The following is a 114203-nucleotide window of genomic DNA, read 5'->3' as shown; positions in this document are numbered from 1 at the left end:
GTGGTGGTATAAAATATAAGTCAAAGTTAGTGTGTGGGATAGATAGGGAGAGTTTCAAAAAAATGTAAACAGACCATGTGGTTGTTTTTTATTAACCTTTTGTCACACACGTCACGCAGACTCAAGTGAGTGCTGAATCCTGACAACCTGGTGGCAAGATGGGATATATTCATTTTTAAGTAATTCTGGGTTTGTGATTTTTGAGAGATCAATGCTTCAAATAGACATGCAGCAAATAGTGTCTTTCCCTTCCTTTTCTTGTTTTTCTTAGCTTTTTGATTTGGTGTTATATTGTACCAAATACTGTACTGTTGCTTCCTGATTAATCTAATAGTTCAATTGTGAATTTTGCTATGGACATTTATTTACAAACAGCTCTCAAATATTTGCAGCTTATACAACAATTTCAGGAGACAGAAGCTGCAGAGCGGCAGTGCCAGGCTGCAGAGAGACAAGCTGCCATGGATGCTGCAGAGAGACAAGCTGCCATGGATGCTGCAGAGAGACAAGCTGCCATGGAGGCTGCAGAGAGACAAGCTGCCCATGGAGGCTGCAGAGAGACAAGCTGCCATGGATGCTGCAGAGAGACAAGCTGCCATGGATGCTGCAGAGAGACAAGCTGCCATGGAGGCTGCAGAGAGACAAGCTGCCCATGGAGGCTGCAGAGAGACAAGCTGCCATGGAGGCTGCAGAGAGACAAGCTGCCATGGATGCTGCAGAGAGACAAGCTGCCATGGAGGCTGCAGAGAGACAAACTGCCCATGGAGGCTGCAGAGAGACAAGCTGCCATGGATGCTGCAGAGAGACAAGCTGCCATGGATGCTGCAGAGAGACAAGCTGCCATGGATGCTGCAGAGAGACAAGCTGCCATGGATGCTGCAGAGAGACAAGCTGCAATGGAAACTGCAGAATGCCAAGCTGAGCAGCAAGCAGAAAGAGAAGCTGCAGAACAAGAGGCAGAAAGGAGATACCAGCTGGAGCTTGCCAAACTCCAGCGCCAACCAGAAGCCAGAGAGGCTGGTATCAGCAGACCTGGTCCCAAGAATTTCCCTGCTCTGGAGAAAGATGAGGATATCGACAACTTTCTGGATTTGAAAAGACCTGCCTACAGTGTGGACTGGCCCAAGATCAGTGGGCACAGTACTTAACCTCTGGTCTGTGTGGGAAAGCCTTGGAGACCTTTGCAGACCTTCCACCTGAGATGGACAGAGATTATCAAGCTATCAAAAGTGCCCTGTTGCAGCGGTTTAACATCACCCCTGAGGCTCACAGACAAAAGTTCAGAGATATAAAACACAGTGCCTCTAAAACTTACTTGCGGCTCAACTGTTAGCTTCTTTCACACAGTGGGTTGAGAGGTTAAATATCACCACCTGTGATGCTCTGAAAGAAGATTTAAAGATACAGGAGCAGTTTTCTCACTTTGTGCTCAGCTGATGTGAAGGAATTGGTAGTGTATCATGATCCTGCATTGCCTGCGAAAAAAGCTAGAGTGGCTGACCTGTATACTGTCACTGGGGCACCTGCACCTAAAAGAGGATCTTTTGTGCCAGGGCAGTCTGCCTGGAAAGAGGGCATCCAGGAGTAGGAACATCACCCCCCTCAGCACCTTTCTCTGTTGTTCTTCTTCCTTCTCTTTTGGGAGGGTAGGGGCCAAGCCCCTTCTGGGAGACAGCCGCCTGTGTCTAGAATACTAGACCCGTCCTCTGAAGGGTTTCCTTCCCTGCATTCATCTACTGCAGTGCTGTGTGTTGCAGGACCCCAAGGGAGCAGGAAGGACAACCTGCAATAGTCACTGTTGGTGACAAGGTAACTGTGGGGTTAAGTGGCACAGGTGCTGACGTTACTCTGATGTGTTCAGAACTGGTGGGGTTAGAGGACATCACTCTGGGAAAATGTATTTCTGTGCAAGGAGTGGGTGGAATTCACCTTGGCCAAGGTCTATCTTGATTGGAGTGCTGGAAGCGGTCGAAGAGAAGTAGGGTTATTGCACAATATTCCTGCAAATATGTTACTTGGGAATGATTCTGGTAGGATTCTATCTAAATATGTCTCTAATGAGGATGTTGTTGACTCTGATGATCATAACTATGTTTTTTCCCAGGTACCACGATGTGCCAGACAAAATGTATGTTTATTGAACCTGAAATGTTAAACTCTGTATTTGAGGAGGTAGGGGATGTTCCTCCTCCCTCAGTGTCATTGGTCACACAGCAGCAGGCAGTGCAGGATAGTTCCTCAGAATTAACCCCTTAGGGGGAGAAGAGGGGGCTGCCAGCAGAAGGCAACATTAACACAAAATCTTTCCCTGAGAGGGAAGGGGGGGGGGGGTTAATGGGGCTGCCAGAATGTTACTCTGACACCGCATCTTTTTCACAACCTCCCCTTTCCTCCAGCTCCTGCAATTATAGTTGTCTGATGACAATATGGATAATTGTGCTGTTGTGCAATTTAACAGGGAGGGCAGAGGGGGTGGGGAGGTGGAGTAACCCTCCCCCCTCTGCCCTCCCTGTTGTAGTTCCTCAGGGCTCTGTTCTTGGACCTCTACGCTTTTCACTCTACATTACCTCCCTGGGTGGTCTCATCACTTCTTTCGGTCTCCAATATCACCTCTACAAGGATGACGTTCAACTCTACATCTCTTCTGATCTCTCCCCTTCGCTCCTCTCTCGTGTATCTGACTGCCTTTCCGCCATCTCCTCTTGGATGTCTTCACGTTTTCTCAAAATTATCATAGACAAAACTGAGCTCATTGTCTTCCCTCCTTCTAGATCTTCCCATCATATCATCTCTATCACTGTTAACAATATTACCATCTCATCTGTTCCCCAACTCCGCTGCCTGGGTGTCACACTTGACTCCTCCCTCTCTTTTGCCCCTCGCCACATTCAATCTCTTGCCCAATCCTGATGTTTCAAACTCCGCAATATCGCCCGCATCTAACTCTTTCTTTCTCAAGATGCCACCAAAACTATTATCCACACACTCATCATCTCCCATCTTGATTACTGCAACCTCTTCCTCACTGGCCTCCCCCTCTCCCACCTTGCCCCCCTCAGGTCTATACTTAACGCTGCTGGGAGACTCATCTTTCTCTCCAGCAGCTCCTCTGATCACGTCATCCCACTACAGAATCCAGGATTTCTCCCGGGCTGCCCTCCTCCACTGAAATGACCTCCCATGCTCCATCCCACTGTCCACTAACTTGTGCACCTTCAATCGGGCACTTAAAACTCACCTCTTCCTCAAAGCCTACCAGCTATCCAGCTAGCCTGCTCTCCATGCCTGACCTCTTCATATATCTTCCCCTACCTTGCCACTCGCTTCTCTTGTGATTCTTCCCCTCTAACTTCCCATTGTGCCTCCTGTCTGTTTCCCTCCCTTTAGGATGTAAGCTCTCACGAGCAGGGCCCTCATCCCTCCTGTCTCTCTACCTATTCTTCTGCTCCCTGCTCAATGTGTAAGCTATGTTGTGGGCTTTGAAGTCCTGGGGGTAAATGTATCAATGTCCAATTTTTTCAGCTTTTTAAAATCGCGACAAATTGCGGGTCTATTTTTATATAAGGGATTTCCCACACTTTCGTCGTAAATCCCCATAGACTATAAATAAACCTCGTGGCTGAGCTAAGTTCATTGCGTATCGGAGCTTCTACACTGTAGAAGCTGTTTTGCGCCATCTGTCCTTTTTTATTTTTTTTTAACCAAGCATGTTCCGGATATGGGGCCCTTCTGGCTGAAGATAAAAAGACTGCAATCAACAAGGGGGCCCTCCTGGCCAGAAGAACTGGAGATTTTTCCAAGCATGGATTTTGGGATACAAATTTATTTGGGACATTTACAAGCCGGGCTTTGGAATAACAGATTTATTTGGGACATGGTTTTCAAGCATTTTTGGATTAAAAGTTGCTGACGAAAGAAGAAGAAATCTTATTGGTAAGTATTTTGGGGCTTTCTTATTTTTAATAAATAGATGTGCTTTTAATGATGATGTGTATTGTTTTTATTGGGGTTTTATTATTTTTATTTAAACTATGTGGTTTGAATGAGAGTGTAGTGGTTTATTTAACATTTTGTTTTGTGGAACTACAGGTCTCAGCCAGCCATGGGTGTCAGGGCATGTTGGCACTTGTGGTTCTCAAAGTGCCAGCATGCCCTGACTGCCATGGGTACGATGGTGCTTGTAGTTATACAAGTGTCAGCATTTCCACACTGTTTATGGCATCACGGGCTTGCTGGGACTTGTAGTTCCACAAAACAAAATGGCATCCATTTGCTTTTTTAACAATCGCTGTTTATTACCCTACACCTGCTGCCCAGGAGTGTAGGAAGAGCCCTAGGGGTAAATGTATCAAGGTCCGATTTTTGCCAGTGTGTTAAAATCGCGGAAAATCGCGGGTGTTCTTCACCCAACAATGGGCCCCCCCCCGGGTGAAGAACAGAAGACTTCAATCAACAATGGGCCCCCCCCGGGCGAAAAATTGAACAGATTACAAGCCAGGACGTTTGGAAGTATAAATAACTTTGGGACAGGGGCAAGCCGGACTTTGGATAGAAATTTATTTTGGACTTGATTTACAGCCATTTTTGGATTGAAAGCTGCTGACAAAAGGTGAAAACTTCATTGGTGAGTGTCAGGGAATTTTTTTATTTTTAATAAAAATATGTGGTATCAATGTGGGTGTTTACTGTATTTATTGTGGGTTTATTATTTTTATGAAATGTTAGTGGTTGTAATGAGGGAGTGGTGGTTTATTTAACATTTTGATTTGTGGAACTACAGGTCCCAGCCAGCCATGGATGTCAGGGCATGTTGGCACTTGTGGTTCTCCAAGTGCCAACATGCACTGGCTGCCGTGGGTATGCTGGTGCTTGTAGTTTTACAAGTAGCAGCATGGCCACAATATTTTGGGCAACTGAGATACAGAGAACACATACAAAGTCTATGTGGATGTATCTGGTGATACATATGTTAACAAATGACATATAGTACATAGTTGATTATTGATAACCTTAGGATAACATCATATCATCTTTAGGTCACATAAGGGATTGAGCGCTGTGAATCCTTCCCCGTTTATCCAATTGTTTATTAGAGACTGATCATCTCTGTGATCTATTACATATTATATGCATGGGCGCTCCCTATACCTATAGATAGTTCCTGAACCAGCATGGCCCAATATTATAGAGGATAACTTGGGGTCCCACTTACCTGAGCTTAAGAGGGAGACAATGGTTTGTTCATCTAGTTCTCTACAGGTTCTGGTAAAGACAGTTGGGTGCCAACCACCATAACCCTTTGAATACTAAGGAGTAGTATTGCAGAATGATGGGGAGCAGGTTAATGGGGAGGTAGCACTAGGGGTTAGTGGGTACTGTCTCTACCAGAACTGGTGGGTTCCCCAATACCTGAGTCTAAGGGAAAGGGAAGGTGCTTTTCACTTATCCCCCAAGAGGAGACCCAGTTAAGGACAAGAGAATTGCAAGAGGTTACCTATCGCCTTAACCCCTGCCCTACAAAGGAAGGTTTAAAACAGGTATTGTGCCACAGGGACAGGAAACAGACGCATTGGGAGTCAGGCCAAAGAGATAGTATGTTGTCTCTGATTTCATCCTGGATAACAGTGGTGCCACAGAGAGCTTTCACAAGGGAACACCGGGTGTTGGAGAACTCCAGGGACCTAAAGAGAGAGGGCAAGGTAAGAACCATACTCCAATTCACCCTTCCGAGCAGGCAGACTGTGGTACAGCGCTGTGGGTGTTGCCAAAAGTGTACATGGCTGACAGACCACAGAAAGATAAACTACCCAGGTGGAGTCTGACTCTCCAGCAATATACCGTTACTGTTCAGCATAGAAAAGGGAGCAACATGGTCACACAGACAAACTGTCAGAACGAAAGCATTGTGTTCAGTGAGCAGGGAGAATCGTCATGTAGGTAACAATTACCCTGTCACCCTTTAGAATGCCAATACCAATTTATGGCACGGGTCATAAAAGCTAAAGCTCTTGAAATCTGTCTTTAAGGTTGCATCAATAGCATCAGTGATATCCAACAAACAGACCCCTCACATTCTTGGTGATTCTGTGATCTGTTCGGACATCTCAACTGGGTGAAAGAGATAAGTTTGAATGAAGAGGAATAAGAAAAAAGGAAAATGTCATAATTTCTCAAATATCATACTTAGAGGAGTCATGTTTGGTATACAAATGAAGGGAAACTTATTGTCACTCACCGGACTGTGAGTGCTACTTCTCATGTGTTTAGGAACCGTGGCCGTCCACCATCCTGAGGGTCTGCGCATGTGCAGCCCTTTCAAAACCTTCAGTACCTGTTCCTTTTAGTTAATTGGCTGATCAGGCAACACTCCCTATTTAAAGCACCTGTTGTCTATACCTCGTTGCCTGATCTTGGAGTCTCATTCCCCATGAGCCTCTGAAGGTGTTCCTGTGTTTCCTCGTGTATTCAGCTCCTGCTGATTCCTGTTGTTCGTTTGTGGTTTCCAGACCACTTCAACTCTCCTGTGTTTCATCGTGACTGCACCAGCTGATTCCTATCCGCTGCCTCCGTGCTTCTACAGTTTCCAGTCCACTTCAACTCTCCCGTGTTTCATCGTGACTGCACCAGCTGATTCCTATCCGCTGCCTCCGTGTTCTACAGTATCCTGCTCACCTCAACTCGCCCGTGTTTCATCGTGACTGCACCAGCTGATTCCTATCTGCTGCCTCCATGCTCTACAGTATCCTGCTCACTTCAACTCTCCTGTGTTCATCGTGACTGCACCAGCTGATTCCTATCCGCTGCCTCCGTGCTTCTACAGTATCCTGCTCACCTCAACTCTCCCGTGTTTCTTCGTGACTGCACCAGCTGATTCCTATCCGCTGCCTCTGGGTATCTGCAGTGCCCTACTCATCGCAACCCTCCAGTACTCCTCGTGTCTGCAGCCAGCTGATCCGCTCTCCGTGCTTCTACAGTGTTCCTGCTTGTGTCAACTCGCCTGTCTGCATTGGATCAACGCTCCGCTGCTTTCATCTCGGCTAGATCATCTCTACTCTTCAGTGTTCTCCAGGTGTCCAGTTCTATATACTACTGCTTCCTGAGTATTGTTTCCATCCTTGCTGGTCTACCTACCTGTGCGCTGCACCTACTTGGTTACCGCTTCCACCCTCCTGGGACTTCGTATCCTGTCGGCCTCCAGCCGCTCAGGTATCCCTGCACCTCTCTCTGACAGACTGCTCTCCTGAACCACGGTATGCATACTTCTCATTGACTGTGCTGGTGTATTGCATATCTTGCTGGACTGAGTTGTTCTCCTCTGGAGTTTCCTATCCACTGAGACTATTACCATCATTTGACTGTGTTACCTTTTAGCCTGGATAGTTCTAGTGACTTTGTATATTTGTGCAGTGCTGCTCAGTTATTACTATTTTGTGCATATCATCGTGGGATCAAGTTCAGTGTGCCCGTGTATACTCTGCATTGCATTTATCTCCCCGTGCTCCTCCTCACATATATATTTCAGTGGTACAACTTGCTAGAGGCAGACCACTGTTCCCTGTTTCCTGAGTCACCAGTTTCCAGTATCCTTTCACATAGCAGTGGTACAACTTGCTAACGCAGACCACTGACTACCCGGATACCTTCACCTGGATTCCATTCCCTCACCTAGACAGCGGTACAACTTGCTATACGCAGACCACTGACTCTCATCACCTCCTCGTTACTTCTGGACATTCCTCCTCACTATAGCAGTGGTACAACTTGCTATCCGCAGACCACTGACTACCCTCACGTTTCCTTGTCCATCCAGTTCCTCGTGTACAGTTATCTATTTATTACCAGTGCTGCTAGTCATAGACTTTCCACAAGCATTCTCTTACCATCTGCTGTCTCCTGTTCCGTGATCACCCCGCTACCAGAGTACCATATTACCACCTATACTGCTCTGGTAAGTCCATCATCTGGTGATACCTGGGTAAAGACTCCTAGTGCCGTGACACTTATGACCTGTTGTGTACAGGTAATATCATCTCTGTAGGATGCTCTGGTAAGAAGTTAGGCCAGTATAAATAAACCCTGAATTGAAAGATGTTTGAAAATAGGTCTTAACCAACTAACTTCCTTTACACATACTTTTGAGTTCTGATATCACAGTGGAAGGAGGGCTGTGGGCAGTACAGTGGCTTAGTGGTTAGCACTTCTGCCTCACAGCACTGAGGTCATAAGTTCGATTCCCAACCTTGGCCTTATCTGTGTGGAGATTGTATGTTCTCCCAGTGTTTGTGTGGGTTTTCTCCAATTGCTCTGGTTTCCTCCCACATTCCAAAAACATACTGGTAGGTTAATTGGCAGCTACCAAATTGACTCTAGTCTCTGTCTGTGTGTGTCTATATTAGGGAATTTAGACTGTAAGCTCCAATGGGGCAGGGACTGATGTGAGTGAGTTCTCTGTACAGCACTGCGGAATTAGTGGAGCTATATAAATGGTGATGAGGATGGGGATGTGAATACCTGAAGCAAGTCAAAATGTCCCTTTATCCCTGATTCTCACAGAAAATGGATTTGTCACCGGATATTCTTACTTTGCCACCTGGTTTGTGGGGGAAGAGGAGAAGGGATATTACACAGTTTATCTGGATCTCTTTCTCACCATCAGTAACCGACTGACAAGATGTGTTAGTCACACACAGATGAAAGACCCAATTAGCATGGTATCTGTTTTCTTCAGAAGGTACAAAAAGGAAAATTTTCTCCAACATGACACACGGCCTCAGAAATCAATACATTTCCAATACAAAAATAGGTACATTTGTAAAGATATACATTGGCGCACTGCGCAACTAATTAAAATAAATAGTTACTTCTGGGTGATCCAGCCACACTCCTCCCCCCATTGTCCAGCGGGTCATGTCCCCACTATTTGGCTCCTGGTCTCGCAGTCTCTTGGGGTGACAGTCCATCCGCATTGCTGTGGACCTTTCCTTGCTTGTGAACAATGTGAAAAGTGAATTTGAAAGTCATAAATCTGAAGGGCAAGGCTCCATAGCAACAGTCTGCCATTCTCCCCTGAGGTGTGGTGTAGCCAATTTAAAGTATTATGATCAGTCACCACAGAAAAATGTCGTCCATACAAGTAGGGTTGAAGTTTTTTTCACTGCCCACACAATGACCAAACATTCCTTCTCAATTGTGGCATACCCCACCTCCCGGGTTTAGCAGTTTTCTGCTCAAATAGGCCATAGAGTGCTCCTGCCCATCTGGCCCCACCTGGCTAAGTACTTCTCCCAGTATGTATTAGGATGTATCATTATGTACAATAAAGTCTTGTCAAAATTAGGCGCCAACAGTAGTGGAGCACGAACCAGGGCTTTGTTTAATGACTGAAATGCCAGCTCAAGTGGATGTCCAGTCTAATATTTGTAATGGGGAGTTTCTTCTTAGTGAGATCTGTCAGGGGCTTCACTACAGTACTAAAGTCTGGGACAAAACATCTGTAGGACTCTGACGTCCCTAAGACGGCCAGTAGATGTCTTTAGGTTGTGGTCCGGGGCCAGTCATGGAGTACCTCTACCTTAGCTGGTTCTGTCTTAACTCAACCTTCCCCCACACGATCCCCCAGGTACTGTACCTCTGACATTCCCATTTGACGCTTGTCTGCTTGGATGGTAAGACTGCCAACATGTTTCACAGATCCTCCCAGGATTTACTGAAAATGGCAATGTTGTCCAAGTACACCTGAGCAAACTCTTTAACCCTTCTAGTAGGAAAACAGCCACATGCTGGAAGGTGGCTGGCGCGTTCTTCATCCCAAACAGCATGGACTTAAACTTGAACAGGCCAAATGGGGTTATGAATGCCGACTGTTCTTGAGCCTCTGTAGTCAGTGGTATTTGCCAATACCCCTTACTCAAGTCAAATGTTCTCTGCGCAAAACCGTGTTGTCTTGTCCTTCTTGGGAACCAATACAGTGGAGGATGCCCAGGGACAGTGCGATGACTGGATCACACCTAGCTCAAACATCTCCTGCACCTCCTTGTATATACAGTCTTTGGGCTCTGGTGAGTGGTGGTAGTCACTTCAGCGACTACAGAAAATCCGATAACACTTTCTCCGATAGGAGAAGTGCGATTTTGAGGTTTCTTACCTTGAGCTGAGAACGACTGGTTGGTATAACTGCTGGAAACAATTCCGGCCAATGAACAGTCCCCCGTTTAAAAATAACATCACGTTGGGTTATGTCAGCGGCCCCAGGACTCGGATTAGGGGCACAAATCTGGGTTGCTTGGGTTGTGGGACAGTCCATCCTCAGGTGACTGATTTTCCCGCAGCCATAACATTTTCTCTCCAACCGGGGCTCCAGTGGTCTCTGATAACTTCCAAAGACAGTGCAGAGCGGAGTTTGGCTAGAAGCACCCACCAGTATGTCTTTGCAGTGTGGGAGGAAACTGGAGCACCAGGAGGAAACCCATACAAACTCCACACAGATAAGGACATGGTCAGGAATTGAACACATGACCCCATGAACTCATGTGCTTGTACTGACAAGAAACTAGTAAATCAGATGCACGTGTCCATTTCAGTGACTACATCAGCAATCCAACATAGTTTCTCAAAGACTGGTCCAATTATTTGTTCTGTAGGCTGTAAAGGAGACAGATTTTCCTCATTCAGATGAAATAGCTTCTGCTAGGCATTCCCTCCACTTGCCTCTTAGTACAATTTCGCTGTTGTCCACACATAAATCGAGAGATGAGAGCAACTCGAGCATAATAATGTTTTTTTATTTCCACATAGAAAACATAAAATAACACTTACACAAAAATGCACAAAATATATCAAGCTGTAAAAAACTAAACTTTGTGTCAAATAACTCTCATACCAGATGTTACAAGTAAAAGAAGTCTGTAATACACGGGGAGCGAGATCTGGGATACACTCGCCCCTCAAAGCTTCACGATTCACAAGTCACACAGTCTCAAACATCTCCCCTGTATCTCCACCGACGCGTTTCAACTTATTGAAGTCTTTCTTATGGTGATCAGTGGAAGTCTCCAAACACGCTAAATACAAAGCCAACAATTACTAATCAGTCTCACTGGTGACATCCATGTAAAGCTTATGTGTCAGTTCACCAAAATTATACAAACTAACACATCCAAACGAGAACATATTAGACCTAAAAACGTGCTATCCCTCTATGAACAACATTGTTATCAACAGTAATGATAAATGAAACGCTCATCCTCAGCTGACAGCCATACCTGACATACCGAGCGGAGCATCAGTAAACACTCCTGAGGAGCTAATTAGCACAGAAACAAGCTGAACAGTTCCTTAGGGTGAATACTTCATCCCGACATCCGTGTACACAGTTGTTTCATGTGGGTGGCAGTGTGGTGTATTATACTGTGATGTCAGAAAACAACAATTACTTGTTAATATTCTCCTAAATATGTCATATCTCTCCACAGGGTGGCAGTGTGGTGTATTATAGTGTGATACCAGAACACAGCAATTACTTGTTAATATTCTCCGAAATCTGCCATATCTCTCCACAGGGTGGCAGTGTGGTGTATTATAGTGTGATACCAGAACACAGCAATTACTTGTTAATATTCTCCTAAATCTGCCATATCTCTCCACAGGGTGGCAGTGTGGTGTATTAAATTGTGTACAGAACACAGTAGTTATTTGTTTATTACTCTCCCAAATCTGTCATATGTGATCTCTTGTACTGTGATCCAGAACACAGTAATTCATTGTTGATTACTCTCCCTAATCTGTCATATCTGATTTCTCCACATGGTGGCAGTGTACTGTATTATTATTCTGTTTTACCAGAACCCTGCAATTATTGGTTTAATGTTCTCCTAAATCTATTATATGAGCTCTGTCCACAGGGTGGCAGTGCTGTTTATTAAATTATGATACCAGAACACAATAATTACTTATTTATTATTCTCCTAAATCTGTCGATCTGATCTCTACACAGGGTGGAAGTGTGTTGTATTATACTGTGATACCAGAACAAAGTAATTACTTTTTTATTATTCTCCCAAATCTGTCATATGGGATCTCTACACAGGGTGTCAGTGTTGTGTATTAAATTGTAATACCACAACACAGTAGTTATTTGTTAATTAATCCCCCATATCTGTTATATTTGAACTCTCTCCCAAGTGACAGTGTGGTGTATTGTACTGTGAACCAGAACCCAGCAAATACTTGTTAATTATTCTCTCAGAACTGGCATATCTGATCTCTCTACAGGGTGGTAGTGTGGTGTATTATACTGCGTTACCAGAACCCTGTACGGAAGCTGATGGTTGTGCAGCAGGTGTCCTCACACAGAAACATGGTGACGCTAGCAGACCGGTAGCATACTACAGTACACAATCGGACACTGTGGCAAGATCACTCGCAACATGTCTAAGAAGTGTAGCAGCAACTGCTCTTCTGGTAAGTAAGAGCGAGGACATAGTATTAGGACATGATTCAACTGTCTATACACCTTATGCGGTATCAGCTCTGTTGAATTCAGCTCAAACCAGACATGTTTCTTCAGCTAGGTTCACAAAATGGGAACTAGCTCTGATGGCACCCTCAAACATCACCATCAAACGATGTAGCACCTTAAATACAGCTACATACCTTCCGTATGTGTCTCGAGGTTGGGAGGTGAGGAGACCCTGGGTGATGATGAGTTTTGCAAGAGTACTGATACGCATGACTGTATGAAATACCTGAACCAGACCTTTACTGCAAGGCCCGACATACGTGACGCCCCCTTAGAAAATGTAGATTTTACGTTTTATACAGACGGGAGTTGCCATAGACAGACAGAGACGGGAGAACTTTGTACTGGTTATGCTGTTGTAGATGATCAGGACGTTGTAGAAGCTGGACCCCTTGGCCCACCTCACTCAGCCCAAATGGCTGAACTAGTAGCACTAAGTAGAGCGTGTGAGTTGGCAGAGGGTAAATCAGCTAATATATATACTGACTCTAGGTGCGCCTTCGGGGTAGTGCACGATTTCAGGGCCCTTAGGCGTCTTAGAAACTTCACGACAGCAGCAGGTACGCCAATGGCACACTCACAACACATAAAAGGACTTTTGACAGTGATACAGTTACCCTAGATAGTAGCCATCATAAAATGTAAAGCCCACACTTCTGAAGAAGACCCGGGGGTAAATTTATCAAGCTGAGAGTTTTTCGGCGGGTTTGAAAAACCAATCAGATTTTAGCTATCATTTATTTAGTACATTCTACAAAATGACAGCTTGAATCTGATTGGTTGCTATAAGCAACATCTACACTTTTCAAACCCGGCAGAAAACTCTCAGCTTGATACATTTACCCCCCGGTGTCATTGGGCAACAACAGGGCCGACGAAGCTGCTAAATGGGCAGCAGGGCAACCTATGACTGTATCGACACGCAGAGATTAATTGAAATGCAAGATTTGTGTTCCCTACAGGAAAAGGTGGTCAGGAAGGCGAAGGGATGTGGACAAGAGTCCTCAGGACTCTGGAGAGATGGACAAGGTAAGCCTGTAGTTCCCAGAACATACTATCCAAGCGTGGCTGAAGCAGCACACGGCCTGACTCACCTGGGTAAGGAAGGTATGTGCAAACTAGTGAGAGAATACTGGTGTACACCTGTTTTTTCTTCTCAGGCCGGTAAGTAGGCAATGTCATGTCTTACTTGTTTGAGGAAAAACGTCTGGAAAACTATACCAACTGAGCCATCCCACATCCCTCCTACAGATGGGCCTTTTCAGGTAAAACAAATTGACTATATCCAATTACCACTGTGCAGGAATCTAAAACCTTGGATCAAGCACAGTGGCCAAAACGTACAGATCCGAGTTCAAGATCTTAATAACTCGAGGATCATTGTGAAGCGAATGAAGTACATGATCGACAAGGCCAACATAGTTTGCTGAATTGCTTGCTTTCAGCTCCTCCTTCAGTTTCTCAAGCTGCTTTTCCAATAGTCTAATTAAAGGAATGACTTGGCTCAAAATAGCAGAGTCTACACTCACCTCACACGTCACAACTTCAAATGGTTTTAGCACCTTGCACAGCACTGAAAGGATTCCCCACTGTGCAAGAGTGAAATACATCCCCCCTCCTTTCCCAATGTCATGGCTTGTGCAATATGCTTGGATGGCTTTGCGCTGTTCCTCCATCCTCTGCAGCATGTACAGGGTGGAATTCCACCTAGTTACCACCTCTTGCTTAAGTTGGTGGCAGGGCAAGTTAAACTGCTCTTGGAGCTGCTGTAATCTCCTACATGCTGTGGCTGAATGCCTGAAATGGCCTGAAATTTTACGGGCCACCGAAAGCATCTCCTGCACCTCACGGTTATTTCGTAGGAAGCTCTGCACCACCAAGTTAATGGTGTGAGCAAAACAGGGAATGTGTTGGAAATCACCCAGCTGTAATGCTCGCACTATATTGTTGGCGTTATCAGAAATGACATATCCTGGGGAGAGTCCAAGTGGTATAAGCCATGTATCAATCACATCTCTTAGTTTGCGTAACAATTTGTCAGCTGTATGCCTGTTAGTGAAGCCGGTGATACAAAGAGTGGCCTGCCTGTGACAAATGTTACGTAGTGGTGTACATGCTGCTGCTATTCCTGCTGGTGAAGGTGAATGACCAACCCAGTGGGCTGTCACAGTCATATAGTATTTGGTTTGCCCACTTCCACTCCCCACATATCTGTGGTTAAGTGGACAGTGGGCAGAATGGCATTTTTAAGCGCAATCTCTACATTTTTACACACTTTTTGGTATAGTTGTGGAATAGCTTTACGGGAGAAATGGTGTCGTGATGGAATTCTGTAACGCGAACACAAAACCTCAATTAACTGTGAAAAGCCAGCTGCGTTTATTGTGGAGATTGGACGCAGATCTAACACTAACATTGCAGCCATGGCGTCTGTGATTCGCTTGGCGACTGGGTGACTGCTGTCATATTTGCTTCCCCTAGCAAATGATTGTTTCACAGTTAATTGCTGAAATGTAGGACTGCTCATTTTATTCACCTGCCTCTGGGCTGACGATTCACCCCCAGCAGCAGCAGCAGCAGCAGTGGGACGAACGCTTTTTGCAGAGGAATCAATAATAGTGCAGGATTCATCCAGCCTTAAGTGGGATGCCGGGCTAACTCCGAGAGCGCTACTGAGGATATTGATGAGGATGGTGTGGTGGGTGTATTTTGTAGCCGTCGGTATGTCGGTGAGCGGAGGGTCTTAGCTGATGATAGAGTGCTTGTAATTTTTTGGGAAGAACTTTCAGCTTTTCCCAACACTTTGCCATGAACTCTCGTTAAATGGCGTAACATAGACGAGGTTCCAAGATGGTTAAGGTCCCTCCCTCGACTGACTGTGGCTTGACATACACTACAAATGGCTATACAATTGTTGTCTGGATTTGGGTAGAAATAATTCCACACATAAGAAGTGGATTTTATTGTTTTATGCCCAGGCATGACAATGGCCTTTTTCTTGTCACGTGCCAGAACTGCTGCCACTGGTGCAGGACTTACACTAACAACCTCATCCTCATCAACATCCTCATTAGCGCCCTCGTCGCCTACACAAATCTCCCCCTCATCCTCTTCTAATTCCAAAGTGGCATCCTCAATTTGTGTACCACCGGCTACACTCGGGCTATTAAGGCACACATCAGCAGAATGCTCACGATTAGACATCCCACTGTTGGATGGACTCTCCACAGGGATTGGTGTCATTTCTGAATCAGAGCAAACATTATCCTCTAATGCCTTACTGTTATCTTGCAGCTCGGCTTTGACGCGTAACAGTAGTTGTGCACCAATTGTAGGCTCTGTAACTTTTTGGGATCTGCCACTAATAGCCAAAGGTGAAGGCCTCATTCTCTCTTTACCACTGCGTGTGCAGAATGGCATGTTGGCAATTTTTTTTTTATTGGCACTTAACTTCTGCTCAGTAACACTTCCTTTTCGCTTCAACACAGTAAATTTTTTTTTTTGTTTTGGTTTTTTGGACTGATTTCGAAACACTGTGTAGTTTGACATCGCCATGCCCAGATGACGTACTGGGAACACTAACATCAGGACTGGTGACAGAACCTGGTTGCTCATTCTGATCATATGTGGACTGCTTTAAATCCATTCTGAGCCTAAAGCATTGTGGAGTGCTAAAATTTTTTTAGTAAGATACTACTGACAGATAGTAATTTTGACAGCCAGAAATATTTATGCACAATTATGGGGGACACCCCAAAAACACTGGGGAGTGCTAAAAATTATTTGGCAAGATACTGCTGACAGATAGTAATTTTGACAGCCAGAAATATTTATGCACAATTATGGGGGACACCCCAAAAGCACTGTGGAGTGCTAAAAATTAGTTGGTAGATACTGCTGACAGATAGTAATTTTGACAGCCAGAAATATTTAGCCAAAATAATGTGGGACACCCAAAAAGCACTGTGCAGTGCAAAAAATTATTTGGTAGATACTGCTGACAGATAGTAATTTTGACAGCCAGAAATATTTATGCACAATTATGGGGGACACCCCAACAGCACTGGGGAGTGCTAAAAATTATTTGGTAGATACTGCTGACAAATAGTAATTTTGACAGCCAGAAATATTTATGCCCAATTATGGGGGACACCCCAAAAGCACTGTGCAGTGCTAACAATTATTTGGTAGATACTGCTGACAGATAGTAATTTTGACAGCCAGAAATATTTATGCACAATTATGGGGGACACCCCAAAAGCACTGTGCAGTGCTAAAAATTATTTGGTAGATACTGCTGATAGATAGTAATTTTGACAGCCAGAAATATTTATGCACAATTATGGGGGACACCCCAAAAGAACTGTGGAGTGGTAAAAATTATTTGGTAAGATACTGCTGACAGATAGTAATTTTGACAGCCAGAAATATTTATGCACAATTATGGGGGGCACCCCAAAAGCACTGTGGAGTGCTAAAAATTATTTGGCAAGATACTGCTGACAGATAGTAATTTTGACAGCCAGAAATATTTATGCACAATTATGGGGGACACCCCAAAAGCACTGTGCAGTGCTAAAAATTATTTGGTAGATACTGCTGACAGATAGTAATTTTGACAGCCAGAAATATTTAGCCAAAATAATGTGGGACACCCAAAAAGCACTGGGGAGTGCAAAAAATTATTTGGTAGATACTGCTGACAGATAGTAATTTTGACAGCCAGAAATATTTATGCACAATTATGGGGGACACCCCAAAAACACTGGGGAGTGCTAAAAATTATTTGGCAAGATACTGCTGACAGATAGTAATTTTGACAGCCAGAAATATTTATGCACAATTATGGGGGACACCCCAACAGCACTGGGGAGTGCTAAAAATTATTTGGTAGATACTGCTGACAAATAGTAATTTTGACAGCCAGAAATATTTATGCCCAATTATGGGGGACACCCCAAAAGCACTGTGCAGTGCTAACAATTATTTGGTAGATACTGCTGACATAGTAATTTTGACAGCCAGAAATATCTATGCACAATTATGGGGGACACCCCAAAAGCACTGGGGAGTGCCAAATATTGTAAAAAAAACAAACAAACTCCTCTATCCTCCTCTCTTCTATAGCGATTCTTGTTAGCACAATTGGATTCAGAATATTGGATTCTCTGTCCCTGCTCTAATCAGCCTGTGACTACACCCTGCTCTCTCCCTCTGTCAAATGGCGATGGATTGCTGTGGAGGCGTGTATTTATAATCTTCAAGTATCGCGAGAACCGAGCCCCGAGATCCGACGACGTCACGATGACGTTCGGCCTCGATTTGGATTCCGAATGGGCGGGAGAGTACCGAGGCTACTCGGCTCGGTACTCGGATACCCAAAGTTCGGGTGGGTTCGGTTCTTGGGGAACCGAGCAGCCAATCTCTAATAGATATATATATATATATATATATATATATATATATATATATATATAGGGTCCCCGGTTCACTGCTTTGCCCGGGGACCCATAATGTTGGTAAGATAGCCCTGGAGGAAGTGTATGGGAAGGATAGGAAAATCGGAAAGAAAAGTAAATGGAGAATTAGAAAAGTTGAGGTAAAAGTAAAGCAAAAGATGGAGAAAAAGGGTGGAACAGTGAGTGAAGGGATGAGAATTGGAATTGAATGAAGCAGAAAAAGAGAGCAAAAGACAGTAAATAAGTATATTTTTCGTTATCTGAATGCAGGTCCCGTTCCACAGAAATCTTGAAGAAAAGAGGATGAACTTCACATGACCCTAAGCTTATAAAGACTTCCTAAAGACTCCACCCCGATGATCCTATTGGCGACTAAAACTCCTGAGGAAAAGCTTTAACCCTTGAAGGTAAGTGCTGTGGTGAGAATGCAAACCCACCGCTTGATAGCATTCGTCCCCATTCGAGGCCTCATTTATAATTCTTAAGTTATGAAATTAACTTTGTGTTTTGTAAAATAAGTGTCTATTTCTGCATGATGTCCCTTTATGTATTAGCTGTGTCCCTTACTATAACTGACTCTATATGTGTAATGTGAGTGACAAGCTCAGCCTCGCCCTGTGTGGAAATTGTGCAACACACACACACTGGTGTCTGAGTGTCAGAGACTTTCACTTTCATTTCTCGATTCTGCTGTCAGCGATGGCGTCTGCTGATCTGAGACAGGAGCTGGACTGTTCCGTCTGCCTGAACATTTATACAGATCCTGTAACACTGAAATGTGGACACAGCTTCTGCCGGGTCTGTATTGATCGTGTGCTGGATACACAGGAGGGGTCTGGAGCTTATACCTGTCCTGACTGCAGATCAAAGTATAAGAAACGCCCTGGACTGCAGAGGAACATAACTCTGTGTAACATAGTGAGGAGTTTCCTGTCTACTCAGCCAGATCAGGAGGAGACTGGGATCTTCTGCACTTACTGTGTGGACTCTCATGTACCTGCTGCTAAATCCTGTCTGCATTGTGAAGCTTCTCTGTGTGATAATCACCTGAGAGCGCACAAAAATTCACCAGAACACATCTTATCTGATCCCAGCACCTCCCTGGGGAACAGAAAATGCTCTGTTCATAAAGAGCTCTTCAAATATTTCTGCAGTGAGGATGCTGCCTGTATCTGTGTGTCCTGCTGTCTGATCGGGGAACACAGAGGACATCAGATGGGGTCACTAGATGAGGCCTCTAAGAAGAAGAAGGAGAAACTGAGAAATGTTCTGCAGAAACTGACCACAAAGAGAGAGGAGACTGAGAAAAGAGTCCAGAGACTGCAGGAGCGCAGGAGAGAAGATCAGGAAAAAGCAGCTGGTGTAGCAGAGACAGTCACTGCCCTGTTTAGAGACATTAGGAGACAGCTGGAAGACCTAGAGAAGAGAGTCCTGAGTGAGATCTCCAGACAGGAAGAGAGCGTTTCACTCTCAGTCTCTGATCTGATCCAGCAGCTGGAAATAAAGAAGGACGAGCTGTCCAGGAAGATGCGTCACATTGAGGAGCTGTGTAACATGTCTGATCCAGTGACTTTCTTACAGGAACCAGACACAGGTGACTTGTGTGATACTGAGGACAGAGAGAGACATGATGACCAGGTCCACGATGTAGGAGATCTGTATGTGGGTCTCATCTCAGGGAAACTACACACATTATCTGATATAATAACAGGTATAAATACAGGGATCTATGTGCAGGAGGCTACAGACATATTACTGGATGTAAACACAGCTGGAAATGATATACATATATCAGGTGACAGGAAAACTGCATCTGTGTCAGATATATACCAGAATCATCCAGAAACACCAGAGAGATTTCAGTATTATCAGGTAATAAGCACCAGGAGATTTTCCTCAGGGCGACATTACTGGGAACTGGATGTCAGTAAATCAGTGAGCTGGAGGGTAGGGATGTGTTATCCCAGTATAGACAGGAGAGGACGTCAGTCACTTATTGGAGATAATAACAAGTCCTGGTGTTTGGATAGAATTAATAATCAGTATACAGTGATACATGACAGTGATGTGATCCAGTTACCTGACAATCTCACGTCTGATAGAGTGAGGATATATCTAGATTATGAGGCTGGACAGATGTCCTTCTATTCTCTGAGTGACCCCATCAGACACTTACACACCGTCACTGCCACCTTCACTGAGCCCCTTCATGCTGCATTATGTGTATATGATGGTTGTATAAAGATATCTGGGAGACTTGGGAGAAAGGATAAATCTGCACAGAACCGGGTGACATCACAGAGAGGGCGATCTGATTGGTTGGGTTTAGCCAGCAGACTGAAGCAGTAGATGGACATACAGCGGAGCCCCTCCTGTGTTGTGTAACCAGATTTTCAGTATATCTGGAATTGTTCCTATATTGGTGTGTTAAAAACTTTGTTATAAATATAAAAATGTAGTTTTCTTTGTGATTTCTCCATATCTGAGTCACTGATAGCTGTGATTGGCTGCAGTATATGTCAATCAGTGTACACCCAGTGCTATATTTTCTCCTAGTGGCTGTGATGTATGCAGGGGGTGAAAGGGGGGCTGCGTCTGTAATGCTCCGTCTACTGGTCATTCCATCACTGCTTAGTAAATAACACAAGAAAGGTTGGACTACGACTCCCAACATGCCTCATTGCTAAGCTTTATTGGCTAGATATTTGTCAGAATTACAAACAATAATTATCATTATCTCTCTATTACAAAATGCCTGTTATAAAGTGTTTCCTCTATATACCACCTGCATTTTAACACAACATATCTAACCAAAGCCTAATGCCAAGTAAAACATTATATTATACAATTCAGAAATACACATCATGTAGTGTATAATATATCATAGTCTGTCTATGTTCCCTCCTTACCCTGTGTTGTGTCATATTGGGGGCTTCCAGTATCCTGGGGGGAAATCCCCTCTAACCCCATCATTAGACTGGTTGTCAGACTGTGACACATCATGTAGTGTATAATATATCATAGTCTGTCTATGTTCTCTCCTCACCCTGTGACATTCTGGGGGTGTGATGAGTAAATTACTGCTGTGTGTTTCTGCCTCGTCTGTACTAAATAATAAGACGCATCAATAATTTTTTTTTATCTTTCCTTTTATTCATGTCTCAGTCTCATGAGGGGTAAAGGAAAACATGGGGGGGGGGCAGGAATGTAACATGAAGTCAGTGTAATGTACACATTATATAAAGCCTGTTAGCTAGTGAGGATTCTTCTAAGTGAGGATTTTTACAAGTGTATTAACAAATGTAGTATTGTAAGAGATATACAAGAGAGGAACAGGAGGGGAATCTTCTACCTGCAAACACTGCTACATGAGGACAACATTCCACAATCAGCCCTGAGCTCTGATATCCTCCACCACCTGGATTGTTAACTGCCTGGACTCTCCCTCTTATTTTGGTCTACTGTATTTTTAATATGACTTGCTGACTCCACTTATGCTGCTTGTATTCCCACCTTTACATCGCACTGTTGCTCCACTTAACTTGGACTTTTAACTGTCTCCCTCTTGTCCTGTGGATTTACATAACCAGCACAGTGCACCTTGTATTATGTCTTATGTTATACTATTGCCTTCCAATCATACCTGATGTCACTGTCTCATATAACTGTTTTTCTTATCACACCCATCTGGTATCTCTGCTGTCCTTACTGCTTCCTACTCCCTGGCTCATACTTTACATCTCTTCTTCCTCTTTTCTCTCCTTCTACCACTGCACTCTCTCGCTTCACTCACCTTTCCTGCTCTCACCATTTCCTCACTCCACTTGTTAGCACTTACCAACCTTGATTTCTGAAATACGTTCACCTGTCTATTCCACACCTTCTCTAGCTTTATCATGATTTGCTCCTCACTTCTGTCCTCTCCCTCTATCCTCCTGCTTCCCATGTCCAACCTTTTCATATTCTTCCTCCTCCTCACTTTCCCCTCTTTCTTCCCGTCCCCCTCCCTATTTCACTCCTCTCTTCTTTTCTGTGCCCCTGATCTGACTCACTGCCCACTCAACCATCTTTCCCTCTCTCCTCCTTTCCCCACTCACACCCTTTCCCTCTTGTCCCCTTCAATGCTCTTCTTTCATCGTCAATCTGCTCCTACCAACCCCCTCCCTCTCTTTTCCCCAGGAAATCTATTCCTTCACATCACTCCTACCTTCTGCCTCTCCCATTCATAAACCCCCTTATCTGCCCCATCTCCACTCCTCCCCCACCTCTTGCTTCCCTGCCCCTCGTCTCCTGTCTGCTGACAAGTCCCCTCATATTTTTGCTTCTCGTCCAATCCCAACCCTTTCTCCCTGTCATGCCCCTCGCTCCATATCTTACTCACCCTTGCAGACAACAATCTCATCCACATCTCTCCTCTTCCCTCTCTTCCTCTATCCTGTGGTCTCTGGAATGCCAGGTCAGTTTGTAACAAATTGACCTCTATCCATGATCTCTTTATCTTTAGACCCTTCAATCTGCTTGCCATCACTGAAACCTGGCTATCCCCTGAGGACACCACCTCTTCTGCTGCTCTCTCTTTCGGGGGCTTGTCCTTCTCCCACATACCCAGACCTGGGGACCAGCAGGGTGGTGGCATCGGCATACTTCTCTCCTCCTGCTGCTCTTTTCAGGTTCTTCCCCCTGAACCCTCCCTCTCTTTTTCCTCCTTTGAGGATCACTCTATCCGCCTATTCCACCCAGTCCACCTCCTTGTTGCTGTTATCTACCATCCTCCTGGTGCTGTCTCCCAATTCCTTGATCACTTTGCCACCTAGCTCCCTCACTTTCCCTCCCTCGTCTTGGGGGACTTAATATCCCTATAGACAATCCCTCAGACCCTGCTGCCTCCAAATTTCTCTCCCTCTCCTCCTCCCTTGGTCTCTCTCAATGGACCTCCTCTCCTCCCACCACAGTGGCCACTCCCTTGATATGGTTTTTTCACACATCGGTACTGTCTCCAACCTCACTAATTCACCTTTTCCTCTCTCGGACCACCATCTCCTCTCTTTTAGCATCTCTCCCCCCCCTAACACCGTCCCCATTCCCCAAGGTTACTCTCACCATGCATATTTTTGACACAGTTGATCCTACCACTTTCTCCTCCTCCCTGGGCTCACTCCTCTCCCCCATCACCACTCTTTCTTGCTCCGATGATGCTGTCTCCTTTTACAATCGCACTCTTACCACTGCACTTCACTCTCTCGCCCCGGCTGTCACCATAAAGCTTTGTCGGTCCCCGCCGCAACCATGGCAATCAAAACTTACCCGCTATCTTCAAAAAGGCTCCCACAGTGCAGAACGGCTCTGGAGAAAGTCACACACTCATGCTGACTTCCTCCACTTCAAGTTCATACTTGCCACTTACAGTTCGGCCCTATCACTTTCTAAACAATCCTACTTTAAAGCTCTCATTTCTTCCCAATCCTCCAACCCCCATTGGCTCTTTGTTACCTTCAACTCCCTCCTCTCCCCCTCTCCCACTCTCCCCCACGGTCTCTGCTGTCGACTTTGCTACCCACTTCACTTCCAAGATTGAGTCTATACATCATGACATCTCCCAGCAGTCCCTTCTTACCCCCCCTCTCCCCCACCCTGCCCCCTCTGTCCCGTTTCCCACCCTCTTCTGCGGCTGCTATCTCTTTTCTCCCCTCCCCTCTTGCTAGCTCACCCTCCTTCTCTTCCTTCACTCCGGTATCTGCAGATGAAGTCCATACCCTTCTCTCTTCTTCAGCCCCCTCCACTTGCCCACAGGACCCAATCCTCTCCCACCTCCTCTGCTCCCTCTCTCTTGAAGCCTGCTCCCACCTTGCCCACCTCCTCAACCTCTCCCTCTCCTCTGGAATCTTCCCCTCCTCTTTTAAACATGCTCTTGTCTCCCCATACTCAAGAAAAACTGTCCCTTGATCCCGCCTCTCACTCTAATTACCGCCCTATTTTGCTTCTTCCTTTTGCCTCCAAGCACCTTGAATGGATTGTCTACAACCGTCTCACCTCTTTTCTTTCTTCTCACTCACTCCTCGACCTGCTCCAATCCGGTTTTTGCCCCCTCCACTCCACTGAAATTGCCCTCACTAAGGTTACAAATGACCTTCTCCTAGCTAAATCCAAAAGACACTACTCCCTTCTTATCCTTCTTGACCTCTCTGCTGCCTTCGATACCATCGACCACGCACTCCTTTTGCAAACTCTCCAATCTATATGCCTCTGTAACACTGTCCTCTCCTGGTTTTCCTCTTACCTCACCAACAGCTCCTTCTCAGTATCTACACATGACTCTACATCCCCCTCTTACCTTACCTGTTGGTGTTCCTCAAGTTCCGTTCTTGGCCCCCTGCTTTTCTCTCTCTACACTTCCTCCCTTGGTGTCCTCATCCGCTCCTTTGGCTTCCAGTACCACCTCTATGCTGATGATACCCAAGTTTATCTTTCATCCCCTGACCCTTCCCCTTCCCTTCTGTCTCGTGGCTCCTGCTGTCTCTCGGGCATCTCATCTTGGATGTCCCAGTGCTTCCTTAAGCTCAATATTTCCAAGACTGAACTTATAGTCTTTCCCCCTTCCAGTATTCTCCCTCCTCCCCCCTTCTATTTCTTTTAATAACAAAACCCGCGTTTCTTTCCCTCAAGTCCGATGCCTTGGGGTCATCCTTGATTCCTCCCTCTCCTTCAAGCCTCACATTCTGTCCCTCTCAAAATACTGCTACTTCCACCTTCGGAATATATCCAAGATACGCCCCTTTCTCACCACGGAAGCTACCAAAACCCTTGTTCATTTGCTTGTAATCTCTCGCCTTGACTACTGTAACCTCCTTCTCTCTGGCCTACCTGACTCTCACCTTGACCCTTTTAAGTCTATCCTCAATACTGCTGCCTGCCTCATTATTCTCTCCCGCCACTCTATCTCTGCTGTCTCCCTCTAACAGTCACTACATCGACTCCCCATGGCCTACAGAATTAAATTTAAACTCCTCACCCTCACCTTGAAAGCTCTTAATCAATCCTCCACTCCCTACATCTCCAATCTCATCTCTACCTACACTCCTAGCTGCCCCCTCCGCTCTGCCTGTGACCGCTGCCTCACTGCTTCACTGATCACCTCTTCTCACTCCCGTTTCTAGGACTTTGCCCGGGCTGCTCCTCAGATGTGGAATAATCTTCCACGTTCCATCAGGTTAGCATCTACTCTGAAAGGCTTCAGGCGTGCCCTTAAGACTCATTTCTTTATTCAAGTCTATCAGTCCTCCTCCTAACTCCCTTGTCCTGGCTCTCTCCCCCAGTTAGTACCACCCTACTTGTGTCTCCCCCTTCCCTTTAGGATGTAAGCTCTCAGGAGCAGGGCCCTCTGTCCTTATGGGCTCCTTCTAATTTTCCAACACCCTCTGTACCTCTTGGCTGCTTCCCTAAGCCCTGTTTTCTTAAGCTTTGGCCTACTTCTCGCTAATTTATACCATCACTTTCACACATTGTCCCAGAAATAATTTGATTTGCACCATGTCACCTGTTTGTATGTGTTGTTTGTTTTTGTCTTTTTGCATTTTTTGTTCTTTCTGTATCATGTTGTGTCATGGGTCACTGTTTTCTGTATATGTCATGTCCGGCGCTGCGGACCCTTTGTGGTGCCTTATAAATTAAAGATAATAATAATAATTATTACACACCATCATACATGTAACTATCTAGTAACACTAGTAATATGTGTACTCTGCTACTCTTACATTCAGTGATAAATAACATTGTTACTGCAGCTGATATTTATATATAAAGCAGGAGAATGTCCCTCAGGTCACATACAGAGATGACGGTAACAAGCCCGCTATCACCTCCTCACGGTTATAACTACTTCTCTAGTTTTAGTTATTTTCCTCTCATAAGAAGTTACAGAGGTGATAACGAATTTACCCCCATCCCTGATTTCCTATTATCACATATTGTCATACAAGATGTTTTGTGATCTATAGACAGAAACTAATTGTACATCCCTGAAAGTGTCTAACATAGAAACTTTAAAATGATCACTAATTATAATACACTATGAATGAGAAGTGAAATGGCTGATAACAGAGGACAATATCTCAGGTACAGCTGCACATAAAACAATAGATTTTTATTCTTTTTAAAACCTCCCCTGACTAAATTTATATCTATCTTTCCCAAATCTAAGTAAATACGCCGACCTCTCCACTGTCTTGATCTGTCTTATCTTGTCAGGATCTCCCAGAGGGACAATAGTGGGCAAGAATGTCTGTACTGCCTCTTTCTATTGCCTTACTATCATCATCATCATCATCATCATCATTTATTTATATAGCGCCAACATATTCCGTAGCGCTTTACGATTGAGGACAAACACAGTAAAGCAATAAAGAAACTGGGTAAAACGGACAAAGAGGTGAGAAGACCCTGCTCGCAAGCTTACAATCTATGGGACAATGGGAGTTTGATACATGAGGTTAAGTCTACATTTTGCATTTTGGCCCAGCCAGACTGCAAAGGTTAAAAGTGACTCAAAAGCTAAATGTTACTGTCACACAACAATGTTGGTCAGGGGGTAGTTGTCTTGTGTGAAATGTGTAACGGGTGGTAATAGGGTAATCTAGTGAGGTTAAGAGGGTGGTTGAGGAATATTATAAGCTTGTCTGAAGAGGTGTGTTTTCAGAGAACGCTTGAAAGTTTGTAGATCAGAGGAGAGTCTTATTGTGCGAGGGAGAGAATTCCATAGAGTGGGTGCAGCCCGAAAAAAGTCGCAGAAGCAGATCTGGTGTAGAACGGAGTTGCCGAGTTGGGAGATATTTTGAGACAAGAGAGGAGATGTATGTTGGTGCAGCTTTGTTGATGGCCTTGTAGGTTAGTAAAAGTATTTTATATTGAATTCGGTAGAAAACAGGCAGCCAGTGTAGAAATACAGAATGATTCAGCAGAGGAATAACGATTTGCATGGAAAATCAATCTTACCGCTGCGTGCAAAGTAGATTGGAGGGGTTTGAGTCTGTTTTGGGGAAAACCAGTAAGGAGGGAATTGCAATAGTCAATGCGGGAGATGATAAGTGCATGATTTAAGGTTTTTGCAGTGTCTTGTGTGAGATATGTGTGTATTCTGGAAATGTTTTTTAGATATATATAACGTGATTAAGATATAGAGTCAATGTGGGTAACAAAGGCCAGTGTACTTCAAAAGATGTGAACGTGAGTGATGGGACATTTGGTAGAACTGTGAATGTGCACTGTTGGGAGAGAAGTAGTCCAACCCCCCCTCCTTGTCTGCCTTCAGGTCTGGGGGTGTGGGTGAGATGGAGGCCACCATGTGAAAGGGCTGCAGGTGAGGCAGTGTCTGATTGCATGAGCCATGTTTCAGTTATTGCCAGTTGAGGTTCCTTGAGAGGAAGAGATCATGAATGGAGGTAAGTTTGTTACAAACAGAGCGTGCATTCCAAAGGGCACATCTAAAGGACTTGGGAAGAGAGGGGAGACAGGTTATGTGTTTGAGGTTTGCTATAGAGCGGTAGTGCTCTGATGTATGTTTGTGTAAGGAGTGAGGGGAACCTGGATTAGGTGATATATCACCAGCTAATAGAAGCAGAGTGAGAGAAGGATAGGCAAGGGGATTGTAAGATGTGTGGCCTTTTATTTTCTGGCGACAGGTGGAGGCTGTACTTGTTAGAGATAATAAATAGGACAACAGTTCATGGGTGTTGACTAGAGGTGAGTGGAGCAATGAAGGTGCAATGTGGACAGAGGTGTGTGTTGGTGGAGGGGTGAAAGATGACACAGTTGTTAGAGTGGAATTGTATGATTATTGATTTAATATCTATCATGTGCTAAGCTTTAGATGCTAATATGTTATGCTATAACTTTAAGAGAAATTAGCAGATATTATGTTCAGTTTAAAAGACAAATTATTCAAGGTTGTGAGACTACATAGCAGGATGTTCCCATCAACGGAAACAGACCAAGGACATGTAGTAACGTTCTTGATAGATAAAACCCAAGGACTAAAAGCTGCTCAGCATTATATCATACAGGTGTTGAGTATTTTCTGTTTACCAGTCGACTGAAAACAAAGAAAGATCTGACTGACATTGAAGGTGATTGATAGAAGCATTGGTGAACCCCGATACCCCAACACAGTCCTAAAGATAATGTCATGAAAAGAGACCAAGAAAAGCAAATTGATAAACATTGTGTTTCAAGAGTAAAAGTCACAAAGTTAGGGGATTTTAAAGAAATACCACTTTGCAGTGTTCTGTGTAGATAGACAAGTAATGCAGAAATAGGCTGTGGGAGATGTAACTTATTCCTGGAAGCATTTAAATGTTGTCCAATGTTTGTCCAACCGTGTCGCCTAACTCTGCGTTTTCATACACTTGTGAGAAAACTCAGTGCAGAAAACTCACCTCTCACCCCATAGACTGAGGCTAAGATGTAGTCAGGCTAATTTAGGAATACACTACAGATGTGATAATTGGTCAGCTAATCAAAGGAAAAGAAAAACATTTGTCAAATAGGCTAGAGGAGGCAGATACCGATCATAAATTAGACATCAATAAAAGACTCGGCCAACATAAGTTAGAACAGATAACTAATTCCTATTACATACTTATTAAACACACAGTTGCAGGGATGAGATACACAAATTAATGAAGTTCAGAATAGCGGAGGATGAACATAGTAGTAATGTGCCATAGTTTTGTGCTTCCATATAAGTTCAGCAAGGATTCTGTTACACAACTCGCAAATCTTGTCACAAAGACAGTAATAAGCAGTCCATTGATGCACATCTATATATTTTATATAAGCAATTGGACTCATATAAAATTATATATGGTAATGAGCATAGTAGAGGTTACACATCAGTGGCCCTGACACTGCGAGCGCCAAGCAGGGGTGTAGGTGTTAGAGGAAATTGACACCTGTGTCATGGGGGCTGTTGGCTGAAAAACTGTGGCATGGGGGGACCCCCCCTATCCAGCAGGCGGAGAGTGGGCACACTTATAACTGTGAGGAAGGGCAGGGGGGCAACTTTATTAAGTAGTTGCAAAATAATTATCCCCATTGAAATACAATGGTTGGGGACAGCATTTAAGGAGCATCCCAATTTATGCAAACTATAAGGAAGCCCAATGTAAAAAAAACCTTTTATTTTTTTAAATTTAATGGACACTTGAAGTAAATACATAAGACAGTCACAATGTCCCGTTATTGCCATGAGCTCTGTGTCCTCATAGGAGATCAAATAAATTGCGGCAAGTAGTAAAAAAAATAACAAATAAGCACATGTGCAAGAAACTGCTGCGTCACTGAACATGTCTGCGACATTCAAACAAACCAATAGTCTCCTGAAACTTAGATCGGCACTATTGAATGGAATATGACACGGTCTTAAAATATTAAGTCTAATAATTAGTAAACTATACGTCCTTAGCAGCTCCTCCTATCAAATTCTCTATGGATAAAATCCTCATCCTGCTTGGCATGGTGGGGACTATATGCAATTATTGTTTTGCTATGTCTGGGACCCACATGATCTTAAGGGGTTAAAGAAGAGCGGGGGGGGGGGGGGGAATACATTGCTAGATGATGAAAGAAAAGATTGATATCCCATAAAAATCTTAATTAGCATGCAAATTAAAACACGTTATTCCTATAACCACTGACCCAAATACCATGAGATGTCTGGCACCCTGGATTGGTGTGTGTCTGATAAAAGCACACATCACAGGGGGGGGTGCAGTGCTCTTTGACATTTATTAGCTGTAGAATTAAGGAGGGCCTAGCAGGGATTAAACTGCTTTTTTCATAATTTGCACTAATAAGTTACACCCAAACACAAAAGCTGCTTTGGGTGATATAAACAGGGAGGAAAAGAGACAGAAAAAGCCACAAAACCACAGGGATAGAAAGAGAGAACTTAACAGTTTATAGGCAAAACAATGAAACAATGCACTAGGGACAGGCAGGGGGGCACCGTATACTTATTCAATGTCCAAAACTCAAGAGGCTGCTTAACTCTCCGCCAATCCAACTTATAGACTAAGTCTGGCCCTCCCCTATGACATCAGATGGGGGTACTCCCTCTAGTTAAACTAATGACCCCAGAGTACTAACTACAGGTTAATGATCCAGCCTCAGATTTTAATATCCTTCAAGCTTAATTCAGCCCTCAGTTCTTATGCCCTGCAGTGTAACAGTGATGCCAATCTCGCCTATACAAAGCTGCGTGTTGTATCTGGCGATTTTCAATTCAAACTCAGGCGGGTTTGCAAAATCGCAGCTTCATACATTTGGCGATTTGTACAGGTAGAGTGGCAAAAAGTCGGGACTGCAATTTGTAGAGATTTTGAGGATGGCGATATTGAAAGAAACACATCTCCGGTGATTTCACATCAAATCGACGTTAAACGCCAATAACTGACATCCTCCCCACAGCACCTGAAAACCTTCTCCCTGCACCTTGTCAATTAAGCTAAATAACCAGAAATAAAGACACGGACACAGTGGTAACTTTTGGCGCCCTTGGGTCACAGTTTTAATTTGTTATAAATAAAGAAAGAAAATGGTGGCAACGAGAGCAAGAGCAGTAACAGCTACCAGTCAATACCAAACATTAACTAGGGGGGCCAGCCGGCACTGAACCCCGGCGCTACATTAAAGGCGTCAGTAAGACTCCGCCCCTTCTGGACCCAGAGCCACGCGCCCTCAAGCGATACCCCAGGCACCTACACAAATGACCCTGAAGAGACTAGAGCGAAAGATAAAGCCCTCTGCGGCCGAACATAAACCGTGCACCCATGTATTAGACCGCTGTCTGCACTGCTTTCCACCAAAGCTGACATCCTACCCAAGGACTGACAGACCCACCACCATAAGGACCCTAGAAAGAGTCAAAAACTCAAAAATCCTACCTATAAACAAGGATAAACCTGCATCATTGAGATGAACCCCATCTGATCTATAAAGGTGTGTGTGACAAAACGTAATGTCCGGACGCTGGATTGAACCTCCATTTGAAGATCTCAAGAATTTGTTCACTGCTCCATTAACCTGACGTCTGAGATTATCCATTACCAAACCTCCACGATCCCCTCTCCAGTGGAGACGCGGTACAATATCAGACCAGCAAACCTTCATTTTTTGGCCACCTGAGTGCTAAAAATTGTAAATCAGCGATAATTCTCCATATGAGGTCAACAGTTTTTCCGTTACCCAGATCATTACCCCCCAGATGGATAATAATAATATCAGGGTCTTGTTTACTGTCAATCAGACCAGAGATCATCCCTCTAACAGTGTCCCAGCACATTCCCCGCCTACCAAACCATTGTACTTGCATCAGTGTATTACTTGTAGGCGGTTCCTGAACCGCTGGATGTCTGGCCGCCCAATACACAAAAGAGTGACCGACCACCCACACTTGCAAAGGTTTCAAGGTGTAATCTGTAAACCAGATAATAATAAGCCTCTATCAATATACATGATGCCAAATCATGCATTCCTTCAATTCTATAAATACTTAACCATAAAATTATAGTCATTCAGAAAGAGGTGCATCCCTGCCCGCAAGCCCCTCTTATCATAACACATAAAGTAAGGTAAGGAGACATGAAAGAAGGGGAGGAGAGGGAAGATGAGGCAACCCAAAGAAGGTAAAAACCGTTAAAAACCTCGAAGGTGCTCCGTTCTATGAGAACCCTCATTTAGAGGAAAAATTCTGGAAATCCCTTCATGCCCTCACAGCCAAAAGTGACGGGCGGACGAATCCTGGGTTGCCCGCCGATGGGCAAATTATAATTTGGTGGGTTTAATATATTTCTTAAAAGCTGAGGATTTCCAACCCCCCAGCCTCTTGATGCTCTCCACAGAGGGCCCTTCTGCTGCCGCGGAGGTGGCCGCACCAATTCTAAAGGAATGTGTGCCAAAATCATCCTGGTTCAGACCCATTTTGGACACACATTTCTTAAATATAAATTTAAATTGATACTTTGTAAGGGACGTCCCATCAATATGTATCAGCCAGACAGTGCCCCCATGGGGCCTAACCTGTGCAAACGACCTGGCTAGAGCCACTGGACAAACTGTCCTATCAGTGTGAGCCCTCATCGTAACCCAACGCCCCCTACCAAATTGATCCGTTTTGGATTTGTGGAGCTTGCACAACAGGGATGCCTCTCGCAACACTACGTTCTTTGCTAGCAAAGCAGAATCAAAAGTTATCTTAGACACCGCCACTAACTCCCCAACTCTAAAAGCGCCAGCAAATGCAACAGCAAAAGCAGTCCTAAAAAGCAATCCTTCAAAGTCAGAATCTGTTACCTCTTGAACAACAACCATTAATTTATGCAACATGACTACGTCAATAGAGCGTCTGGTGTCGGGGGCAACAGGTTTGGTCCTCGCCCAACCCTTCAAAGCTTTCCTTACCATAAAAGTCTTAGTAAAGTCACCCCTCCCGCATAATTTAGACACAAAAGATATGCCCGATAACGTAAGTGTCATGGATGCCTTAGAGACACCGAAACTGTACTTGTGCCAAATGTAGTCAAGCAACCGACGATTTTGGTCCAATTGCTGACGCTCTGATTCGTCTGAAAACAGCTTCCAATCACGCCATGCTGCCCTGTAAGATCTTAATGTAGATGGCGCCAAGGATTGTTCCACCAGGCCTTCTATGCCGGCTTGACCATCTGCCAAACATAATGAGGACAAGGCGTGCCATCAGTGTCAGCAATTGGAGCAAGTGACCTAAACTTACCCCATTAAAATCTGGATAGGGAGTCAGCTACAAAGTTATCCGCACCTGGAACATGCCTGGCTCTAAAACGGATATGTTTAGGACAGCGTAACACAAGATGCCTGATTAACCTAATTGCTGGGCTAGAAGTCGCACTCTGTTGATTGATGGCTTGAACAACTCCTAAATTATCGCACCAAAAAAAACCCCCAAACTTTGATTCTCCAATCGAGGAGTCCATAACTCCATGGCCACAACAATAGGAAAGAGTTCAAAAACCAACAAATTACTGGTTAAACCCTACAAAATCAACTCCGTGGCCACCTTGACACACACCACGAACCATCGAGATAAGCACCAAAACCTGCACTGCCTGCAGCATCTGTGAACATTTTGACCTCAGCACTGGATTTGGGTAAACTAGGCCAAATACGAATTCCGTTAAATGTCTCTAAAAACTCTCCCAAATAACCAAATCATCCTTAATCTCTTGCGACATTCTGATCCGATAATGGGCCTCAGCAATCCCTGCTGTCGCCCTCTGCAATTTTCGGCAAAAAATTCTACCCATGGGGATAATACGGCAATTAAAATTAAAAGACCCCAGCAAAGTTTGCGCTTTCTTAAGAGGAATCTTTGAAGCACTACACACCACCCCTATGAGATATTTTAATTTATTAACCTTATCAATGGGCAGACGACAGCAGCCCATCACAGAGTCAATTTCAATGCCCAAAAAAGAAAGACAAATTGAAGGACTTTCTGTTTTCTTATGGGCAACTGGGACTCCAAAACAATGAAATAGGGCCTTAGTATCAGACAACAAATTAGCGCAAATGGGTGAGTTTGGGGGACCTACTAACAGAAAGTCGTCAAGATAGTGAGAGACTCCACCTTGCTTAGACCCTACCTCTATACACCAATGTAAAAAGGAACTAAAACATTTGAAATATGCGCTGGAAATTGAACAACCCGTGGTAAACATCTATCAACAAAAAAACCCTGTGATGTTCTAAAGCCCATAAACCTAAAGGATTCAGGATGTAATGGCAAAAGACGAAAAGCAGATTCAATGTCGACTTTTGCCATAAGGGTTCCAGAGCCAACTTTCCACACTAAACCAAGGTCAAATTCGAAATCTAAGTAAATAACCGAAGAGTGTAGGGGATCAAGGGCATCATTAACTGAGCTCCCGTCTGGATAGGAAAGGTGTTGTATGAATCTGAATTTGGCCGACACTTTTTTAGGAACAACACCAACGGGTGATATAATCAAATTATCTATGGGTAAAGACGGAAAGGGACCACAAATGCGCCCTAATTGAACCTTCTTATCTTCTCTTTAAGGATTTCTGGATGCTCATAAGCAGACTTTAAATTCCTAGAAGCTACAACTCACAGGGAACCTTCAATTGGAATTTTATACCTCTCCCTAAAACCTCTGGACAAAAATTCGGATAGAAAACGGTCCGTGTATACATTCAACCACTTAGCCATTGAATCAACTGAAACTGGGGAAGGACCTCTACTTAGTAGGACCTGATGAAGGTGCTCTAATATTGGGTTGTGCTGCAGTGGCACTGGGGCAATCCTTTGCTGGGTGGCGGCTGCCACAGCGCAGGCATGCATGTCTGAACCTGCATTGGTGCCCCTTGTTGCATTGGGAATTGTTGAAGTTGAAACATTTATTTTTCCCAAGAAAGGATGTGCCCCCTCTATTGTATGTCGTATTCCTAGCGGGCCCTTGAGGGAAGTGGTTGGACAGGCTGGACTGCTGTACTGCCAACCATATTTCAACATCCTTACAACCGAAAGGGATACTTGCCGCACCATCTAATTTCTTACGAAATTCCTCATCATATAACCTCCACAACCTATCCCCACAAGCTGTCCACATTTTGTGGATCATATGCATGTACTTCAAAATGTCCTGATGCTCAATAGGTCTGGTCACCAAATATGCAGAAGCAAAAACTAAAAAACCCGCTGTCCAGTTGTCATAAGATTTAACAGCGTCGTCAATACCCCCATCTTGTGCCAGCTTAGCCTTTCACTGATCCGTAATACTAAAAACATCCACATAAACCCCTCGATTAATCTTCTGTCGTGCACTGTCACGCAGTCCCCTTAATATAGCCGTGTTAGCACATCTGACCATGTCTTCACCTGAGGGAACACTTTGTGTCTTGTGGGTCTTCCGTCCCTTTTTACCACGTCTCAATTGTGTGTGTTCAAGCCGCATGAATTTCTTATGCTCGTGACCCGAATCCGAGGAATCTTCATCCGTGCTTAACACCTCGGATTCTGAGTTCAGGCCCACCATACTCACCACGAGCCTGCACACCAGATGTTCCTGCAACTTCCTCTGAAACTCCTGCCACCAAAGCCTGATCACCAAGAACAGCCGCCAAATCCTGCCTGCTGGAAACCGCATCATTCCCACCGACCTCTGCATCTGGAGATAAGGTAACTTTAGCATGATCGTTTTCCATCAAACCCATAACCATTGGCCTACCACTACCCGCATTAGGTTGGTCATTGATAAAAGATGAATCCCCGGACTGACACCTGTCCGTCCCCCTCTGCTCATTCCTTGTTGAGGCTAATGCAGCTATAGTAAAGGAAGCCATATTGGGAAAAGGCGGCTGTGACACGGTTTGGCCAGCCCCTGAATTACGGGGAAATTGTGGAACCATGTGCGACTGAAAGCCCGGGCCCCTTGTATAGGGTACCTGTCCCGCTTGGAAGGATGCAGGCAATGATTGTGCTGCGAAACCCGGGAACATTGTAAGGAAAAGGAGTTTGCCCCCCATACTGAAAGCTTTGAGATTGGCACATAGGCTGCATTTGGGCATAACCCTGGGGCATAAAAGGGGCAGGGGAAAAGGGGTAAAGGGCAGCAGACTTGGAAGGAAAAGACTGGTTAAACCACTGCTGCTGTGAAGGATTCTGAAATCCCTGAAATAATTGTGACTGTGGGGGAAAAGAACGCTCAGGAGGGGCCAGTGTAGGGACTGTAGAGGGAATAACATTCTGGGAAAAGAATGAAGTCTGATAAGAGACAGATGGGGCTGAAGTAGATTACTAGATTGTAAGCTTGCGAGCAGCCTTCTCACCTCTTTGTCTGTTTTACCCAGGTTGTTTATTAGTTTACTATGTTTGTCCCCAATTGTAAAGCGCTACGGAATATGTTGGCGCTATATAAATAAATGATGATGATGATTATGATGATGAAGTACTTTGTGTCATTGCTAGCGTGGTATCAGCACGAGCTGTTGGAAATATCGTGGATGTTTGTGTCAAACAGGGGACATGTCCAAATTGCGGTCTGAGTGGATCAGCGCGTGTGTCTGGGCCTGATTCACAGATCATGTGGGGTCAACATCTCGTTCCAAACTATCCCTGAGATTACCTACTGGGGAGCTACTCTGAACCCGTTCCTCAAATTGACTGGAGGGGTTAATGGCAGCTATAGCTGTGCCCATGGGTGTAACTGCTGCTGTATCACTGCCATCCACATCTGCAGGGACTGTCTATGTCATGGGTGGGGACTGAATAGGCATTGGGGTGTTAGCCATGCCATCAGCTAGTGCAGGGAGGCTGGGGGTGGGGGCTGCTCTGCTACTAACCAGCGGCACTTGGGTAAACGGTGCAGCGGGTGAACTGCAGCTAATCGCGGCTGTGGGTGTGCGCGCATGGACCTCCAGCGCATTGACTACTGGCGCCAAGGTATGCGGGGAAGCGAGGGGGTGGCCGCCATGTCTGGCAGTGGCAGAGCGTGAACGAACCCTGCCACTGCCCGGGGATGGAGGTCTGGAACGACGCATCGCACATCCCCCGCCCGGCACCATAAACCTCCTATTTGCTCATCCACGTCTAGGGCAGGCGCGGGCTGACAACATGCAGCCAGGGGGCGCACAGGCGGCCTCATCACATGACACGCGATGCGGCCGCATCATTGATGACAGCGGTCACTCTGAGCGGCCCGGGGGACCGATGCCCCCCGGCCCAGCCCGGCCCTGGTCTAGGGGCAGTAGAAACTGAAGGGAGGAGGGGGGGGATGCGTGCAGGGGGAGACTCCCGAAGCCCGGCCGGCGCAATGGCATTGCGGCGTGGACAGGGCATGGTTGATTAAGGACTGGTGACAGGGCAAAAAATAAGGGGAATAGCCAAAAGGGCAGAGGACAGAAAAAGGGAATGGGAATTAGAAAGTTTGAGGGCAAGGAAACATTGACAGGACACCACAGAAAGGAATGAATGGGGAAAAGACAATACACTGGAACTAGTTAAAGGTTTCAAGAACAGTCAAAAGTGTAAATTAAAGCATGTAATTGAATAAAACTCTCTCTGCACGGCTCTGTCCTCTGCAAAATCCTGAGAAGAAAAAAACTGTCAGTGATCTATTCTCTGTATGAGCAACAACCCCCCCCCCCCCCCTACATAACACCCCCTCCCCCCACATAACACCCCCCCCACATAACACCCCCTCCCCCCCACATAACACCACCTCCCCCCACATAACACCCCCCCCCACATAACACCCCCTCCCCCCCACATAACACCACCTCCCCCCACATAACACCCCCCCCCTACATAACACCCCCTCCCCCCACATAACACCACCTCCCCCCACATAACACCCCCCCCACATAACACCCCCTCCCCCCACATAACACCACCTCCCCCCACATAACACCCCCTCCCCCCACATAACACCCCCCCCCCCATAACACAGGCTCCTTCACATTTCAGGGAAAAGTTTAACCCTTACAGTAAAATGCTGAGGTGCAATTGCAAGTCTGACGTTTAAAAGCATTTTAACCCATTCGGGTCTTCATTTTTCCTTAATAATAATAATAATAATAATAATAATAATAATAATAATAATAATTTGATTGATTTTTAACTTGCCCGGGGAAATCTCTGGAAATGCAATATTGCACCTTGATACATTTGCCCCTGGTGTTAAGCTCTTTGCAGCTGAGTCTCAAATCTGTCAGCTGTAAGTGTGAGTATCAGACCTGTCAGCTGTAAGTGTGAGTATCAGACCTGTCAGCTGTAAGTGTGAGTATCAGACCTGCCAGCTGTAAGTGTGAGTATCAGACCTGTCAGCTGTAAGTGTGAGTATCAGACCTGCCAGCTGTAAGTGTGAGTATCAGACCTGTCAGCTGTAAGTGTGAGTATCAGACATGTCAGCTGTAAGTGTGAGTATCAGACCTGTCAGCTGTAAGTGTGAGTATCAGACATGTCAGCTGTAAGTGTGAGTATCAGACCTGTCAGCTGTAAGTGTGAGTATCAGACCTGTCAGCTGTAAGTGTGAGTATCAGACCTGCCAGCTGTAAGTGTGAGTATCAGACCTGTCAGCTGTAAGTGTGAGTATCAGACCTGCCAGCTGTAAGTGTGAGTATCAGACCTGTCAGCTGTAAGTGTGAGTATCAGACATGTCAGCTGTAAGTGTGAGTATCAGACCTGTCAGCTGTAAGTGTGAGTATCAGACATGTCAGCTGTAAGTGTGAGTATCAGACCTGTCAGCTGTAAGTGTGAGTATCAGACATGTCAGCTGTAAGTGTGAGTATCAGACATGTCAGCTGTAAGTGTATCAGACCTGTCAGCTGTAAGTGTGAGTATCAGACATGTCAGCTGTAAGTGTATCAGACCTGTCAGCTGTAAGTGTGAGTATCAGACATGTCAGCTGTAAGTGTGAGTATCAGACCTGTCAGCTGTAAGTGTGAGTATCAGACATGTCAGCTGTAAGTGTGAGTATCAGACATGTCAGCTGTAAGTGTATCAGACCTGTCAGCTGTAAGTGTGAGTATCAGACATGTCAGCTGTAAGTGTGAGTATCAGACCTGTCAGCTGTAAGTGTGAGTATCAGACATGTCAGCTGTAAGTGTGAGTATCAGACATGTCAGCTGTAAGTGTGAGTATCAGACATGTCAGCTGTAAGTGTGAGTATCAGACATGTCAGCAGCTTGCACATGTCCCATCTCTGGGTCAATGAGGTTTAACCAGAGGGTAAATCTCCTCCTTCAGGAGCGCACGCAGGATTGTCAGGGTTTCCCCCCCTGACCCCAAAAAAACCCAAAAAACCATGCGAGAGAGCTGCGCTGCAGCTCCGTTTCGGCAGCGCTGTCCTATACAGCAGCCGCGGCACTGTCAAGGAAGCGTCCGCGGCGGTGCTGTATACAATACAGCGCCGCGGCTGCTGTATAGGACAGTGCTACTGTGGTGGGCACTTAGTTAGCAGAAGGGGGGGGGGGGTTTCTGGAGCTGATGTAGACACAGACTTTATATCTAGCTGTCTGTTATAAGCTGGGCACAATGCATCCAGCAGAACAGTGTGTGGGATCAGATTTCTTTCTACAACTGGGTCTCAGAAGACACAAATTAGCCATTTCTGTAGCAATCATTCCAGACATGGTGCAGAGTCAGAGGAGAGCGTTATAGCAGTGAGTGCACACAGGATTAAGGACATAGAGGTTATGCAAATGATCCCAGGCAGCTTGCATGTAGGGAAGGGGGAGGGGGGTGGCCATTGTGCTGTGTGTATGGTGAGACTCTGGCAGCAGCAGAGCTTCCTGCAGGCCTGAGAGTGTCCAGGCGGTCTTGGAGCTTGTGACTGCATGCACCTTCCGTGCGTTATGGCACTCTAAAGAGACTGCTGTACACAGGACAGCAAAAAAGTAAATCGCTAATTGTTACATTTTTCCTGTAGTGTGTACCAGCCTTACTATTACTGAGCCCATAGCTCAGCCTCGCCCTGTGTGGAAATTGTGAAACACACCCACTGGTGTCTGAGTGTCAGAGACTTTCACTTTCATTTCTCTCTGCTGTTGTCAGCGATGGCGTCTGCTAAAGTGAGAAAGGAGCTGGACTGTTCCATCTGCCTGAACATTTATACAGATCCTGTAACACTGAGATGTGGACACAGCTTCTGCCGGGTCTGTATTGATCGTGTGCTGGATACACTGGAAGGTTCTGGAGTTTATACCTGTCCTGAATGTAGAGCAGAGTTCAAGAAACGTCCTGCACTGCAGAGGAACATAACTCTGTGTAACATAGTGGGGAACTTCCTGTCTACTCAGCCAGATCAGGAGGAGACCGGGATCTTCTGCACTTACTGTGTGGACTCTCATGTACCTGCTGCTAAATCCTGTCTGCATTGTGAAGCTTATTTGTGTGACAAACATCTGAGAGTACACAGCAAGTCAGCAGAACACATCTTATATGATCCCAACACTTCCCTGGAGAACAGAAAATGCTCCGTCCATAAGGAGATCTTCAAATATTACTGCACTGAGGACTCTGCCTGTATCTGTGTGTCCTGCTGTATGATTGGGGAGCACAGAGGACATCAGATGGAGTCACTGGATGAGGCCTCTAAGAAGAAGAAGGAGAGACTGAGAAATGTTCTGCAGAAACTGACCACAAAGAGAGAGGAGACTGAGAAAAGAGTCCAGAGACTGCAGGAGCGCAGGAGAGAAGATCAGGAAAAAGCAGCTGGTGAGAGAGAGAGAGTCACTGTCCTGTTTAGAGACATCAAGAGAGAGCTGGAAGACCTAGAGAAGAGAGTCCTGATTGAGATCTCCAGGCAGGAAGAGAGCGTTTCACTCTCAGTCTCTGATCTGATCCAGCAGCTGGAAATAAAGAAGGACGAGCTGTCCAGGAAGATGCGTCACATTGAGGAGATGTGTAATATGTCTGATCCAGTGACTGTCTTACAGGAACCAGACACAGATGACTTGTGTGACATTGAGGGCAGAAAGAGACATTATAACCAGGTCCATGGTGTAAGAGATCTGGATGTGGGTCTCATATCAGAGAAATTACACACATTATCTGATATAATAACAGGTATAAATGTATACTTCTATGTGCAGGAAGCTACAAGTATATTACTGGATGTAAACACAGCTAGTAATTATATACATATATCAGATGACAGGAAAACTGCAGCCAGGTCAGATATAGTCCAGAATCGTCCATTAACACCAGAGAGATTTCAGGTTTATCCTCAGGTAATAAGCACCAGGAGATTTTCCTCAGGGCGACATTACTGGGAAGTGGACGTCAGTAAATCAGGGTTGTGGAGGGTAGGGATGTGTTATCCCAGTACAGACAGGAGAGGAGATCAGTCAGTCATTGGACATAACAATAAGTCCTGGTGTTTGAGGAGGTTTAATAATGAGTATGCAGTGAAACATGACAATAAAGGGATCCAGTTACCTGATAATATTCCTTATGATAGACTAGGGATATGTCTAGATTATGAGGCTGGACAGCTGTCCTTCTATTCTCTGTGTGTCCCGAGCAAACACTTACACACCTTCACTGCCACCTTCACTGAGCCCCTTCATGCTGTATTATATGTACATGAAGGCTGTGTAAAGATATCTGGGTGATCAGGAGCTGGGATAAATCTGCCCAGAGACTGGTGACAACATTTAGGCAATATAATGAAGCAGTGGGTGGAGCTACATCTGAGCCCCTCCTGTATTGCCCCAGGTGTTGGGTGATTTATGTAAGTTTTCTCCAACTCTGAGTCACTGATAACTGTGATTGGCTGAAATAACTGTTTGTTTTTCAGTGTAGACCTTATTACTGTTGTCAGCGCTATCCTGGTTCCTATTGGCTGTTGTGCAGAGGATGTTGTCTCTGTAAATCCACGCCTACTTGGAAATTTCATGGCTGTTTCTTACATAACAAAAGATAACACAAGATCGGTTACAAAGCATAGTTAATATTAACCCTTTATTATAATAATACTTGTTATACAGCGTTCCCTCTTTATACCACCCCCTATATAACACCACCCACACCTACCACCAGATACTATCTCAGCAAACATAAGAGTACTTTACATTGTAGTAATGATATTATATTCCCCCTATGACACCAGCTCTGTCCTTTGATTAAGCTGCCATTATAAAGAAGGAGCATTGTACATATAGCAATCAGAGGATATTATGTGCACTGTGCTGGATGGTGTCACTATGTACATGATAGGAGACAGTAACTGGCAGAACTTAATATGGGCTTAGACTGAAAGTGACAATAGTGCCAGGTGTTGTAGGGAGAATGAGTGTGGGCCCCGTATACTCTTTTTCCCGCAGAATAAAGGGTTTACTATGGCAGCTGTGTGTAAACGGAGAGGTCATAACAGGTGTTAGATAGACTTTACTAGAGAATGTATCTAACCGACCGATAATACCAAGTAACATATAAAATATATATTTTAATCAAGTAGAGATATCTTTTCTAAGTGACAAATCAGTCTAAAGCAGGGTGTGACGATTATGTAGTATATCTAATGACTGATTGTTATTTTCTGTTGAATTCATGTATGACAATGTTTATTGTATGTAACCTTGTAATGTAATCTCAACGTGTGCTTTGCTAAATGACATGAGTCTGAAACCTATGCAAGTGTCAATAATCTATTGAAATTAGCCAGACCAAGGATAGATAAGGATCTTGGAGGAGTTTGAAGCCCCAAAGTTGTAAACCATTTAGCCACTTAAGCAAAACGAGCAGAAGTGAGAAATCGGGTCCTGTGAACACTCCAGAGCTCAGGACATCCCTAGCTTACTACGAAATCCCTGTGACATTTGGGAGATCAATTTGTCTTTATTGACAGCTAAACTCCAAAGGTGGGGGGTGAAAGCTATGTTGAAAAAAGGTTTTAAATCTTCTGCTTTAGACATCAGATTGTGCATTTTCATGAGGTGGTCTATCAAGACTGAAATGTCTCATATTTCTCAGATGTGTTCCCTCACACACCAAATGTTACCTAGTAAGTAGTACTCTGGTTTTTTTCCTATTTTATTTTCTAAAACTACTTGTGCAAATAATTGTATGTCTTGTTATTAATTTTTTGTGTAATTAAGCCTTGGAAACATCTTTCAGATTAAATACATTTTATCTAGCGTATGCTCCGTGATTCTTTGTGAATTTACGAAGCCCAGGGAGGCTCATACATATAGTCATAAACACAAACAAACAGAAGATATGGGTTGCGCTGCTAAATGAGCACAAAAGGTAGTCCTTATTCATACAGGTGTTCTCTTGAGAAATAAGGAGAGGCACTGGACAATAATATACAAAAATATTTATATAAATTCAACACCTGAATATGATATAAGCCAAAAAACACTACACAGTATTAAAACAGTGTGAAGAATCACTCTATCGCATATATACCACAAAGATATGGGATCCAGTACTGGAATTAAATACACATAGTCACCCACACAGAGATATAAATAAACCTACAAAGACAGCAACCATGTACCTGGAAAGAAAGTGGAAGTCCCTGAGACGAGCGGCTAAAACAATTGCGAGTCACTCGCGTGGCTTGGCAGCCATTCGAGTCAGACGCGTTAGGAGTGAGCTCCTGCTCCAAACCACATAAAACCCCTCAATATCCAATACAGGGGTGCGCTCACAATTCACACGTGGGCGGAATTGTTCCACGGTGCATCCAAGCGACAATCTGAGCCCTCAAACACCCGAGGCTCTGCCCTACATCTGATACCCGGGAGTGCGGCCTAACCCTCCTCGTGTCTTCTGAAGACGGATCACCACCAGCAAACCTAGCCAAGGCTTACCTCTCCGGCGGGTGTCCAGCAGCTCCGGTTTGTCGGGGGTCCAGGCGGAGTCCTTCTCGGCGGGACAGCCCTGCAGGCGCAGCTGCCGATATTTGTAAGCAGAAGGAGGGATCCTCCAGCGCTGCCCTGAAACACGGAGGTGAGGCTGTGGGTGGTCGCGGTGGCGCTGCCGGGAGTGCCAGGGTCTGTCGGTTCTTCTGATCCAGCGGGGCAAACCAAGCCATCTGCCTGCTAGCGCCTCAGCACCTGCCACAACACAGACCAGAATTTGATTCCAGATGCTGTCACTTTGGCCTCAAGGTACAAGTTAACTAATTATCTATACTGTCTGGCTGAGGGAGGTTAGTCCTCCACAGATAGCAGCTTTGAAATACAGATCCACAGAAAGAATAGATTCACCTGCAAACAGGCCTCTCTCAGTGGAAACATTTACTCTGATGTAGCAACACTGACATCTGGTGGCAGTTTTCCGTTACTACATTACCCATCCAAAATCTACAAGTACATAAATTCTTCAAGTCTGTTATATGGAAGTTAGCTCTTTGGCCAGACAGGGGCGCACTGGACACACTGTAATATTCCTTTAAACAGACTGCGGGCCGCGTTCTGCGGGATGGCTGCCTAGACCAATCATGAGGAGACGTAGATAGCGGCAATCTTACCACAACAGTATGTACTACCTGCAATGATTATTATACTTTGAACAAGTCGCTGAACACGCTTAGGATCGCCTTGATGGGCAAAGACCGAAAAAGCTCGGCCAAGAAAAACCATAAAAAACCCCAGGAGACCCCTCAACGTTCCGATCTTCGCTCATATTTACAAATTCCTGTGGCCGTGGAAGAACCAGAGATGACATCTCCTTCTGCTGCTTCTGGCTCAACATCGCCTGACACACGCCAGGATGACACAAACCGTCAGAAGGGGACTGGGGTAGCAGAACAACAGGATCTGTCACAGGTCCTACAAATGCTTAAGTCCCTCCCGACTAAGCAAGAGCTACCCTCCAAAAAATATTTTGAAGCGCTGGAAGCAAAATTGCAAGAGATTGTCCACCAAGAAGTGGCCACACTGCAAGCAGACATCGCCCACCTTGGCCATCGCCTGGTGGCCCTTGAAGAACACAAGGAAAAGGGAGATGAACGTGTTACAGCTCTAGAAAAGACAGTGGCGGAACAAGCTAAGGCTCTGCAAGGATTCCAGCAAAAGATAGATGATTTAGATAATCGGGGTCGTCGGAACAACTTACGAATACGGGGTTTGCCGGAGGATGTCCCCCCACAGGGCCTGATAGACGCTTTGACAAAGGTGTTCAATGAGGTTCTGGAATTACCATCAGACAATACAATTGTATTTGACAGAGCGCATAGGGCACTACGCCCAAGGGGGGCCCCAACGGAAAGGCCTAGAGATGTTATATGCCGACTCCATTACTACACGCAGAAGGATGAGATTGTACGCAAGCTAAGGGGTCTCCAAGGATTGGAGTTCAACGGTCAGGAAATCCACATATTCCAAGACCTCTCCTGGCAAACTCTACAATTTCGGAGGCAGCTTAAACCCCTCACGGAGGAGCTCCGGAAAAAATCAATTAAGTACAGATGGGGCTTTCCGCTCCAACTGCAAGTTACACATGAGGGAAAGTCAGCAGTCCTCAGGATTCCGCCGGACTTGCCGGACTTCTGCTCCACTTTGAGCATTCCACTAATTGCTCTAGCCGAATGGCAGGAGTCCCATCAACGTCTATACCCGGTAATGGAGGCACAACACGACGATAGATTCCAACTTTCAAGTAGATCTAAACGGTCACCGCAAAAGCGTTTGAATCAGCAGGCACAAGGGAACACTTGATTATGCACAACTGAGTGCGAATATCCACTCCTCGGAGGAAGACCTCTCCTAAGACCCTGTTGAAGGCCTTCTATTGTAGATTGTTTTCCTTGGGCGAGAATATCCTTAATATCCTTATTTTATTTTTGTCTATTTAATATTCTTCATCCCTAATGTGCTATTCTAAACTGCTGGTGTCCATTATAGATCTGTTTAGCCCATCATCATTTTTCTAAAAGTTCTCTAAAGTTTTCTACTGTTATATTGTTCAAGTATTTTTGATAAGCTATGTGTTCATGCTTAATGTTTCACCAAATTAGATTTGTTAGTACATATGTGTAGTGTAGGTTCTGCGCCTCTCTGCTGGGCAGGGGCCTGGGTTGAGATCAAGAAGGCAGAGGTTTGGCAGTGACATGTACAATCTCCTCCCAAATGTATACGTTTGTTAACATCTATGGTCCGAATTCTAATCAACCTGTATTTCTAGAAAAGCTTCTGGATAAAGTGGAACCGATAAAGAAGGGCATCACCATAACAGGCGGAGATTTCAACTGGGTTCTGCATCCACCGACGGACTCATCTTCAGGATCTGCTAGATTGGCCGGTAAGCTGTATCGAAGGGTGAGACGTACTTTGCACGAACACCAGCTGGTCGACGCATGGCGTCTTAAACATCCCACAGACCGTGACTATACTTTCTTCTCGCACCCACATAATACATATTCGAGACTGGACTATTTCTTTCTCACTCACAACCATTTGCCCCTGATATCAGAAGTAGCTATAGGCCAGATTACATGGTCTGACCATGCGCCGGTGTATCTGACGCTCTCTATTTCCAGAACAGGTAGTAGACCTTTCACCTGGAGGCTAAACGAGCTCTTAATCCAGGAAGCGCATAACAAGACAGTGATAGAAGAGGCCATTACGGACTATGTCCAGACTAATGACACCCCTGACATTTCGAAGATATCTTTATGGGAAGCTCATAAATGCGTTATACGAGGTAAACTTATCCAAATGGGTGCGATCAGAAAGCGAGAAAGAATAGCATATAGGGACTCACTCCTAGAAAAAATCAAGACACTAGAAATGCGACACAAATCTTTCTTAGATCCCTCTGTTATGACAGAATTGACAGAAACCAGGAAGACTTTGAACCAATTAATGTCAGATAAAATTAAACATGACCTACGTAGATGTCAGAACCAGTTTTATCAGTGGGGAGATAAACCAGGGAAGCTTCTGGCTCGTGCTCTGCGCAAACAGAGAGCCCAACTATATATTCCTCAGATTAAGACAGACGCAGGGTCCCCACTAGTTCACACCACTGATATTGCTGGGGCATTCCAGACCTATTACACTAAGCTTTACAATTTGTTCGACACGCTGAACACAGCTAACCACCCGACCAAACAGGCTCGCATAGCAGAATACCTTAAGCGCATAGATTTTCCCACATTAGATGAGGATGCCGTACAATTATTAGAAGAACCCTTTAAGATCGAGGAACTGGAAGAGGCGATCAAGACGACACCATCAGGGAAAAGCCCGGGGCCGGATGGTTTCACCATTCTTTACTACAAAACTTTCAAAGCACAGCTAGCCCCTCTCTTGCTACAGGCCTTTAACTCTATTTCTGCCCAGAAACACTTTTCCCCTCAAACGCTAGCTGCTCAGATTACCGTATTGCCAAAAGAAGGGAAAGATCCAGCTTCATGTGCTAGTTATAGGCCCATCTCTCTACTTAATGGGGACATTAAGCTTTACGCTAAGCTGATAGCAAATAGATTAAAACCATATTTGACCCAAATCATCCACTCTGACCAGGTGGGGTTTGTTCCAGGGAGGGAGGCGAGGGACAACACCACTAAGATAATCAATTTAGTACAATATGCGCATACTGCCAATATCCCAACAGTTTTACTATCCACAGATGCCGAAAAGGCATTTGACAGAGTAGATTGGGAATTTATGAAAGGGGTACTTAGTCACATGGGCTTAGGCCCTCGGAGTATGGCTCGAATTGCCGCCTTGTATACGCAGCCAACTGCAAGGGTCAGAGTAAATGGGGAACTATCAGAACCCATTATCATATCTAACGGTACCAGACAGGGATGCCCTCTGTCTCCTCTGATCTTTATCTTGTGTATGGAAGCATTGGCCCGCTCTATCTGGGCAAACCCTGATATCTCTGGTCTACAGATGGAGGACAAAAGCTTTAAATTGGCCCTCTTCGCGGATGACCTCCTGGCAATCCTCACTAACCCTGTGGTTTCGATCCCTAATTTACTATCAGAATTTCAGCAATATGGTGAGCTTCTGGCTTTAAAATTAACTACTCAAAATCGGTAGCTCTCAACATCTCTGCGCCCGAGGCAGTAGTTGAAGGCCTGAAGCCAGCATTCTCATTCACGTGGCATCCATCACGACTTAAATATTTGGGGGTGTTTATCAACAAAGACAACACAAAGATTTTTGAAGACAATTTTACTCCTATCACAAGCTCAATTTGTAGGGACTTGAGAAACTGGTGCCCAAAAGGCTTTTCCCTGATAGGCAGAGTCAATGTGGTTAAAATGAATGTATTACCACGGATCCTCTACTTGCTTCAAACGCTCCCCATACACCTCCCCACTTATTGGTTTAAGACGCTACATAAAGCAGTCAGAGATTTTGTGTGGAAGGGTAGACGCCCCCGGTTTAAACATGATACACTTTATATGCGCAAGCACGCTGGGGGACTACAACTCCCCAACTTTGCATTATATTACGATGCGGCTATGTTAAATAGGGTGGTGGACTGGACGAGACAGAGACTGGACAAACAGTGGGTCTGGATAGAGAGCTACGTTGTAGGCAAGGCACTTCAATTTTCAACATGGCTGCACCCACTCCCTAAAGTCATTCACCCGACTGTTACACCAACTCTGGCTAGATGGGCCAGATTGCGCTCGGTTCCCCACATTTCCTCACGACACTCGCCTTTGACCCCGATATTTGACAACCCGGGGTTTCCCCCAGGACTTGCTAGACAGACGTTCAGACATTGGATTGGGGCGGGGCTCCGCAGGGTTGGCCAGCTGGTGGACGCGTCTGGGGCCTTACCTTTCGCCGATCTCCAATCTAAATGGAAACTTCCGAATGCGGAGATTTGGAGATACATACAGCTCCGCCATTTTCTCGGATCCTTGGAGGTACGGGAGTCTGTGGGGCGGCCGCTTACACAGTTTGAATCTTTATGTACCTCTCCGCTATATCCTAGACATACTCTATCTCTCATCTATAGTAATCTCATTGAAAACACCTTTAATAAACAACCCACCTTCATACGACACTGGGAGAGGGAGCTGACTTGCTCGATATCTGAACAAGATTGGAAAGATATCTTCTTACGCACCCAGTCGAGCTCGGTCAGTATACGGGTGGTGGAAACACAGTATAAGGTGATGACTAGATGGTATAGATGTCCTAGCTTGCTGGCTAGGATGGTTCCTGGGATGTCGAACGTGTGCTGGCGATGTATGTCGGCGCCGGGCACTCCGTTACATGTATGGTGGGAATGCATAGCTCTTAGAACTTTTTGGGATGCAGTCCTTCTAATTACTAAAGAAATTACGGGCGTTGAGCCACCTAATTGCCCCAAATACTGGTTATTGAATTATAATAAAATGACAATCTCTAAATACAAAAAATCAACAATTAAAAACCTTAGCAACGCGGCAAAGGCCGTGATTCCAGTACATTGGAGATCCCCGAATATCCCTACCATTAGAGAGTGGTTTGCCCGAATAGAATCCTATAGAATAATGGACGACATACTCTATTCCTCAAAGGACAAATACAGGGAATATCATTACATATGGTTTGAGTGGCTCGAATTCAAGGATTCACCACTTTATTCTCAGTGGAATAAATGAACCCCCCTTACTCTCTCCCCCCCCCTCCCGCTCTACCTTTCTCTCCCTCTCTCTATCCCTCTTTGTCTTTCCCCCATCCCCTACATGATGTATTATTGAATACTAAATGGTACTTTATTTTTATGCTGAACTACTGTTGAAACGTGTTCATGTATATGTGTCTTTACGTAACATTTTTGAATATCCTTAATGCATTGTTCTATGCAAAATAGATATGTTTGTAAAAGCTGTTCAATCTTTCAATAAAAAAGAGATTTACACAAAAAAAAACAATGGCGAGTCATACAGGACCTTGGTGGAAGAGATGGAAGGTGAATAATGTGGAAAGGGACCAACTTCCCAGGAAATGTCTAAAAAAGACAAAGAAGTTGGAGATGCCAGGACCCTCTTCTATAATATGGCAATGCCAACAAGATTCTGACTCCTTACATTGCTTTTATATACAACGAATGAAGCATTATTAAAGCATTTACATTATAAAATAGTAACTTGTATTAAGAGGAATAGATGGGTCGGCTATTCAGCTAATGGGTTTTGTTGCTGTTGTTTTCAATAATTTTTTACCACTGGGTAAGCATGGCAATATGCCCAGCAAGATGCCACATGGTGAGTAATAATGCCCAGCATGATGTCATGTGTTGAGTAATAATGCCCAGTAAGATGTCACATGATCAGTAATAATGCCCAGCAAGATGTACTGTGGTTAGTAATAATGCCCAGCAAGACATAATATGATACTTGCCGGTATGTCCAGGAGACTACCGAATTCTGGGTAGGTCTCTCGGGCTCCCAGGAGAGCAGGCAATTGTTCCACATCCTGCCCACTTCCAAGTGAAGTGGGCAGAATGGGAGCCTCAGTGGCGTGATTTGTGGTCAATCATGTCATTTGGCCCCACCCCCTGCGATAAAAAGCAACGCTTTTGTCACAGGGCATTGCCAAAACTTCACGATTTTCCATGACCCGCACCCCTGTCTCTAGGTGTGTCCTGGTGTCTGGCTATATACAATACCGCCAGCAAGCAGGCTCTGTGTCAGTGACCGCTGTACTTTTCTCTAGGTGTGTCCTGGTGTCTGGTTATATACAATACCGCCAGCAGGGGGCACTGTTTTAGTGACCGTTGTACTTTTCTCTAGGTGTGTCCTGGTGTCTGGGTATATACAATACCGCCAGCAGGGGGCACTGTGTCAGTGACCGCTGTACCTTTCTTTAGGTGTGTCCTGGTGTCTGGCTTTATACAATACCGCCAGCAGGGGGCACTGTGTCAGTGACCGCTGTACCTGTCTCTAGGTGTGTCCTGGTGTCTGGTTATATACAATACTGCCAGTAGGGGGCTCTGTGTCAGTGACCGCTGTACCTTTCTCTAGGTGTGTCCTGGTGTCTGGTTATATACAATACTGCCAGTAGGGGGCTCTGTGTCAGTGACCGCTGTATCTTTCTCTAGGTGTGTCCTGGTGTCTGGCTATATACAATACCGCCAATAGGGGGCTCTGTGTCAGTGACCGCTGTACTTGTCTCTATATACTTCTGGGGGATTAATTCTAATAACTGCAAAAAGATGGGTGGGAAGAGCAGATTCTTCATAATAGTCGAGAACGTTTCCCACTTTGAGGAGAGGTTCCAGGAGGGACTATGAAGGTTACATGAAGGGGTAATATTATCCCCCCAAATTGTTAGTCTAGGAACACTGAGATCGGTAGGTCAGTTCTCATGAATCATTCTGCCTCGAAGATGGTAAATTGCATTTGCCCATTTGCCAGAAGTCACTTAGTATACAGAAGAGGGGCTAATTCAGAACTGAAGATTGGGTGCCAACATGACCTCTAGCACACAGTGACAAGTCACCTACCTATAATGTACAGTATACAGAAGAGGAGCTAACTGAGGACTGAGGGAGAGGTGCCAACATGACCTACACCAGACAGTCACAGGTCATCTACCTATAATGAACAGTATACAGAACAGGGGCTAACTGAGGACTGAGGGAGAGGTGCCAACATGACCTACACCAGACAGTCACAGGTCACCTACCTATAATGAACAGTATACAGAACAGGGGCTAACTGAGGACTGAGGGAAAGGTGCCAACATGACCTACACCAGACAGTCACAGGTCACCTACCTATAATGTACAGTATACAGAACAGGGGCTAACTGAGGACTGAGGGAGAGGAGCCAACATGACCTACACCAGACAGTCACAGGTCACCTACCTATAATGTACAGTATAGAGAACAGGGGCTAACTCAGGACTGAGGGAGAGGTGCCAACATGACCTACACTAGACAGTCACAGGTCATCTACCTATAATGTACAGTATACAGAACAGGGGCTAACTGAGGACTGAGGGAGAGGTGCCAACATGACCTACACGAGACAGTCACAGGTCACCTACCTATAATGTACAGTATACAGAACAGGGGCTAACTGAGGACTGAGGGAGAGGAGCCAACATGACCTACACCAGACAATCACAGGTCATCTACCTATAATGTACAGTATAGAGAACAGGGGCTAACTCAGGACTGTGGGTGAGGTTCCAACATGACCTAAACCAGAGAGTCACAGATCACCTTCCTATAATGTACAGTATACAGAACAGGGGCTAACTAAGGACTGAGGGTGAGGTGCCATTATGACCTATACCAGACAGTCACAGGTCACCTACCTATAATGTACAGTATACAGAACAGGGGCTAACTGAGGGCGAGGTGCCAACATGACCTACACCAGACAGTCACAGGTCACCTACCTATAATGTACAGTATACAGAACAGGGGCTAACTGAGGACTGAGGGAGAGGTGCCAACATGACCTACACCAGACAGTCACAGGTCACCTACCTATAATGTACAGTATACAGAACAGGGGCTAACTGAGGACTGAGGGAGAGGTGCCAACATGACCTACACCAGACAGTCACAGGTCACCTACCTATAATGTACAGTATACAGAAGAGGGGCTAACTGAGGACTGAGGGTGCGGTCCCAACATGACCTACACCAGAGAGTCACAGATCACCTACCTATAATGTACAGAACAGGGGCTAACTGAGGACTGAGGGAGAGGTGCCAACATGACCTACACCAGACAGTCACAGGTCAGCTACCTATAATGTACAGTATACAGAACAGGAGCTAACTGAGGACTGAGGGAGAGGAGCCAACATGACCTACACCAGACAGTCACAGGTCACCTACCTATAATGTACAGTATACAGAACAGGGGCTAACTGAGGACTAAGGGAAAGGTGCCAACATAACCTAACCTAGCTAGAGGTTATTTATGACATGAATCTATAATACGACGGTAATTCTGTCTCCCTGACATGCAGCATATTACTACTGAAATGTATATTCATTTATATCCATTTTCTCTGCTACTGGAGGGAGGAACCTGATTCAACAAATACTAGTGGATTAAAAAATTATCCAGGATTCTAGGTTGATAGACAGATGGTATTATTAGGTCAGTGATCCTGCTTCCAGTGTGGCTGTTTCCTCCTGGTTACTTATTGGTGGTAAATCACACAGGATTATAGATTGTGAACTCCAGTGATCAGGGTTCAAACTATGTACTATTCTCTTGGTCATAATTGGCTGTTCCCACCAGGACAGGCAACACTAATGAAATATCCGTTACACGCATCCTGGTCTGACATGTGGCAGAAGGGAGAGCACAGACCCCCCCCCCCCCCCCCCAACCTCTCCATTGTCCTGTCGCACCTCCCATTACTTCCAGATTAGGGTTGTCCCAAAAGATGGTGAACTGATCATTGAGCGCCGGGACGCTCTGTGTGACATGTGAGAATGTGGTCTGCGGGGGTCTTCTACTCCATGTCGGAGCTGCTTTATGTGACATAAGATTAGTGTACATAGCACGTAGTGACATTGACTAAAGGATTTACTGTTTGGTTTGATTATTTTTATTTAAGAAAAACAGTTTTTAGTACAAGTTGTACACTCACTCAAAATATGCCAAAGAACAACATTACAAAGTTGGTGCCAAATAAACTACTTTCATAGGGATCTTGAGCTGCTCCAGCAAGCGGTGATAGCAAGCTAACCAAGATCTCTGGACTTATAGATTGCCTGCCATGAGGAACTATTTAGCACTTTTGTGCCCAGCCGCACAGCACCCTAGAGATCAAAGATCTCCTGTCACATCCAGCAATCCGTACAAATGGGAGAAGGAGATCCCCACCAGGGTGATGGACATCAACACCATGGACTTACCAGCGTTATAGCCAGCCCACACAAAGCCATGCATCTGGTTGTACCAATCTCAACTACCACCAGTAACTGCATCCCAGAAAGCGAGCCACTCCTGCCCGGCAGACCGATGCTTGCACAACATGGCAGGAACCAAGGACGAGGCTCCTTACTCTGGCTTCACATGCCATACATAAGTGGGACAGGGACAACCGCCAGACCGTTTTCTACAACCAGCACATACCGGACACTAGAGGCCCAGCTCTGTGACCCGCTGCAAGAACCATGAGTCTGCGACCCTACCTGTGCACCCTACCCAGGTGCCCCTGCCGATGTCTCTATCATGCGGGCAGCACTGGGGGACCTGGGAATCTGACTGGTGTGAACTGTGCTAGGTGTAGGGGCTACTATATGATCATCCATCAGAGGGAGGGTGTCCACATTACTACCTGTTGGCCATTTGCAGCACAGGGACCTAGCACCCTCCCTAACATCCAATGCTGCAAAATGTTGGTGTTGGGGTCTACTACTGTCCCTGGCAGTATCGCTGTACCGGGTCCTATCCCTCACTACAACCCCTCTGCTAGTTTGGGGACACTGTTGAGGTGAGCCCTCAGCAATACGTGCCTGACGGGGCCTACTGTCCTCAGAATAATCAGTGGTGGTATAGCGCCACTGGGGGGGTGCACCTGCCCCCCAGCAGCATAGGATGCATGCAGCCTAGTGCTCCTTGTATGCCTTGTGCCCCTCCTGTCATGTAAGGGCCAGGAACCCATTTAAAACTCACTGATGCTGTATGACTGCTGAGGGGGGGGGACTGCCCCCAGCCACTGCATGTCTGTGGGACTTATGCTGTGCAACTAACAGGCCTACTAGTCCAGGCACTCGCTCTCCTGTCAGGACTAGGAGGGGGGCACAGAACTTCTGCCAATCGAAGCGCGGATGCATCACCCGTCCGGGGAGGGCCACATATTCAACACTCTCCATTAGGTGGGAGAAAAGAGGGGTGGGGGGCGCAAAGGCAGCACAACTAATGGAGGTGGGAGAGGACGGGGAGAAACAGCGAGGGGAGGTGGGTTGGAAGAGAGGGCGAGGTAGAGAAAAGGGAGAAAGCGCACACAAGGAAGGGGAAAGGGAAGCAGGGGGATAAGGAGGAAAGTACAGGAGACAAAGTGGATAATCACAAAGGCAACAGAGGAAATACATGGATAAGAAGGACACAAATACTGAGTCTACTTATGCTTGTCTAGATCCCAAGAGAATTGTATGATTCCTCCTTGCCCTTATATAGTCTGCCCCCAATATGACCTGTATATAGACATCACCACCCCCTGCTTATTAAGGCCAAATAGTTATACAACCTCAACATTTAATAATCACCCTTGGGCTTAAGCTATCCGTCAGTTCTACTAGTGTGTACACATGGATCGGCTGCTGATCGAGACTTTTCTTCTTTTCAGTCGTTGGAAAATCGTTAACAATATCACATTTGGAGGATTTTTCTGTAGTGTGCACCCAGACTTTCACAGATACACTAATACACACAGTACTTTCCCAGTTTGATACATACATTCAGTACAACCACACACCGATAAAGTAACATTCTGATAGAATCACAAACTGGTACACATACAGTACTCTCACACACTGATACAAACACACCACAGGGGCAAATGCAGGATTTGTAGAGAGGGGTTTCCATGCCACACCGCCAGTGGGCGTGGTCAGCATGCTTCGGAGCGTGGCTATAATTTTAGACGGTGATTGGCTGCTCTCCAACTCTTCCTATCCCCATCATATACACGGGCAATGGTGCATGCACTACTGTTAGGGGCACACAGCTCTCCCTTTTTGAGAAGTGTGAAGCGGGACATAACTCCCACCGGTCCCTACAATCAGGACAAAGTCCCGATGAGTGTATGCTCTTCGTCCTACACCATACCTTTAATGACATAACCAACTTATATAAAATAAAGTCGCGGAGACTTGAGTAAAGTGGCACTAAAAATATTTTTATTATAACCTAATTAAACCTGGTGGCGGAGAAAGGGCACTGAGAATCAGCTCCAGCGATACCTAACCAAGCGTGGACATGGCAATATAGCCTTAAGTCCACCAACTTCTCTCATAACCCCACTGCTTGGCCGGCCCTAACCTGACGTCAGAGTAAACTGCACTCACCTTACTACTCACTCCCCCTCCCTCACTGAGCCGGGCGAGATCCCTCCCCACGGAAGGGACAAGAGTAACCGATTGCCTTGTAAGGGGACAGATACCTGCGTCCAATCACGATAGAGCCGTATATATCAGCCGCTGATCGCAGTGCCTTCCTCCCCACCAAAACTATAACACTACATAACCGGCTTTATGCCAAACCATCGTTAACCTTTACAGCTTACTTAAAAATGGCGGGATTTTTGCCAGCCGAGTGACTCAGACCAGGAAATGCATCACCTATACAAAGCCACAAAGCCCTCCCCTCAACATCATTGGCCAGGTCTAAACCCCACGTTAACTCCTTCAGGGAAGTGCAAACACGAATGCAACACTGTCACTATTTCATTTCGTTCGTCTATAGGGGACTCTCTTGTACTACTTGTTGGGGAGAGGGCTGTGAACAGTGCAGACAGAAACGATCTGCACACAAGCTGCAAAGTGGCTGATCCCGGGGCAAGGTCCAGCCACCTCAAGCATACAGTACCCCAGGCTGGGAGGAGGGGGGGGGGGGGTACCAGGCACTAGGAACCCCCCTCGATTTGCCTATGCACCAGTAGAATGACACATTGATACACGCACACTAATACAATCACACACTGATACATTCATAAGCTTATAAAATGATAGATTGATACACACATCAGTAAACTCACACACAGATAGTCACACATCAGTACACTCACACACAGATAGTCACACATTAGTACACTCACACACAGATAGTCACACACCACTACACTCGTACACAGATAGTCACACACCAGTACACTCACACACAGAATCTCTCACACCAGTACACTCACACACAATATGTCACACATTAGTACACTCACACAGAATGTCACACACCAGTATAAACACACACATATAGTCAAACACTAGTACACTCACACACAGAACGTCACACATCAGTACACTCGCACGCAGAGAATGTCACACACCAGTACACTCACACACAGAATGTCACACACAGAATGTCAAACACCAGTACACTCACACACAGAAAGTCACACACCAGTACACTCACACATAATGTCACACACCAGTATACTCACACACCAGTACACTCACACAAAGAATGTCACACACAGAATGTCAAACACCAGTACACTCACACACAGAAAGTCACACACCAGTACACTCACACATAATGTCACACACCAGTATACTCACACACAGAATGTCACACACCAGTACACTCACACATAATGTCACACACCAGTATACTCACACACCAGTACACTCACACACAGAATGTCACACACTAGTACACTCACACACAGAATGTCACACACCAGTACACTCACACACAGAATGTCACACACTAGTACACTCACACACAGAAAGTCACACACCAGTACACTCATACACAGAATGTCACACACCAGTACACTCACACACAGAATGTCACACTCGTACACTCACACACAGAATGTCACACTCGTACACTCACATACAGAATGTCACACACTAGTAAACTCATACACAGGTTGTCACACACCAATACACTCACACACAGAATGTTACACACCAGTATACTCACACACAGAATGTCACACACTAGTACACTCACACACAGAATGTCACACACCAGTACACTCACACACAGAATGTCACACACCAGTACACTCACACATAATGTCACACACCAGTATACTCACACACCAGTACACTCACACACAGAATGTCACACACTAGTACACTCACACACAGAATGTCACACACCAGTACACTCACACACAGAATGTCACACACTAGTACACTCACACAGAGAATGTCACACACCAGTACACTTACACACAGAATGTCCCACTCGTACACTCACATACAGAATGTCACACACTAGTACACTCACACACAGAATGTCACACACCAGTACACTCACACACAGAATGTCACGCACTAGTACACTCACACACAGAATGTCACACACCAGTACACTCACACACAGAATGTCACACACCAGTACACTCACACACAGAATGTCACACACCAGTACACTCACACACAATATCTCTCACACCAGTACACTCACACACAGAATGTCACACTCGTACACTCACACACAGAATGTCACACTCGTACACTCACATACAGAATGTCATACACTAGTAAACTCATACACAGGTTGTCACACACCAATACACTCACACACAGAATGTGACACACCAGTATACTCACACACAGAATGTCACACACTAGTACACTCACACACAGAAACTCACACACCAGTACAATCACACACAGATACATTCATAAGCTAATAAAATGATAGACTAATACACACACTAGTACACTCACACACAGAATGTCACACACCAGTACACTCACACACAGAATGTCTCACACCAGTACACTCACACACAGAATGTCACACTTGTACACTCACATACAGAATGTCACACACTAGTACACTCACACACAGAATGTCACACACCAGTACACTCACACACAGAATGTGACACACCAGTACACTCACACACAGAATGTGACACACCAGTACACTAACACACAGAATGTCACACACTGGTACACTCACACACAGAATGTCACACACCGGTATACACACACAAGATTGTCACACACCAGTATACTCACACACCAGTACACTCACACACAGAATGTCACACACTAGTACACTCACACACAGAATGTCACACACCAGTACACTCACACACAGAATGTCACACACTAGTACACTCACACACAGAAAGTCACACACCAGTACACTCACACACAGAATGTCACACTCGTACACTCACACACAGAATGTCACACTCGTACACTCACATACAGAATGTCACACACTAGTAAACTCATACACAGGTTGTCACACACCAATACACTCACACACAGAATGTTACACACCAGTATACTCACACACAGAATGTCACACACTAGTACACTCACACACAGAATGTCACACACCAGTACACTCACACACAGAATGTCACACACCAGTACACTCACACATAATGTCACACACCAGTATACTCACACACCAGTACACTCACACACAGAATGTCACACACTAGTACACTCACACACAGAATGTCACACACCAGTACACTCACACACAGAATGTCACACACTAGTACACTCACACAGAGAATGTCACACACCAGTACACTTACACACAGAATGTCCCACTCGTACACTCACATACAGAATGTCACACACTAGTACACTCACACACAGAATGTCACACACCAGTACACTCACACACAGAATGTCACACACTAGTACACTCACACACAGAATGTCACACACCAGTACACTCACACACAGAATGTCACACACCAGTACACTCACACACAGAATGTCACACACCAGTACACTCACACACAATATCTCTCACACCAGTACACTCACACACAGAATGTCACACTCGTACACTCACACACAGAATGTCACACTCGTACACTCACATACAGAATGTCATACACTAGTAAACTCATACACAGGTTGTCACACACCAATACACTCACACACAGAATGTGACACACCAGTATACTCACACACAGAATGTCACACACTAGTACACTCACACACAGAAACTCACACACCAGTACAATCACACACAGATACATTCATAAGCTAATAAAATGATAGACTAATACACACACTAGTACACTCACACACAGAATGTCACACACCAGTACACTCACACACAGAATGTCTCACACCAGTACACTCACACACAGAATGTCACACTTGTACACTCCCATACAGAATGTCACACACTAGTACACTCACACACAGAATGTCACACACCAGTACACTCACACACAGAATGTGACACACCAGTACACTCACACACAGAATGTGACACACCAGTACACTAACACACAGAATGTCACACACTGGTACACTCACACACAGAATGTCACACACCGGTATACACACACAAGATTGTCACACACCAGTACACTCACACACAGAATGTCACACATCAGTACACTCACACACTGAATGTAACACACTCGTACACTCACATACAGAATGTCTCACACCAGTACACTCACAAACAGAATGTCACACTTGTACACTCACATACAGAATGTCACACACTAGTACACTCACACACAGAATGTCACACACCAGTACACTCACACACAGAATGTGACACACCAGTACACTCACACACAGAATGTGACACACCAGTACACTAACACACAGAATGTCACACACTGGTACACTCACACACAGAATGTCACACACCGGTATACACACACAAGATTGTCACACACCAGTACACTCACACACAGAATGTCACACATCAGTACACTCACACACTGAATGTAACACACTCGTACACTCACATACAGAATGTCACACACAGTACACTCACACACAGAATGTCACACAGCAATATACTCACACACAGAATGTCACACACCAGTACACTCACACACAGAATGTGACACACCAGTACACTAACACACAGAATGTCACACACTGGTACACTCACACACAGAATGTCACACATCAGTATACACACACAAGATTGTCACACACCAGTACACTCACACACAGAATGTCACACATCAGTACACTCACACACTGAATGTAACACACCAGTACACTCACACACAAAATGTCACACACCAGTACACTCACACACACAGAATGTCACACACCAGTACACTCACACACAAAATGTCACACATCAGTACACTCACACACTGAATGTAACACACCAGTACACTCACACACATAATCTCACACACCAGTACACTCATACACAGGTTGTCACACACCAGTACACTCACACACAGAATGTCACACACTAGTACACTCACACAGAGAAACTCACACACCAGTACAATCACACACAGATACATTCATAAGCTAATAAAATGATAGACTAATACACACACCAGTACACTCACACACATAATCTCACACACCAGTAAACTCACACACAGAATGTCATACACCAGTACACTCACACAGAGAATATTACAAACCAGTACACTCACACACAGAATGTCACACACTAGTACATTCACACACAGAATGTCACACACTAGTACACTCACACGCACAATGTCACACACAGTACACTCACACACAGAATGTCACACACCAGTACACTCACACACAGAATGTCACACACCAGTACACTCACACACAGAATGTCACACACCAGTACACTCACACACAGAATGTCACACACCAGTACTCTCACACACAGAATGTCACACTCGTACACTCACATACAGAATGTCACACACTAGTACACTCACACACAGAATGTCACACTCGTACACTCACATACAGAATGTCACACACCAGTACACTCACACACATAATGTCACACACCGGTACACTCACACACAGAATGTCACACACCAGTACACTCACACACAGAATGTCACACACCAGTATACTCACACACAGAATGTCACACACCAGTACACTCACACACAGAATGTCACACACCAGTACACTCACACACAGAATGTCACATACCAGTACACTCACACACAGAATGTCACACACTAGTACACTCATACACTAGAACACTGACACACAGAATATCACACTCGTACACTCACACACAGAATGTCACACACCGGTATACACACACAAGATTGTCACACACCAGTACACTCACACACAGAATGTCACACATCAGTACACTCACACACTGAATGTAACACACTCGTACACTCACATACAGAATGTCTCACACCAGTACACTCACAAACAGAATGTCACACTTGTACACTCACATACAGAATGTCACACACTAGTACACTCACACACAGAATGTCACACACCAGTACACTCACACACAGAATGTGACACACCAGTACACTCACACACAGAATGTGACACACCAGTACACTAACACACAGAATGTCACACACTGGTACACTCACACACAGAATGTCACACACCGGTATACACACACAAGATTGTCACACACCAGTACACTCACACACAGAATGTCACACATCAGTACACTCACACACTGAATGTAACACACTCGTACACTCACATACAGAATGTCACACACAGTACACTCACACACAGAATGTCACACAGCAATATACTCACACACAGAATGTCACACACCAGTACACTCACACACAGAATGTGACACACCAGTACACTAACACACAGAATGTCACACACTGGTACACTCACACACAGAATGTCACACATCAGTATACACACACAAGATTGTCACACACCAGTACACTCACACACAGAATGTCACACATCAGTACACTCACACACTGAATGTAACACACCAGTACACTCACACACAAAATGTCACACACCAGTACACTCACACACACAGAATGTCACACACCAGTACACTCACACACAAAATGTCACACATCAGTACACTCACACACTGAATGTAACACACCAGTACACTCACACACATAATCTCACACACCAGTACACTCATACACAGGTTGTCACACACCAGTACACTCACACACAGAATGTCACACACTAGTACACTCACACAGAGAAACTCACACACCAGTACAATCACACACAGATACATTCATAAGCTAATAAAATGATAGACTAATACACACACCAGTACACTCACACACATAATCTCACACACCAGTAAACTCACACACAGAATGTCATACACCAGTACACTCACACAGAGAATATTACAAACCAGTACACTCACACACAGAATGTCACACACTAGTACATTCACACACAGAATGTCACACACTAGTACACTCACACGCACAATGTCACACACAGTACACTCACACACAGAATGTCACACACCAGTACACTCACACACAGAATGTCACACACCAGTACACTCACACACAGAATGTCACACACCAGTACACTCACACACAGAATGTCACACACCAGTACTCTCACACACAGAATGTCACACTCGTACACTCACATACAGAATGTCACACACTAGTACACTCACACACAGAATGTCACACTCGTACACTCACATACAGAATGTCACACACCAGTACACTCACACACATAATGTCACACACCGGTACACTCACACACAGAATGTCACACACCAGTACACTCACACACAGAATGTCACACACCAGTATACTCACACACAGAATGTCACACACCAGTACACTCACACACAGAATGTCACACACCAGTACACTCACACACAGAATGTCACATACCAGTACACTCACACACAGAATGTCACACACTAGTACACTCACACACTAGAACACTGACACACAGAATATCACACTCGTACACTCACACACAGAATGTCACATACTACTACACTCACACACAGAATGTCACACTCGTACAATCACACACAGAATGTCACACACTAGTACACTCACACACAGAATGTCACACTCGTACAATCACACACAGAATGTCACACACCAGTACACTCACACACAGAATGTCACACACTACTACACTCACACACAGAATGTCACACACCAGTACACTCACACAGTATGTAACAAACCAGCACACTCACACACATAATCTCACACACCAGTACACTCACACACAGAATGTCACACACCAGTACACTCACACACAGAATGTCACACACCAGTACACTCACACACTGATACACTGACACAGTCTCACACCTTCTCTTTGCTCCTTGGACTTGTGACTGCTGGGGGCGGGGTGTCTGGGGGTATAAGGTGGGGAGAGGGATCCTCTCTGCTCACTGTGTGTCAGACAATGGCTGGTTACAGGGTGAGAGCTGCGGAGCTGGGGGACTGTCAGGAGATAATGCGGATGATACAGGTAACAGTCCCATACACTGCACTGTACTGCTCCATGTTAGATATATCTCTTACCTCCCATTATTATTACACTTTATATATTATACATAGTGCACTATTATCACATTCAGTAAACATGGCATGCTGGGGGTTGTAGTGCTGCCAGGTCCTCTGTGTTACCTGCAGCTCTATAAACAGTCACAATACAGATTGCAATGACAGCTCACTAGATTCCCATAGAGGGGGGAGGGGCTACATATCACATGCTCAGCCTTGCTCAGTCATTACCCAGAGTGCACCTCTTCTCGTGCCTCTCTTCCAAATCTAGTGCAATGCCAGGACCCTGCAGGAATAGAGAATGCCCTCCGTGTAAATGAATCGCTGACACAAAGTTTACTTACAGATAATTTACTGACACATTGTAGCATTGCTTGATAATTCCTCCAAAGTAGGACTAGTTATAAATAATAATAGTAATACTTAATCTAGCTACAATGTCTGTGAGATACAGAAGATACATAGGAGATGTCAGACTACTGTAACATTGTGTCTGTACATCATACAGGAGTTACTATGTATCAGTGTATCAGTGTATCACAATGTATCTGTACAACACTGTGTGTGGCCATCAATCATTAGGAAATAGAGGATTATGGGTAACTGTATGGAGCCTAAATTTCCTTTCAGATCTTGTCATGTATAAACCATTAAGTCTCCGTTTTATTCACATTGACACCCACACGTCTCTCACACATCATAAACATTACTGTAATATTGCACAGTAACACTTCTGCTCAATATCTGTTATTACTTTATATGTACGGATACTTGCACAGCACCACTTCCCTTATATAATGCTCCATATATAGTGTTATATTGTCTGTATGCTGAGTGTAGCTCTCAGTATATGTCCTAAGTTTGTCTTATTCTGTGTATATAGACAAGTAGACAGTACTACTGATGTAATACCCAGTATATATTACCTTTCTGGTAGAGATGAGCGCACTCGGATTTCTGAAATCCGAGCCCACCCGAACGTTGCGGATCTGAGTCGGATCCGAGACAGATCTGGGTATTCCCGCCAATTGCAAAACTGAAACTGAGGCTCTGAGTCATAATCCCACTGTCGGATCTCGCGATACTCGGATCCTATAAATTCCCCGCTAGTCGCCGCCATCTTCACTCGGGCATTGATCAGGGTAGAGGGAGGGTGTGTTAGGTGGTCCTCTGTCCTGCTATATCTCGTGCTGTTCAGTTCTGTGCTGTGCTGTGCTGTGTTCTGCTCAGTCCAGTGGTGCTGTGTCCTGTGCTCTGTCCTTCTGAGTTCAGTGGTGCTGCTGGGTCCTGTGCTGTGTGCTGTTCAGTCCAGTGGTGCTGTGTCCTGTGTTCTGTCCTTCTAAGGGCATTGTTATTTCCCCATTATTCCCAAATTATAAAAAAAAAAAAAAAAAAAAGTAATTATAAAAAAAAAAAAATATCCCAAAAAAATCCTGCAGTATAAGTCCAGTGGAACTGCAATATTACAAATTTCACTGATTCTGCAGTATAAGTCCAGTGGTACTGCTATATTACAAAGTTCACTCATTCTGCAGTATAAGTCCATTGTTGTTACTGCCATATTACAAATTTCACTGATTCTGCAATATTACAAAGTTCACTCATTCTGCAGTATAAGTCCATTGGTACTGCAATATTACAAAGTTCACTCATTCTCTAAGTCCAGTGGTACTGCTGTATAACTCCAGTCCAGTGGTACTCTACTGTGCCGCATATAATTTTTAAAGGCTTTGTCGAGTGTGTGTGGCTTAGGGGTACGCTCTCTTGTGCTACATATAATGCAGAACAAAAATTTGGAGGATAAAGTAGGGAAAGATCAAGACCCACTTCCTCCTAATGCTGAAGCTACTGCCACTAGTCATGACATAGACGATGAAATGCCATCAACGTCGTCTGGCAAGCCCGATGCCCAATCTCCTAGTACAGGGCATGTAAAATCCAAAAAGCCCAAGTTCTCAAAAAGTAGCAAAAAGAGAAACTTAAAATCATCTGAGGAGAAACGTTAAGTTGCCAATATGTCATTTACGACACGCAGTGGCAAGGAACGGATTAGGCCCTGGCCCGTGTTCATGACTAGTGGTTCAGCTTCACCCAAGGAACTAAGCCCTCCTCCCCCCCCTACAAAAAATTTAAGAGAGTTATGCTGTCAGCAACAACACAAAAAAACAACTCTGCCTTCTAAAGAGAAATTATCACAAATCCCCAAGACGAGTCCAAGGGTGTTGGTGGTTGGGAAGCCTGACCTTCCCATCACTGTACGGGAAGAGGTGGCTCCTTCCACCATTTGCAGCACGCCCTCTGCATATGCTGGAAGGATCACCCACAGTCCAGTTACAGATTTGGCTAATGAAGGTGTGAATGTTGTACACCGGGAGGAGGATATTGATGTAGCTGGCGCTGAGGAGGATGTTGATGATTATGATGCAGACAGATACCAAATTGCCTTTCTCAATTTCTATTTATATTCTAGATTATATAACGGCTGAATAGTTTTCTATTTTACTCCTAGTGGAGAGGGGATCTGATGCAGACAGATACCAAACTGCCTTTGTCCATTTCTTTGTATATTTGAATTTCTAGTTCTACAGTCTATGCAGGCTGCTTTTTTTATATTCAACTACAAGTGTAGGGTGGGGGGGCATAGATAGCCAACAAAGTAACGTGGTCCATTTAATTTCACTTTCTAGTTCCACAGTCTGTGCAGCCTGCTTTTTTTTATCTTCAAAGTATTTACAAGCCTTGCAATCTAAATTAACTAGAGGTAGTGATGTGCTAGAACTCCACCCTCTATATGCTGCAGAGGATGGAGGAGCATCAAAAGGCCATTCAAGCCTACACAGCCACCTACGACATAGGAAAAGGAGTGGGGATGCGCCTGAGTCAAGTGCACTGGAGAATGATTTCTGTGTTGTGCAAGGTTCTGCAGCCATTTGAACTTGCCACACGAGAAGTCAGTTCCGACACTGCCAGCTTGAGTCAGGTGATTCCCCTGATCAGGCTTTTGCAGAAGCAGCTTTAGAAAGTGAGGGAGGAGCTGGTACACCATTGCGATTCCACCAAGCATGTAGCTCTTGTGGATGAAGCCCTTCGTACGCTTTGCCAGGATCCGAGGGTGGTCAGTCTTTTAAAGTCAGAGGAATACATTCTGGCCACTGTTCTCGATCCTCGGTTTAAAGCGTATGTTGTGTCTCTGTTTCCGGCGGACACAAGTCTACAGCGATGCAAAGACCTGCTTGTCAGGAGATTGTCCTCTGAAGAGGACCGTGACATGCCACCAGCTCCACCTTCATTTTCATCACTGTTTGTGCAGTTCCAAAAAAGAGGAACTGCCATTTCTATTGCTACCTTCTTTCTTTCTGTATTTCCTGTGTCCTGTGGTCTGTTCTGCGAAGGGCATTGTTATTTCCAAGTTATCCAAAAGTTCTAAAAAAACTAATTTAAATTTATAAAAAAAATTATAAAAAATTAATTTTAAAAAAAATAATAAAAAATCTCCAAAAATAATTGGAAAAAAATATTACAAAATTTTAAAAAATCTAGCTTGTACTGCTATTTAAAAGTCTAACTACGATCATTCACTGTTGCTGTACCCAAAAATAATAGGTACTGCTATTAAAGTACAGTCCAGTGGTACTCTCCTGTGCCGCAGATAATTTGTAAAAGCTTTGCCGAGTGTGTGTAGTTATGTATCACAGGTTTTAAGAAGAGGCACAACAATGACAACCTGTTAGAGAAACTGAGGGAAATATTCTCTCTGTGGCTCACCCCACTTAGACTCTCATGGGGATTCGAATAACTGCCATTTCTATTACTACCTTCTTTCTTTCTCTATTTAAAACAAAAAAAAACCTGTCATTTCTATTACTACGTTAATTGTTTGTGCAGTCACAAAAAAGAGGAACTGCGCCCTTAACTGCTATGTTGGTTTTAGACGTCCAACCGGTGTCCGCCATCTGTGCACTGGAATTCAGACCAGTTGAGGGTTTTATTATTATATTGTGGCCCCTATTTCAAATTGGGTACCGGGGCCACTCCACTACGCAGTCCAGATACTTTTTTGGTGGAATTCAGACCAGTTGAGGGTGATATATTCTGGCCCCGGTACCAAATTGTGTACCGGGACCACTGCACTATGCAGTCCAGAAAGCTACCTCGGTGAAACGTTTTGGACTAAAAACAATATTGTGAGGTGTGAGGTGTTCAGAATAGACTGGGAATTAGTGGAAATGATTGTTAATGAATGTTATTGAGGTTAATAATAGCGTAGGAGTGAAAATAAACCCCCAAAAATTGTTTTTAACACTTTTTATGTTTTTTTCAAAATAAATCCGAACCAAAACCTTTCGTCAGGTGTTTTGCAAAACAAATCCGAACCCAAAACCTCAAGCAAATCCGAATCCAAAACACAAAACACGAGACACCAAAAGTGGCCGGTGCACATCCCTACTTTCTGGTTGTTTGGGATAGTTTGCACAGTACCACTTCTCTTCTTCTGTATGCTGGGTGCAATTTTTTTCTATGGATATATATCTGTACAGTACCACTTCTCTTCTAATGCATGCTGGATGTAATTCTCAGTATCTGTTACTTTTCTGTATGTATGGGTAACTGCACAGTACAACTTCTCTTAATCACTGAATATATTTGTACAGGGACTCGGTCAACAGATGGGCTTAGTATGTATCACTATTGAGATTAGTTCTGAGCTGTCTATGAAAGATCACATCCTATTATTAGTTATCCCCCCCAGGCCCTTCCGTCTGTAACCAGCTGTGTCCTCTCTGTTCCAGGAGTTGGCTGAATATGAGAAGATATTGGATCAGGTGAAGATTACGGCAGAAGGTGCGGAACGTTGTACAGTAAAATCACTTCCAGTGTGGAAGGGGGGGGGGGTGAAATAACAGGGGATATCATCATCATCATCATCATTTATTTATATAGCGCCAACATGTTCCGTAGCGCTTTACAATTGGGGAAAAACACAGTAAACTAATAAACAGACTGGGTAAAACAGACAAAGAGGTGAGAAGTCCCTGCTCGCAGGCTTACAGTCTATGGGATATAGATTATGTTAGTGACTATTACTTCTTCATATTACCTGGGGTTGCCACCAATTTCCCAATTTCGAACCATCTTCATCTGTCAATCCAGGTCATAGGCGTACGCAGCACAGACCATTAGGGTGTGCACCCAGGGAGACCTAGAGAGGGGGATTCCAGCACCGTGTTCACAATAATGATCAAATCAGCATAACTCTGCACAGCTCAGACCTCGCTGCCACGTCAGGTGGAACATGGTTGAAAGGACTACTAATAGCCATACTTTCACTGCATCCAAAGCTGGTGTGGAGGGAACTGCTGAAGTGGGGATAAAAGAAGTAAAAATATAGCCAACTTGCCCATCAGTCCTCACTATATGCCATCACACCTGCCCACATGCCCATCAGTCCTCACTATATGCCATCACACCTGCCCACATGCCCATCAGTCCTCACTATATGCCATCACACCTGCCCACATGCCCATCAGCCCTCACTATATGCCATCACACCTGCCCACATGCCCATCAGACCTCTTCACATGCCCCTTACATGCCCATCAGTCTTCACTATAAGCCATCACACCTGCCCACATACCCATCAGACCTCTTCACATGCCCCTTACATGCCCATCAGTCTTCACTATATGCCATCACACCTGCCCACATGCCCATCAGTCCTCACTATATGCCATCACACCTGCCCACATGCCCATCAGTCCTCACTATATGCCATCACACCTGCCCACATGCCCATCAGTCCTCACTATATGCCATCACACCTGCCCACATGCCCATCAGTCCTCACTATATGCCATCACACCTGCCCACATGCCCATCAGACCTCTTCACATGCCCATCAGCCCTCACTATATGTCATCACACCTGCCCAAATGCCCATCAATTCTCTTCACATGCCCATCAGACCTCACTATATGCCATCACACCTGCCCACATGCCCATCAGACCTCTTCACATGCCCCTTACATGCCCACCAGTCTTCACTATATGCCAACACACCTGCCCACATGCCCATCAGACCTCTTCACATGCCCATCAGCCCTCACTATATGTCATCACACCTGCCCAAATGCCCATCAATTCTCTTCACATGCCCATCAGACCTCACTATATGCCAACACACCTGCCCTCATACCCATCAGTCCTTTTCACATGCCCATCAGCCCTCCCTATATGTCATCACACCTGCCCAAATGTCCATCAATCTTCTCACATGTCATCAGATTACTACATGCCCCTTACAGCCCCCTCACACACCTGCACCCATGCAGAGGAAGGACGGAGGGAACACTACACTCACTCTTCTTCCCTTCTTCCCCTGATTGTATGAGCTCTTGCAGTGTATTTGACATTGTGACTGGGTACTTCTCATGGTACTGGGATGTAGTGATGGTGAGAATTCTCTGTGTAGTAATCTCCAGTTTGTTTACCCTCAGATCTCCTACGGGACGGTTTTGGAGAACCCGCCCCTCTCTTTCGTTGTCTGGTGGCAGAATGTGAAGATGAAAACAGACAGAAGGCAGGTAAGAGGACCCTGACAAGTTATCTCATTGCTGTGTCATGTATCAGGGTTGTGTACAGATTACTGGGGTACACTAGAGCTGTAATGTGGGATATCAATTGTTCCAAAATAATAGACAAAAATGTATTTTTTTATTTTTTTTTAAACTCTCATTGTGAAAGTCATTAACTCATAAAATCCATTCCCAGTTGAAAACAAAACTGCAGCTTGTCTCCCTTACCCAAAAGAATTATTATCACCAGTTCAACCGACTCTACAGTTTGCCACTAAAGCAGGGAGACACAGAGCATGACCTCCCCTTCCCCCTGCAAACCCGCTAGCCCGATCAGCACAGAGTGAAATTCCCAGGGATTAGTGGTTGCCAGGGTAATGGGTGAAAATCATAATAAAATTAAATTTGTAGAACTATAAGTCTCAGCATGTCCTGGCTACCAAGACACGCTGGAACACCCTAGTTCCACAAACAGACCTAATAGATAAAACATACAAAACACACCTATTTTGAAACAGTTTAATTTAAATAAAAATTCCCCCAAGCACTCATTAAACATTTTCTTAAACACCTAAACCCACAGGGAATTTTCTTCCTGAAGTAGTCCTTAGGAGATATTCATCCAATACCTTATCTAAAAGGGAATAAAAATAAAAAAATATAAGAGACTAAAACAACTCCTACTGATGATGTCCTTTGAGCTAAATGGATACAATAAAGTATTAAGTTCCAAAGACCCATCTTTGCTCCTGAAGCATCCATATGCCAGAGTCATGATCCAGCACTAACCTGAGCCTGCGTGTCATGTGTGTGACAAAGAGTTAATCAAAAGCAACCACCTGGTCTGTTTAGTAATGATTATTACTCTCCCTGTCTGTCCCACGCACTAAGTTTCCCTTACACTCTTACTCAGGAACCCTTTGGTTCTCCCATTAAACTAATCTATCACAATTTACTTGCATCAGAGTTATCGTAAACCAAATGATCTCCCTTGACCCAGAGTTATCATAAATCAAATGATCACCTCAATTTCAACTATGTAGCATTTTAATACCAAGCTAAGTCTGATATGTGAATTGGTAAGAACATAGAGACTTGAACTTTTTGTAATTTAATATTGCCATTAAATCCACAACGCTTAAGATATAAACAATTAACAAAATACATACAAAGATATAATTCAACCGTTTTGGTAAAAATAAAAAGGAATAAACAATAGAAAATAGTAAACTCACAAATGAACAATTTTTCTACTTGCTGGGAGAACAGGAATATTGGGGCACTTCTCAATATGAAATTGACTCCCAAAAGTGTATAAATCTGCTAGATTTACAGGACACTTTAAGCATGCTGCAGGTACACACAATCCCTCTTCCTGTAATGTCAGACCTAGGGCTAGATTTACTAAGCTGCGGGTTTGAAAAAGTGGGGATGTTGCCTATAGCAACCAATCAGATTCTAGCTTTCATTTATTTAGTACCTTCTACAAAATGAAAGCTAAAATCTGATTGGTTGCTATAGGCAACATCCCCACTTTTTCAAACCCGCAGCTTAGTAAATCTAGCCCCTAGAAATTCTATGTAAGTGCAAATTAGTTTTTCATGACCTATTTCAAACACCTTTCAAGTCTGCGTTTATTTACACTTGCCTAACTTATTAGCAGAATGTCCTACAAAGATGATATTACCTCCACACAACAGGTCATAAATGTCCTTTCATTTCCATACCAAACATGACTCCTGTAAGTATGATATTTAAGAAAATATGACATTTTCCTTTTGTCCTTATTCTCCTTCATTCAACACCAAGAATGTGAAGAGTCTTTTATGGGATATTATTGATAGAAAGTTAAAGAGAGATTTCCAGGACTTTAGCATTTACGATTCGTGCCATAAATTGATATTGGGTGCTTATCTGAAACTACATGTCTGGATCTCTGTATTCATAAATACCTCATGGGTAGAGCAGAAGCGTTTAAAAAGCACCATTTTTAGAGGCTAATCTGCTCTGACTTTGTGCTATTTCAGGTCTGTTAATGCACCAATCAGTGACATCGGAAAACAAAAGCAAATCTATTTTACTTCTATTGAGCCCAAACATAAGCTCTGAGTGTTCTGTGAGGTGAATTTCATTGTGAATCTTGTTGAACAGGGATCTCATTAAACTACACATTATCACCACTAGATGTCAGACTTCCTGCATTCATAGCATGCAACAGGGACTCTCAATATCCTCGGCAACATACAATTAACGGTACAATACATTATTAAAGGATAAAATGGATCGGTGAGGAGCACAAACATTTCAGTAACAAAGTTGTGCAGTATAGTATTGTTGCAGTTTTCTGTCTGTTCTGTATATGCAGTGACGCATGTTCCTATATGAAATCACAGCACTTACCGCATATAAACCTGTATGTTCCAGGTCCTCATCTAGTGGGATACGCTCTGTCATACCCTATCTATAGCACATTTGAGGGGCGGTCACTGTATCTGGAGGATATATACGTCACACCGGAGTACAGAGGTAGGTTTATATTTTCTGTGTGTATATATAAACATACTGAAAGGTAGTTCTGTGCTCCGTAGAAACCACAGCTGTAAATCTATCATCTGTTATAGGTCCCTTCAATCCCAGGGAACAGCAAAACAAAAAATTAAATGTATAGTTTAATATATTATATGTATTTAAATATTAATAAATAAGTAATTGTAGGTACATTTAAAAAATGCTAAAGTCAGCTTATATGGATGAAAGTAACGAGTTTAAATAAACTCCAAACACTTCCTCCTGGTTTAATGGTCACTTCCTAAAGGAAGAGTAGGTCTCCTTTCACACAGCTGGGCACCCAGGTTTGTCAGAATAGCGCATAATGTCCCATCAGAATTCCCAATAAAATGCGTGGGGTCCACATTTCTGGACTCTAATGTGGAGAACATAGAAGAAAGCTCCCGGTGGTGTGTTCTTTCAGTAAATAACAATATCTCTATATATTCATTCTGCTCCGGGAATATCTACAAGTCACACACAGGGGTCGGTGTCAGCTCCTGTTCAGTATTATACATTACTCTGCTACAGTCTGGTCTACAGGGGGGATTCTGGGCAACTGTAATCCCCTCCGATCTGCTCTATTAGATATTGTCATTTCCATCATTACTGGATCTTCTAACCACTCATGTAAGGACTTCTGCTGCAGATTATTGTGGTAATGTACTGGTTTGTTGCCTGAGTCAGCCAGGAACGGAAGAGCAAGCCATGATGGTTCAGCAGAAAAATGCCCACCTGCTCCCTCCCCCCGTCCCTGTCTTTGCCTCAATATAGGTTTATCTTTGTAGATACAAAGAAGTGAGGAATCTGTGATCACACAATTCAGTGACCTCATTCATAATCTCACTGCTGACATCACCCCCGGTAGTCTCTGGTTTCCCATTAGACAAATACAAAAGTGGAAGCTGCTCAAATCAATTTATAGGCCATTAGACAACTCTACACTTATACTTCACAGTGATTGGTTCATATTAAAGGGGGCGGGTGTCATTTGGGGAACATATGATACACTAGCCGTAGCTTTGGTCCACCTGGGCCTTCACCTGGTTCATTCTACAACATAATGTCAGATCCAACAACTGAGGTCCACCCAGCAGGGTGACAACACATTTAATACAGATCAATAGTTTTATTTAGAGATTCATCGATGTTTGCAAACGATGGAAATAAAGAAATTGTTGCATTGTCATCCAGTCTTGAACTACACGGGAACCAGTTAAAGCCAATCAGGGCGCTGGTTAAATGAGGAACATGAGCATTATAATCGCTGACACATCAGTCAGGGATGGATACTATCTGCACTGAGCATAAGATACCAGACTGAAAGAAGTATCCCACAATCCCCTGCACCATAGATGATCCCACGTGTTACCTTGCCCCAGATCCTCTGATCATAGCGATGTTCAGAACTGAATACAGAAGAGCTTGCACTTTAATCAGTCCCCTCCCCATGTCCGATAATGTGTGATTCCTGTTTGAATGACAGATCCTAGTCAATGTACTACACCAGAATTAGGACTCTGAATCCAGACAGCACCAATAGATCTGATATTGATGGATCCATTATATATTGGATGGACCAGAGAGTAACCTGGCAAAATTTCTAAAAACATAACCAGTCTGATCATTGAGATGCAGCCACCTTATCCCTATGTCTATCATAGATGTCATCTCTATTCCATGTCTTCTGTCTCTATATTCACCTGGCAGGTAAAGGGATCGGTTCCAAACTGCTGACTGCTGTCGCAGAGGTGAGTACTGAACACATAACTGGTTATACTCACACTTGTGTTTAGTCAGTGATTGGACAGTGTCAGGAGAGGATACTAGTATTAGACACTGCACACGGGGTAAGTCCAGGTTTTACTTGTCATATATGCATAATTTATAGATAATACTATATAGTTTAAAGTCTAAATTTATTTTGCCTTAGAATAGCTTCCCTCCAAGAGACTAAAGGAGTCTAGTAATTACTCCTTGGAAGAACGGTTTGGCTCTATCGCCATCCCCTGGCCACCAATAGTACTGCAGCAACTGTAATTTTGTTGTTGAATACACTGTAGAATGTCAATAAGGCATGTAAATGCCGATACGTGCCGTATTTTGCATAAAATTGATCTGCACATGCACAGAAAAGAACCATACACCAGAGAGCGCAGTAACGTCAAATTCAGCATCGAATGCAAGGACCCTTAATATAACCTACGATTTCAGGGAAGCAGAACAGGGAGGGAACTGGGCGTGTGAACGTAGTCCATGTACAGTAAGAGCGGGCCAAGTTTGAGTACATGCTGCAATGTCCGACAGCTTTCCTGTCGTATCACTCGTACAAGCTACAGGTCATGTGTACGTGCTGATTACTAGTGATGACGGCTGTGTATACAGCTAGAACATGTGTTTGTAATCAGGAGCAACTGCAACAATGTATTTTATGTATAGTAGACATTAATTACATCCTAATAAATGTATTTCATAGGAAAAAAAAAAATCTTTTATTTGTCATTAATGACTATATTATTAACAGGTGACATTAATTGAATAGCTTTTATTTATCTGTGCATGCTTTGGTGCCTTTATATTCCACATATGTACTGGACGTATCCTGCAGTGTATTGTCTGTTAGAGCAGAGCGGACCTAGACCCGTATTCATCACCAGACGTATCTCACACCTGCTCCTTGGTGAATACGGATGTATGTATGCCTGATGTACGTACATATTTTAAAACAAAACCATACATTTGTATTGTGTGCCTTAATGTATCAGGCTCTATAACTCCACACAATGCACAGCACTTCTTACAGTATATATGACTGATAAATTAAGAGTAACACTATGTTCAGACACTAAAATATAGTAGGAAAAGGTCACTGTATCAGAGGAAGTCATACACTCACAGGCAGGAAGGTGAAAGTATTATAATATATATATATATATATATATATATATATATATATATATATATATACATAACGCCGTTCTCCCAATAGGACTGGAAGCACTTTACATTGCTGCAGATGGTGAGGCTCAGCTGCTACTCTCTGGAATCATTCACATCAGTCCCTGTCCCATTGGAGCCTACAGACTAAATCCCCCATCACAATCACTATGGTTCATTTTTGTCAGAAGCCAATAAAATTACCAGTAAATTTTTGACTATGTGGAAGAAAACAGGCGTAACTAGAGTAGTAATTGTAGTATAGAGAAGAGTAGGGTAGGTGCAACAGTGTGAGGGTGTACCAGTGTGAGTAGTATAGGTGGGAGTAGAGTAGATATGAGGGTGTACTAGTGTGAGTAGGGTAGGTGTGAGGGTGTACCAGTGTGAGTAGTACAGGTTGGAGTAGAGTAGATATGAGGGTGTACCAGTATGAGTAATATAGCTGGGAGTAGGGTAAGTGTGAGGGTGTTTGTATTCTGGTGGTTTTACCATGTCTCTCATCCCTTCTCCTCCTCTTTCCCCTGCTGCCATCATCCGCACAGTCCTGTCTTTCTCTAGGATGTGCTCGTCTGCAGTTATCGGTCCTGGATTGGAACCAAACTGCCATCAATTTCTACAAATCCCGAGGTGCCTGTGATCTGTCGCAGGAGGAAGGCTGGCACATCTTTAGGTTCCTCCCTGATGACCTACAACGGATGACCTCTAAAGATGCAGATGCAAACTGACCCCAACTAGTCAACCAGTTGGTGCATTGTTTCTAGTTAATGTCTGGACTTCTTCTGGGACCTTCTCCAATTAGCAGCAATCACTGAGACCATGAGGAAAGGCCACCACCTCCCAGGCTCGGTTCCAAAACACTGTATATACCCCATATAGGACTGGTTATATTTTCTTAGAGTACGATATGTTAGACAATTTTTCCCCTCAAGTTATTATCGTAGATTGAACAGATGTGATATTCATGGAATGTCCACAAAATGCTCAAATTTACATTCTGTAATGAAATATATTATGCTTTATGGGAAATTGATCTGTGTGTTTTACCTTATTACACTTGACGTTTGTTTCTATACTTTTCCATCATCTGAGACTGTTCTGGGTTTTGCACCAATTTATTCCCGGGGTGTGATGGGCCCATCAAACAAAGCAGAGACCTAATAAATAGTATTATAATTTATTTTTAAGGCACAAAGTGAAGTTCACAATGCCAGAGGATACATTAAAGCAGTACAAGGCAAAAACAGAACACTGCACATAGACAAAAGAGCAAAACACACAGCATAGCAGAACCAGCAGGCATTGACATGCTTGGTGGGGAATAGTCTCTTACTGTGACATGAGGCACAATCTGAACCTGTTCCCAGGAGTGTGGCCGCGGCAGACAGGATCAGAGCCATTGGTTAAGGATAGAAGGGAAGATACAAGTGAGCTGGTGGCATATGTAGTGACAGGAGGAGGACACAGGAAGAGGGCTCTGCTCATGAGTGCTTACAATCTAGAGGAGAGGTTGACAAATTGGGTGATGGAGACAGAAGGGCTCAGTGTGAAGTGGGGGAGTAGGGTGGGTGAGTGTTCGGGAGCTGGTAGGCTTCGATGAAGAAATGGATATTGAGAGCCTATTTGAAGCCTTGGACAGTTTGAGAGAGGAGTGAGTTCCAGAGGAGGGGAGCAGCACAGAAGAAGTCTAGGAGGAACGAGTGAGAGGAGATAATGAATGAGTAGGAGGAGGCAGTTTTCAGAATGGATAAGGCGGGAGAGGGAGTGTGGAGGGAGATGAGGCTAGAGATGTAGGGGGGGTTGAATTGGTGACGGCTTTATAGGTGAGGGTAAGGAGTTTTAACTGGACTCTAGTGGACAGGAAGCCAGTGTAGCGACTGGCAGAAAGTAGAGGCAGAGCAATGGGAAAAAAAAATATAAGACAAGCAGCAGTTGAAAGGTTGTATTGGAGTTGGGGGAGACGGGAAGACGGAAAGCCAGAGGCAGCAGTTTACAGTAGTACAGATCAGAGTCGTGGTCGCCTTCTGTAGCAAATAGTGAGTTAATGGAACAATCTCAGACTGGGATAGTTATTAGTGGGAACCTGTCCTACAAATTATTTATTAGAGACTTGTAGTTGGACTACAATGTAAGGTGTCCATATTTGCTGATACTAAGCTATGGAGGGTCATTACCACAGAGAAGGATGGTAACCTAGGCTGCGACCTGGCAGATGTCACAAATGTAATGTAGATCTATGCACCTGGGCCGTGGTAATAACTCTGCTACTTACACATTACATGGGATACAACTGAGGAACACTGAGAGGGAGAAGGATTTAGTAATACTAGATGACAGCTGAGTAGGAGCACAGCGCCAGGAGGCAGCTGTAAAGCCGAATAAAATACTGAGATGTATAGTACAGCAGATAAATACATGATGGGAACACTTTGCTGCCATTGTATAAGTCACTGGTTACACCACACCTTGTACAGGTGATACACTTCCAGCACCTGGCTGTTACCTGTTACAGGTGAGACCACTGAATGTGGTAGATGTGCAACACGTCCCTGTCCACCTAGCAGATATATTGTCAGCACTCTAGGAAGCCCGGGAGGTGGGACTGTTCAGTACAGTAATAGTTTAGTGCATTGTATTGAAAGTGAAAAATGTAAAATCTATGGTTTAGTCCAGTGTATTGAAATTTGAATGTACAGCCTTCAATGAGGCACTAAAGTTGGGTGATGCCTCAAGATGGCTGAATCAGACGTCAATAACGTAGGAGCGGAGCAAGCACTGGGCAGCTTTGCTTAACCAGCATCGTCAGCTTGAGGAGCTGGAAGGGTCAGAAGGCCACGGACAGAGCCATAATAAAAGCCAAAATGAAAAGAAGAATATTAGGAAAAGCCGGCAGTAAAGATAGTAAGAGGAGGTAGTAGGGTGACAATGGGAAGTACAAAATGTTACATCCAACAAAAATAATAGAAAACACAGGTACTATAGCAATGGGGTACAAGCATGTGAGGGTAATAGGTAGAAGGGCTGATAGCAGGAACAAATGGGGAGGAAACAAAGACTAATGCCAGGGAGAGTTTGACCGGTGGAAGGAGCCAATACTATAAGAGAGATAATCCGGTAGGAAGAACAGGACGTTAAGCACAGTTTAGGTAGAAAGCAGTTACCAGAGGACAGAAAGAAGGAACATAAGAGTTAAGAAGGGGGTAATAGAAGGTGAGAGAGAAGAAAAAGCTTCTAAGGAGAAGAAGGGGATATACGGAGACAGGTAACGTGTGGAAAAGAGGATAGTTTTTGCTTCAAAACAAATAAATTCTTTATTAAGCAGATGAGGAAACAATGACACATGTGCTCACACAACCCCACATTGCTAACAGTACATTGTACAGGAAAAGAAGCAAGGTCAATGTCAGTGATAATGAAGAAAATTAAAGTAGAGATGATGCATCCTCATCCAATTTACTTAGAATCCCCAAAATAAATGTATGTAGATTATGTTGACATAGTCTCTTAAATTAAAATGACATTAACTTTTTGTGAAGTGCGGATGATGAGGAGGAACTGTCATATAACTAGATGGAGCTGACATTCAGCAGACACATGATAAGGTAAAAGATAGTCTGACCACTAACTGCATCTGAGAAACAAAACTCCAACCTTCCTGCTCCACCCAAATTATTATTGTGACAGGATGGACCGCCTATGCCACCCTGTCTGTTGTTGCTGGGAACCGGCTGGGCTTACTTTTCCACCGTTCCCTTTCGTTATCCCAAATGTGCCCTCTTTCCGCAGCAGGAGGGGCTTTCAAATGCTGCCACCACTGAACTCCATTATGGCACTCAGAACTATGTTCCTTCTGGGTAACTGTCACTGCTAGTGTACTCCTGTGCTGGTACACTTGGGCTGGTAACTCCGGACCTCTTACTATGGATCAGGGATGCTGTGGATGGATCCTCCCTGGCCTATCACACTGACCAGAGTTGCAGGTAGCAGGCAGAGCGGTGGTACTGGAGAGCTGGGTCCAAACCTCAGACAGCCGGAGAACGGATTAGATTTAGGGTCTAATCGGCAGGTCACAGGATTACAGCAATATTAAAGAAGTTGTCAAGCAGGTCTTTGAAGCAGAGTGATGTTTATTGCTCAAGTGTCCTGACAAGGACAGTTCCACTGATTAAAGGTATCAGTGGTCAGGTCAGATGGAACATCAGAATGATACATTACATGCTCACACAGTTCACCTTTTATACAGTTCTGACATAACTCCTAGCAGAAGTAAGCCAGTCCCTTAGAACTAGCTGGCTCCTATCCGTCTAGAATATTCCCTCAGATCACAGGATGTAATCTAATTTTGCATCTAGCACAATTTAACTTCCACATCCCCCCTTCAGATGTTTTGTCTCCATTGTTTAGAGTTCCTGTCTGTTTAACAGGACCTGCACTCAGGTAACAGCCCCCCTGTTGTGCATTCAAGTGTTGGTCACTCACATTGAATAGACTTAATTAGCCTTAATGAGGACACATCCTCTACACTACACAACACTACACAACAGACTTACAAATGCTTATCAGAAATCAAACATATACCTAAAGCTGGGTACACACTACACGGTTTTTGTCCAATAATCGGCTCAATCAGCCGACATACGACCGCTCGTTTAAAAGCCGGGTCAGTGTGTGCAGTGACACAATGGTCGAAAGTCTGCCCAAATGGACGATTGTCGCCTCATTTGGTTGGTCGTACCGTTTAATATTTTCATTCCAATCTCGTTTCCATTGTGTAGGGTGTATAAACTTCCGACCGATCCACAACAGTGAGCACGAAATTACAGTCATTGCTCACGACAACATGGCTGTAAAAAGTCGCTAAAGGGACGTCTGCTCTTCCCTTTATCGTCCTAAACAAGGCTAGTGTGTATGCAGTCCATGGACCGAGCGATCGGAACATCGATCTCATGTAAAATCGATCGGCATAAAAAGTTGGTGGAAAATTCTGTAGTGTGTACTTAGCTTTAGACATGAATGCTGTTCCTCGCACTAAGATATGCAAGATTTCAAAACAAAAACTTATTGTATCAGATATACATCAGAAATAAGGTGTTTGCTTTTGAAAGGTTACAAAAGGAAAACCAAATTTTCTACCCTGGTCTCAGAAATAACGATTTCCTATCTCACAATATACACAATATCAAAAATAAGTGCATGTGCAATTACATAAATAAGTGCCCTACGTTATTTGCTTTAAATAAATTTTTACCAAACAATATTTAATAGTAGAGATGGGCGGGTCCGGTTCCCCGAGAACCAAATTCATCCGAATATCGCCTATCCGAGTACCGAGCCGAGTTGCTCGGTACTCTCCCGCCCGCTCCGAATCCAAATCGAGGCCGAACGTCATCGTGACGTCGTCGGATCTCGGGGCTTGGTTCTCGCGATACTTCAAGATTATAAATACACGCCTCCACAGCAATCCATCGCCATTTGACAGAGGGAGAGAGCAGGGTGTAGTCACAAGGCTGATTAAAGCAGGGACAGAGAATACAATATTCTTATTCCAATTGAGCTATCAAAAATCACTAGAGAAGAGAGGAGGATAGAGGAGTTTTTTTTTTTTTTAATATTTGGCACTCCCCAGTGCTTTTGGGGTGTCCCCCATAGTTGTGCATAAATATTTCTGGCTGTGAAAATAACTATCTGTCAGCAGTATCTACCAAATACTTTTTAGCAGGGTGGGGTGTCCTGGGGGTATAAGGTGGGGAGAGGGATCCTCTCTGCTCACTGTGTGTCAGACAATGGCTGGTTACAGGGTGAGAGCTGCAGAGCTGGGGGACTGTCAGGAGATAATGCGGATGATACAGGTAACAGTCCCATACACTGCACTGTACTGCTCCATGTTAGATGTATCTCTTACCTCCTATTATTATTACCCTTTGTATATTATAAATAGTGCACTATTCTTACATTCAGTAAACATGGCATGCTGGGGGTTGTAGTGCTGCCAGGTCCTCCATGTTACCTGCAGCTCATGATACACATGAACAGTCATGATACACATAGCAATGACAGCACACTAGATTCCCATGGAGGGGGGCTCTGTGGTTAGCGCTTGTGCCTCACAGCACTGAGATCATGAATTTATGACCCCATGGCCATGGCCTTATCTGTGTGGAGTTTGTATGTTCTCCCCGTGTTTGCATGGTTTGCCTCCGGGTGCTCCGGCTTCTTCCCACATTCCAAAAACATACTGGTAGGTTAAATGGCTGCTCACAAATTGACCCTAGTCTGAGTGTGTGTCTATCTCTCAAGAGTCTGTGTGTGTGTGTGTGTGTGTGTGTTATGGAATTTAGACTGTAAGCTCCAATGGGGCAGGGACTGATGTGAGTGAGTTCTCTGTACAGTGCTGCGGTATTAGTGGCGCTATATAAATAAATGGTAATAATAATAATAATACCCAGTGTGCACCTCTTCCCATGTCTCTCTTCCAAATCTAGTGCAATGCCAGAACGCTGCAGGAATAGAGAATGCTCTCCGTGTAAATGAATCACTGACACAAACTTTACTTACAGACAATTTACTGACACATTGTAGCATTGCTTGATAATTCCTCCAAAGTGAGACTAGTTATAAATAATAATAGTAATAATTAATCTAGTTACAATGTCTGTGAGATACAGAAGATACATAGGAGATGTCAGACTACTGTAACATTGTGTCTGTACATCATACAGGAGTTACTATGTATCAGTGTATCACAATGTATCACAATGTATCTGTACAACACTGTGTGTGGCAATCAATCAGTAGGAAATAGATGATTATGGGTAACTGTATGGAGCCTAAATTTCCTTTCAGATCTTGTCATTCATAAATATATTAATGATGATGATGATGATGATATTAAGCCTCCATTTTATATACACGTCACTCACACATCATAAGCATTAATGTAATATTACACAGTAACACTTCTGCTCAATATCTGTTATTACTCTATATGTACGGATACTGCACAACACAACTTCCCTTCTATAATGCTCAGTATATAGTGTTATATCATCTGTATGCTGAGTGTAGCTCTCAGTATATGTCCTTAGTTTGTCTTATTCTGTGCATATAGACAAGTAGACAGTACTACCGATGTAATACCCAGTATATATTACTTCCTGATTGTTTGGGAACATTTGCACCGTACCACTTCTCTTGTCCTGTATGCTGGGTGCAATTTTTTCTATGGATTTTTTCTATGGCTATATATCAGCACAGTACCACTTCTCTACTAATACATGCTGGATGTAATTCTCAGTATATGTTACTGTCTAAGTTATTTTCTTTCCGTCAATTTAAATAATAAATGAGATGAGCAGGTTTCCAAAATATAATATTTCTATAATTTATTAAAAAGGTATTATACATAGATACAGCCATACTGAACGAAGCAGTAAGCCCAAGGTCTCAAATGCCAATTGACCCTCTATATCTGATTAACTTATCCTTTTATAGGATATGAAACTCCTTACTTTAAAACACACCTTCCCAGCTAACATCACTGCTGGCACTTTATCATTAAAATAACATGTTCTATTGGATGGTCAGCATATGGACATATCCGGAGATGGTTGCTCAATACAAACCATATGATCATGATCTAATCTGTTTTGCTCATGAATTGTGCAACAATGGAATATTACTAAAAGGTCTCTTGTTATGCAATTCTGTATTGAGCAACACGTTCTCACACAGAAACAAAATTCCAGTTTATTGGTTCATTCTATTGAACTAATTGGCAATATAGGGTTTTTGTTAATTATTGCTTCGACATTACTTTTCTGTATGTATGGGTAACTGCACAGTACAACTTCTCTTAATCACTGAATATATTTGTACAGGGACTCTGTCAACAGATGTGTTTAGTATATATCACTATCGAGATTAGTTCTGAGCTGTCTATGAAAGATCACCTCCTATTATTAGTTATCTCCATCCGCCCCCCCCCCCCCCCCCAGGCCCTACCGTCTGTAACCAGCTTTGTCCTCTCTGTTCCAGGAGTTGGCTGAATATGAGAAGATATCGGATCAGGTGAAGGTAACGGCAGAAGGTGCGGAACTTGTACAGTAGAATCACTTCCAGGATGGGGAATAACAGGGAATATAGATTATGTTAGTGACTATTACTTCTTCCTTTTACCTGGGGTTACCACCAATTTTCCAATTTCGGCCATCAACATCTGTCAATCCAGGTCATAGGTGTACACAGCACATATCATTAGGGTGTGCACCCAGCGAGACCAGGAGAGGGTTTCCAGCACCGCCAAGATGGAGTCACAATATGTGACATTGCCAAAATATTCACAATAATGATCAAATCTGTACAGCTCATACCTCGTTGCCATGTCTGGTGGGACATGGTTCAAAGGACTACTAATAGCCATACTTTCACTGCATCCAAAGCTGGTGTGGAGGGATCTGCTGAAGTGGGAACAAAAAGAAGTAAAAAAATAACCAACTTGCCCATCAGCCCTCACTATATTCCATCACACCTGGCTACATGCCCATCAGTCCTCACTATATGCCATCACACCTGGCTACAAGCCCATCAGTCCTCACTATATGCCATCACACCTGGCTACAAGCCCATCAGACCTTTTCACATGCCCCTTACATGCCCATCAGTCCTTACTATATGCCAACACACCTGCCCACATGCCCATCAGACCTCTTCACATATCCTTACATGCCCATCAGTCCTCACTGTATGCCATTACAGCTGCTCACATGCCCATCATTCTTCCTCACATGCCATCAGATTACTACAAGCCTAATACAGCCCTCTCACACACCTGCACCCATGCAGAGGAAGGACGGAGGGCACACTACACTCACTCTTCTTCCCTTCTTCCCCTGATTGGATGAGCTCTTACGCTCTATTTGGCATTGTGATGGTTGACTTCTCATAGTACTGGTATGTAGGGATGGTGAGAATTGTCTGAGTAGTAATCTCCAGTTTGTTTATCCTCAGATCTCCTACGGGATGGTTTTGGAGAACCTGCCCCTCTCTTTCGTTGTCTGGTGGCAGAATGTGAAGATGAAAATAGAAAGAAGGCAGGTAAGAGGACCCTGATAAGTTATCTCATTGCTGTGTCATGTATCAGGGCTGTGTAGAGATTAGTGGGGTACACTAGAGTTGTAATGTGGGATATCAATTCTTCCAAAATAATAGACAAAAATGTAGTTGTCTTTTTTTTTTTTCCTTTGTACATGAGACCCCCATTCCAACAGTAGTCTGTTCCTGTCATGTCTCCATGAGCCATCCAGGTGAAAGGGGTTTACTAGGTAAGGACACCAACAATCAGCCGGCATAGGGGAGAGGAGCATGGGACTGTGAAACCCATGGCAGACCCTGGCTGCTATAGTTACCAGCACATAGCAGGTACATGCACATATAGCACGTGTTAGACCGTTTTCCTCCAGCAGAGGTCATAGCACTGGGTTTTCCATTGGTACTAAGTAACTCTCATTGTAAAAGTCATTAATTCATAAAATACATTCCCAGTTAAAAACAAAACTGCAGCTTGTCTCCCTTACCCCTAAGAATTATTATCACCAGTTCAACCGACTCTACAGTTTGCCACTAAAGCAGGGAGACACAGAGCATGACCTCCCCTTCCCCCTGCAAAATCCGCTAGCCCGATCAGCACAGAGTGAAATTCCCAGTGATTAGTGATTGCCAGGGTAATGGAAGAAAATTATAATAAAATTAAGTTTGTAGAACTATAAGTCTCAGCATGTCCTGACTACCAAGACACGCTGGAACACCTAGTTCCACTAACATACCTAATATATAAAACATTCAAAACACACCTATTTTTAAACAGTTTAATTAAAATAAAAACCCATGCACTCATTAAACATTTTCTTAAACACCTAAACCCACAGGGAATTTTCTTCCTGAAGTAGTCCTTAGGAGATATTCATCCAAGACCTTATCTAAAATGGAATAAAAAAAACAAACCATAAGAGACTAAAACAACTCCTACTGATGATGTCCTTTGAGCTAAATGGATACAATATAGTATTAAGTTCCAAAGACCCATCTTTGCTCCTGAAGCATCCATACGCCATAGTCATGATCCAGCACTAACCTGAGCCTGCGTGTCGTGTGTGTGACAAAGGGTTAATCAAAAGCAACCACCTGGTCTGTTTAGTAATGATTATTACTCTCCCTGTCTGTCCCACACACTAAGTTTCCCTTACACTCTTACTCAGGAACCCTTTGGTTCTCCCATTTAACTAATCTATCACAATTTACTTGCATCAGAGTTATCGTAAACCAAATGATCTCCCTTGACCCAGAGTTATCATAAATCAAATGATCACCTCAATTTCAACTATGTAGCATTTTAATACCAAGCTAAGTCTGATATGTGAATTGGTAAGAACATAGAGACTTGAACTTTTTGTAATTTAATATTGCCATTAAATCCACAATGCTAAAGATATAAACAATTAACAAAATACATACAAAGATATAATTCAACCGTTTTGGTAAAAATAAAAAGGAATAAACAATAGAAAATAGTAAACTCACAAATGAACAATTTTTCTACTTGCTGGGAGAACAGGAATATTGGGGCACTTCTCAATATGAGATTGACTCCCAAAAGTGTATAAATCTGCTAGATTTACTGGACACTTTAAGCATGCTGCAGGTACACCCAATCCCTCTTCCTGTAATGTCAGACCTAGGGCTAGATTTACTAAGCTGCGGGTTTGAAAAAGTGGGGATGTTGCCTATAGCAACCAATCAGATTCTAGCTTTTATTTATTTAGTACCTTCTACAAAATGAAAGCTAAAATCTGATTGGTTGCTATAGGCAACATCCCCACTTTTTCAAACCCGCAGCTTAGTAAATCTAGCCCCTAGAAATTCTACGTAAGTGCAAATTAGTTTTTCATGACCTCTTTCAAACACCTTTCAAGTCTGCGTTTATTTACACTTGCCTAACTTATTAGCAGAATGTCCTACAAAGATGATATTACCTCCACACAACAGGTCATAAATCTCCTTTCATTTCCATACCAAACATGACTCCTGTAAGTATGATATTTAAGAAAATATGACATTTTCCTTTTGTCCTTATTCTCCTTCATTCAACACCAAGAATGTGAAGAGTCTTTTATGGGATATTATTGATAGAACGTTAAAGAGAGATTTCCAGGACTTTAGCTTTTACGATTCGTGCCATAAATTGATATTGGGTGCTTATCTGAAACTACATGTCTGTATCTCTGTATTCATAAATACCTCATGGGTAGAGCAGAAGCATTTAAAAAGCACCATTTTTAGTGGCTAATCTGCTCTGACTTTGTGCTATTTCAGGTCTGTTAATGCACCAATCAGTGACATCGGAAAACAAAAGCAAATCTATTTTACTTCTATTGAGCCCAAACATAAGCTCTGAGTGTTCTGTGAGGTGAATTTCATGGTGAATCTTGTTGAACAGGGATCTCATTAAACTACACATTATCACCACTAGATGTCAGACTTCCTGCATTCATAGCATGCAACAGGGACTCTCAATATCCTCGGCAACATACAATTAACGGTACAATACATTATTAAAGGATAAAATGGATCGTGAGGAGCACAAACATTTCAGTAACAAAGTATTGCAGTATAGTATTGTCTAGTATAGTATTGTTGCAGTTTTCTGTCTGTTCTGTATATGCAGTGACGCATGTTCCTATATGAAATCACAGCACTTACCGCATATAAACCTGTATGTTCCAGGTCCTCAGCTAGTGGGATACGCTCTGTCATACCCTGTCTATAGCACATTTAAGGGGCGGTCACTGTATCTGGAGGATATATACGTCACACCGGAGTACAGAGGTAGGTTTATATTTTCTGTGTGTATATATAGACATATAGAAAGGTAGTTCTGTGCTGTGTAGATACCACAGCTATAGACCTATTATCTGTTATAGGTCCCTTCAATCCCAGGGAACAGCAAAACAAAAAAATGAAATATATTGTGTAGTATATTAAATGTATTTAAATATTGATAAAAAAGCAATTGCAGGTACATTTAAATTAAATACAGCTTAAATGGATGAAAGTAACGAGTTTAAATAAATTCAAAACACGTTCTCCTGGTTTAATGGTCACTTCCTAAAGGAAGACTAGGGACTAGATTTACTAAGCTGCGGGTTTGCAAAAGTGGGGATGTTGCCAATAGCAACCAATCAGATTCTAGCTATCATTTTGTAGAAGGTACTTAATAAATGAAAGCTAGAATCTGATTGGTTGCTATCATCCCCACTTTTTCAAACCCGCAGCTTAGTAAATCTGGCCCTAGGTCTCCTTGCACACAGCTGGGCACCCAGGTTTGTCAGAATAGCACAGTACGTCCCATCAGAATTCCCAATAAAACGCGTGGAGTCCACATTCCCGGACTCTAATGTGGAGAACATGGAAAAAAGCTCCCGGTGGTGTGTTCTTCAGTAAATAACAATATCTCTATATATTCATTCTGCTCCAGGAATATCTACAAGTCACACACAGGGGTCGGTGTCAGCTCCTGTTCAGTATTATACATTACTCTGCTACAGTCTGGTCTACAGGGGGGATTCTGGGCAACTGTAATCCACTCCGATCTGCTCTATTAGATATTGTCATTTCCATCATTATTGGATCTTCTAACCACTCATGTAAGGACTTCTGCTGCAGGTTATTCTGCTAATGTATTGGCTTGTTGCCTGAGTCAGCCAGGAACGGAAGAGCAAGCCATGATGGTTCAGCGGGAAAATGCCCACCTGCTCCCTCCCCCCGTCCCCGTCTTTGCATCAATATAGGTTTATCTTTGTAGATACAAAGAAGTGAGGAATCTGTGATCACACAATTCAGTGACCTCATTCATAATCTCACTGCTGACATCACCCCTGGTAGTCTCTGGTTTCCCATTAGACAACTCTACACTTATACTTCACAGTGATTGGTTCATATTAAAGGGGGCGGGTGTCATTTGGGGAACATATGATACACTAGCCATTGCTTTGGTCCATGTGGGTCTTCTCCTGGTTCATTCTACAACATAATGTCAGATCCAACAACTGAGGTCCACCCAGCAGGGTGACAACACATTTAATACAGATCAATGGTTTTATTTATAGATTGATCGATGTTTGCAAACAATGTAAATAAAGACATTGTTGCATTGTCATCCAGTCTTGAACTACACGGGAACCAGTTAAAGCCAATCATGGGGATGGTTAAATGAGGAACATGAGCATTGTAATCGCTGACACATCAGTCAGGGATGGATACTATCTGCACTGAGCATAAGATACCAGACTGAAAGAAGTATCCCACAATCCCCTGCACCATAGATGATCCACACATGTTACCTTGCCCCAGATCCTCTGATCATAGCGATGTTCAGAACTGAATACAGAAGAGCTTACACTTTAATCAGTCCCCTCCCCATGTCCGATAATGTGTGATTCCTGTTTGGATGACAGATCCTAGCCAATGTACTACACCAGAATTAGGACTCTGAATCCAGACAGCACCAATAGATCTGATATTAATGGATCCATTATACATTGGATGGACCGGAGAGTAACCTTTTAAAATTGCAGAAAACATAACCAGTCTGATCATTGAGATGCAGCCACCTTATCCCTATGTCTATCATAGATGTCATCTCTATTCCATGTCTTCTGTCTCTATATTCACCTGGCAGGTAAAGGGATCGGTTCCAAGCTGCTGACTGCTGTCGCAGAGGTGAGTACTGGACACATAACTGGTTATACTCACACTTGTGTTTAGTCAGTGATTGGACAGTGTCAGGAGAGGATACTAGTATTAGACACTGCACACGGGATAAGTCCAGGTTTTACTTCTCATATATGCATAATTTATAGATAATACTATATAGTTTATAGTCTATATTTATTTTGCCTTAGAATAGCTTCCCTCCAAGAGACTAAAGGAGTCTAGTAATTACTCATTGGAAGAACGGTTTGGCTCTATCGCCACCCACTGGCCACCACTAGTACTGCAGCAACTGTAATTTTGTTGTTGAATACACTGTAGAATGTCAATAAGGCATGTAAATGCCGATACGTGCCGTATTTTGCATAAAATTGATCTGTACATGCACAGAAAAGAACCATACACCAGAGAGCGCAGTAACGTCAAATTCAGCAACGAGTGCAAAGGACCTTTAATATAACCTACGATTTCAGGGAGGCAGAATAGGGAGGGGACTGGGCGTATGCACGTAGTCCATGTACAGTAAGAGCGGGCCAAGTTTGAGTACAAGCTGCAACGTTCGACAGCTTTCCAGTCGTATCACTTGCACCAGCTACAGGTAAGGTGTACGTGCTGATTACTAGTGATGACGGCTGTGTATACAGCTAGAACATGTGTTTGTAATCAATAGCAGCTCTAACAATGCATTTCATGTGCAGTAGACATTAATTACATCCTAATAAAAAATTGTATTTGTTAATGTTTTGTCATTAATGACTATATTATTAACAGGTGACATTAATTGAATAGCTTTTATTTATCTGTGCATGCTTTGGTGCCTTTATATTCCACATATGTACTGGACGTATCCTGCAGTGTATTGTCTGTTAGAGCAGAGCGCACCTAGACCCGTATTCATCACCAGATGTATCTCACACCTGCTCCTTGTTGAAAACAGATGTATGTATGCCTGATGTACGTACATATTTTAAAACAAAACCATACATTTGTATTGTGTGCCTTAATGTATCAGGCTCTATAACTCCACACAATGCACACCACTTCTTACAGTATATATGGCTGATAAATTAAGAGTAACACTACGTCCAGACACTAAAATATAGTAGGAAAAGGTCACTGTATCAGAGGAAGTCATACACTCACAGGCAGGAAGGTGAACGTATTATAATATATATATATATATAAAAACAAAAACAGTCATAGATCCTCTGCACTCACCATGTACAGACTGGGGTGCAAGAGGGGGTTGCCCACATTGTATAGACAAGAAAACAGGGATACTCTGCACTCTCCAAACACATAATTAATGCTGTACCAAGTACTGTTCTATATTAAAAACAGGAAATGTTAGTTCCACATATTGCAATATATGTTAAGCTGACCAACTCACGCCAAAGTCTTCCCATTCTGGTCATATATATATATATATATATATATATATATATATATATATATATATATATATACACATAACACCATTCTCCCAATAGGACTGGAAGCACTTCACATTGCTGCAGAGGGTTGGGCTCAGCTGCTATTCTCTGGAATCATTCACATCAGTCCCTGTCCCATTGGAGCCTACAGACTAAATCCCCCATCACAATTACTATGGTCCATTTTTGTCAGAAGCCAATAAAATTACCAGTAAATTTTTGACAATGTGGAAGAAAACAGGTGTAACTAGAGTAGTAATTGTATTATAGAGAAGAGTAGGGTAGGTGCAACAGTGTGAGGCTGTACCAGTGTGAGTAGTATAGGTGGGAGTAGAGTAGATATGAGGGTGTACTAGTGTGAGTAGGGTAGGTGTGAGGGTGTACTTGTATAAGTAATATAGGTGGGAGTAGGGTAGGTGTGAGGATGTATCTGTGTGAGTAGTATAGGTAGAAGTAGGGTAGATGTGAGGGTGTACTAGTGTTAGTAATATAGCTGGGAGTAGGGTAAGTGTGAGTCCTTTGTGTTTTGGTGGTTTTTATCGGGTCTCTCATCCCTTCTCCTCCTCTTTCCACTGCTGCCATCATCCGCACAGTCCTGTCTTTCTCTAGGATGTGCTCGTCTGCAGTTATCGGTCCTGGATTGGAACCAAACTGCCATCAATTTCTACAAATCTCGAGGTGCCCATGATATGTCTCAAGAGGAAGGCTGGCGCATCTTTAGGTTCCTCCCTGATGACCTACAACGGATGACCTCTAAAGATGCAGATGCAAACTGACCCCAACTAGTCAACCAGTCTGTGTATTGTTTCTAGTTAATGTCTGGACTTCTTCTGGGACCTTCTCTAATTAGCAGCAATCACTGAGACCATGAGGAAAGGCCACCACCTCCCAGGCTCGGTTCCAAAACACTGTATATACCCCATATAGGACTGGTTATATTTTCTTAGAGTACGATATGTTAGACAATTTTTCCCCTCATGTTATTATCGTAGATTGAACAGATGTGATATTCATGGAATGTCCACAAAATGCTGAAATTTACCTTCTGTAACGAAATGTAACACAAAATATTATGCTTTATAGGAAATTGATCTGTGTGTTTTACCTTATTACACTTGACGTTTGTTTCTATACTTTTCCCTCATCTGAGACTGTTCTGGGTTTTGCACCAATTTATTCCCGGGGTGTGATGGGCCCATCAGACAAAGCAGAGACCTAATAAATAGTATTATAATTTATTTTTAAGGCACAAAGTGAAGTTCACAATGCCAGAGGATACATTAAAGCAGTACAAGGCAAAAACAGAACACTGCACATAGACAAAAGAGCAAAACACACAGCATAGCAGAACCAGCAGACATTGACGTGCTCGGTGGGGAATAGTCTATTACTGTGACATGAGGAAAGAGGCATGAGAGGTAGGGGAGCAAATCAGCACAATCTGAACCTGTACCCAGGAGTGTGGCCGCGGCAGACAGGATCAGAGCCATTGGTTAAGGATAGAAGGGAAGATACAAGTGAGCTGGTGGCATATGTAGTGACAGGAGGAGGACACGGGAAGAGGGCTCTGCTCATGAGTGCTTACAATCTAAAGTAGAGGTTGACAAATTGGGTGATGCAGACAGAATGGCTCAGTGTGAAGTGAGGGAGTAGGTAGGGTGAGTGTTCGAGAGCTGGTAGGCTTCAATGAAGAAATGGAAATTGAGAGCCCATTTGAAGCCTTGGACAGTTTGAGAGAGGAGTGAGTTCCAGAGGAGGGGAGCAGCACAGAAGAAGTCTAGGAGGAACGAGTGAGAGGAGATAATGAATGAGTAGGAGGAGGCAGTTTTCAGAATGGATAAGGCGGGAGAGGGAGTGTGGAGGGAGATGAGGCTAGAGATGTAGGGGGGGTTGAATTGGTGACGGCTTTATAGGTGAGGGTAAGGAGTTTTAACTGGACTCTAGTGGACAGGAAGCCAGTGTAGCGACTGGCAGAAAGTAGAGGCAGAGCAAAGGGAAAAAAAAATATAAGACAAGCAGCAGTTGAAAGGTTGTATTTGAGTTGGGGGAGACGGGAAGACGGAAAGCCAGAGGCAGCAGTTTACAGTAGTACAGATCAGAGTCGTGGTCGCCTTCTGTAGCAAATAGTGAGTTAATGGAACAATCTCAGACTGGGATAGTTATTAGTGGGAACCTGTCCTACAAATTATTTATTAGAGACTTATAGTTGGACTACAATGTAAGGTGTCCATATTTGCTGATACTAAGCTATGGAGGGTCATTACCACAGAGCAAGATGGTAACCTAGGCTGCAACCTGGCAGATGTCACAAATGTAATGTAGATCTATGCACCTGGGCCGTGGTAATAACTCTGCTACTTACACATTACATGGGATACAACTGGGGAACACTGAGAGGGAGAAGGATTTAGTAATACTAGATGACAGCTGAGTAGGAGCACAGCGCCAGGAGGCAGCTGTAAAGCCGAATAAAATAATGGGATGTATAGTACAGCGGATAAATACATGATGGGAACACTTTGCTGCCATTGTATAAGTCACTGGTTACACCACACCCTGTGCAGGTGATACACTTCCAGCACCTGGCTGTTACCTGTTACAGGTGAGACCACTGAATGTGGTAGATGTGCAACATGTCCCTGTCCACCTAACAGATATATTGTCAGCACTCTAGGAAGCCCGGGAGGTGGGACTGTTCAGTACAGTAATAGTTTAGTGCATTGTATTGAAAGTGAAAAATGTAAAATCTATGGTTTAGTCCGGTGTATTGAAATTTGAATGTACAGCCTTCAATAAGGCACTAAAGTTGGGTGAGGCCTCAAGATGGCTGAATCAGACGTCAATAACGTAGGAGCGGAGCAAGCACTGGGCAGCTTTGCTTAACCAGCATCGTCAGCTTGAGGAGCTGGAAGGGTCAGAAGGCCACAGACAGAGCCATAATAAAAGCCAAAATGAAAAGAAGAATATTAGGAAAAGCCGGCAGTAAAGATAGTAAGAGGAGGTAGTAGGGTGACAAAGGGAAGTAAAAAATGTTACATCCAACAAAAATAATAGAAAACACAGGTACTATAGCAATGGGGTACATATAAGCATGTGAGGGTAATAGGTAGAAGGGCTGAGAGCAGAAACAAATGGTGAGGAGACAAAGACTAATGCCAGGAAGAGATTGACCGGTGGAAGGAGCCAATACTATAAGAGAGATAGCCCGGTAGGAAGAACAGGACTTTAAGCACAGTTTAGGCAGAAAGCAGTTACCAGAGGACAGAAAGAAGGAACATAAGAGTTAAGAAGGGGGTAATAGAAGGTGAGAGAGAAGAAAAATCTTCTAAGGACAAGAAGGGGATATACGGAGACAGGTAACGTTGGGAAAAGAGGATAGTTTTTGCTTCAAAACAAATAAATTATTTATTAAGCAGATGAGCAAACAATGACAAATGTGCTCACACAACCCCTCATTGCTAACAGTACATTGTACAGGAAAAGAAGCAAGGTCAATGTCAGTGATAATGAAGAAAATTAAAGTAGAGATGATGCATCCTCATCCAATTTACTTAGAATCCCCAAAATTAAATGTATGTAAATTATGTTGACATAGTCTCTTAAATTAAAATGACATTGAACTGTTTGCGAAGTGGGGATGATGAGGAGGAACTGTCATATAACTAGATGGAGCTGTCTTTCAGCAGGCACATGATAAGGTAAAAAATAGTCTGACCACTAACTGCATCTGAGAAACAAAACTCCCACCTTCCTGCTCCACCCAAATTATTATTGTGACAGGATGGACCGCCTATGCCTCCCTGTCTGTTGTTGCTGGGAACCGGCTGAGCTTACTTTTCCACCGTTGCCTTTCGTTATCCCAAAAGCACCCTCTTGCCGCAGTAGGAGGGGCTTACAATGCTGCGACCAATGAAATCCTTTATGGCGCTCAAAACCACGTTTTTTCTGGGTAACTGTCACTGCTAGTGCACTCCTGTACTGGTACACTTGGGCTGGTAACTCCGGACCTCTTACTATGGATCAGTGATGCTGTGGATGGATCCTTCCTATCACACTGACCAGAGCTGCAGGTAGCAGGCAGAGCGGTGGTACTGGAGAGCTGGGTCCAAACCTCAGACAGCCGGAGAACGGATTAGATTTAGGGTCTTATCGCCAGGTCACAGGATTACAACGATATTGAAGAAGTTGTCAAGCAGGTCTTTGAAGCAGAGTGATGTTTATTGCTCAAGTGTCCTGACAAGGACAGTTCCACTGATTTAAGGTATCAGTGGTCAGGTCAGATGGAACATCAGAATGATACATTTCAGTTTTACAAGTCAGAGCATTTATACCTTACAGACACATGCTATTTTTAGCATCAGGATATACTCTATTTACACAAACATGGATTTACATGCATTGCAAAGCCACTAATATTTATACTTAGCTATAGAGATGGGCGGGATCGGTTCCCCGAGAACCGAACCCACCCGAACTTTGCCTATCCGAGAATCGAGCCGAGCAGGCTCGGTACTCTCCCGCCCGCTCGGATTCCAAATTGAGGCCGAACGTCATTGTGACGTCGTCGGATCTCGGGGCTTGGTTCTCGCGATACTTGAAAATTATAAATACCTACTTCCACAGCAATCCCTCGCCATTTGACAGAGGGAGAGAGCAGGGTGTAGTCACAGGCTGATTAGAGCAGGGACAGAGAATACAATTCTGATAACAATTCTGAGTACAATTCTGATTACAATTCTGATTACAATTGATAGAGAAGAGAGGAGGATAGAGGAGTCTTTTTTTTCAATATTTGGCACTACAAGTGCTTTGGGGTGTCCCCCATTCTTTTGCATTAATATTTCTGGCTGTCAAAAGTCCTGTTTGTCAGCAATCTGAAAAATAATTTTTAGCCCTCCAAGTGCTTTTGGTGTGTCCCCTATTCTTTTGAATTAATATTTCTGGCTGTCAAAAGTCTTATTTGTCAGCAGTATCTAAAACAATTTGTAGCACTACAAGTGCTTTGGGCTCATAATGGATTCAAAGCAGTCCACATATGAGCAGAATGAGCAACCAGGTTCTGTCACCAGTCCTGATGGTAGTGTTCCCAGTACGTAATCTGGGAAAGGCGATGTCAAACTACACAGTCTTTTGAAATCAGTAAAAAAAACACACACCCAAAAAAATGTACCGTGTTGAAGGGAAAAAGAAGTGTAACTGAGAAAAAGTTAATTGCCGATAAAAAAAAAAATGCCAACATGCCATTCTACACACACAGTGGCAAAGAAAGAATGAGGCCTTCTCCTTTCTCTATTAGTGGCAGATCAAAAAATGTTACTGAGCCTTCTTCTTGTACGGACACTCGTGAGAAAGCAAAACCTAGTAATTTGGGGCTAGATTTACTAAGCTGCGGGTTTGAAAAAGTGGGGATGTTGCCTATAGCAACCAATCAGATTCTAGCTGTCATTTTGTAGAAAGCACTAAATAAATGATAGCTAGAATCTGATTGGTTGCTATAGGCAACATCCCCACTTTTTCAAACCCGCAGCTTAGTAAATCTAGCCCTTGGAGTCTAAAAGTGGTGCACAAGTACTGTTACGCGTCAAAGCCGAGCTCCAAGATAACAGTAAGGCATTAGAGGATAATGTTTGCTCTGAATCAGAAATGACACCAATCCCTGTGGAGAGTCCATCCAACAGTGGGATGTCTAATCGTGAGCATTCTGTTAGTGAACCCATAAAGAGGGAACCTTTTAGCAGTCCTGCTGATGTGTGCCTGAACAGCCCGAGTGTAGTCGATGATACACAAATTGAGGATGCCACTTTGGAATTAGAAGAGGATGAGGGGGAGATTTGTGTAGGCGACGAGGGCGCTAATGATGATGTTGATGATTATGATGCAGACAGATACCAAATTGCCTTTCTCAATTTCTATTTATATTCTAGAGTCTATAACGACTAAATTGTTTTCTATTTTACTCCTAGTGGAGAGGGGGTCTGATGCAGACAGATACCAAACTACCGTGGTCCATTTATTTTTACTTTCTAAATCCACAGTCTATGCAGGCTGCTTTTTTTATATTCACCTACAAGTGGAGGGTGGGGGGGGGGGGGCATAGATAGCCACCAAACTACCTTGATCCATTCATTTTTACTTTTTAATTCCACAGTCTATGCAGGCTGCTTTTTTTCTATTCAACTACAAGTGGAGGGTGTAATATACAACCAAAGACGATGGCTACATTGCCAATAATCAAAGATGGAGGAGGTAGACAACCAGGTGTGTCTGTATAATTTGCAGGCAAGTGTTTGCATTAAGGACAGCCTACCAGGGATTAAACTTTTTTTTTTCATAATTTATTAGCTTTAGAATTACCTTACTTATCCAAGAAACTAGTGGAGCACTAAATTAGGTTATTTTAGACCAAAATTTTTTTCTTTTTTTCAAAAATGGCAAAACAAAACCAAACAAAAACAAAACCAAAACCAAAACACGCAATGGCGGTTTTGCAAAACCAAAACCAAAACACGACGGTAATCCAGATCCAAAAACAAAACCAAAACACGGGGGTCAGTGAGCATCTCTACTTAGCTATGAAATTCTTAAAACCCTTGCTGTGATTTCCTGGATCTTATTTCAGAAGCAAGAGACCCACTAGCAAGTCAAGTCAAACGGTCTGACGGGCATGAATACTTCAGACAGTCACCGAATACCCATTCAACAGAACAAAAAAAACAAAAAAAAAAAGCTACTTCCCCACGTCACAATACACCAAAGGCTTGGTAAACACAGGGTCATTGTATCAGATATATACATCAGAAATAGGCATATCCTATAGCAAGGTTAAACAAGAGACACATTTCTTCCCCTGGTCTCAGAAATAACGATTTCCTATCTCACAATATCAAAAAATAAGTGCACGTGCAATTACATAAAACGGTGCCCTGCGTTATTCGCTTTAAATACATTTTTACCAAAAGTTTTTTAATAGTGATCCAGTCACAGTACTTAAATGGAAAGTATGTTTAAATCACATATTCTTTGAAGCTAGAATAGTCTTTGGAATCTGGAAGACTAAGATCAACATCATCCACAAACTAAAACTTTGTCGCCCAAGTTGAAAACACAAACTACTGCCAGAGTGTCATAACGCCTTTCCTGGCGATCCTGGACATCCTCTAAGTGTTGTTTCCCCAGAGGACCTATTTGTCTCATCCTTCCATACAACAATGGGGCCCTGTAATCAGCTTTTGGAGAGGTAATTTTACACTCTGGGCAGGATAGACAATACCTTTTTATTGCCATACGTATTCCTGGCCAGTAACAGCGTAGTAGTACTATTACCCGAGTCTGTGTGTGTGCGGCTTTCAAACCTAAAGGTACTTGGACCTGCGCTATTAACAGCTGTTCAACATTTTTCTCCTGAACAATCCCCGCCCTACACAACAAATCCCCTTTAACAAAAAATTAAGGTACACCTTCTGCCGGCCTGGCAGCTTTTACCACACCATTAACTTCTGTCGAAGTCAGCAAATTGGATAAAGTCATTTCAATTAAAGTCTAGCGAACTTGGTTGTCTTTGTCTGAATAGATGTGTACGGTACGCTACGACGTACCAGGGCACGCTGCGGCGTGAAAGGGCGTACGCATCCACTACACGTGGCAGCAACAGTAATTGGTCTTTTACGCTAACTAGAACCTAGGGACAAAAGAGAAAACTGTTTCTTTTTTCTGTCATTGTGCGTTTTAACTAAATTGCATTGCTTAGCGTATGTGTATTTCCTGCTGTGCGTACGCGAACTTCCGTTAGATTTGCCACGTGGTTAAACAATCGTTTTGATAGTTATTATACATGTATAGTATAATTACTTGTGAAAGCCTCTGAGATATTATCACTGTTGTTGGGAACTTTTGATTTTCTGCGCAGAAAAGGTGTATAGTGTGTGATGTTGTAACGTAGATACACTGTTCATTATTCATTGTGCTCAGTTGTTGTCTGACGAGGCGGATTGCCCAACTGAAGGACGGTATACAGGGCAGGTATACCGAATGCGAAAACCAGGTTTTCGCAAAGCGCTACCAATAGATCGCAAGGTTTGCTAATAATTAGTATTGGTAGGCAGTGCGATCTAACCGCATCTTTAGTGCGAATTGGTGAAGCAGCTAGGAGGAATTATATTGGAAAGGCTGGTTGATTTTATGACTTTGTACTCCCAGTTATAATAAACTCAACAGATTTTTGTGGTTGAGCCAGGGTATCGAAGAGCTGATAGCCCTTGGGGCCCACAGTGATATTTCTGTATTAGGGATCCTCGCCTGGTGCGAGAAAAGCGAGTGAATGCGGCTAAAGAAAATACGTTCACCGAGCATTAGAGATCTCTAGCTGTGATTGTAGCAACAGGGTTGAAATTGTTAGCCGGAAGGAACAGAGCATTGCGGTGTGTCTGTGTTCCGGGTAGAAGGTATATTGTTCAACATGGGTGCTAAGCATACGCTAGAGATGGTCAGTGTACTGCCTAAGAAAGGCCCTATTGGTTCAGCGAGGTTTCTCATGTGTAAGAAATATGGTGCATACGCAACTGTGTATTGTGACACGTGGGTCAAGATGACCAAAGATTGTGATAGGCCTTTCCCAACAATAGGAAGTTTTAATGCAGAGGTACTAAATACTGTAAAAGATAAAGTATGGTTGATCAAGTCAACGAAAAAGAGAAATAGACATAATGATTGTTTAAAATTGTGGCAAATGGAAGGTAACACGTGGCAGAGCAGCGAATGCAAACCGGAAGTAGGCGTGGCGAAAAGCGCGCGCAAGGCGGATGTAACCGTTGAGAAGCGTGGCGAACTCAGCGCAAGCGCGCCCCCGCCACCTTATGTGGCAGGAGGGGTAAGTACAGACGTTGTTAAAACTGAAAATAGAAAAATTGCTAAGTTGTACCCTGTTTTAAGCCAGTTTAAATCAAGGGTATCTGAAAATGAAGATGAACCCACTGTGATTTCGGCCATTGCCCATGCTGTTAGTGTACTAGAGGCTCAGCGCAAGTATGAGAAAATGTCTGAGATAGGTGAGAGTAGCGTGATCACTAGGAGTGAAAGCGTTCTAAATCTAGAACCAGCAAATCCTGTAGTGTCCCCTGAAGTCAGTGCACCAGAGGGTGCGTACCCAGTCCGCACAATATCAGTTCCCAATGGGAAACCGGATAAGGATGGTGTAGTTCCTTTAAGAAATGTTACAATGCATTGTCCCTGGACTAAATCAGATTTACGTTCCATTATGACTGAATTCCCAGATCCTAGAAAAGAGTTGGCTAAGTGTCAGAAATTTGTTAAAGACTTAGGAAATGCCCACGAACCAACCAATAAGGATTGGCGTGTAGTGTTGAGGGCGTGTCTTCCTCCCAATACTAACATATAAAAAAAAATTCATTGAAGATTGTTTGTTGGAGGAAGATGACACCTTGACTGATGAGATTAACCAAAATAATATAGAACAAATTGTCAAACACTTAGCCATCTATTTTCCAGTAGTAGTAAATTGGAGTAAGATTTTCACCATTAAACAAAAGGATAGTGAAACAGCAGCAGATTACTTCACTAGAGCTATAGCAGCGATAACACGGTTACTGGGATATCCAACATAAGTGAGGACCCACATCACAGAGAGGTAGCTGTAGGAGTACTGATGGATGGCCTTAGAGAAAATTTAAAGACGAGAGTACAAACCACATTACCTAATTGGAGAGGCGTCACGGTAGATTCTCTTAGGGAGTCTGCTGTGGAGCATGACAAAAACCTTTTTAGAAAAAGGGAAGAGAAAAGTGATAGGTTAATGACGGTGAGTATACAGGCTCTAGAAGGGGTGCATACACGACCACCAGCATACAATCCATATAACAAGAAACCTAAAGTGATCAGGTGTTTCAACTGTAACAAGGAAGGACATTACATGAGAGATTGTAAAAAGGAAAGACTCAATACACAGAGGGGAGGGTCACATAGATATCCTCCAAGGAAGGATTCACATAGACTAGAAGACTCACATCTACCCGCGCATATTACAGCAGCAAATGCTGCGCGGGAAATCAATAGTCAGCGCTAGGGGTCAGGTCATACCTGTAGTCTACAGCCAGTGAGGTTAACTGAGAGTCAGAGTGAAGAACCAACAATGATAGTTGACATAGCTGGTAGGAAACAAACCTTTCTTGTAGATACAGGGGTGGCCCGATCTGTTATAACCTCTCCTTTCAATCTACAGGTGACCAGTAAAACCATTCCAGCTATGGGGGTAACGGGAAAAGTGTTACATTATCCTCTAACTAAACCCGCTGAAGTTACTATCGGGCCTCTGCATACTAAGCATTCGTTTCTCTTGGCTGCAGCGGCTCCTACTAACTTGCTAGGGAGAGACTTGCTATGTAAAATGGGATGTGTCATATACTGTACTTCAGATGGTGTGTTCCTAGATATACCGGAGAAGGTCGCACATGAGGTACAGGATATATTGGACACCCCTCAAAGGTTAATGTTACACTTTCCTGTTATAGAACAAAGTCCATCTCAAGTAAAGGGGATGTTGCTGGAAATACCAGTTTCACTATGGACCAGAGATGGACAGGACACTGGACTGATGGCAAGCGTAGCCCCTGTCATGGTAAATCTAAAAAGTGGTAGGATAGCTCCAAAAATCCCACAGTATCCATTAAAACCGGAGGTGGAACTAGGGGTATATCCTGTTATTGAGAGGCTGTTACAACAAGGGATTTTAATTCGTACAGCCAGTACAGCAAATAGTCCCATTTTCCCTGTGAAGAAGAATGGGGGGAGGGGCTATAGATTAGTCCAGGACTTAAGGGGAATTAATAAAGTTGTTGAGAGCCAATTCCCCGTAGTGCCGAATCCAGCAGTCATCCTCATGCAGATTCCACCGTCTGCTAGTCACTTTACTGTCATTGATCTATGTTCTGCTTTCTTCTCAGTCCCTCTTCACCCTGACTGCCAATACCTTTTTGCATTCTCCTACAGGGGAGTGCAATACACATGGACCAGACTACCCCAGGGGTTCATTGACAGCCCCAGTATTTTCTCCCAAGCCTTATATGACTGTTTGCAATCCTTTCAACCCCACAATGGGTCTGTTCTAATTCAATATGTGGACGATTTGTTGTTGTGCTCTGATTCTATTATGTCATGTTTACATGATACTAAATTGTTGTTGCTTCATCTTTCACAAACAGGGCACAAGGTGGCAAAGGATAAATTACAGCCATGTCAGACTAAGGTCAAATACTTAGGACACTGCCTCACCAAGGGGCTAAGACACCTGACAACCGACAGAATTGAGGCCATACAACACATGACTCTGCCGCAGAGCCAGAAGCAGATTCATACTTTCTTAGGGATGTGTGGATACTGTAGATCCTGGATCCCAGGTTTTTCTATTCTTGCATTACCATTGCAGGAGCTAGTCTCTTCCTCAAAACCAGAACGTGTTGTACACACAGAAGAGTCAGAGCAAGCGTTCTTTAATCTTAAAGATAGTCTGACGAGAGCACCTGCATTGGGAATACCTGATTATGAAAAGCCTTTTGAGCTATTTTGTACAGAAGCTGATGGTTGTGCAGCAGGTGTCCTCGCACAGAAACATGGTGACGCTAGCAGACCGGTAGCATACTACTGTGCACAATTAGACAATGTGGCAAGATCACTCCCAACATGTCTCAGAAGTGTAGCAGCAACTGCTCTTCTGGTGAGTAAGAGTGAGGACGTAGTATTAGGACATAATTCAACTATCTATACACCCCATGCTGTATCAGCTCTGTTAAATTCAGCCCAAACCAGACATGTTTCTTCAGCTAGATTCACAAAGTGGGAACTAGCCCTGATGGCACCCTCAAACATCACCATCAAACGATGTAGCAACTTAAATCCAGCTACATACCTTCCGTATGTGTCTCTAGAGACACAAAGGGTGGGAGGTGAGGAGACCCTGGTTGATGATGAGTTAGGTAAGAATACTGACACGCATGACTGTATGGAACACCTGAATCAGACCTTTACTGCAAGGCCCGACATACGTGACACCCCCTTAGAAAATGTATATTTTACGTTTTATACAGACGGAAGTTGCCATAGAGAGACAGAGACAGGAGAGCTATGTACTGGTTACGCTGTGGTAGACGATCAGGATGTGGTAGAAGCTGAACACCTTGGTCCACCTCACTCAGCCCAGGTGGCGGAACTAGTAGCACTAAGGAGAGCGTGTGAATTGGCAGAGGGTAAATCAGCCAATATATATACTGACTCTAGGTACGCCTTCGGGGTAGTGCACGATTTTGGGGCCCTTTGACGTCTTAGAAACTTTACGACAGCAGCAGGTACACCAGTGGCACACTCACAACACATAAAAGGACTTCTGACAGCGATATAGTTACCCAGAACAGTAGCCGTCATAAAGTGCAAAGCCCATACCTTTGAAGAAGACCCAGTGTCATTGGGCAACAACAGGGCAGACGAAGCTGCTAAATGGGCAGCAGGGCAACCTATGACTGTATCGACCGAGACTATGATGGTTTTTCAGACATTAGACATGCAGAAATTAATTGAAATGCAAGATTTGTGTTCCCTGCAGGAAAAGGCGGTCTGGAAGGCGAAGGGATGTGGTCAAGAGTCCTCAGGTCTCTGGAGGGATGGACAAGGTAAGCCTGTAGCTCCCCGAACATACTATCCAAGCCTGGCTGAAGCAGCACACGGCCTGACTCACCTGGGTAAAGAAGGTATGTGCAAACTGGTGAGAGCATACTGGTGTGCTCCCGGATTTTCCTCTCAGGCTGGTAAGAAAGTAATGTCATGTCTTACTTGTTTGAGGAAAAATGTTGGGAAAACTATTCCAACTGAGCTATCCCACATCCCTCCTACAGACGGACCTTTCCAGGTAATACAAATTGACTATATCCAATTACCACCGTGCAGGAATCTAAAGTATGTGTTAGTGTGTATTGATGTGTTTTCCGGTTGGGTAGAAGCATATCCGGCAGCCACTAATACTGCTGTGTTCACTGCAAAGAAAATTGTACAAGACTTTGTGTGTAGGTTCGGTATCCCTAGAATCATTGAAAGTGATAGGGGTACCCAATTTACTGGTGATATCTTCCAAAATATGTGTAAACTCATGGGAATCAGTAGCAGACTTCACACCCCTTACCGACCACAAGCCAGTGGTAAGGTGGAGAGAGTAAACGGTACTATAAAGAACAAGCTGGGTAAGATAATGGCTGAAACTGGGTTGGCATGGCCTGAGGCTTTGCCATTGGTCCTCCATAGCATTCGAACCACTCCTAGACCTCCTCTTAATCTGTCCCCCTTTGAGATACTGTTCGGACGACAACCTCATTTGATCGTGAGTCCACAAGACGACTTGAAGTGTAATAATGAAGTGACTGTACAATATCTTATAAGAATGAGTAGACAGCTAAAACAACAACAACAAAAACTAAAAATGCTGTCACCTGGTATGCCAGAAACGAACTGTCATGATGTTGAACCTGGAGACTATGTTATGAGCCACAATTTCTTACGTTCAGGTTGTTTAACAGACCGTTGGGAAGGCCCGTACCAAGTGCTGCTGACCAGTACTACATCACTGAAGGTTGCAGAGAGAGACACTTGGGTCCATTCCACCCACTGCAGGAGAGTCCATAATCCGGAGAAAGTGCAAGATAAAACTAAGACCGACGACACAGAGCTGTCACTTGTGAGCCTGTTTCGGGAGACCTAAAGCCTGCAGTCGAGACACCTGAACCAGAGACGTTGCCTCAGAACTATCTTTCCAGCGATGGAGTGGCGGTTTTTGTTTTTCTTTTGTTCCAGGATTTTCCTTGTTTTTACTTTTTCTAGGACATTCTATTTTTGTGAAGGAGGATGGAGGACGGAGGAGAGTTCTGGGAGTGATACGGATGAAATGGAGGCAGAAGAAAAGTTAATAGGATACTCAGAGCAGCCCATTATCAAACTTGGTCCAGGGGTTATGAAAAGGTCTGCTAGCTCAGGAACTCGGAGGCAGTGTGAGGGGCTATTGTCTGATGAGTATTGTATCTGCAAGTTCTGCGACTCCCTAGTTGAAGAGAGATGCATCCAACGATGCCAGTCCCCCAGTACTCTGAATATAGGCGGGCATCCTTTGGAGGATTATCACTCCCTGGTGGGTAAGGTGCTAAACCAAACCGAGTGTTGGGTGTGCTCTCACGTGCCTCAAGGGCAGCATAATATAGGACTAGTGCCATTCCCTCTAAACATATCTGAAGTACTCGAATTGAGGGGTGGGAGGCCCATAGACGGGAGGTACAATAACACTAGGTATTCTAGTGTGACGCTTCGACAATACTCCATAGGCAGATCTTTGCTGCGCCTAAACATATCTCATGCAAAGCGCCTGGAGAATTGGGAGGCTGACCTATCAGATCAGACAATGGCTCGCCACACTCATTTTAGAGGGAGACTTACAAGGTCACTACTAGGCAGGAATGTTGATGGAAGTCACAGATTAGGGCGTATAACCAAACATAAGAAGGTATCCATTGGAAAAGTCTCTACAGATAAATGTAAAAATGTCATTAATGCCGACACGTGTCTAGAACAAATGGAGACACTGGGCATGGGTAGTTTTATCAAAACTCTGTGTGATATAATTCATGGGCATACTGCTCCTTATGTTCTCCCTGACGATGTGTATTTTGTTTGTGGGAGGAAAGCTTATTCCTGGGTGACTCCAAGTTCCAAGGTCTTGTGTTTCTTAGCTAAACTGGTTCCTGAAATCATGACTATTACTCATGAAGAAATGGTTGGTATTCACAAGACTACATCACCACCATACATACACACACAGTATGAACACCGTGGCAAGAGAAATATGATTCCTGGTGAGGAACCCATAGCTACAAAATTGATTAGTGAAACTGCTGGTTTCCAAGTTATGGTTGCTCTAGAACTCACCAGGACCGCTCGGGGAACATTAAACTTTAAATATATCCAAGACCTAGCCAAATTAATAGATAACATCACCGAGATGTATGATGACACTTTCAGGTATACTGGAAGGGAGCTACAAGCGTACAAGAAGGAGTTGGTGCAACATAGACTGGTACTAAATTATCTCACCTCTATTACTGGTGGGTACTGTGTGACACTGGCCACCCAGTTCGGTGTCAAATGTTGCACGTACATTACTAATAATACGGATGACCCTAAAGAGGTTATAGACTGGAAGATGGATGAAATTTTGCAGCTGAAATGGGAATTTCGAAAGAGCCATAATTCTTCGTTATATGAGGTCGGGGAAAAGGTGGCGGGTTGGTTCTCATGGTTGAACCCTGTGAAATGGTTCTCCGGTCTGGGGGAGTGGGTACAGGAAATGGTTGCTAGTGTAGGTAAGCTCCTTCTCCTTATACTGGGTGTCATCTTAGCAATTGGTTTAGTTGTCAAATGTGTTCCTACTGTGTTGAAGTGTGGAAAACGGTCTCATAGGAGTAACACTGAGAAAGAGACTGAAAGGGTGGTACCAGATACCGAGATCATGGTCTGTGAAGAAGCATTGTATAAACCTGAACTTGAAACGATGATTGGGTGATAGTTTAGTACACTATCAAAGGGTGGAACTGTCGAAGTCAGCAAATTGGATAAAGTCATTTCAATTAAAGTCTAGCGAACTTGGTTGTCTTTGTCTGAATAGATGCGTACGGTACGCTACAACGTACCAGGGCACGCTGCGGCGTGAAATGGCGTACGCATCCACTACACGTGGCAGCAACAGTAATTGGTCTTTTACCATACATTCGCACAAACACGCATACTTATAAAATAGTACACATTAATGGTAGTTGCAACACATAGTTATGTCGAAATATAGTAGTATTTATATGTTATATCAGAGTTACATGCATATTAGTGAAATACACGGAACGGGTTGAAGGAATCACATCATGAGTGGTATCATAATGAACCTTGTTACATATCCTACTGTTTGGTTCACTCTGCGAGGGAATCGTAGAGTGCATACACAAGTTATGAATGATAGGGAATTATGAACTACTTAAGACTAAGGAATCTTGGCGGGAAGAGCAGAGCATACCCCCTGCAGAGATGACCCCCTCCTTTGGATTCCTTAGGATGAACCAGCCAATGATTGACAACCCCTTGGACATTCCTGAGACCTGGACCAATAGATGCAAGCTATACCATCTTCATTGTATTACTGTATTTGATTGTGTATATAAGCAGCAGCTTGTGATCCAGTGTGCAGACATCTTGTCCCCAGACTTCAGGATTGAATGACTGCACTGGATCCAGAGCGCCTGCAATAAGTAACGGCTGTATTTACTATTACTTCGCTTGAGCATATTATTCTACTTATTGTGAATAAATTTTTGTGCGTTGGAAACACAAATCGAGGTTCGACAATCGTTATTGGTTAGCGACAATATGCACATAACACTTCCACAACAGATTTAAATGCATTTTCTAGGAAGACATCATTACTTTGATCCTTAGCAAAGTCATGTAATGAAATGAGTCCCGGGTCCTTTCACACCTATCTAGACCAAAATCTCAGCCTTTACTTGCTGATAGACATAAGCCTGTTTATCAGACAAATCAACATAAGCCCTCTGAGCTTCACAACTCAAATATGGTGCCAGTTTTTCCACACAGACTCTTGGTGGCCAATTAATTTTTGTTGCGATTCTCTCAAAGGCTACGGGATTTGCCTCAGCATCATCTGACCCCGTCATTTTCTGCAAGACACACACCTCAGACACATCATGTACTTGCCTCTCTTGAGCTAGCTCTTCACGCAAAAGTTTAGTATTCTATCTGGGCTTTGCGACCTGCAGCATTTGAGCTGCGCTTATTGCATAGCGGCCCAAATCACCAAAGTCCTCAAGAGTTCCTCCATATTGCTATTTTGGCGTATAGGAAAGCAAAATATTGCTTCCTAAGCATAAACTAAATAGTTTTGTTTGTGAAAGAGGTTTTATGTCTCTTGTCATTTCCCACATATACAGCAAATATACATTTGTAGTAAGCAGGTTTTGCATCACTCACCTGGATTTGGTGGACAGCAGGATCTGGCTGTCTTTTTTGCCAATCCCACGATGACACCACTTTTTAAAATCAAACCACCTAAATGCTTCCTACACATATTTGCTGAACCTCTCTGCTGTTTTTTTCAGGCTTGTAGGGATGGAATGAACAGCTTCTCAGATTCAGCAATCACACCAAAAAATATTTACAGAATCATGCGACCCTAACACTAACTAGAGTTAGTCCCCTAACTGGACACCACTCATTGGCATAGGTCACACCACCCACAGCACAAGTCCGGCTGTTTAAGCCTCCTCCCAAGCAGTACACTTGCTGTTCCCTTAATTACACCCAGGTGCCCCCCCTGTGTTCCTGTACTGTGTGTGTGGAAGAATGAGCAGACTTAACCCTGTCTGTAGCTTGAGGCTGCAAATTGCCAGGGAAACTATTAGTTTCGTCTTTATTAGTATGTGGCAAACTGCCCCTATTGCCACAATGATGTCAGAGAAAATAATACCTAATAGGCACGCGTCACCATGTAGCCTAGCATCTCAATTACCTCTGTTGTATTCTGCATCAAATACCTAAAGACAAAGAAAGGAGTCATAGGTGCCATCTAGCAACCAGGCATTGAATCTGGAGAGATGCATCACATATAGCCTGACATTGGTCCAGTGGAAATACTTTCTTTTCAAACAAATAGAAACATTTCCACCCGACAGGACCAGTGCTACATGTGTACCATCTTCTGCTCCCATAACATGAGGAAAGCCGGCAATGGTGGAAAACTGCCGCTTTATGGGTACAAGGGACTCCACATCGAGTGGCAGATGGATGAAGTGCCGGATGTGCGTCAGGAAAACCTGCAGCACAACCTCAGTGCAAATCTAAAGGTGTCTTGGGACAATCCTGCCACAACACACACTGTGGTGTGGAAATATCCCACTGTATATCCTCAGCACACAACTGGGACAATCCTGCCACGACACACACTGTTGTGTGGAAATATCCAGATGCACAGAAGTGCAATACCAGCAAGAGCTTTGTCAATGGCAGTATTGCCATCGGGATGTTGCACAAAGGTTCTAGGTCACTCTACACAATGCACAGAGTGTCCATGATGACATGAGGTGGAAGTCACCTAAGCATGAGACATCCCAATGAGGCTGACATGTGACCTGAGGACACTTCCTGGGCCGGTAATATTGTACCAGTTACTGGTTTCGAAGGGGACAAAACCTGTCGTACTCCAGATTTTGGGCTTCAACTATGTCCATGCCCGGCTATATGTAAGATGGACCTTGAGTAGGTGAAAACCTTATGTCTGAAAAGCAGAGTACCTCTGCGTGCGATAGATCTTGAATTGCACATATCTGCTGGTGAACACCGTTACTGTCTATTGACTATGTGTACAACCCCCCTTCCCCTCCCCCCTTTGATGTTGCTCCGTTCACTGGTGTATGGTCTAGTTGTGCGCCTGCGCAGAGTGATTTTACGCAAGCAGATATCGGCATTTGCGTTTGCTAATTAGTCAGGCCCTAAATGATTATATTTAAAACATTCCCAACTCGCCATATTGCAATCGACTTATTACCTGTACCTTGTGTTCCCTTTCCACTTTCTTTATAATACTGCACTGTAATTGATGTTTTTATTAAAATTTTTATAATAGCAAAATTGTATCAAACTAAGTACCCGTATGTGTAATAAATACAGGCCATTCTTGACAGCAAAATGTGCAAATTTAATAACTCTCAGTTTGTGAAATAACCTTTGCGATTAGTAGAATAAGTACATTTCTAGCCATGAAGTCCTTTGTATTAGGTGTGTTCCTTAGTATAATAGATATCACCTGAGTGACAAGCTCAGCCTCGCCCTGTGTGGAATTTCTGCAATGCACACTCTGTTTTCTGAATGTCAGAGACTCTCACTCTCATTCCTCTATTCTGCTGTCAGCGATGGCGTCTGCTACTGTGAGAGAGGAGCTGGACTGTTCCATCTGCCTGAGCATTTATACAGATCCTGTAACACTGAGATGTGGACACAACTTCTGCCGGGTCTGTATAGATCGTGTGCTAAATGCACAGAAGGGGTTTGGTGTTTATACCTGTCCTGAATGTAAAGTGAAGTTCAAGAATAATCCTGCACTGCAGAGGAACATAACTCTGTGTAACAAAGTGAGGAATTTCCTGTCCACTCGGCCAGATCAGGGGGACTCTGTGATCTTCTGCTCTTACTGTGTGGACTGTCCTGTACCTGCGGCTAAATCCTGTCTGCATTGTGAGGCTTCTCTGTGTGATAATCACCTGAGAGTACACAGCAAGTCAGCAGAACACGTCTTATCTGATCCCACCACCTCCCTGGAGAACAGGAAATGCTCCGTCCATAAGGAGCTTTTCAAATACTTCTGCACTGAGGACTCTGCCTGTATCTGTGTGTCCTGCACTTTGGCTGGTGAACACCGGGGACATCTACTGGAGATGCTGGGTGAGGCCTCTGGAAAGAAAAAGAAGAAACTGAGAAATGTTCTCCAGAAACTGACCACAAAGAGAGCAGAAACTGAAGAAAGAGTACGAAAGTTGCAGGAACGCAGGAGAGAATGTCATAAAAAAACAGCTGGTGTAAAAGAGATAGTCACTGCCCTGTTTAGAGGCACCAGGAGACAGCTGGAAGATCTAGAGAAGAGAGTCCTGAGTGAGATCTCCAGGCAGGAAGACAGCATTTCACTCTCAGTCTCTGATCTGATCCAACAGCTGGAAATAAAGAAGGACGAGCTGTCCAGGAAGATGCGTCACATTGAGGAGCTGTGTAACATGTGTGATCCAGTGACTGTCTTACAGGAACCAGACACAGGTGACTTATGTGATACTGAGGACAGAGAGAGACATGATGACCAGGTCCATGGTGTAGGAGATCTGGATGTGGGTCTCATCTCTGAGAAAATCCACAAAGGATTATCTGATATAATAACAGGTATAAATGTCTCCTTCGATGTGCAGGAGGCTACAGACATATTACTGGATGTAAACACAGCTGCTAATAATATACATATATCAGGTGACAAGAAAACTGCATCCAGGTCAGATTTAAACCAAGATTATCCAGTAAGAGGAGAGAGATTTCAGTATAATCAGGTATTAAGCACTGGGAGTTTTTCCTCAGGGCGACATTGTTGGGAAGTGGAGATCAAAGAATCAATGAGGTGGAGAGTTGGGATGTGTTATCCCAGTATAGACAGGGGAGGAGATCAGTCGTACATTGGCGATAATAACAAGTCCTGGTGTTTGTGTCGGAATAATAATCAGTACTCAGTGAGACACAACAGTGAAGAGATCCGGTTACCTGACAATATCGCCTGTGATGCAGTGAGGATATATCTGGATTATGAGGCTGGACAGTTGTCTTTCTATTCTCTGTGTGACCCGATCAGACACTTACACACCGTCACTGCCACCTTCACTGAGCCCCTTCATGCTGTATTAGGTGTGGGGGGAGGTTGTATAAAGATACTTGGATGATCAGGAGCTGGGAGAAGTCTGCCCAGAGACTGGTGACATCACAGGGAGTACAATCTGTATGGCGGAAATTGATCCAATAGAATAAAGCAGTTAGTGAAACTGCAGCTAACAACTTCTATTTTGCATTAGGCATGAGGTGATTTATGTCTATCTCTGGCTGCAATAACTGTCTGTCAATCAGAATATAACATTTTACTGTAGTCAGTGCTATGCTTATTCCTATTTGCTGTGATGTATAGAGGTGTGTGGTCTCTGTAAATCTCCACCTACTGAGATATCCCTTGTGTTATATTGGGGGCTTCCAGCACCCTGGGGGGAAATCCCCTCTAACCCCATCATTAGACTGGTTGTCAGACTGTGACCCATCAAGTAGTGTATAATATATCATAGTCTGTCTATGTTCCCTCCTTACCCTGTGTTGTGTCATATTGGGGGCTTCCAGCACCCTGGGGGGAAATCCCCTCTAACCCCATCATTAGACTGGTTGTCAGACTGTGACACATCATGTAGTGTATAATATATCATAGTCTGTCTATGTTCTCGCCTTACCCTGTGTTGTGTCATATTGGGGGCTTCCAGTATCCTGGGGGGAAATCCCCTCTAACCCCATCATTAGACTGGTTGTCAGACTGTGACACATCATGTAGTGTATAATATATCATAGTCTGTCTATGTTCCCTCCTTACCCTGTGTTGTGTCATATTGGGGGCTTCCAGCACCCTGGGGGGAAATCCCCTCTAACCCCATCATTAGACTGGTTGTCAGACTGTGACCCATCAAGTAGTGTATAATATATCATAGTCTGTCTATGTTCTCTCCTTACCCTGTGTTGTGTCATATTGGGGGCTTCCAGCACCCTGGGGGGACATCCCCTCTAACCCCATCGTTAGACTGGTTGTCAGACTGTGACACATCATGTAGTGTATAATATATCATAGTCTTTCTATGTTCTCTCCTTACCCTGTGTTGTGTCATATTGGGGGCTTCCAGCACCCTGGGGGGAAATCCCCTCTAACCCCATCATTAGACTGGTTGTCAGACTGTGACACATCATGTAGTGTATAATATATCATAGTCTGTCTATGTTCCCTCCTTACCCTGTGACATTCTCAGGGTGTGATGAGTAAATTACTGCTGTGTTTCTGCATCTTCTGTACTAAATAATAATAATCATCAATAAAACATGTTTATCTTTCTTTTAATTCATGTCTCAGTCTCATGGGGGTACAGAAATACATAGGGTGGGGATAATGTAACATGAAGTCAGTGTAATGTACACATTATATAACACACAACCAGGGCCGGATTAAGGGGGGGGGGGGGCACAGGGAGAACGTGCCCCGGGCCCCCCTCTCTCTGAGGGCCCCCCGCACGCTGATCGGATCACCTGTCAGTTGGTGATCCGATGCTTCTACTTGTGTGACAGTGGAGCCCCCTGATGCAGGCGCATGTGGTTATTGCTAACATTATTCATTATGATTTCATATGATAAACAAATTTTACAATAACAAAACAGTGTAACCCAATTCTTTACTAAGTTACAAAAGTGACTTGATCTACAGACCTATTTGGCACAGCGCAGATTAAGAAAAGAGAACGTTATAAAGTCCGTGGTAGAAAGAACAGGTGGGAGGGGCCTGTGCTGTCTTCCTTTGCATGAAGCCACGCCCCTTGTGTGCACTAGTATGATCCAGGTATCAGTCTTGCTATAACAGCAACATGTGCATATTACAGGTAAGCAGTCATGTGTCTCTTCCTTATGTCTCATGGTATGAGGGTCTCAGAAAGTCCTGGGGTGGGTCTGGCAGCCCTTGTTCAGTAAAGGAAGCAGGCAGGTTAAGTGGTTAAATCATTTCTCTTTCCTGCTTATCTGCTATTACCTGGTTGTATGCAGTATCTCTGGAATTAAACTAATTGTGCAACCAGAAAGAGTTTGAACTTTAGATATCAAAATAGTGTTAACATAAGGTATGTACAAGCAATTAATATCTGTCTGTCTATCTAGTTTTCTATCTATTTATCTATCCAAATACTTTTTTCCCTGATATATATATATAATCAAGCTCTGCACACAACTACACATCATCTTACATCACACATGTAACTATCTATCTAGTAACACTAGTAATATGTGTACAGAGGACAATAGTTACGGTACATGTGCACAAAATGCAATATATATAGTATTAAAAAAAATCTTCCTCTGACTAAATCAATTTCTAACTTCCTCAAGTATAAACACATCGTTATTGAACCCTTGCCCCACTTCACTTACCACCTAGAATTGTAACAATATATCCCAAATAAATAGACATTGTGTGGTGCTGTGAGGTGAGCTCAGAGATGTTGTTCTCCTGGGTAAGATGCCTCTCAGTCCCAGGGCTGGAGACAGAGATCGTCACTGACCTACAAGAAGAGAGCCGTGAATCCAACCCACAGCGACACCCCGAGCTCAGGGTCCGGCACCCACGCTGCGGCCTGTGCAGGAGACGTCAATGTATGTGTAGTGCATCCGCCCCTCTACCCCGTGATGATAATGATGATGAGACGTGTTATAGGAGGGTGTATGTATATATGTGTGTGTACATCCACATGTATGTGTATTGTTCCCCTGTCTGTCTAGGTTCTGGATGCTGTCACAGCAGACATCCGGCTCCTCTGTCCCTACTTTTCTCTCTATGTTATCCCTGATCCTCCTGTTACTCTTTCTTTTGTCTGATTAATTCCCCCTCTCCAATCTTTTAGTTATGGATCCTCTATCCAAATTAGCTCAGTCGTTCCCATAAAGACTCTGAACTCCACTACTAGCTAGTAACCTTATCTATCTTAGTCATACGGCCCCTCCACCTAACACCCCTCTTCTGTATCTCAGTTCTCTCATTAGCTCAGTCGTTCCCATAAAGACTCTGAACTCCACTACTAGCTAGTAACCTTATCTATCTTAGTCATACGGCCCCTCCACCTAACACCCCTCTTCTGTATCTCAGTTCTCTCATCATTAGCTCAGTAATTCCCATAAAGACTCTGAACTCCACTACTAGTCATACGGCCCGTCCACCTAACACCCC

The 114203-nt window shown here is 43.9% G+C and overlaps 5 protein-coding genes across 5 annotated transcripts; all 5 read left to right on the top strand.

The window, feature by feature from the left end:
* The first annotated feature begins 18651 nt into the window (after nt 1-18651).
* Nucleotides 18652-21068, top strand: LOC142149671 (E3 ubiquitin/ISG15 ligase TRIM25-like). The gene has a single exon (XM_075204982.1). It carries the CDS (start codon nt 18676-18678, stop codon nt 20323-20325), a length of 1650 nt encoding a protein of 549 aa, XP_075061083.1. The 5' UTR covers nt 18652-18675; the 3' UTR covers nt 20326-21068.
* Nucleotides 21069-39293: 18225 nt separating this feature from the next.
* LOC142149670 (E3 ubiquitin-protein ligase TRIM39-like) lies at nt 39294-42662 on the top strand. The gene has a single exon (XM_075204981.1). The coding sequence runs from the start codon at nt 39579-39581 to the stop codon at nt 41136-41138; it is 1560 nt and encodes a 519-aa protein (XP_075061082.1). The 5' UTR covers nt 39294-39578; the 3' UTR covers nt 41139-42662.
* Nucleotides 42663-63187: 20525 nt separating this feature from the next.
* Nucleotides 63188-76438, top strand: LOC142150943 (thialysine N-epsilon-acetyltransferase-like). Its single transcript, XM_075206146.1, has 6 exons — nt 63188-63280; nt 68106-68157; nt 69810-69896; nt 72312-72413; nt 74145-74185; nt 75914-76438. Exons 1-6 carry the CDS (start codon nt 63215-63217, stop codon nt 76094-76096), a joined length of 531 nt encoding a protein of 176 aa, XP_075062247.1. The 5' UTR covers nt 63188-63214; the 3' UTR covers nt 76097-76438.
* A 4710-nt stretch (nt 76439-81148) lies between these two features.
* LOC142150946 (thialysine N-epsilon-acetyltransferase-like) lies at nt 81149-91640 on the top strand. Its single transcript, XM_075206147.1, has 6 exons — nt 81149-81217; nt 83403-83454; nt 84375-84461; nt 87147-87248; nt 89101-89141; nt 91159-91640. The coding sequence occupies exons 1-6, from the start codon at nt 81152-81154 to the stop codon at nt 91339-91341; spliced, it is 531 nt and encodes a 176-aa protein (XP_075062248.1). The 5' UTR covers nt 81149-81151; the 3' UTR covers nt 91342-91640.
* A 17935-nt stretch (nt 91641-109575) lies between these two features.
* LOC142149616 (E3 ubiquitin/ISG15 ligase TRIM25-like) lies at nt 109576-111205 on the top strand. The gene has a single exon (XM_075204939.1). It carries the CDS (start codon nt 109576-109578, stop codon nt 111133-111135), a length of 1560 nt encoding a protein of 519 aa, XP_075061040.1. The 3' UTR covers nt 111136-111205.
* The last annotated feature ends 2998 nt before the right edge of the window (nt 111206-114203 follow it).

This window comes from Mixophyes fleayi, chromosome 4 (assembly GCF_038048845.1).
Source record: "Mixophyes fleayi isolate aMixFle1 chromosome 4, aMixFle1.hap1, whole genome shotgun sequence".
Classification (NCBI taxonomy): domain Eukaryota; kingdom Metazoa; phylum Chordata; class Amphibia; order Anura; family Limnodynastidae; genus Mixophyes; species Mixophyes fleayi.
This window is presented reverse-complemented; position numbering and strand designations above follow the sequence as displayed.

Excerpts from the sequence above, each read along its gene's own strand:
- LOC142149671 (XM_075204982.1), top strand. The coding sequence starts at position 18,676 with ATGGCGTCTGCTGATCTGAGACAGGAGCTGGACTGTTCCGTCTGCCTG.
- LOC142150943 (XM_075206146.1), top strand. The coding sequence starts at position 63,215 with ATGGCTGGTTACAGGGTGAGAGCTGCGGAGCTGGGGGACTGTCAGGAG. Across the intron at positions 68,158-69,809 it reads GGTGAAGATTACGGCAGAAG|ATCTCCTACGGGACGGTTTT; the intron begins GTGCGGAACGTT and ends GTTTACCCTCAG. Across the intron at positions 72,414-74,144 it reads CGTCACACCGGAGTACAGAG|GTAAAGGGATCGGTTCCAAA; the intron begins GTAGGTTTATAT and ends TTCACCTGGCAG.
- LOC142150946 (XM_075206147.1), top strand. The coding sequence starts at position 81,152 with ATGGCTGGTTACAGGGTGAGAGCTGCAGAGCTGGGGGACTGTCAGGAG. Across the intron at positions 83,455-84,374 it reads GGTGAAGGTAACGGCAGAAG|ATCTCCTACGGGATGGTTTT; the intron begins GTGCGGAACTTG and ends GTTTATCCTCAG. Across the intron at positions 84,462-87,146 it reads TGAAAATAGAAAGAAGGCAG|GTCCTCAGCTAGTGGGATAC; the intron begins GTAAGAGGACCC and ends TGTATGTTCCAG.
- LOC142149670 (XM_075204981.1), top strand. The coding sequence starts at position 39,579 with ATGGCGTCTGCTAAAGTGAGAAAGGAGCTGGACTGTTCCATCTGCCTG.
- LOC142149616 (XM_075204939.1), top strand. The coding sequence starts at position 109,576 with ATGGCGTCTGCTACTGTGAGAGAGGAGCTGGACTGTTCCATCTGCCTG.